We start from the raw sequence: 118,506 nt of genomic DNA on the forward strand, positions 1-118,506 counted from the left end.
TTCTGGCATCTTTGCTAGGAGTGGATTTGATAATTATTCATTTTTGCAACTTGAAATGTATAATTGTGGTATGCCTGTGGTGGAAAATTTAACATGAACCCCTTTTACTGCTTTTCAGGCTTTGTTTCTTCTTTATCTTCTGTATCTCCTTGCTTCACAGGAAGGGTTGGAAATGATGTATTTCAGTAGAGCTCCCCTGTGTGCTTCACATCCATAATCCCTGCCAAGGAGAATCTCTTTCGGTCCTTTCTAGAAATAAATAGATGCTTTTGAAGGGGATGTGGGAAAATTTGGATAGTAATACATAGTTGTTGGAGTAGTGAACTGATCCAACCATTTTGAAGAGCAATTTGCAACACTGCCCAAAGTACATCCAAACTGCATTCAGCAATGCCTCTACTAGGTCTGAAGAAATCGTTTAAAAAGGGAGAAAAAACCTACATGTGCAAAAATATTAATAGCAGCCCTGGTTGTGGTGGCAAAATATTGGAAATTGAGGGAATGCCCATCAATTAGGAATGGCTAAACAAGCTGTGATATATTAATCTAATGGAATACTATTGTGCAATAAGAAATGATGAACAGGCAGATTGCAGAGAAAGGAAAAATGCTGGGAAGTCTTTTTTCTGTTGGCTTGTGCACATTTATTAGGAAGATTTTCTTTTTCTGAATAGTACAGTTGTCAGGGAGGAGGAAGGGAAGAGATGAGAAGAAAAGAAAAGAACACAGATCTCATTTGGATTGTCCTTGTACTCCTGAGAAATTTCAAGTGTCCTTTTGCGATCATGTATAGATACTTTTGAAGATAGTTTGATATGATCCATATAGAGACATCAAGACCTTCTTCTGAATTTCCTATGCGTTTCACAGCTCCTTAGAGAAAATTTGGGGTATCTTATTTTAGGAACCAAAAGGATTTCCTTTACCCCCTTGTGAAAAGACACCTGGAAACTGGACATCCAATTGGATTATCTAGGCGTTTTAGTTCCCAGGAGAAAATTCTGGGTATCATTTTTTAGGAACTCAGCAAATTTTGCTGGATAAAAGATCCCCAAAAGATCATCAAGAGTCTTTAGAGAAAAGTTTAGGGATAATATATATACAATATAGGAATATTGTTAAAGAAACACAAAAATGTATAGGCTTAAATCCTTTCTATGAACCAGAACAAAGGAAAGAAGGAGAGAGAGTTTCCCAATTCCCACTGGAACCAGGCAGGTCTGTGTGCTATAGCTCTTGGCACTTAGTTGCTACATAACCCCATCTGTCCCTTGAGGCTTAGGGGGTGACCCACAGTAAACCTTGCAAGGATAATTTCACAAGTTCTGAGAATCTCCATTGGGACCAGCTTCCCTGCTATAATAAGAAACCTGATTTTTCTTTTTTTGACTTTGGGCAAGAGAAAGCTATTTTGAGCATCAAGGCAAGCTCTTATTAAATACTAAGTAAGCAGTAACCTCTGATTAATACAATAAAACATTCTTTGCTGAATCTGCCTATTAGTGGGAAACTGATTTTCTGTACATGTGGGACTTTATTAAGATTATACTATGAACTTTATTATAAGGAAACAAAAGTGAGGATACACTTACCCATCAATGGGGAAGTGGCTGGATAGATTTTAGTGTATTAATGTAATAGAATGTTATTGTTATGTAAGAAAATATTCAAATGGGTGGTTTCATAGTCAAAAGTGAAGTAAACAGAACTAGTGATGCTGTAAGATTTTGAAAGACCGATCAACATCATAAAGATGACTTTGTAAATTTGATCAATGACTTACCACTATCAATTATTATTGATAATAATCAATAACTGATGCTGAGTGAAATGAGCAGGTCCAGGAGATCATTATATACTTGAACAACAATACTATATGATGACCAGTTCTGATGGACCTGGCCATCCTCAGCAATGAGATCAACCAAATCATTTCCAACGGAGCAGTAATGAACTGAACCAGCTACGCCCAGAGAAAGAACTCTGGGAGATGACTAAAAACCATTACATTGAATTCCCAATCCCTATATTTATGCCCACCTGCATTTTTGATTTCCTTCACAAGCTAACTGTATAATATTTCAGAGTTTGATTCTTTTTGTACAGCAAAATAACGGTTTGGTCATGTATATTATTGTGTATCTAACTTATATTTTAATATATTTAACATCTACTGGTCATCCTGCCATCTGGGGGAGGGAGTGGGGGGTAAGAGGTGAAAAATTGGAACAAGAGGTTTGGCAATTGTTATTGCTGTAAAGTTACCCATGCATATAACCTGTAAATAAAAGGCTATTAAAAATAAAATAAAATAAGTTTGTTAAATTTAAAAAAAAAAAAAAAAGAAAAAGTATATGTTTTGTAATTTAAAAGCTTTAATAAAAATATTACTGGAAAACTCAAAAAAAAGATAATAATCAATAGAGGATCAATGATAAAGCATGCTCCTGACAAAAGTTGTGGATTCGAGTTGCAGAATGATAGTTTCAGATACAGCTCATGTAGCAATTTGTTTTGCATGATAATGCAATGCATATTTTATACAAATGCTGTGCTTTTTTTCTTGAACTGTTGGGGGTCAGGGGGAAGATGGAAGGAGGGAAAAGGGGAACAAGGAATAGGATTACAAAAAAGATTGCATAGTTTTCCTGATCCTAGGTGAATGAGTATATTTTATTTTTCTCTGGCAACAAAAATACAACTTGTCACCTTTCCACTAATCCTATACTTATACCTGAAAAAAAAATCTATTACAAACATGTATGGTCAAGCAAAAAAATTTCCCTTTGGTTATATACAAGAAAAATTTGTGTCATTCTGTACTTCTTTTATCTGTCTGGGGATAGGTACCATATCTGGGATAATGTTGAAACATTCATCAGTATAATGACCAACTAGGGAATTAGAATTCCTAATTCTTTCAAAGTTGTTTTTGTCACTATATAAACTGTTCTTGTTCTGTTCATTTCACTCTGCTCTGCATTAGTTCATACAGATCTCTTCAGGTTTCTCTAAAACTATCCCTTCCATCATTTGTTATAGCCTAGTTAGAAAACTTTTATCTTATATACTATAACTTGTTCATTTTCCAAATTATGGAAACTTCCTCAGATTCCCATTTTTTGCCACTTCAAAAAGGGCTATTATTTTTTAAATACTTAGGACTTGTTTTGCTTAGGACTAATCCCTGTCTCTATTTTCTCCTTCCCTTTTCCTCTGTGCCCAATATGTCTATATTCTTTCCTTTGAGAATGAACCATCAACTTCTCTTCCTATGTCCTCATTTAAATAGATGCCTATTTTCCCATTCTCATGAAATTATTTTCCTTAATGTTCCTTATCCTTTCCTTTGAGGGCATTCTTTTCCCTTTTCCATTCTTCTCCAGATCATTAAGATTTAACAGAATCACTTCCAGGCCTTGGGAAGAATTAGACTTTCTTTATGACCCCTGATGATAAGTTCAGTAATATCTCCCCATATTTGAATGTGAGCTATTTATCTTTGTACTTACTGTTCATTCATGCTAGCCTTTTTCTGTTTCTTTTCCTTCCTAGTTTGCATGCAACTGTCATTTTCATCAGGAATTCTCCTGACATTCAAGATTCATTTTACCTCTGAAAATTCAGTTATATTCAGTCTTGCTAAAGTCTATATCCTCTGCCTTCTGCAATATATTCCAAGTTCTCTGCTCCTTTATATTGGTGGCTGCTAAATCACATGTGATTCTGACTGTGGATCCTTGGTATCTGAATTCTTTCTTTCTAGTGACTTGCATTATTTGACTCAAAAACTTTGAATTTTGACTGTAATGTTACTGGAAGTTTTTATTTGGAATTTCTTTCAGGAAGTGACTATTAGTTTCTCTGTTTCCATTTTCTCACTGGTTCTAAAAAATCTAGGCAGATTTTTCTCTAGGCTCCTTTTTTGGTCTCAGTATATAGAATCTAATGATTTAGTTTTTTCTCTTCAATTTGTTTTCCAAATTAGTTGTTTTAACACTGGAGAAGTCTTGAATAAATTGATTCAAAGTGAAATGAGCCAAACCAGGAAAAGAATGCACACAGTAATAGCAACGTTGTGTGATGATCAACTATGACTCTGGTCTTCCCAGCAACACAATGATCCAAGACATGCACAAAGGATTTATTAAAGAAAATGCTATACACATCCAGATAAAGAATTGATGGACTCTGAATGCAGAACAAAGCACTTTTGTTCATTTGCTTTGTTCTTCCTTGTGACTTCTCCCTCTCCCTTTTGAGCTTTTTCTTCTTTTACAACTGCAACCAATATAGAAATGTTTTACGTGATAGCACATTTATAAATTATATCAAATTGCCTATCATTTTGGAAAGAAGAGAGGGGAAGGAGGAAAGGAGAAAAATTTGGAATACAAAATCTTATAAAAAATAAATACTAAAATTTGTTTTCCCCTCCCCTTTCTTTCCCTCCCCTCCCTTTCTCACCTTTACTTCTTTTTTTCCCCTTTCTTTCTGACATAGCTAATGTGGACATCTGTTTAGCATGACTATACAGATTTGTGATGTTTTTTTTCTTGCCTTCTCAATATGGAGAAAGGATAGTGAGAGGGAGAGAATTTATAGCTGAAAATAAAATAAAATCGAATCTAAAATCAAAAAGAAAAGTGGGATTGTAGAAAACTATGCTACCAAAATCACATTTAAAAAATTTAGTTGTGTACCACCATTTTATCTATCCCTTTTTGCTTAAATTAATTAATTTAGAAAGGTTTTGCCCTTTCTTTCCCATTTACATATGTTCATGATAGGTAGATAATATGCCTCAGTTTACATAAAGTGAATGCTGGCTATGATCAATGTTCTTGAAAAATCAAAACCAGAAGTCAAATACTAGTAGAAGGAAGGAAATGGGGAGGAAAAAAAGACAAGGAAAAGAAGAAGGGAAATATGAATGTTAACATAGAAAGGCCATCAGGAAATCTGTAATCCTCAACCTTTGTGAACAATGTCCAATTACATTCTTTAAGCCATCACTAGATAAATTTTGGTAGCAGCCTTTGCTTCCCTCTTTGAGTTTTCTGCTGGTGAATGTTGGGATGATAATGGTCTAGATCCACTTCTGTTCCTCTCCTTTAGCATTAGAGATGGCAGGATCCAGAAGAAATAAATCGAAAGCCTAAATAAATAGAATCAGGAGCCAACTGAGTTAGAGAATTCTGTGAGGTTTTGTCAGCTAAGAACTAACTCACATTGGCACAAGCTATGTTGTTCCTCTCGGAAGAATCTTTAGTGACACAGGAGGAAACTGGGTAGCAAAATGGTGATAGGCAGTGGTTCTAGGCTTAAATATTTTGGACTTGAACATAATAATTTAGGGCAGGGATTTTTAATTCGTGTGTGTCTCATAGATTTCCTCAGACAGTCTGGGGAAACTAATGGATCTTTTCTTAGAATATTGTTTTTAAATGTATAAAATACATAGGATTACAAAGGAAGTCAATTATATTGAAATGAAAATGTATAATTTTTCAAGTTACCTTGAAATCTCTGAAATCTATCCATGGGCTTATAGATTAACCCAAGTTGAAAACCTGTCTTAAAGTCTCATGTTTTTAGTGTAGGCTTCTCATTCATAGTCACACTGGATAGGGAAGGAGATTGAGGGGGGAAAGATATGTCTGGAAATAAAGTTGATGAAAAAAACAAAAGAAATCAATAAAAATAAGATTGTTTTTTAATAAAGAATTCTTCCCAGAGAAAGTGCCAGTTCACTTCTTAACATGAATCAGCCTTAGGGAGAGCAATGGAAGGAAGGTTGAACTATTGCTAAGAAGGACATTTAAACCTGTTAGTAATGATGATGACAATAATGATGATAGACATTTATATAAATTTTAAAGTTAATACAGCACTTTCTGTTCCTGATCTTATTTGAACCTCTCACCAAAATCTTAGGTTTTACCAATTATCCCTGGATATCAGTTTTGTTCCCCAGTTTTTGCTAGCACTGTGGTCTTAAACTCTGAACAAATCTCAGTTTCCTTCACTATGAAATAGAGACAACTCAAATACCACTTTCTGAATAACTTTCTAGTTTTTTGCTGTTGCTAATACATTCCTCTCCAAAGTTAAGGTTCATCTCATTTGCAAACACACATGTATTTGTATACATACCTAGTCAAAAAGTATTTATATGTAAGTATAATACATATCTATTTATTTACAAGTTGATTCCTCCATTTGAATGTAAGTTCCTTGAGGGCGGGAACTATTTTTGCCTTTCTTTAAATTCCCATGGCTTAAAATAGTGGCTGATGGCCAACAAGTGTTTACTAAATGCTTGTTTATTGACTGACTATACTCTGTAGACTGTAACATGCTTTATAAATGATAGTTGTATTTATAAATGATAGTTGTAAGAGCCTATATGGAATTGCACTGCTCTCCAAGTAAAAAGATTTTGTCAAAGGCAAGTTGGCCTTGAACTGGTAAGAATGGGTAAGAAATTCTACTTCCTCACAACTTGACAGACTGAGAATCACCCTCTTTCTTCCTCATTTTCACATCTAATCAAGTCTTGCTAATTACTTTTCCATGTCTTTCCCCTGTCTCCCACTTAGCTCTTCTGATACAACCACAACTATACAACCATGATGCTAGTTTTTTGTAATAATCTCTTCATTCATTTCCACCTCAAGTGTTACCTCTCTCTAATCTATCATCCACTCAGCTTCTCTGACCCAGAATTCTTTGCACTAGCTAGAAGGAAGATAGCTGAGCACAAAAATGGTAAATTTTGCATGAATTAAACTTTCTTGAAAATAATTCAGCATCTTGAATTTTATTTTCTTTCTTATTTTTTCTTTTTTGTTCTGATTTTTCTTGTGTAGCAAGATAATTGTATAAATATGTATGCTTATATTGGATTTACATATATATTTATCATGTTTAACATATATTGGATTACTAGTGGAAGGAGTCAGGGTAAGGAGGGAATGGAACACAAGGTTTTGCAAGGGTCAGTGGTGAAAAATTATCCTTGCATATGTTTTGAAAATAAAAAAGAAATTCAGCCTTCAAAAATGTTTCAAAGGGTGTTAAATGTTCATGTCATATGTAAGGCTGGCCCAGGACAAAATTACAAAGTAGGGAAAGTTTCCGATAGTACCTTTCTAGTTCTCACCTCAGTACCCTTCTCTCCCTCAAGCAGCGATCCTGTTTCCACTTTCTACTCCTTCTCCATTTTAGCTAGCTACCAATTAATCCCCCAAAAATTATTAGCTGATAAAGCTTTAGGTATTGCCCTTTCCCTGTAGCAGTTCCGCTGTAGTAACAGATCTCCCTATTATTATAGAGATCTCTGGAAAATGGAAAAACCTTCAAGATTAGAAGGAAATAATCATAAATGGTAGAATTTTAGACAGTGAGGTAAGAGGCAGAAGACAAGGATTTCTGAAATGAGAGGAAGATAACCTTCCTGGGGCCAGCAGACTAAGATACATGGGTATTATAATTTTATAGGTATCATGGGTAGAATCATCTATCAACATTTGTGTTATGACACAACTGTTTTGACAAGATTCAATTTTTATGTTTTAAAAAATAATAACACTTTGGCCATGGAACACTCACATTGGTCTGCCTCCATTATGTTACCTTCGTCATGGAACCTGCTAAAGTTGGGGTAGCTCTAGTCAATAAATGTGTTTATTGTCACCCAAATCCTGACTTCCTTTCCATACATGAATATTGTTTTGTAATACAGACTTAAGGTCATGGTTTACTTTCAGAAAAGCATTGCTAGTTCCCAAGTGCTGCTACACTAATTCTAATTCTGGCTTCCTTTTAAAGTATGTGGCCATGTTTTTCATGACAAATCAAGGCATTAGAGTAAAACATAATTGTTTAGAGAGGGCCTTTGATTTAGATGTGAGGTCATGAAAACAGCATTCTCTCAGGAACTATGCGTTAAGGACTTTGTTCACTGATAATCATCAGCAAACATTTGTAGTCTAGAGTTTGTAGTTTATTGGTCTAGTCTGGACTTCTAGAGTTGCCCTAGATGAAAAAATCATCACCTGATAGTCAGTTCTTTGGTGATAGTACTACAAACTAAGTTAGGATTATCTCTGTATGACAGATTCATAGTTTGTAGCCAATCCATGACTCAGAGTTTTTTCTAGCTTGATAGGGGATTTGATAGTGCTTGGGGTCTGCTAGAATGGACTTGAAGATCCATGAGCTACTTCCACATAATGATGATTAGATGAATTGTTATCATTAAAGTATAGAGACATTACGGTTTAGTGGGAAAAGAACTGGTTGTGTAATTTGAAAATCTGGTTTACAATACTGCCATTGATGCATACTACTGGTTTGACCTTAGGCAAGTCAGTTAATATTGCTTTGCCAGAGTTTCTTCATTAGTAAAATTAGAGGACTAAATTAAATTATCTTTCTCTGAGGTTCCTTCTAGCTCTATAGTTGGGATTGTAAAATACATACTGAAATGGGGTGGGGGAGTTAAGAAGGAGGGTGTGAAAGAAAGGAGAAGGACAAGGTTGTGGGGTGGGAAGAGGCAGCTATTTTATCATCCAGCTCCAAGGGGACAAAGCATCCCAAAGGCAAGTATTCTGGGTTTGTTTGTTTTTTAACTTAATAAACCATCTCTCTGTGCAGATCTCTGAAATAAACTTATTTTTTTCTATTTTGTTTCTCCTACATTAGCCATTCTGGATCTAATCTTCATAAAAACAGTGCTAGTGAAAGCATTATATACATTCTTCACCAACCAATGTGTAAGTTACTAGTGGTAGAGGTGCCTCAGTATGCTTCTTGGCTTGCTACCATTCAAATGTTCTAATCTAAGCTTTCCTATTATTCAAGAAAACTTGGTGAGTTTCCTTCAAAATGTTCTTTTCTTACCGTGTTGACTGCATTTCCTAAGACTGAAGACTGATCACAGTCTTGGTTGCCTGAAAGGATCATTTATCAAAGAACACATACAAAGCCTTCCTAAACAGTTAAATCTTACTTTAGTGACTTGATCCATCATGAAAAATAGGGTCAGACACTTTAAAAGGAAGCCAAAATTAAAGTTTGTGCAGAAGCACTGGGAACTGACAGTACTTTTCAGAAAATAAATTATGACCTTAAGTTTCTATTGCAAAACAATATTCAGGTATGGAAAGGAAGTCAGGATTTTGGTGACAAGAGTAATTTCTATAGACCAGAGCTACTTCAACTTAAGCAAGTTACATGATGAAGGTAACACAATTGAAGCAGATCAGTGTGAGTGTTCCATGGTCAAAGTGTTATTATTTTTTAAAATATAAAAATTGACCCTTGTCAAAACAACTGTGGTATATAGTGCAAATGCTGATAGATGATTCTATCCATGATACCTATCAAAATATAGTACCTATATATATCCATAAGTCTGAGGGGTAATAAATTCTGTGTTCTTCAGATTTTCTTGTAATCTCTCTGTATCTAGGTCATGTATCCATTTTGATTTTATTTTGGTAAATGGTTTAAGTTATTGGCTTATGCCAAATTTCTGCCAATCTGCTTTTCAGTTTGCCCAATGATTTTTATCAAATAATGAATTCTTATCCCCCAAGACTTAAATCTTCTAACATATCAAATTCAAGATTACTATATTAATTTGCTACTATAAATTGTATATCTACTCTGTTTTACTTATTAACTTTTCCATTTTTTTTTAATCCAGTACCAAATTGTTTTGATAATTGCAGCTTTTTAATATACTTTAAGATCTGGTAATGCTAAGATTTTGTACCTCCTTCCTATGTATTTTTTTTTTCACCAATTCCATTGATATTCTTTATTTTTTGTTCTTCAAAGTAAAGTTTAATTTTTTTTAATTTTGTAATAATTTTTTGAATATACAAATTAGCTTAGGTAAAATTGTCATTTTTATTATATTGGTCTTGTCTATCTTTGAACATTTAATATTTCTCCAATTATTATAATCTGATTTTATTTGTATAAAAGTTTTTTTTTAATTTTACAATTCTTGGTAGTGGTTTTTTTTGGGGGTGATGGCAGAAAGTATATTCTCAGTAATTTTACATGTAATTGAGAAAAATAAAAATTTCAAAAGGGGGGGAAGGTGTCACAAAATGTTGAACACAATTAAAATAAATTACTTAATTTTTAAAAATGTCTTCAATAACAAGTTTTTTTTTTAAATTTCCATGTCTTGTTCATACGCAACTTCATTGTACAAATGAGGAAAGAGACAGTAACCTGCAGAGGATACACAAGGAATAAAAGGCTGAAGTAAAATCTGAACCAAGGTTTTGCTGATTCCAAATCCAAATATCTTCAATAACAGTCTGCATTTACATATTGCTTTAAGTTTGATAAATTAATTTGCTTCCAACATTATAAAGATATAAACAGTGTATTCTTAGCATTTCATTTCATAACTGAGAATAAGCCCACCTCTTACACAAAAACATTGTCACAAAAAAGTGGAAAAATGAGCAAAAAACAAAAACAAAAAAATCTCGACTGTAGAAAGTTACCATGGTGATAGGGAAAAACAGGCATAAATTTAGAAGAGGCCAATAATGTCAAAATGTCAAATTGAAACCTCAAAATAAAATATAATTTCATCTCAAGCTCAAAAAAAATTCCTGAAAATTCTTTGAAAAGATTCTATAAAGCAAATTAGAGAAGTAGAAGAAAAACTGGGGAAAGAAACAAGACTAAAGCAAGAGAAACATGGAAAAAATAAATCAAGGTATGAGGAAAGATATACAAAAATTTACCAAATAAAATAATTCCCTAAAAAAATAGAATTGACCAAGTGGAAAAGAAATACAAAAACTCACTGAATTAGAATTAAATAAGTGGAAGCAAATGACTCTATGAGACATCTAGATAAAATAAAACAAAATCAAAAAGAAAAGAAAATGTAAAATTTCTCATTGGAAAAACAAGTGATTAAAGAAATTGATCCAGGAGAGATAATATAAGAATTATTGGTCTACCTGAAAACTATGATTAAAAAAAAAGCTTGTATATCATCTTTCAAGAAATTATCAAAGAAAAATGGCCTGATATATTAGAACCAGGGGGCAAAATAAAATTGAAAGAATCCTGGAAAAGGTCCCAAAATGAAAACAATATTTTCTTTTTTTTAATTAAAGCTTTTTATTTTTCAAAACATATACATGGATAATTCTTTGACATTAACCCTTGCAAAACCTTGTGTTCTAATTTCCCTTCCTTCCTCTACCCCGCCCCCCCGAGATGGCAAGTAGTCCAATATATGTTAAACATAGTAGAAATATATGTTAAATACTATATATGCATATGAATTTATACAATTATCTTGCTGCACAAGAAAAAATCAAATCAAACCAGAAAAAAATGAGAAAAAAATAAAATGCAATCAAACAACAACAAAAAGTATTAAAATGCTATATTGTAAGCCACACTCAGTTCCCATATCCTCTCTCTGGGTGTAAATTAACTCTTTTCATCACAAGGTCATTGGAACTGGTCTGCCTAAAGAGAGCCTGACTGATCTATTGAAGAGAGCCTCATCCCTCAGAACTGATTATTGTATAATCTTGTTGTTGCCATATACAATGATCTCCTGGTTCTGCTTATTTCACTTAGCATCAGTTCATGCAAGTTTCTGAAATCATTCTGCTGATCAAAAAATAAATTCCAGAGTTCACTGATCAAGGAGAAAGCATTTTAAGTAGCCAAAAAAGAAACAATTCAAATATTATGGAACTACAGTTAAAATTACATAGATTTCTAAATTAAAGCTTCTAAAGGCATGAAATATGATATACCAGAAGACAAAGGAGTTAGGATTAGAGGCAAGAATCATCTACCCAGAAAAACAGAAATTTAATGAAATAGAAGACTTTCAAGTAATTCTAACTAAAGACAAGACCTGAAAAAAAATTTGACCAAATACAAGATTCAAGGAAAATATAAAAAGGTAAAAAAGAAACAAGGAGAAAACATAAGAAATTCTTTAAGGTTAAATTGTTGATATTTCTGTATTGCAAGATAATATTTTAAATTCTCTATTTTAATATTAGAAGAACAATTAGAAGGAATATATGTAGACAAAATATGGGGAAATAAGGTGATTGTGATGGGATACTTCACCTCCCCTTCAAAAAAATAAAAAGTTGAGAAAAAAAATTGCAATGGATGAAGGAGGAAAGAAATTGAATGGGGTAAATTATCCTACATAGAAGACGGATGAATTAGCTATTAGAGGAAGACTGGAGTAAAACTTAAATCATACTCTCATTAAAATTGACTCAAAGAGAGAATAATATACACTCAGATGTCTTACCTCATAAAGAAATAAAAAGGGATGGAGATAAGAGAAGGGGGGGGTTAGAGAGGGGGGACTAATAAGAGAAAAAGTATATTAGAGAAGGTTGTGATCAGAAGTAAAACACTTGTGAGTGGGAAAGGGTAGGAAGTTAGAGAGAGGAGGGTAAAAAATGAAACATAGCATAGAGGAAAACACAGTTATCATAACTATAAATTTGAATTGGAGGAACTTGCCCACAAAATGGAAGTAGATAGCTAAAAGTATCAAAAAAATAAAATCCTACAATATGTTGTTTGTAAGAAACACATTTGAAGTAGAGACAAAAAAAAAAGTTAGGGGATTCGAGCAGAATCTATTTTGCTTCAACTGAAGCAAAGAAAGCAAGGGGAACAATCATGATCTCATACAAACCAAAAACAAGAATAGCTCTAATTAAAAGAGAAAAAGAAAAAAAAACTGTATCATGCTGAAAAATGTCATAGACAATGAAGTCATACAGTTCTAAATATATATGTACCAAATGGTATATCATCTAAATTTATGAAGAAGTTGAATGTTACAGAAAGAAATAGTTAATAAAACTATACTAGTGGAGGACTTCAAGTTTCCCTTCTCAGAATTAGATAATTCTAACCAAAAAATAAACAAGAAAGAATTTAAGGAAAGGAATAAAATTCTGGAAAAGATAGATATCTGTAAAAAATTGAATGTCAATAGAAAGGAAAACCTTTTTTCAGCAATATATGACACCTACACAAGAAATGACAATTTATTAGGGTATAAAAATCTCACAGCCAAATGCAGAAAAGCAGAAATAGAAAACACATTCTTTTCAGGTAATAATAAAAGGAATATTACATTCAATAATACAAAATGGAAAGACATTAAAAATTAATTTGAGATGAACTATTCTAATCCTAAAAAGTAAATGGATAAAATAACAAATCACTGAAATAATACATAATTTCCTTAAAGAAAAAGACAATAATGAGGCAACATACCAAAGTAGCACTCAGGGGAAAATTTCTCTCTCTCCTTGTGTACACCAATAAAATAGAAAAAAAGCAAATCAATGAATTGGGCATGCAAATTTAAAAAAAAACTAAAAAAGAACAAATTTTAAATATCCATAATTAAATTCCAGATTGGAAATCCTAAAAAGCAAAAGTGTGATTAATAAAATTTAAAGTAAGAAAACCATTAAACTGGGGGGCGGAGCCAAGATGGCGGAGAAGACACACGCGACTTTCTAAGCTCTTCTCTTACCCTCTTTATCAATATTATATCGAGCCTCAAAAATAGTCTTGACTGCTACAATTCGTAAAGATAAGAAGTAGAACAACTCACCGGCCGAAGAAAATCTGCAGTCTCGCCAAAAAAGGTTGGTTCCGGGGCCAGGGGGGAGATCGGCGCAGACAGGGAGAGAAATTAGGTTCCGAGGAGAGTCTCAAACCGAGGGTGAAGGCACAGATCTCAGCACAAGCGCGCAGCCCCAACCCGCAGTAAGGGGCTTTTCCTTGGGGCAGTTGTGATCCTGCACGGCAGGAGGACGCAGCCCGGGTTAGCCTCCAATCTGCACAGTGGGGAGCTCGGCTTGGGGCCATAGAGCTTTTCCAGGGCCGATTTGCATTGGGCAGAGACACTGGGGCAGAGTTCCGAGCGTCTGCGGTCTGCGCCAGCTGCATACTCACAGTCCCACAAGAGGCTCCGGCCTGGGGCAGTGACACTTTCACCACTTAGTCTCTAGCCTAGGGCAATCGATAATACACTCAGCCCTACTAAGCCGTTTGATAGCTCGGCCAGTGCTGAATCCACTTCCTGTTGGGGGAAGGGAAAACTCTCACTCGGAGCACTCCCATACCTCGGAGCCGGAAATCGCTTTAAATCTTTCCCTGCTCTGCAGAGGAAGCTGGTAACCCCCTTGCCTAGGAGACCTACCCTAAAGGCTTTAAAACATGAATAAAAAGATGAAAAGACCGATCGACAGCTTCTATGCAGAAAAAGAGCAGGTCAGCAAACCTGAAGAGACCTCAAACAGCAAAAATGCATCAGACTGTCCTCCTTTACATAATGCTCTCATAGAAGAGACCATTAAAAGTCTCAAAAGAGAGTTAGAAGATAAATGGGGAAAGGAAAGAGAAGCCTTACAAGAGAGCAACAACTTCCTGAAATACGAATTGGAAAAGTTAAAAAATTCCCAGGAAGTGCAAATTGGTGAATTGGAAAAAATAAAGAAATCACAGGAAAGTAAGAATTGTGAATTGGAAAAAAAAAGAATTCACTAGAAAGTAGGATCTGTGAATTGGAAAGAAAATAATTCACTAAAAAAAAATTAGTGAAATGGAAAAAATTCCACAGACCAAAACAATACATTCAAAAACTCAATTGACATATACAGAAAGAAGTAAAAAGCTAACGAAGAAAATAATTTTTAAAAATTAGAACTGAACAAATTGAAACTAATGATGCATTGAGACAGCAAGAATCAGTCACAAAACCAAAAAAATGACAAACTGGAAAACCATGAATTATCTACTTGCTAAAATGACAGACTTGGAAAATAGATCTAGGAGAGATAATCTGAGGATTATTGACTTTCCAAAACTATGATGAAAAAAGAGCCTAGATACTATTTTACAAGAAATCATCAAAGAGAACTGCCCAGATGTAATAGAATCAGAAGGTAAAATAGGCATTGAAAGAATTCATCAACACCTTCTGAAAGAAACCCTAAAATAAAACCCCAAGGAATATTGTGGCCAAATTTCAGAACTATCAGATTAAGGAAAAATTTTACAAGCAGCCAAAAAACCATTTAAATACCGAGGTGCCACAATAAGGATCACCCAAGATCTGGCTGCCTCTACATTAAAGGAAAGAAGGGCCTGGAATATGATATTCCCAAAGGCACAAGAACTTGGGATGCAGCCAAGAATAAACTACCCAGCTAAGCTGAGCATTTTCTTCCAGGGAAGAAGATGGACATTTAATGAAATAAATGAATTCCATTTGTTTCTGAAGAAAAATCCAGAACTAAACAAAAATTTGATCTCCAAGAATAGAACTCAAGAGATGCAGAAAAAGGTAAAATAACTCTTGAGAATTGTATTTCTGTTGTGGATATACAAAAAAATACATGTAAAATTTGATAGTACTGATATAACATAAAAAGGGAAGTAGATATGGAAAAGGGATGATGGCAGAATAAGGTGGGAAGGAGGGATAAAAAGAGGGAAACCACATCCCACAAAGAGGCTAAGGAAACTTATCATATCTGAGGGAATTTAGAGAGGGGAGGAACATTGTGTGAATCTTACTCTCATCAGAGTTGGCTCAAAGGAAAAATAATTGACATTTGTTTTAGAGAAAATTCTCTCTCGCCTCATTAAAAACGGGGAGAGGAAAAGGAAAAGAAAAAGAGTAATAAGGGAAGGAAGGGGAAAGACTCAAAGGGGGAGGGAGGGATTATAAAGAGGATAAGTATCGTGATACAAGAGGGTACATAAGTTTAAAAGGGGGAAAGAGGGTTGGGGAGGCAAGAATAAGTAAAGCACAATCTGGGGTTATTAGGATGGCAGGAAATACAGATTTAGTAATTCTAACCGTAAATGTGAATGGGATGAACTCCCCCATAAAGAGGAGGCAGATAGCAGACTGGATCAAAAGTCAGAACCCTACAATATGTTGTTTACAAAAAACACATTTAAAGCAGGGGGATACATATAGAGTAAAGGTAAAAGGCTGGAGCAAAATCTATTATGCTTCAGGTGAAGTCAAAAAGTAGGGTAGCCATCCTTATCTCAGATCAAGCAAAAGTAAAAATTGATCTAATTAAAAGAGATAAGGAAGGAAACTACATCCTGCTAAAGGGTAGCATAAACAACGAAGCAATATCAATATTAAACATATATGCACCAAGTGGTATGGCACTCAGCTTCCTAAAGGAGAAGTTAAGAGAGTTGCAAGAAGAAATAGACAACAAAACTGTAATAGTAGGAGATCTCAACCTTCACCTCTAGAATTAGACAAATCAAACCACAAAACAAATAAGAAAGAAATTAAAGAAGTAAACAGAATATTAGAAAATTAGGTATGTTGGATCTTTGGAGAAAATTGAATGGAGATAGAAGGAATATACTTTCTTCTCAGCAGTTCATGGAACCTATTCAAAAATTGACCATATATTAGGACATAAAGACCTCAAAATTAAATGCAAGAAAGCAGAAATAGTAAATGCTTTCTTTTCAGATCATGATGCAATAAAAACTACATTCAACAAAAAATTAGGGGAAATAGACCAAAAAGTAATTGAAACTAAACAATCTCATCTTAACAATCATTATTGGGTGAAGCAGCAAATTATAGATACAATTAATAATTTCACTCAAGATAATGACAATGATGAGACATCATACCAAAATTTGTGGGATGCAGCCAAAGCGGTAATAAGAGGGAATTTTATATCCTTAGAGGCTTACTTGAATAAAACAGAGAAAGAAAAGATTAATGAATTGGGCTTGCAACTAAAAAACTAAAAAAAGACCAAATTAAAAACCCCAATCAAATACTAAATTGGAAATTTAAAATTAAAAGGAGAAATTAAAATATTGAAAGTAAAAATCTATTGAACTAATTAATAAAACTAAGAGTTGGTTCTATGAAAAGCCAATAAAATAGATAAGCCTTTTGGTAAATCTGATTAGAAAAGGAGGGAGGAAAATGAAATTAGTAGTCTTAAAAATGAAAAGGGAGAAATTTCCATCAAGGAAGAGGAAATTAGAGAAATAATAAGGAGTTATTTTGCTCAACTTTATGCCAATAAATTTGATAACCTAAGTGAAATGGATGACTACCTCCAAAATATAGACTTCCCAGATTAACAGAGGAGGAAGTAAATTGCTTGAATAGTCCCATTTCAGAAAAAGAAATAGAACAGGCAATTAAACAACTCCTCAAGAAAAATCCCCTAGGACCAGATGGATTTAATGTGAATTTTACCAAACATTTAAAGAACAATTGGCCCCTAATGCTATATAAATTATTTGATAAAATAGGGAATGAAGGAGTCCTACCAAATTCCTTCTATGACACAGACATGGTACTGATACCTAAACCAGGTAGGCTGAAAACAGAGAAAGAAAATTATAGACCAATCTCCTAATGAATATTGATGCTAAAATCTTAAATAAGATATTAGCAAAAGACTACAGAAAATCATCTCCAAGATAATACACTATGATCAAGTAGGATTTATACCAGGAATGCAGGGCTGGTTCAATATTAGGAAAACTATCAATATAATTGGCCATGTCAATAACCAAATTAACAAAACCATATGATCATCTCAATAGATGCAGAAAAGCATTTGATAAAATCCAACATCCATTCCTATTAAAAACACTTGAGAGTATAGGAATAAATGGACTTTTCCTTAAAATAATCAGCAGCATCTATTTAAAACCATCAGTAAGCATCATATGTAATGGAGACAAACTGCAACCATTCCCAATAAGATCTGGAGTGAAACAAGGTTGCCCACTATCACCGACTTACTTATTTAATATTGTATTAGAAACGCTAGCTATAGCAATAAGAGCTGAGAAAGAGATTAAAGGAATAAGAATAGGCAATGAGGAAGCCAAATTATCACTCTTGCCGATGACATGATGGTATACTTAGAGAACCCCAGAGATTCTGCTAAAAAGTTATTAGAAATAATCCACAACTTTAGCAAAGTTGCTTGGTTATAAAATAAACCCACATAAGTCATCAGCATTCTTATATATCACTAACAAAATCCAACAGTCAGAGTTACAAAGAGAAATTCCATTTAAAGTAACTACTGATAATATAAAATATTTAGGAATCTATCTGCAAGGAAAATCAGAAACTTTATGAGCAAAATTACAGACCACTTTTCACACAAATTAAGTCTGATCTAACCAATTGAAAATATTAAATGCTCTTGGATAGGGCGAGCAAATATAATAAAGATGACAATATTACCTAAACTAATCTATTTATTTAGCGCTATACTAATCAGACTCCCAAAAAACTATTTTAATGACCTAGAAAAATAACAACAAAGTTCATATGGGAAAACAAAAGGTCAAGAATTTCAAGGGAATTAATGAAAAAAAAAAATCAAATGAAGGTGGCTTAGCTGTACCAGATCTAAAATTATATTATAGAGCAGCAGTTACCAAAACTATTTGGTATTGGCTAAGGAATAGATTAGTTGATCAGTGGAATAGATTGGGTTCAAGGGACAAAACAGTCAACAAATATAGCAACCTAGTCTTTGACAAACCCAAAGATCCCAGCTTTTGGGATAAGAACTTACTGTTTGATAAAAATTGCTAGGAAAATTGGAAACTAATATGGCAGAAACTAGGCATTGATCCATACTTAACGCCGTGAACCAAGATAAGGTCAAAATGGGGTCATGACCTAGGCATAAAGAATGAAATTATTAATAAATTAGAGGAATACAGGATAGTTTACCTCAGACCTGTGGAAGGGAAGGTCTTTATGACCAAAGCAGAACTAGAGATCATTACTGATCACAAAATAGAAAATTTCGATTATACCAAACTGAAAAGTTTTGTACAAACAAAACTAATGCAGACAAGATTAGAAGGGAAGCAATAAACTGGGAAAATATTTTTACAGTCAAAGGTTCTGATAAAGGCCTCATTTCCAAAATATATAGAGAATTAACTCTAATTTATAAAAATCAAGCCATTCTCCAATTGAAAAATGGTCAAGTGATATGAACAGACAATTCCTCAGATGAAGAAATTGAAACTATTTCTAGTCATATGAAAAGATGCTCCAAGTCATTATTAATCAGAGAAATGCAAATTAAGACAACTCTAAGATACCACTACACACCTGTCAGATTGGCTAAGATGACAGGAAAAATAATGATGATTGTTGGAGGGGATGCGGAAAACTGGGACATTGATGCATTGTTGGTGGAGTTGTGAACGAGTCCAACCATTTTGGAGAGTAGTTTGGAACTATGCTCAAAAGTTATCAAACTGTGCATACCCTTTGATCCAGCAGTGTTACTACTGGGATTATATCCCAAAGAGATTATCAAGAAGGGAAAGGGACCTGTATGTGCACGAATGTTTGTGGCAGCCCTTTTTGTAGTGGCTAGAAACTGGAAACTGAATGGATGTCCACAGTTGGAGAATGGCTGAATAAATTGTGGTATATGAAAATTATGGAATATTACTGTTCTGTAAGAAATGACCAACAGGATGATTTCAGAAAGGCCTGAGAGACTTACACGAACTGATGCTGAGTGAAATGAGCAGGACCAGGAGATCATTATATACTTCAACAACAATACTAGATGATGACCAGTTCTGATGGATCAGGCCATCCTCAGCAACGAGATCAACCAAATCATTTCTAATGGAGCAGTAATGAACTGAGCTAGCTATGCCCAGAAAATAACTCTGGGAGATGACTAAAACCATTACATTAAATTCCCAATCCCTATATTTATGCACACATGCATTTTTGATTTCCTTCACAAGCTAATTGTACAATAATTCAGAGTCTGATTCTTTTTGTACAGCAAAATAATGTTTTGGTCATGTATACTTATTGTGTATCTAAGTTATATTTTAATATATTTAACATCTACTGGTCATCCTGCCATCTAGGGGGGGGTGGGGGGTAAGAGGTGAAAAATTGGAACAAGAGGTTTGGCAATTGTTAATGCTGTAAAGTTACCCATGTATAAATCCTGTAAATAAAAGGCTATTAAATAAAAAATAAATAAATAAATAAATTAAAAAACAACTATTGAATTAATAAACAAAAAAAAAAAAAAAAAAAAAAAGAAAACCATTAAACTAATAAGTAAAACTAGTAATTGGTTTTATGAAAAAAAAAACAAATAAAAGAGATTGGTTAATTTGATTTTAAAAAAAGAAAGAAAACTAAATTACTACTATCAAAAATCAAAAGGATAAATTCATCATTAATGAAGAGGAAATTAAGATATTTATTAGGAGCTATTTTGCCAAATTATTTGCCAATAAATTTGACAATCTCAATGAACTGGATGAATGTAACAAAAATATAAATTACTCAGATTAACAGAAGAAAAAATAAAACATTTAAATAACATAATCTTAGAAAAAAATTGAACAAGCCATCATTACATTCCCTAAAAAAAAAATCCCCAAAAGAACACCAGTCCTGAAGTCAGGAGGACCTGAGTTCAAATCTGACCTCAGACTCTACTAACACTTCCTACTTGTGTGACCTTGGGCAAGTCAGTTAAACCCAATTGCCTCAGCAAAAAAAAAAAAAAAAAAAAATCCCCAGGACGAGATGGATTCATGAGAAAAATCTGCCGAAAATTTGAAGAACAATTAAATCCAATATTATATAAACTATTTGTAAAAATAGGCAAAGAAGGCAATCTACCAAAAGTACCTAAATGCTTTTATAATACAATTAGGGTACAGATACCTGTTAAGAACCATGCTTAAGTGAAGGGGCAGGTCAATTCTCCCAGAGCCTCCACAGCTGTGAATCATAACATTTGAAGGAGTTGCAGAGTAGCCTTTACTAATGCAGATGTTCCTTGTGCATTGGGAATGAAATAAATTGCAGGCAGAAGGAAGAGAAGATAGGTCAGAGAACACAATGGCTTCTCAGTAGAGAGGTCAGACAACACAACTGCCTCTCAGTCTCCTTGTATCATTGTAATCATCTTCTCACAAGAAGAGATCCATTCTACAGGTCTGAGTTAGACCTCCAGCAGCCACTGGCAGATACCCAAACCAAGAATGAAAACACAGAATAAAAATTATAGACCAGTTTCCATAATGAATATTGAAGCCAAATTTTGAAATAAAACATTAACGGATATTACAGCAACATATCACAAGGATGATATACTGTGATAGATAGGATTTATAAAAGGAATACAAATCTGGCTCAGTATTAGGAAAACTATCAGCATAATTGGCCACATCAATAACAAAACCAACAGAAAGCAAAAGATTATCCTAATAGATGCTGAAAAAGCCTTGGACAAAATATAGCATCCATTCCTACTAAAGGAATCATTTTAACTTAATCTTAAAATGATAAGTAATAAATGAAACTATCAGCAAACGTTATCTATAATAGGGATATTCCAAAATATTTTTTAATACAATCAGGGTGAATCAAGGATACCCATTATCACCTATATTAAGGAATTAAAATATGCAAAGAGGAAACAAAACTATCTTTGCAAATTATATGATGTTATACTTAGAATATCTTAGAGAATCAACTAAAAAACTTTTTGAAATTAATAATAACTTTGGTAAAGTTGCAGGATGTAAAAAAAAGTCCTACATAAATCACGAGATTTCTCTGTATCACCAACAAAATCCAGAAGCAAGAGATAGAAAAATTCCATTTAAAATTAATGCAGACAATATAAAATATTTAGGAGCGTATTGCCAAGATAAACCCAGAAATTATATGAACACAACTATAAAACACGTATCACACAAATAAAGACAGATATAAACAATTGAAAAAAAAAGTTAATTTATTATGAGTAGGCAGAGCTAGTATAACAAAAATGATAATTCTACTTAATTTATCTATCTAGCATAAAACTATCTGAAAGAACAAAGTCTCAAGGATTTGAAAGGAATCAATGAAAAAGAAAGAGAAAGAAGGTACTCTAGCTGTACCTGATCTTAAATTGTATTATAAAGTGATAATTAGCAAAACAATTTAGTATTGGCTAAAAAAATGTAATGGTGAATCGTGAAATACTTTTAGTACAAATTACTTTATAGTAAGTGATCATAGTAATCTAGTATATGATAAATCCAAAGATCCCGCTTTTGGAATAAAACTCATTATTTGACAAAAATCACTGTGAAAATTGGTACAGTATGACAGTATGACATATATACAGTATGACAAAAACTAGATATGGATCAACATCTCACATTGTATACCAAAACAAAGTCAAAATGATCACATGATTTACATATAAAGATTGATACCATTAGTAAATTAAGAGAACATGGAATACTTTATCTGTCAAATTTATAATTAAGGGAAGAATTTAGGACTAGGATAGATACAGGGAGAATTAAAAATATAAAGTAATTTTAATTACATAAAATTTTAAAAGTTTTTGCAGAAACAAAATCAATAAAACCAAAGTTATAAGGAAAGCAGAAAACTGGGGAAAATTTTTTTGCAGCAAGTATCCCTGATAAAGGCTTTATCTCAACTATATAGGGAACTGAGGCAAATTTATAAAAATGCAAGTCATTTTTCAATTGAAAAATGCTCAAAGGATATGAATGGGCAGTTTTCAGAGAAAGAAGTCAAAGCTATCTATAGTCATAAGGAAAAAAATGCTCTAAACATTCCACCTCACACCTATCAGAATAATTAACATGACAAAAAAAGAAAAGTGATGATTGCAGAAGATGATATTAGAAAATTGGAACACTAATGCACTGTTAGTGTGGAGTTGTGAACTGATCCAATCATATGGCGAGTAATTTGGAACTATACTCAAAAAGCTATAAAACTATTAATGTCTTTTGATCCAGCAATACAACTTCTAGGTTTATATCCCAAAGACATCAGAAAGAAAGGGAAAAGGATCTATTTGTACAAAAATATCTGTACCAGCTCTTTTTGTAGTCACTAAGAATTAAAAATTAAAGAGATGCTCATCGATTAGAAAAATGGCTAAACAAACTGAGGCATATGTTAGAAATGTAATATTATTATTTCCTATAAGAAATGATAAGCAGGATGATTTCAGAAAAATCTGGAGACTTATGAAATGATGCACAGTGAAGTGAACAGAAAAAGGAGAGTGTTGTACAAAGTAACAGTAATATTCTTTAATGAAGAACAATGAATAATTTAGCTATTCTTAGCAATACAATGATCCAAGACAATCCTAAAGGACTAATGATGAAGCATATTATATGCCTTCATATAAAAAGCTGACATTGATTGAATTAAGGCTAGCAATATTATTTTTCACTTTCTTTTTTCCCCTTTATTTGAGTCATTGTAAAAAATAACAAATATGGATATATTTTATATAATTGCATATGTATAATGCGATTTTTGATTACTGATAATTTGATTACTCTCTGGGGTGAGAAGGGAGTTAAGAGTATAAAGGCAGGAGTATGGAAGGAGAAATAGTATTCAAACTCAAAACTTTAAATAAAAATGTTATTAAAAAAGATTATAACATTATACAAAAGTGTGGGAGTAGATTAAATGTAAGCATGCCTAATAGAGTGTACTGAGACTACAACAGATCATATTAAAAAGAGCATATGGCTTATTAGTCTGAAAAATAGGAATTTTGAGAGAACCAAATCTTCAAATTATTTCAGGATGTTTCTTGCCTCATTGTCTAATGACAAAAAGTACAAATACACTAAAGTATACAAATATTGATAATAGTGGGTCCTAAAATTTGAAATCTTGGCAGTTTTGATTTCAAACATAAATGTCTGACTTCTAATAAAGTCATTAATCCATCATTTAAGAAAAATATCAATTGCTCTATAGGAGTAGCCACTATTTCAACAGTGAATATCAGTTTCGGGGGTATAGTTGGTAGGGCAGCCTTAAGAAGACTAAAGTAAGGACCACCTTGACTCAATTTCCTATACAAGATCTTTTCCCACCTGTTTAATTCTGAGCCTCACTGTGACATCCTGTCATACAAGTGGTTGCCTTTGTCTTATATTTGAAATCAAACAGAACTAAAGTTGTTATGTCCCTGTCGTTTTCCTCACAAAGCAAATTCTATTGATGAGGGCAAGTGCAAAATGACACCTCACTTTTTCATTGTAATATACATAAGGCATAAACCTATTGATAACTTTTTACTAAGTAATATATGTTAGTAAAGGAATTATTTTGAATTACCATTTGAAGTACAAATAATAAAGAACATGAAGCTTTACAATTTATGGGATATTTAGTTTGTAAGAGATCATAATGTAACATCTTTCATGATGTTAATATGATAATAATATCTTCATAAGGGGGAACTAATGAAAGATGTGACTTAGTAAGAAATTTAACACAATATTTAAAATTAGATTAAAGATTTTGCATGTAGAAATTTCACTGATAATTGTGAAGAAAGTAAAATTATTTTCCTATTTGAAGCATTTATTAGATAGTTTTAAGAGAGAAAAAGACTAATTTTCCAGTTCTGGTCTTCATGACTTAACAACAGAAATTCTCTGAACTTTCAGGTGAATTATATATTCTTAATTTGATGATTCTTATTATAACTCTTTTATATTGAATTTTTATTAAGTTTTCCTTCAGATCAAGAAGGAAGAATCAATCCTCTTCAGAGCTGCTCTAATATGTCTTTTTCCAGAAATGTACATTGGTTTCTTCCTACAGCTACGAAGCAGACTGAAAGAACTCCATATGGTGGGGTGTAGTACAAAGTAAACCTTTGAACTTTTTCATCTATATCAAGGTTTTCCTGTTAATCTTGGAATTCAACAAAGGACTTTGTTTTCTTTTCCTCATATGACATTCCTTCTGTACCAAAGGGGATTGGCCCTGAAAATCTTGTCAATGTGCTACTCACCCACTTTTTGAAATTTTATCACTGCTATCACTCCTAGCACTATTGCCCATAGCCCTCTCCTATGAAAACTGGGTAATGAGTGATATTGTATTTCTGCATCATCAGATATGCTACTGTTAGTCAGTCACTCAAAGCCAGAGGAATTTAGGTTGAAGTACAACCATGAGGTCAGCACAACTTCACAAACCTTCAGTTTGATATTCTAATCCAGTGGTTCTCAAACTTTTGTTTTCAGTATCTTTACCCTATTAAAAATTATTGAGGATCTCTCCAAAGAGTTATTGTTTATCTGGATTATATTTATAGATATTTACCATATTGGAAATAAAAACTATTTTTGAATTTATAGACCCTCTAAAAAGGGTTTCAGAAATTCCCAGGATTCTCTAGATCATACTTTGAGAACCACTGGTCTAATCCCTCTCTTCTCCCACACTTTGCTTCAGAGCCTCCCAAACACTGAACTGGCTCTGGCAATGTCTGCATCAATCTCACTGTCAGTGTGGATGTTGTGGAAAGTACACTACCAAGGTTAAGTGAACTTTTCCAAAAGATTAAAAAAAAATTGCTGTAACCTGATGAATCCACATATGGATAGTGTGGTGTGACTGATTGAGTATTTGTTAAATATGTTTAATAGAATTTAGGCTTCAGATATTATCCTAGCCAGTAAATCCCAAGATATCTTTCCAGGTTTCAGTAAACAAAATTCACATTCCTTTGGTCAGAATACCTGCCAGTAAGGATATGACACTCTACATTGAGAGAAGGAAAGAAAGGGAAAGAAGAAAGAAGAGGAGATGACAAAAGAGGGAGTGGAGGGAGAGTTTCTGTGTTACCCAACGTGGCCAGTTCTAGTTGGGTCCCCATAGGGATAGCTCCTTTTCCTGTTTACAGGGGTTATTTATTATCTTCATTCTCAAAGAGAACCATGACAGCAAGGAGATGAAATCATGACATACAAGTGAGTTGGATTTAAGTGGGAGAGGGCTGTGTAAAATCACCCAGGTAGAAAACACTGGAAGAAAGATTGATTTTTCCATCCTCTCCAGGGGTCTTCAAACTACAGCCTGTAGGCCAGATGCAGCAGCTGAGGACGTTTATCCCCCTCACCCAGGGCTATGAAGTTTCTTTATTTAAAGGCCCACAAAACAAAGTTTTTGTTTTTACTATAGTCCGGCCCTCCAACAGTCTGAGAGACAGTGAACTGGCCCCCTATTTAAAAAGTTTGAGGACCCCTGTGACGTCTGACCCAAGGTATGGATAAGGGTTGGATTAGAATCTCATCATGAGATAACCTATAAGGTCCCTCCTAGCTTTTGATTTAGAAATTTCTGGTTTCAGGTCTCCTCAAGAGCCTCATTCCATTTTAGGATTCTTAATCTGGAAACTGTTAACTTAATTATATAAAATGTTTTGATAACTACATTTCCATATAATTGGTTTACTTTAAAAGTTTATGTATTTTACTTTATGCATTTAAAAGCAACATTCTGAGAAGTGTTCACTATATTGCCAAAAAGGTTAAGAATCTCTGCATTAGTTACTCCCAATATCTTCTACATCTTCAATTCCTATGTCTCCGCTAGTTTCATAATTTTCTACTCTCAATAAAACTAGCCATTTATATTTTCCTTTTAGTCTGCAAAGCACTTTACATATATTATCTAAATGTGCTCAAATCTCTGATATCCTAAAACAAACTTCTTTTAATGTTGTTAACCTTCTGAACCATGACATCCTCTCACCCCCTTCTTATTGTCAATCTACTTACTTACTTTCTTCCTGATGTCCTGCCCATACCAACAACCTCAGCTACCAATTTCAGGTTTGATGATGGCAAAAGTAGATTGAGAATCCCTATCTCCTGACTCTCTGATTAGTGTTGTTTTTTTTTTTTTTTTTTTTTTTTTTTTTTTTGTTGTTGTTGTTGTTGTTGTTGTTGTTGTTAACAAGCTGCTTTATCCCAAATTCCTCTCTCCAAGATCAAGGTTGATCTCACTAATTAAATGGTCTTTTTTTAGTCCTTTATTCTTTTTCATGCTATTGGCCATCTCTTTCTTGAACCACTCAATTGTCTTGGCTTTCATTAAATTTTCATAATAATGCTCATGTGATTCTTTCTCAATCCAACTGAAAACAAACAAAAAGATATACCAAGCACTTGCTAGGAACCAGGCATTGTACTAGAAACTGGGAAAGCAAAGACCCTTAAAAAATAAATAATATTTGCTGCCCTTAAGGAACTTAAATTTTTCTGGAGAGATACAATCCAGTTGCAAATAAATAAAAAATAATTTCTTACAGAGATTTCTTATTTCTTTGAGCAGCTCTAAAAAGCTTTACCTTCTTGTCTTATTATTATATACTTATTATGATTTCACCTATACTTAAAGTTTCAAATATGTAGGATCATATGATCTTAGCTAGGTGACTGGATGGATAACTAGAGTCAGGGAGACCCAAGTTCAAATCCTGCCTTAGAAACTGTGTATAACTCTAGGCATGTCACTTAACCTTTATTTCCCTCAGTTTCCTCAATTGTAAAATGGGTATAAGAATAACAGCTATCTCCCAAGGTCATTGTGAAGATTAAATAAGACAATATTTGTCAAGTACTTAACATAGTATTTGGCACATAGTATCAGGTGAGACAGTAGGGAGGGAAAGATTAGTTTGCATTTCTTCAGATCTTCAAATTCAGGGCTGGAGATAAAGACTGGGTAAATCAGGTACTTAATCTTTAATCCATTAAATTAACAAATTTACCCTACCTTAATAATTAAGTTAAGGGATGGTATTAGAGTTTGGTGACAAGAATGAATATTTGATAAAGGCTTGTTTCCTTCCTTTGTTATTCTATATGTACCCCCTAATTTTATAGATAACTAAATTGAGACCTCCCCCAAAAAATGAAGAGATTTGCCCACGATTAAATAGTTAGTAAACATGAGATATGAGATGTGGAGTCTTCTGACTCTGAGACCCAAGATGTCTTGCCACCATATGTTGATGTCATCCCTTATCTCCCTGATTAAATACCCAATTTCTCTAACCCTTATAACTACTCCTAAATTTGTTATAGTGATTCTGAATAAGTCACCTTTTTGTTTGTTTCTTCATATGTAAAAAAAAAAAAATTACCAACTTTTCTTTTTTCCTTCTAATTTGCCTGCATTGATTTTGTTTGTACAAAATCTGTTTAATTTCATGTAATCATATCTTTTTTGCTTATAAACTCTTCCATTAATCAGAGATTTGACAGATACATTTTTATGCTCACTTAATTTACTTAGGATATCACCCTTTATGATGAAATCATTTAATCATTTTGAATATATCTTGCTACATTGTATGAGATATTGGCCTATACTTAGTTTCCCCAACTATTTTCCAATTTTTCAGTAATTTTTGTTAAATATTGAATTCTTGTCCCCAAAGCTTGGATCTTTGATCTTATCAAACACTGCATTGTGATGGTCATTTTCTAGTGTATATTACATACCTAATTTGTTCATTGATCTATCACTTTGTTTGTTCGCCAGTATCAAATTATTTTGATTATTATTGCTTCATCATACAGTTTGAAATGTAATACTGCTAGGTCACTTTCCTTCACAATTTTTTGTAGGTTCCCTTGAATTCTTTTTTTTTCCCCTGAGGCAATTGGAGTTAAGTGACTTGCCCATGGTCACACAGCTAGAAAGTGTTAAGTGTCTGAGATGAGATTTGAACTCAGGACCTCCTGACTTCAGGGCTGGTGCTCTATCCACTGTGCCACCTAGCTTCCCCAATTCCCTTGAATTCTTTAAATTTAGTTGTATTTTCCCTTGATAAAAATTCAGTTTATGAAATTGTGGTTGCTAAATGCTGATTTCTGACCATTCTTTACACAATCAAGCCTGCTCCTTCCCTGGCTTTAGTATTTGACTCCTGCCCCTAAATCCTTTTCATGTCTTTGGGAATGGTTTCTTTAGTGATCAATATCCAGTCACTGTTAGCCTGAGGTGGCTCAGATAGGAGGACCCAGGATGAAACATGCTATCCATCTCCATGCCAATGGATGATGGATTCAAAGTGAAGAATGAGACTTTCTTTTTAATTTGGCCAATGTGGGAATTAGCTTTTCTTGACTATGTATATTTATTATAATTTTTTTTTTTTCCTTTTCTGTGGAGGAGAGAAAACAAGAGGGAGAGAAAATAGATTTTTTTTTTGGTCACCACCCAACTTTTATTTAAAGTAAAATAGAAGCTACCACTTCCTATTCCAATTTTGGGGAAATCTCTAATTGTTTGATCTCTCTTTCCTTTCTGCTTTCCCTTCTACTTACTTATATGACCCAGGGCTAGGTACTTAAATTCTGTTTTCCTCTGTTGTCTTATCTGAGCAATGAGGTTAATAATAGCACCTACCTCCAAAGTTTGTGGTAAGGATCAAATGAGATAATAATTATAAAGTACCTGTCATGTAGTAGGTGTTACACTAGCAGCAGCAGCAGCAGCCTCTCTGAGTCCTAGATTTTTCAACTGTAAAATAGGGATAATAATACTTGGTTATTGTGAGGTGAAGCTTTTTGGTTTGTTTTCCCAAAAGAATACAGTGGGTAGGTCAGAACCAATGATTTCGTTAGTATATAAGAAAACTCTACCAATCTAAGAAAGAAACTTTGGAAACTTATAGTATTGGAAAGTTGTCTGGGGAGACTAATACTTAAACTTAAAATTCAGGGTTACCCTAGCTATAACATGTCTAAAGGATTACTTGAACTCAGATCTTTCTGACTTAAAGTCTTGTTCTCTGTACACAACTCATGTCTTTTATTGTGAACCTTAAACATAATAAAGTATTTCTTTGTCTTTTTTTAACATCTTTTACCATTCCACTTTTCCCTCTGCCTAACAATGCCTAATTATGTTCTTCATCTTCATCTTCATCCTCAGTATAACCTCCAATACTTCCATCCCTTGGATCCTTCTCAGTCATCCATCATCCCTGCCCTAGTATATGCTCTCCTGTTGATCTTTTGGTGAATAGTTTACTTTTAGACTGTCTTCTATATCTTATTAGATTACTCTCATCATCCCTTGCTTTTACTCCTATTTCTGAGTAGCTTAAATGAAGTTAGAGGAAGTTATAAAACTATGTCAACTGGGTACACTACAAATTTATCCTCCATGATCTCAATTGGAACCTAACAGAAACAACACAATCTTTATACAGCTCCCTTATTGATTCACTACCCCATTCACCACAGTGGCTTTTCTGAATCTCCATTCTGGAGAGCAATCTGAAATTATGCCCAAAAGGCTATCACAGTGTGCATACCCTTAAACCCAGCAGTGCCATTACTGGGTCTATAGCTCAAGGAAATCATGGAGGAGGGAAAAGGACCCACATGTGCAAAAAAAGAGTAGCAGCTCTTTTTGTGGTAGGAAAGAACTGGAAAATGTGTAGATGTCCATCAATTGGAATGGCTGAACAAGTTGTGGTATATCAAGATAATGAAATATTATTGTTCTATTAAAAAAAATGTTGATCAATCCAATTTTGGAAAGGCCTGAAAATATTTATACAAACTGATGTTGAGCCAAACAAGCAAAACCAGGAATACATTGTACACAATAACAGCAAAAATGTGCAACGATCAACTATGAAAGACTTGGTTCTTCTCAGTGGTTCAGTAATCCAAAGCAATCCCAAAAAATTTTGGACAGAAAATGCCATCTGCATCCAGAAAAAAAGAACAATAGAGACTGAGTGTAAATCAACACATGCTATGTTCACTTCTTTTTTTCCATTTTTTTCTCTCTCCCATGGTTTTTCCTTTTTCCTCTGATTTTTCTCTTCCAACAGGATTCATAAAGCAATGTATATTAAATAAATTTTAAAAAAATAAAAATAAATCCCTCTCCTTCTTGAACTCTTTGCAGTATCTGAAACTCTTAATTAATCCTTTTCTCCTGAATACTCTTGCTATCTAAGCTTTCTACATGTTTTGTCTTGATTCTCCTGCCTATTTTATTAATCTTTCTCAATTTCTCGGTTGCTAAGTTATTCAGTGGCTAAAAACCAATAAATGACTTTATTACATGCTTAATATACATTTAAAAACAAGATATGCATAACAGACATTTGCGGTTTAATGCATAATCTTTTTTAAACACCTAAGTGCTGAGCCTGGAGCAAGGAAGATCTGAGTTCAAATTTCAGACTCATTAATCTCTGTCTGCCTCAGTTTCCTCAATTGTAAAGAATAATAATAGCATTTACCTCCCAAGGCTGTTGTGAGGATCAAATGAAATAAGATTTGTAAAGAGCTTCACATTGTGCCTGACATATAGTAGGTATTTAAAAAATGTTTATTCCTTTCCTTTCTCCCTTCCCTCACTAGGTATATGCAAATGCCATTTTCTTTGATGTATAAGTCCAGAATAATTTTTTTAAAAAAGGAAATGCAACAGAACAGGAGTAAGAGAACCTGAATTCAAATATTACCTCTTACTACTTGGGTGACTATGGGCAAGTCAGTTACCTTCCTTGTCTTCTGAATTTCCTCATCTGTATAATGAGGAGTTTGTCTTCTATAGGCTTTGAGGTCCCTTCCAGCTCTAGATACATGAGGACCCTTTTTTATTTTACAAAGTTTTATCCTGTTTATTTGGAAATAAGAATTTTTAATAACTGCAAAGAAAAAACCCAGCCACACCTGAAGAGCTAATATAATTGATTAACAGAATGTAGTGGTATATCATTCTAAGCAAATAATGTTGATGTGCCATAATAAATTTTCTATTAATAAAAAAAAAGCATTTTAGGTTACATAATACCAGCATCTGTATCATAAATTACAGGAGGGATACTTTTCAAGAATTTAACCAAAATGGACAATTTCTGCTTCTATTCTGCTCACATTTTTTTTCAAATCAAGTTCACAATCACTTCCCTTCAATCTTTCTCATAGAACAAGCACAAAAGCCATATAAAACTTAGCCACCTAGAACTAGAATGATCTAAAACTATTAAAAAAAAACATAAGGGTAAGACATTCTTATTTGGTTAATATGTCTGTAGTAATGTGGCTAATTTACAGATTTGAACAAGCCACTGAATGAATGTCATGTGCTCTGTATCCATCTCAAGGAAAACTTTAGTGTCTTCACATACGCTGTCAATGTCAATCTGTTTGTCAAATTTGGCAATACTATGTGCCTGTCAAACCCAGGCCAAACTGCTGTAGTTCTACATCAGTGCAGTTAAATAAGAATATAGCCCAAAATCAAAACTAAAATGGATTTGGAATGCCCACACTCACATCAACCCTCAGTCAATACCAATTTTCCATCAAAATCTCAGTCTTATGGCATATTTTTTGACTATAGCTCAAGGGTGTACTTGCTTAACCATCATAAGCTGAAATAAAATGCTTAACATTAACGAGTCCCATCATCACTTCTATGAGCAACATAATACTTGATAGAGTAATTCCACTTAAAATTCAGTAATTTTAGCCCAATTTCACATTATTTAATCAAGTTTCTACTTTAAGTATTAAAAATGATCAATCAAGACAGAAACACAATTTGTTCCAACAAGATAATTCGGACCTCTAGGAAGTGACTTGTTCTTCAGGTTGTAGGATCACCACCAGGAGTCATAGATACACAATGTGGTAAATGTGACTACACAGGCTTCGGGAATTTCAGTCCATGGAGCCCACATATAACTAAAGGATTGAATAGCATTTCATCTTTTTCTTTGTCTAAAAGTAGTAAGATGTTATTGTCTTCTCAGACTTTGAAATAGATTCCTTGTTCAAATTCTCCAGGTATAGCCCTTTGTAGAATAGTTATACTAACTCCAATTTCTTTGGAACTTAAGATACTATCATTGCTATTAAAAATGAGGATTCTTTTCACAAACACTGTTCTTTGTAGTCTTCACTTGGTTGGTGATTCAGAGCTCCAAGTGATTTCATAGGCCCTTTGGCTATGAAATAGTATTTTTTTAAATTAAGTAATTTTAAAACACATCACTTTATGAATCATGTTGGGAGAGAAAAATCAGAACAAAAGGGAAAAGCTATGGGAGAGGGAAAAAAAACCATTGAGCATAGCATGTGTTGATTTACATTCAATCTCCTTAGTTCTTTTTCAGTAGACATTTTCTCTCCAAAGTCTATTGGGATTGATTTGGATCACTGAACCACTGGAAGAACCAAATCTTTCATAGCTGATCACCACACATTCTTGCTGTTATTGTGTACAATGTATTCCTGGTTCTACTTGTTTCATTCATATCATTTTGTATAAGTCTTTCCAGGCTTTTCTAAAATCAGCTTGTTCATCATTTCTTGCAGAATAATAATTTTTATTACCTTCATATCCCACAATTTATTCAGCCATTCCTCAATTGATGAGCATCTATTAATTTTCCAGTTCTTTACTACCACAAAAAGAACTGCTACAAACATTTTTGCACATATGGGTCCTTTTCCCTCCTCTGTGATTTCCTTGGGCTACAGACCCAGTAATGGCTCTGCTGGGTCAAAGGATATGCATAGTTTTATAGCCCTTTGGGCACAGTTCCAGATTGCCCTCTGGAATAGTTGGATGAAAGAAAGTATTATTATTATTCCCATTTCACATATGAGGAAAATGAGCCTGAAAGAGGATTACTGACTTGTTCAAGCTCACACAAGTGGCAAATGCTGCAGCTGAGATTTGAATCTACATCTGCTTGGCTTCCAAGTCCTGTTCTCTATATTTTGAATCATACATATGTTTGACCTATAACAAGATTGTTATAACATAAAAATCAACAAAGAACTTTGCAAAGTCTGAAATGTTAAATGATCATTTCCTACCTGAGTGCAGATATTCCTCATTATAATTCTGAGGACATTTTAGGTTATGTTGGGTGCATTTACCTTCTGCTAGGGAATCAGATTTTGAGTCTCTTGCTTGTTCTCTTGCTCTTCAAGCAAGTTTATCTCCTGAAACAAAGTTAGATCCATTGAGCAGATGAGGCAACTTTAGGCAGGATAATAATCCAATTGGGGGTCTCCTGTTGCAGGAAGCTGGGCATATTGTAAAGTAACATGATGTAAATTTTAAGTTTGTTGACTGATTAATGGATTGATATAGTTAACCCCCTCAATAGACATAAAAAAAAGGTGAGGCAGGGAGAGGAAAGTAATTAATTCACATACAACTAGTCAATGGGATAATAAGAATTGTAATCCAGATTTCTGAAGACAAATGACAAGTGGCTTAAATGTTTGTAACTTCAAATTAGAAATTTTAACATCAAATACAACAATAATTAAAAAGATCCTTTCATACCATCATCAGAAAAAAGAGATTTCAAAAAGGGTGCATTGATTAGTATGAAATCCCCAAAGCCAGAGCCAAGTAAAACCTTGGCAGTCTTATTATATCCCTAGAGACAGGAATGTTCTTTAAGCCTTTCCTTTTGCTCATTGTGGTTGTTTAAAATTTCTTGTTGCCTCCTTGACATTTTTTCTTCCCTCTTTCCTGTCACATCTTTCACACTATTCTGTTTATAGGAAATATGTTAGTTGGGAATGGGAAGGAAGAAGGGAGGGGAGACATTATTTCATTGATCAAACATACCATCTCTTTTTTTTGGTGGGGGGGGGGTTTCTTCTTGGATAAATAGACCATGACAATCCAGGCTATGCCCTGGACCATTCATCACTGAGCCTCAGGACATTGGGAATTTTCTTATGGAAGCCCTAGTGGGATTCTTAAGAGAACTCTCCCTTTTGGCATACAAAACCTTATAGTCTGGCACTAATCCATTTTTTGAGATTTAATAAGTATTACTATCAGTCAAATTGACTTACTTGGTGCTAAAACCATATATTATACCTCCTTGTCTTTGCCTGGAAGGTTCCATATGCCTCAAGTGCTATTCCTTTCTCACCTTTGCTTCTTAAAATTATGTCTAAATTCAAGTGCTTTCTGCTACATGAAGGTTTTTTCCCCCCTGCTAGCAGACTCTTCCTTCCCATAACTTTCTATTTACTTTGCATATGTTTTGCATATATTATGTCTATATGTTCTTCTCTCATAGTATATGTGCTCTTGGAGAGCAGGAATGATTTCATTTTTGATTTTGTGTCCCTAGTGCATAATGGGTGCTTAATAAATTTGGATGAATGTGTTAATTGGTGCTAGGGTATATTGTTCATTGCTCAGAGCTTTGCTGCTTGCAGGAGATTCTAAAGTACCCTGTACTGGGCACAGAAAAAATATTATCAGTGCTGGACATACTCTATGGAGATGATTGTTAGGGAACTCCTGACTTGGGATGATTTATTTCCAGTGCAAATGTGGCTGTTCAGTTATCTCAGGTTCAATTAATTGACAATAAACATATTGGAATCAGGTTTGAGGATTGGAGATATGGTCTGGCTCTCCATGACCTCATCTGAGATTTTCTTGGAAAAGATTTTGGAGTGATTTGCTATTTCCTTCTCCAACTTATTTTACAGATGAGGAAACTGAGGCAAACAAGATTAAGTAATTTGCTAGGACTACAATCAAGAATAAACTACACAGAAAACTGAGCATAATCCTTCAGGGGGGAAAATAGTCATCCAATTCCCTTAATTAACTATTCTTCGTGTATTCCCCTCACCATCTTGGTTATCCTGAAGATATCCCATGGTTTGTTGTTATTATTGTTGTTGCTAAAATGTAGTGTCCAGAATTAAACACAAACTTTAGGTGTAGTGTGATTGCCTGTGAACTGGACTTATATTTGGCAGCATAAGATTGTATTTTCATTAACTTTTTTTTTAAGTTGCATCAAACTCTTGATTTAACCTTCTAGTTAAAATCAGTGATTTGAAACCAAGAGGCAGACCATGAAAAACAAATAGCAACAAGCATTGGTTAAACACTCATCAAATGCCAGACATTGTACTAAATGTTAGGTAGACAAATAAATGCAAAAACAAATATAATCTTGCTTTCAGGGAGATTATATTCTGATGGAGGAGACAACACCAAGAGAGATGGAAAGTGGGAGTGAGGGAGAAGGATTGTATCTAGTAAAGGGATAAGGATAAAGTTGAGGGAATAAAGGAAACCTGATCTAGAATCTTCTATAAAAATGGAGTCTCAAGATAAAAATTCACCAATGGGAGGAGGGGGAATAGGGTATATGGAGGATTATATTAGGGTATATACATTATGGACATGATAGACTTTCCAGAATAAAAGCCATTAAACTCCTTGGGAAATTTAAAATGGTTTTGAAGTCAAACAGAGCCAAGAGGAAGATGAAAATTATAATAAAATACTAAATTTAGGACTAGTTAATTCTTAATTTTTTTTAAATTAAGACATATTTATGGAATAAAAGAAACATTTCCAAGCATAGTACAATAAAATGATGGCTGTACATGAAACTGCAAATCTATTAAACAAAATTTGCTATTCCTTTCAAATATACAACAAAAATTCCCCCCTCTTTTTTCTATCCTCCCCTAATCTTGACCTAAAGATGACTATTACACACAAATAGATACATATGTGTAAAATTATTCTAAACATACTTCTATTTATCAACTTTTCTTTTTATTTATTTATTTTTAATATACAGTGCTTTATGAATCATGTTGGGAGAGAAAAATTACAACAAAAGGGAAAAACAATGGGAAAGAAAAAATAGAAAAAAAGAAATGAACATAGCATGTGTTGATTTACATTCAATCTCCATAGTTCTTTTTCTGAACACAGATAGTATTTTCTATCCAAAATATATTAGGATTGCCTTGGATCACTGAACTACTGAGAAAAACCAATTCTTTCATAGCTGAACATTGCCCATTCTTGTTGTTATTGTATGCAATGTATTTTTCCTCTTTCTACAAGTTCAAAAAACTTCTAAATCTTCTCAAATACACATTTTTATTTCCTCTTCAACCCAGATGAATTTAAGATTTCAACATTATCAGCCCTACACCTCATCTGTTTCCTCTGTATTCTTACTTTCATAAACCATTTTGGTGAGATAAGTACTCTTTTTTACCCTTTACTACCCAATTTTATTTTTTAGAATCACCCCATCATATTTAACTCAACCCCAACCTTTCTTTCAAACTACTTTAGTAATGATAAGTTTTAATACTGATAACATTTTCATATATCATGAATAAACAGGTTATGCCTTATCAATGCCTTATAATTAGTCCTTAATGATTTCTTTATATTTCTTCTCGGTATTTTATATCAAAATTTCCATTGAATTATTGTCTTTTCGTTAAAATATTTCAAATATCTAGTTTTTCCCCATTCGGAATTATACTTTACTTTGCAGTATAAGTTATTTTTGGATGCAACCCCAGCTTCTTTACTCTTTGAAATATAATGTCGTAGCACTTAACATCTTTTAGTGTAGAAATTGCTAGGTCTTGTGAAATCCTGACTGCTTTCTGGCAGGATTTATTTTTTTTTTTCTTTTGGCTTGCAATATTTTCTCTTTAACCTAACAATTTTGAAATTTGTCTATGACAAATTCCTATAAGTTTTCTTCCTGGCATTTCTTTCAGGTGGTAAGCAGTACATTTTTTTTTTTTCTATTTTAACCTCTTGTCTTAGAACTTTAAGGCAATTTCCCTTAATATTTTCTTATATTATATCATGATTCTCTTTTTGCTCATAACTTCCAGGTAGTTCAACAATTCTTGTATTGTCTCTCCTTGATCTGTTCTCCATATCAGTTGTTTTTCTAATGAGTTGTTTCTGATTCTCTTCTAGTTTTTTCTAGTTTTATAACTTCTCAGTGTTTTGTAACATCACAATTCTTTTGGGGTTAAGGGCTGTTATTCCAAAAGCATATTGAGATTACAGGCCATTGTTGCTGGGTGTTTCAAACAAGAAAAAGATTTTATTATGCTGCTAACAGAAGTTAACCCCAAAAAAGGAACAGATAAGATAAAGAGATAGATATCATAAGGCAAGAGTATGCCATTGATTAGTGAGCTAGCCCTAAAAAGGAGTTGAGGAGGAATTATAGTATGAGCAGATGTTTTATAGGGGAAATATGACCTTGAGGGTTTAACGTCATAACTTGGCTTTCTGAATGGATGCATGTAATGGGCTGATGTTTGAGTTGATGCACTGAGGTCCCAAGTACGTGAGGCTAAATAGTAATTGGGCTATACTCTATTAATATACATGATTGGATAAAGAATGGTCCCTGCCCACTCTCCGTGCAAGTCCCGATGTGTTGTACAGGAAATGACGATTTTGGTGGGTGGAGGCAGAGAGAGAGAGAGAGACAGGAAGAGAAGCGAGGAGAGATTGGCCTGGGTTCCATACTCCTAGCTGCTGGTCCTGTGGCTGCTGGTCTAGCTAGCTTCTTAACTCAGCTACACACATTGCTATTGCCCATTCTCTTCCACCTCCGATCTTTCTTCACTGAGAATAAAGACTGACGATTTTCCCCTAACCTGAATTCCTGACTCCGGCTGATTTTAAAATACCCGGTCTTCACAGATGCAGTAAACTATGATTTTGTCAATGAAAAACGCAAAAGGCCATATTAAGGCTGAGATAATCCTCCCTGATTGTCTCAGGGTGTATTGTAATTCTATCAGTGCTCCTACTTGCTAGCCTTAGGTAATTGCTAGGCTTCCCGACTGTTTTCAGTGATTCAGGCTTTCTCTGCTAAAGCTTGGCCACCCAGGACTTCAAAAATTTCACCTACCCAATTCTAACTTTTAAGGATTTATTTTCTTCCTTATGATTCTGTATCTTTTTCCAAATGTTAATGTTCTTTTTGTAGTTTTCTAAGATAGCTTTTATTTGATTTTTGAATTTCTTTTCAAGTTCTTACAATGGTTTTTTGGGGGCTTGTGACCATTTGATAGTATTCTTTCAAGCAGGAGTAGCTTTTTTAACCTTACTATCTTCCTCTGATTATGAATGGAGATATGCTTTTAAAACCAGAGTAGCTATCTATGAGTTAGGTTCATTTTCCTTTGTTTACTAATTTTTATTTTATTTTCAGCAGCTAATTATTATTACTATAATCAAGTTTTAATTCCTAATTGTAGGTAATGTTGTCCTAGTCTTCAGAGCCTCCTTGCATTTTTCTTTTAATGAATTCTTGGTGGGGAGAAGGGGAAGGGGAGCCAGGCAGGGCCCAACCTCAGGGACATTTTTCCCTCCCTTTAGTCACAATTACTATTCCAGGCATGCTTTCCAGAAAATGTTCTTGCTACCTGTGCCACCACGCCTACCAGTTGCTCTCCAACTTTCCCTCCAACCCCACCCACAGTCACAGCCCAAGGTCTTCTTAGCTATTCCAGAACTGCTCTCTGGAAAAAGCAGGAGATCCCTCAGTTCTCCCCCATCCAGCCATCTGCTGTTCCCTAGATTAAAGTTTATGAGATAAAAGTTTATGAATTGAAAGTTCCTGAGGCTATAAGTTAAAAGTTCCTGAGATGAAATTTCGTGAGACCTAGTTTGCTCCCCTCCAGGACTACTAATTCAGCAGAATGGCAGGAGTATACTTCATTTAGATCCAACCTCAGCCCCTGAAGTCATCTGAAATATTCTTAAGATGTATTAGAGGGAGGATTCTGGACAGATGGCAATGTAGATCAGAAAATTTCAAACTCTCCAGATTTCTTTCACAAACAAAACAAAATTGCACCTCAGGGTAAATATGGATAGTGAAAAACAAAGAAGAAGGGTCAGAACAGGGGTCATTCTGGGAAAATCCCAGGACTGAGGTTTAACCAGTATAAAGTGTAAACACCTTCAGGATCACTCTTCAGAAGCAGCCATTGTGGAGCCCTGGGGCTAACTGCATTTGGAGGGAACTTCACCTTTAACCACAGGAACTTTCCCCTCCAAAATAGCCTAGGAAATGAGGGGTCTGAGTCTCTGAAGGCTGAAGGAACTTCTGCTGATAAGGAACAGCAGCTCCTGTTTACAATGTGTTACAATGATTCAGGCTTTCTCTGCTAAAGCCCATTTGGCTACCTAGCCCTCATATGTGGCCCTGTGGGAGAAAAAAGCAGCACACTCTGTGAGTGCAGAAGCTATGGGGCAGAAACCTATCTGTGGCCACTTGCAGGAGGGTGAAGTTATTGGTTTAGGGTTCCAGGTCAGAGAGGAAGAGCTGAAGTATAGCCAGAGACATTATCCCACTCACACCAGGATTTAGAGGTGTTTACACTAATAGTTCTCATTTTTAAAAAAAATGAGCAGGCAAAGAAAAAAATAACCTAGTCATAGAAACTTACCAAGGGAATAGAGAAGAGCAGGGTTCATCTTCAAAGAAAAAGAGTGAAATTTTTAAAAAAGTTTCTTATATCCCAAACAGTAATGTTAAATTGCTACTTGCCCAGAAAGAATTTATAGAACTCAAAAAAGACTTCAAAAATAAAATGAGAGGGACTGAAGAAAAACTAAAAAAAAATTGAGCCATCCAAGAAAATCAATAAGATTATAGGGAGGGGGAATTAACTACTTAGAAAAGGAAATACAAAGTCTTAAAGAAGAAAATAATTCTTTGAAAATTAGAATTTAGCAAGATGAAGACAGTGAAGCTAAAAGAGACCAAGAAATAACCAAACAAAATGTAAAGAATAAAAAAGAACAGAATGTGAAACATCTTTTAAGAAAAACAAGAGCTAGAGAACAAATCAAAAAGACAAAATATAAGAATAATTGAACTACCTGAAAGCTGTTATTTACAAAAGAATTTTGACACAATAATTCAAGAAATAATTAAAGAAAACTGTTCTGAAGTAATAGAGCACAAAGGAGAAGTAAAAATAGGAAATATGTACCCATCACCACCTCAAAGGGATCCTACATGGAAAACACATAGGAATATTATTGCCAAATTTTGAAACTCCCCTGATCAAAGAGAAAATTCTACAAGAAACAAATAAACAAAAATATTCAAATATGCTGGAGCTGCAGTTAGAATTGTGCAAGATTTATCAGCAGCTACAATAAAAGACTGCAGGTCCTGAATAATATATATCAACATTTAAAAGAATTAGTCCTGTGCCCAAAAATATCATCCAGAAAAACTAAATAAAGGACATATAAAGAACTTGCAGATTTTCAGAACTTTGTCTCAACCAAACCTGAACTTAATAAAAAATTTAACATATACAAACCAACATCAAAGATTAATTTCAAAGATCTCAATGAGAACAAATTGTTTATGTTGTTTTTTTTAAAACATGGAAATTTATTACATATGTTTAAGTTTGACACCAGTAATTGAATAGCTCAAAAGAAAGATCTGGGCAGAGCTGAGTCTGAGCTGAGTCTAAAAAGCAAAACTGTTTAATCAAACATTTGTCCAGGAGAGTAAAATCACTATGGAGTTTCTATGGGGTCCTTCAAGGAGCATGATCCACAATAGAGAAAGTTCCAAGTAAACATAATGATTCCCATGTGTTGAATTCTTCTACAACCAAGAATAGATTGCCTTTGCATGATGTTTTTGTTCTCTCTTAATTGTTTTGAAATCCTGGATAGAGTTGTTCCAGCCTTACTATCTGATGTATAGAATTATAAGTAATTTTTTATCATTCAGGTCAGGTATCAAAACACAAATTAAGAAAGGGTAGCATTAATTAATATTAGCATTACCTATTATTATTGAGCACACAGGCTGGAACTGATAAGCACTGTGGAAGAAGCATGAGAAAATACTGCTGGTCTACCAAAGGAATTTACAGGTTAGGTAAGATAAGGTTAGACAGAAAAGCATAAAAATATTAGAAGTTAGTATGTTATAGACTGATCTTTGGGATGGGGTGGAGTGAGGCTGTTGTTTAGAATTTACCCATCATTATTATTTTAACTAATGCTGGAAAGGCTAATCAAAGTAGTAACAGAATTAAGTTAAACACATAAATATTGACAAAGAAGAGACAAAATGCACTATTGTGCAGATGATATGAAGGCATATCTAGGAAATTCTAGACAATCTACAGTTGATCAATAGGAATAGTTGAAATTCTAGAATTCTGGATTGGCTTTTGCCTTTATATGATTTAGGGAAAAGGAGGATGGATGTGCCCAAAGCCTGATAGATTTTTGGGATAAGAGAATAGATTTTGATTTCACCCTGATTTCATCATAAAATTTAAATAAAAAAAATTTTAAAACTTTACTTTTTAAAAATTTCTTTTATTTTTTAGGTTATACATGTACATTTATTTTTTACATATTTCCAGATGAGTCATGTTGGAAGAAAAAATCAAAACAAAAGGGAAAAATCATAAGAAAAAAACAAGAAAATAAAAGGTGTAATTGTATGCTTCAATGAGCATTCAATCTCTATTGTTCTTTCTCTGGACACAAATGACACTTTCCATTCAAAGCTTGTTGGAATTGCCTTGGATCAGTGAATTGTTGAGAAGACCCAAGTCTACCATAGTGATCATGAAATTTCAAATGCTATTGTGAAAAAATGACCAAGCATCTATACATTGCCATATTTGAACTTCACAAAAGTCTTGTGAGTGGCATAATATAGGTATATTATTCCAATTTACAGTAGGAAAACTGAAGTTTCTTTCTCCAAGAAAAACTAGAGAAGTTGTGAGTTAGCTGCATGTGATCTAGTGCTAGATGAGTTAGCTGCATGTGAGCTAGTAAGTGTGAGATGCAGGATTTAAACATAGCATTTTATATACTATGTCACATGACCTCTAAGTATATTTCTTATGCATTTTCATAGAAAATTTCCAATTGTTATTCTTTTTTTTTCTTTTTTAATGTGGTTGGGGAAGTGATGGAAGGATCAGGGAGAGTGAAGACTCTTCTTTTTATGTGGTAAAGTCCTTGTTTTCTATTCTTCGGCATGAAGTTTTGTTCTAGGCACAAGCTTCAGAATGATTGGTTTCTTGGGCTGCATAAAACCCTTAGTGTCTAATTCCAAGGGAATCTGAAGAGAAAAACAAATAGAATGTGCTGAATTACTTAAATCATTCAATAAACTTTATTAAGAGCTTTTATAATAAGCTTTTATATTTTTATACTAAGGATGTTAGAATATGCTAGGAGCTAGGGAATGCAAGGCCAAAGCTTAACAGTCCCTGCCCTAAAAGAGTTTTACATCCTATTGAAGAAGCAGCATATTCAGAAATAAGTATATGAATATATATATGTATATATACACACACATATATACATATTTGTGTGTACATGCATGCATAAGTGTATTGTGTACATGTGTATATGTATACACACATGTGTTTATGGATTCATAGAAAGAAAATATAGAGTGACTTCAGTGGTGAGGATATAATTTGAAGAGGGGGATTAGGAATTCCCTCAAGTAGGAACAGAATTTGAGATAAACCTAGAAAGAACGTAGGGATTGCAGGAGGTAGAATCAAAGAGGTTGTGTCTCCCTGGGATGAGAAATAGCATGTGTGTGATAGACCTGGGCAAGGGTATGTGGAGCCAGTTCTCACTGACTCTGGTGACTATGAAACTTTCAATCTAAAAATTTATTCCTAGAAATCAGTAATTGCTACTAATCAGGACTTGAGTTATTGTCTAGGCTTCAGAAAGTGTTAATAATGAAGATTAAATATAAAAGTTTATGTGCATACATTCTGCCTCCCCCATGCCCATCCATTTATTAAACATTTCCCAGTACTCTCTTTTATTGCTATATAAACTTGGTTTGAGTTAGTAGTGTGCAGCAGAAGACTCAGGGAATAAAGTCATCACCAGAATGGAAGCCTAGTGGCTATAGACTTATAATAATAATGATGATTATGATGATGATGATCATACGTTTATATATATATATATATATATATATATATATGTTGCATATATAATAAAAATAATTTAAATTGGCATTTACACAACATTTTAAGGTTTGCAGAATGCTTTACAACTATCCTCCATTTGAGTCTATCTCAAAATTCTTTTTATCTCAGAACAAGTGTAGTCAAATTCAAATAGAAACTGGGGGCTACTAAACCATACATAAGAACCTGATAGCTATGATGTTGACTTGGTTTCAAGGCATAATGTAATCTATTTTATGCCTATTTATTTATTTAGCTAAATTTTCACAGGTATATTTTAATCCAGAGCATATACATGCATATATATATATATATATAGGTATATATTATAAGAATACATATATGGGAATATAAATTTATATATACATATACATATTCACATCCATGTGTGTATGTATATATAAATATACTTATACATGTGCATATATATATATATACATATATATATTATATATATATATATATATATATACACAGACACAATTTATTATGCTAAATATTTCCCAGTTGCATTTTAATGTGGGGTTTATACATATTTTATTTATTTGGCTAAATATTTTCCCCGTACATTCTAATCTAGAATTCAAAATAAGTACTGTGGGTTGCATGGACCTTGTGTTTACACCTGTGTTCTTCATACATTCATGATTTGAACACTGGTTTTCTCAGTCAATAGAACCCAGCTTTGGGGCTCTAAAGAATAATCTATGGCTATGATTTTATAGGTCTTTCTCATTCTAAATTTCTACTCGATTTAATTTGACAAATATTTATTCATTTAGTTCAGTGTCTCCTATGCATATGGCACAGGAGGAACCCAAAGATGATGAATGCTCTTTCTCCACCAAGAACTTATCATCTAGAACACAGACTAAGACAAATACAAAAACAATTATTCCAAGACTGTATGGGATAAGTGTCAACAGAGCAATACAAACAAAATCATCAGTGTGTATATTTGTGTATTGTATATGTATAAGTGGGATAAGATGTGGTTATCAAGGGAGGCTTCATAAAAGAGGTAACTGGTTGAGAAGCCTTGAACTATAGGTGCCAGTTTTTAACAAATGAGCCCCTGCCTGGAGCAAGGGTACAGGAAAAGGGAATTCCAGATAAAAAGGATAACATAAGCAAAGACACAGAAATGGAAAAAACATAGGAATGTGTTCAGGAATTTGATTAATAATACTTGATTAGAACCTAGAGGAATAATGAGAGAAAAATCTGAAAATTAGAATTATCCTAGAATGAGAACCTTGAAGAGCAGACTGAAAAATTTAGACTCAAGTTGAGTAGGTACTGGGGAGCAATCAAGGAAGGGATTTGCTATGGACCATTAAACAATTGCCTTAATAAGTTCTACAGCTCAGAATATAAAATAAGGAGAGATAGGATGCAGTGGTCCTTTCTAAACAACAATTAATTGAATGGTGAGTAATTGCAATGACCAAGAGAAAAGCACTTCCCTTCTTCCACCGGAAAAGTGGGGAGCTATAGGTATGGAATGTTGCATACATAGTCAGATGTGTCAGTGGTTTTGCTGAACTGTTTTCCTCTACCTTCAGTCTTTACAACAAAGGAATGCTCACTGGATGGTGGAATACATTTGAGCATGAATGTGATAATTAAAATAAATAAATAAATGGAAAGAAAGTAATACAAATTAAAATAAAATAGAGGAACTAAATACTACTGCAGAAGCATTCATCACTTGCTATATTGGTTTAGCCTATTAAATATCAAATCCAGACAGCCTGAGTTAAAACCTCTTAAAGCTTCGTTTGCAAAAAGATATCATAATTTTTCTCACCGGGGTCTCTTTGCAGGGCTCCAAGGTAAAATTTTGTAAGAGCATGACTAGGGCAGTCTTCATGGTCAGCAGAGCAAACCTCATTCCAATGCAGTTCCGAGGACCAGCTCCAAAGGGAAGGAATATATATGGATCGATGGATTTTCTTCCTTCTCGATCAAACCTGGTCCCAAAGAAGAGAAAGACCAAGAGAAAGTTTTTTTTAAACATATTTGGTCTTTGAACTGGATCCAAACTATTATTATTCCCTCTTTCTCTGTTCCATTCTCCTCCATATTTAGAGGATTGTCAGTCACATCTAGACTCATGTTTTGGGAGATGGAACTTTACTGAGAATCCAGTATTATTGAAATGATGCTCACCCAGGGCAGCATGTGTAAAACTGACTGCTGGGGTGATTCATTTATAGGAAGACTAGACTGAGCTTGGAAGGTTTCAGAGTCTAAGTGTGGAGTGAAAAAGTTCAGATGGGGCTGCTGTATAATAAATGCAGTTTATGGTGGATAAGCTTTCAGTATTCTCATTCCTAGGAAATTAAATAAAAGAAGAGGAAGCTATTAGAGTTCAATCTACATATGCCACATTTTAATTCCCTGTACTTTTACTCAGTGTACCACATATTTCATAGTCATAGATACATAGATTAAAGGATGTCAGAGCTGAAAGGGACCTTATAAGTCATCTAGTTCAAACACCTTATTTTACAGAAGAAGAAACTGAGTTCCTCCAAATTGATATAAAATCATACACTTAGTAAGTGACAGATCCTGGATTTAAATCTAGATCTTCCATCTCCAATCCTAGCATTCTTTCCATTTTTTTTAATGGATTGTATCCAGTAGCGGTTCTTGGGGTTGCATAAACAGGAAGTTTCCTAGATTGTTATTGGTGAGGAGAGCCAGAAACCCTCAGCTCTCTCTCCAGGACTGGAGTCTCTATGATTGCAGACAGGAAGATCTGTGGTTTAACTTTTATAAAAAATGTATTTATTTATTTAAAACTAAAATACAAAATAGAAAAAATAGAGATGGAAAAAAACAGAAAAAAAAGATAGTTATGTGCATAGTAGAACATAGGAAAAGATTCAAAATGTGCTAAAATAAATTCCTTTTCAAAAACAAATATGTCATATTCAGAACTATCCATCTTTTCTTTCTTGTAAGTTGTCTTTTGTTCTCTGCTGTGCACTTTTTTCTTTTTCCTTTTTTTTTAAATTAAGCATGGATCTATTTACACATACCTGTATTCATACATATATACACATACACAATATATATGCATGTATGTCCACACATACATTCACATGCATATACATATGCAGAAATACCTATAATTATACACATATATACATTCATATACACCTATGTAAAGTGGTACCTACTTGTCTTCTGTTTCTTTGAAGATAAATAATATCATCCTTAGGTCACTTGGCTTGATATTACTTAACCTTCCTCCTCAATCCTACTTCTGCCTGCCCTCGTGCCTTCCTTTTTCTCTCCCTTCATCCTTTCCCCTCCCTCTTTATCCCATTCCCATTAATCTACATACTTTATCTCATTCCTATTAATCTACATATCATTCTATTCCCCATTTTATCCTATTCCCTCTCCTTATTTCTTTGTATATTTTGGAGAGTTTTATATCCTTATTGATGTATGTGTATTGTTCCCTCTTTAACCCATTCTTCATGTGAACTACCAGCCCTCCTCCCTTCACCTAATTCTTTTGAATCAGTACTTGCTCTTGCACCACATTCAATTAACATAATTACTGTTGTTATCTTTTCCTACACAGTTTTGCCTTTTATAATCATATCATACTCATTTCTATTGCAATCTTTTTTTTGAACTACCCAAATACTAATGATAACTTTAAAATATAGATTACATTTTCATATATAAAATATAGTTTGTTCTTACTGAATCACTTGAATTTTGTATTTGATGTTTATCTCATACTTTAATTGGTTCTTATATGTCAAACTTTCTTTAAGTTCAGGGCTTTTTTGCAACAAAATCCTGAAAATCTGGCAATTTACTGAATATTCATTTCTTTTTGGTTCAGGATAATGCTTTATCTTGTTGGATATAACATTTTTGGCCACAACCCCAGTTCTTTTTTGATTTGCAATATATAGCTTTCCAAGACCTGCAATTTTTTATTATAACTGCTGATAGATCTTGTGTAATTCTAATTGTGGTTCCAGCATATTTGAATTGTTTTTGTTATTATTGATGCTGCTTATAAAATTTTCTCTTTGATCTGGGGATTTCAAAATTTAGCAATGATTTTCCTGTACGTTTTCCTTGTAGGATCTCTTTCAGCTGGTGATGAGTGGATTTTTTTTTCTTTCTCTTTTCTCCTCTGTTCTAACACTTCAGGACATTTTTAAAAAATATATATTTCTTGTATTATTTATCAAGATTCTTTTTTTTTTTTGCTCATAGCTTTCAAGTAGTTCAATTATTCTTATGTTTTCTCTTCTTGATCTATTCTGCACAGCAATTGTTTTTCTTATGAGATATCTCACATTCTCTTCTACTTCACTCTTTACATTTTGTTTTATTATATCTTGGTCTCTTATAGCTTCGTTGTCATTTCCTTACTTAATTCTAATTTTCAAAGAGTCATTTTCTTCCTTAAGACTTTGGATCTTATCTTCTGGTTGGTTGACTTTATTTCCAAAATCTAGTTTTTCTTGTATTCTTCTTTTCTTTTCATTCTTTTTTTAAAAAAAATTTTCCTCACTCTCTCTCATTTGATTTTTAAAGCCTTTTTTGAGTTTCTCTATAAATTATTTTTGGTCAGACAACCATTTAACATTCCTCTTTGAGGTAACAGGGTCTTCTTTAAATTCAGTATCCTTCTCTGAAGATGAACACTGTTCTTCCCTATTTCCATAGTAACTTTCTATGGATAGGTTCCTTCTCCTTTGCCTGCTTATCTTTTAAATTAATTTTATTTATTTTAAGTTAATTTAATTTGTGTAGATATATTCCTTGCTTCAACCAACTCATGACCCTGCTGACATATTATTTTGCTTATTTTAGTTTAGGCATATTATGTCAATCAGTGAAATTATTCTTTATTTGGTATAGTTTTTCTTGAATATCTAGTATTGTTATTGTATTATATACCGAATTTTGATATGATCCTATCAAATTGATTAAAAGAGTAGGGATACAAATGAATTTCTCACACTTTATAAATCTGCCTGTGTTTTCCTCAAACAGGTTTTCACATAAACATTCATAGGAGATAAGTAAACATCAAAGCCTGTGTACACAGAAAATTCTGAAAGCAATTCTGGCCTCTTCTGGGACAGCTGAACCATGACCCAGATATCTCTGCTTTAACAGTCAAGTTTTTACCTATTTCCAACCCCATTGATTTTATGACTGGTAGTAATGTCATTAAGAACATTCCCTAGGGGTATGTAACTATGGGAATTGTCCTGAGCTTTATGCTTCTGGTGGTAGGGATTATACCTCAGAACTAAGGTCCTGCTTTAGTTCTCCCTTCTGGCCCCAAAGCCAAGAATTCCACCCAAATGTTAGTATTGCAGCTGGAAGTGTTCTTGCTCCACTTCTTCTGCCCTCACCCAATGTGTGCTGGTTCCTTCTCAATCAGGACCATTTCTCAGGCAGCACAGGTAGGTCTGGTGTCCCTTATCAGCAGTTTCCTTCAATCTTCTCCTATTCAAACACCAGACTCCTCACAGTATTTGGAAAATGAAAGTTCCTGTGACTGGGGTTAAAGGTACCTCTCAACCCAGCTAACCCCAGTGCTCAACAGTTTGTTTCAGCTGAACTAGCTTGGAGGTGCTCACACTTCAGAGGGTCCAAACCTCCATCTCTGTATTTTTCTTCAAATCTTTTCCAGTTGTCCCAGGAGGACCATGTTCTGCCCTAAATCCTATTTGTTTTTAAATACTTTATGTTCACTCTGAAGCACATTATTGTCTTACTTGGGTAGGGATTCGGAGAGCTTGGAATTTTCTGATCCATCTTCTCAGAATCCTCTAACTTTTTCTTAAACAGGTGAAAATTGGGTAAAATGAACATCAAAGCAATCTTGAAGGAGAAAAGGCATTGGTACTACATGTAGCTCCAGGGAAAGAGGAAGGGATACAATGTGTATAAATGAGATAGAGACATTGTTGCCAGGCAACTTGAAAATCAACTCTTGTTCATGCTCTTTAAAATAGGAATGCATGTGTGTGTGCGTGTGTGTGTGTGTGTGTGTGTGTGTGTGTGTGTGTGTATCTAAGGTCTTCTCCCTGTAATTCTGACTGCCTGCTCTCCCTTTTCAGCAGAGAAAGCTCAGGACAATTCTCCTAGTTACATACCTCCAGGGAATGCTCTTAATTCCACTGCCACCAGTCATAATGCCAGTGGGGTTAGAAATAGGTAAATTTTAGCTGTTAAGCAGAGGCAGCTGGGTCATGATGCAGCTGTCCCAGGAGATGCCAGATTCCCTTAAATTGGCTGTTCACACAGGCTCTGCTGTTTACTTATCTCCTATGAATGTATTGGGTGAAAACCTGTTTGGGGGAAACGCAGGCAGATTTGTAAAGTGTGAGAAATAATTCATTTGGACCCCTACTCTATTAATCAATTTTATAGGATCATCTCAAAGTTCTGTAAAAGGCCCCAGAGCTGGGAGCTGCAGAATTTTAAGTTTACCTACTTAATTATAGGAAGTTAACTAAAGATCCTTTACCCTTGTTTTTCCTTGTCATGGGGACCAGCCCCAGTGTGGTGGAGGTGACTCAACTACTTGGAAAGTCCTCCAATATATTTTTGCACCTCCTGACTAGTCTCTTGTCCAACAGCAGACGTGACCATCTTATGATTATTTAGGTCATTGACTGCCTTAGATTTTACCATTTTCTCCTGCCAACCCTCCCCCCCAAAGCCCATCTATTTTGTGTAGATATATTCCTTACTTCAACCAACCCATAACCCTGCTGACATATTATTTTGCTTATTTTAGCTTATGCATATTATGTCAATCATTGGAATTATTCTTTATTTGGTATAGTTTTTCTTGAATGTCTGGACATCTAGCCCCATAAAAATAGGGCCCTGGAAGGGAGGCATCTCAGATCTGAGGTCTACTTCATTAGAGGGGATCATGGACCCTTAACAAAGTATCCCTTGGTTCAGAGTTCTGCCTCAGTCTCTTTTATTGTAGGTGGGATAATTTTAATCCCCACAAAAGCAAGTTTAAAAATAGTCTGGGATTTGTAATCAGCCTACCTAGGTAAAATTCCAGTTCTTTTTCACTTATTATTATTATTATTATCAGCATGATATAGTAAACAGAGAGAGCTGGTCTCAGAACCAGGAAGACCCAAATTTAAGTAGCTTCTCTCACACACTGCCTGGATAACTCTGGGCTAGTCTTTTAACATCTTAGAGCTTTAAGTACTCTAGAAATTAAATTTCAGAGAAGATACCTACTTGTAGTAGTATTTTTTATGCTATTAAAATTGTGGGTCCAGTCCCCATACTTACTATCATCATCATCATCATTATGGGTAATGTGGATTTGTTCAAAGAAGACATTGACCTTTGCCCAACCTTGAGGGTATGTTCCTGACTGAAGTTACACATAATACCACTCTGTTTTTAATATCTGGCTAATCCTTCTCTGTTACAGCTGCTCAAAGCTATTATGTTCAATTAAATTCCATGCACAGCATATGGCCCCACATCCTGGCTTGAAATGCTGGGGCTATTCACTGTGATCCATGTCCCATTGAAACATCCTGCTTACCTTTGCCTCAAAATCTCAACAAGTGCCCTTTAATGGTAATCAGTTTATTGCTTTCTCTTTATGTACCTTTCAGGACGAAACTCTTCAGGTTCTGGCCAGTACTCTGGGTCATGATGTAGAACATAGACAGGGATCATCATAATTGTCCCCTTAGGAATGGTTAGTCCATTTATCTCAGCAGTTTTCCCACAGATTCTCTCTATTCGTCCTCCCAGGGGGAAGAGTCTGAGTGTCTCATTCACTACCATATCTAGATACTCCATTTGGAAGATGATATCATAGGTAAGAGCTGCCTAAGGAGAAAAGTCAAAATTAATTTTATTGGCAAATACTTACTCAATGTTTACTACTAGCAGTGCCCTAGGAGCAATGATGGGCAACCAAAGAAATAATCCAATCTAATTACTTTAATAAAAATTGACTTATTTGTCAACAAGGTAGTAAAATCAAGAGTCCTAGACCTGAAGTAAAGATCTAAGTTCAAATACATGGTATCTATTAACAAATCACTTAACTTCTATATGCCTCAGTTTCCTTGTTTGAAAAAATGAAAATAAAAATAATGTCAATCTCCCATATTTTCATTAGGATAAAACTATACTACTTGCAAGACATTTTGCAAGCCTTTAAGTGCTATATAAATGGTAATTAGTTATGTAGAAAGCAATAGTTGAAAATGGGCTCAGGTGTGAGCATCATGTTTTGGGAGATACTAAGTATTTGAAAATATAATTCAAGCCCATAAGAATATTATTAGTCTATGATCATTCCTAAATTAGTAGAATTAATGCTAAATCTATCTGGTCATTGCTAGAATAAATATTTAAATATTTGCTTCCAACTTCATTGCAGCTATAATAGCACATCATGAATATGGGAGTTGGTTCCAATAGGATTTTCATTCATTCATCTGAAATTCTCTTATTGAGTTATTGACTATCTATTCATTGACTATCACAATCCAAAGGAAGTCCTTTCCTTCAGTCAAAAGATAAAGATTGAGTGTTTTTGTGACTGGAGAGATGATGAAATTCTGAAATTATCCCTTCTATTAGCTGTTAGGTAATGGTTTTTTGCAATGTTCCTAGCTTTGAGCAACTGTATTTTAAAATGTCATCAGTTCAGATGTAATTAATTTATAAATTTGTTATTCTTTAGATAAAGAATAGGTACACAGCTTATCTGTGAACTGTATATGAAGAATTCAGTTGCTAAAAAAATGAATGTTGTAAAGAATTTATAAATAAAATGTTTGGAATGACTGGAGAGAGTAAACAGTCTCCAAGTAATTTAGAAGCACTCATTTACTACAATTGCTATACTAATTATAAACCATAATCTGGTCATTAAACATTCCTTCCTAGCATCTTCACTGGACGATACTGCTAGCTTATTAGCAGTTACTACATACATTGTAAAGAAAGAAAACTAATACTTCCTAGAAAATAGGCTTTCATATTGATTTTGCACACCTTAGTCTCAATCAGTAAGCAAAAACTTGAGTTCAAGTCTCCACCCTGACACATACTGACTGTGTGATCTTGGGCAGTTAATAGTTTTAATAATAGTTTTAGGCAGCTCTCTGTGACTGATATGTAGTAAAATTACTGACTTATATGAGCAGAGAAAATTCTCCCTTAGGAGTTCTATTCACAAATGACAGGTTCAGACCTTATCTTTACTCTCCTTGGACTGAGCTCAATTTAAGATTTAATAAGAATTATTAACATTGAAAGAATCTGTCAGTATTATTCACCTTGAAGGTAAAGAGATGAGAGAGAAAAGGTATCTTTCCATTCCTGTGCTATTGACCTTTTTGTACACTATTTTTCAGAACACACACACACACACACACACACAGAAAGACAGAGAGAGAGAGAGAGAGAGAGAGAGAGAGAGAGAGAGAGAGACAGAGAGAGAGACAGAGAGAGACAGAGAGACAGAGAGAGAGAGATAAAAAGAGAGTCAGAGAAAGACAGACAGTTTTTCTCTTTTCCATTTTGGATAAATAAATAATAAACAGTTATCGTATGCTAAATCTTTATTGGATTGAATTCTTTAAATTGAATAAATAAGCATTATTTGTCCTTTTTTTACCTTATTAGGTAGAGTTCTGTCTATCTCCTCATGGAGTTTCTTCTGGATTTCGGGGTGAGTAGCCAAATTATAAGCAATGAAGCCAAGGGTTGTGCTTGTAGTTTCATAGCCAGCAAAAAGAAAGGTAACTGCCTGAGCAGCAATCTCCATTTCAGTCAGAGCTTTAAGGGGAGAGCCAAGAGAAAAAAGTAGGCAATGGTCAGAATCCTGGATAGTACCTGAATTCATAACTGAAAAGAAATATTTCAATCTGGATCTTGGATGGAATCAACTTTGGTCACTGACTAATCAAAGGAAAATGTCATATTAAATGTATGGTTTCTCTCTGGTCCTTGTGAAATGTCCATTTGACATAGAGGAAATGAATTGGAAACTGAATTTTTTGGTTGCTTGTGGAAGTTTTATGAAGTCATTCAGCTGAGTACAACAGTACAACAATGACCTGGTGAATAGTTTTGCAATGGGAACAGAGTAATTTAAAAAATCATAGAATTCTCAAGTTGAATGGGACTAAGAGGAAGACGAGAGATTGAGGGTCAAAATAGTTAAACTGACTTTGTCCAAAGTCACAGCTACTAATAAATTCAGGACTAGGATCCAGGTATTCCAAACTCTAAAGTCCATATTTTTTGGGGAAAAAATCTTTTCATTTTTGATTTTGCATGATAATTCCTTTGAAATTGTTGATTATGATGGACTATTATTAGAATTATTGACTTTATATTTCTGTTCACATTCAACAACTCTCATCATGACATTACCTTTTGGAGAGTTATTCTCTTTAGATTCAGGGTCATTTGTGGCCTGGGAATCAATCATTAATTGCAGGAAATCCATTCGATCCTGGGGATAGAGACAGGTTCAGAAAAGTGAAAATCAAGTTGAAATGACTAAAGTCATCATATAAGCTACATCATTCTTTCTATGAACATCTTTTTCTGTGGCACAATCATAAACTGAAAAGACTGGTAGAAGAAAATGCCTATGTTTCTTAGACATTTCCATTATGAAATAGGTCTGAGAATTCACTAAATCTTGACAAGAAGAAGGAGCTCTCTTTGATCCCTGCCCCCCATTTTATATTTAGATTTTGAATGGTACAGTCCTCTCTTCATCCAAACCTTAATACCATAATACCACTTATCCACATAGGTCTGGCTCTACACAAAAACATGGTGTGTGCAAGGCTTGTTTTTCAGCTTCCATCCCTCCAGTTCCTCTCTAAGCCCACCTAATGCCCTTATGCTCTCTTCTATACATCTTTATCAAAATATACTCTTAGCTTACTTTCATGCTAGAAAAGATCAAATGAACTAATGCATATTGAAGTGTTAACAACTGATCGTTCCTCCAAGAAATGGTGGTCAAGTTACAAGGGATAAAAATGAGAATCATGCTTGTAATTTTGTAGCCAGCAAAATGAAAAGTAATAATCTGGTTAGAAATCTCCACTTCAACCATGATTGTCAGGAGAAAATCAAGTATAAACATAAGAGAAATGCAACCAACAGGCAGAATCTTGGAGAGCTCCCATGCTCACAGTCAGAATGGAAAGAAGAAAGGGTAAGAGAAACAGGGTTTATTAAGTGCTTACTATGTACCAAGACCCTATACTAAGAACTTTATAAATATTATCTTAACAAATATTTCTCTTTTTATTAAAGCTTTTTATTTGCAAAACATATGCATGGATAATTTTTCAACATTAACCCTTGCAAAACCTTGTGTTCCAAATTTTCCCCGCCTTTCCCTCACCCCCTCCCATAGATGGCAAGTAATCCAATATGTGTTAAACATGTAAAAAATATATGTTTATCAAATATTTTGTTCTGGATCTTTGAAGGGTTGTGGATTGGTCATGTGAATTGATGCTTTTGGAAAACCAGAAGAATTTCTACTAACTATACGTACTTTTATTGTAATACCAAACACTACAAAAATGAAAAACTTTCAGGATAATTTAAATAATTTCAGCCTTCCCCTCCGACCTCTACTTTATGCTACTCACTAGTAAAGTATGAGAGCATTAGCTTTGATTGACAGCAGAGTCCAATGAAGATTCTCTCTCTTTCTTCTCTGTCTCTCTGTCTCTATTTCTGTCTGTCTCTGTCTCTTTCTTTGTCTCTGTCTCTGTCTGTCTCTGTCTCTCTGTTTGTCTCTCTCCCTCTCTCTCTCTGTCTCTCTATGTGTCTTTGCGTCTTTTTGTGTCTGTCTCTCTCCATCTCTCTGTCGCTGTCTCTGTCTCTCACTCTGTGTACCTTTCTGTGTCTTTGTATCTGTCTCTCTCTATCTATCTCTCTCTTACACCCTCTCTCTCTTCCATATCTCTCTTCATTCCCTCCCTTCCTCTCTATCCCCCTCTTCCCCTTCTCTTTCTGTCTCTCTCCTTCTCTCTCTGTTTCTGCCTCTCTCTGTCTCTGTTTCTCTCTGTGTGTCTCTGTCTTTGTCTCTCTCAGTCTCTCTACCCCACCCCATCTTTGTCTGATTCTCTCCCCCTTGTCTTGCTTATTCTCCCTCTCTCTTTCTTCTCTTTCCTCCCTCTCCCCTCTCCCCCCTTTTCCCCTTCTCTGTCTCTGTCCATCTCTCTTCCCCTCTGTCTCTCTCTATCTCTCTCTTTCCCTCTTCCTCCCTCCTTCCCCCTTTCTTCCTCCTCTGTCTCTCTGTCTTTCTGTCTGTCTGTCTCTTGGTTTCTCTGTCTGTTTCTCTCCCTCCCTCTCTCCCTCCTTCCCTTACTCCCTCCTCTTTCTTTGTCTCTCTCTGTCTCTCTCCCTTCCCTCCTCTTTCTCTCTCCCTCCCTCTTTCTCTCTCTCCCTCTCTCTCTCTTTTCTTCTCCTTCCCTCTCCCTCTCCCTCCCTTCTTCCTTCCCTTCCTCCCTCCCTCCTTTCTTCCTTCCCTCCATTCTCATTCTCTCTCTCTCTCTCTCTCTCTCTCTCTCTCTCTCTCTCTCTCTAAGGTAATAGAGTTAAAAAGAGACTTGGGAATAATTTCACTCCACCCCCTCTAATTTTCCAAATAAGAAAACCAGGTTCCTGAGAAGATAGGTTACTTGGTCAAGATCATATAGGCAATTAGTTATTGGTAGGATCCAGACCAGAATCCAGGTCTCTTTTCTCCCAGCATACATGCACATTGCATTGTCTTTTACATCATAAGATAACACAAATTGAATATGAAATCTCATCTCTTTTCAACTTCATGTGGACTTTGTCCTGAATACCAGATCTCAAATGCATTTACTGAATGGCTATATTACTGTAACACTGGGAAAACCCAAAAATTCTTGGTGCCTCAGTTTCCCCAAATGTAAAATAAGAGAATTTAATTAGATAAGCTCAGTTTCCTTCTAGCTCTAAACTTAGGGTGCTGTGAAAAAAACAACAAAAATGTATTCTTTAATTAAGATATGTACTCGATCCCAAATTTCAGCAAAGATGACTTTATATATTCTGGAGTTAGACCTACCCTGCTGTTGCTCTTTTGCCGGTCTACCATGATACGTCGCATTGAATTCACAAGGAAGTCCAGAATTTTTTTAGAGAAAAGAGTCACATTCATTTTTTCCAATATGGGCACAACAGAAGGAAACACCACTAGAGAAAGGAGGAAAAGAAATCAGTCAATATAATATAAAAAAGGAAGAAGGTTAGAGACCCTTTCTAATGACAATTATGAAACATGAGGTAGAGTAGGAAAAGTGGGAGAAAACACTAGGGAGATCATTATTCTGAGATCAATTCTAGTTCCAATCCATGTCATTTAATAGTATAGGAACATGGTATAAAAGACACTAGTTCTGGACCTACATTCTAATCCTACTTTGATGCTTACTATCTGAGTCACACTTCTTTTCTTTGGGTTTCAGATTCTTTGTAAAAGAAGGAGGTTGAACAAGATGACTTTTGAAGTCCCTGCCAGCTTTAATCTGTGATCTTAGAATCCTTGGACTTATTTTAATGTTCTGTTAAATATGACTATTTAAGAACAACTTACAAATCCATGAACTAGTTGAATTGTTGGATTTACATTGAATGAGATACAATTCAATGGAAAAAGCAAATATTTTGCAAAACTATGTTAAAGCATCTAGAGTAAGGATAACTTTCTTTCTGCCATGGATCTCTTGGATAGTCTGGCCTTTCTCAGAATAACATTTTTAAATATACAAAATAAAATATAAAGGAAAACAATTATATTGAAATTGTTGTCCATTTTTTTTTTCTTAATTAAGCTCATGAGGCAGCTGGTGGCTCAGTGTATAGGGCACTGGACCTGAAGTCAAAAGGTTCAAATTTTGCCCATATGATCCTAAGTAAATTACTTAATCTCTAAATTCATGACAAAAAAAAATCCACCAAATCCGCTGAACAATGGCAAACCACTCTAATACCATTGCCAAAAAACTCCAAACCATATAGTCAGTTGGTCCATGGGATCATGTTGGACGTGACTGATAGAACAACAACAAAGTTCATTCACACTGGATTAAAAATCACTAATTTATAGGAGCACAAAGAAGAAATAGTTATGCATTTGATCTACTGCCATAGCCTCCTAATAAGAGCCAAGCCAGAGAAGGGCAAGGAGTAAAATATTGCATAAGCTTGGAAAATGAATCTATATCAAGACCAAAATTTCAGTGAATCATTGTGGGGAGCACTGAATTTGGAATAAGAAAATTCTTCTGTTATTCCTTTGGGTTCTTAGGTAATTCATTTCCTGAATTTGCCATTCTATCTCCCACCTCCATACCTATTATATGCCCCCGTGGTTCCTAGAAATCACTACTTTCTCATTTCAGTTTCTGAAAAAAAAAAAAGAGCTTTCTTCAAGGCTCAGTTTATGTTCCATCTCCTGGTGAAAGCCTTTTCTGGTTACTCTACTATGTGTGTGAATTGTCTCCTTTTCCTTTCATCTTGAATATTTAGTCATGCAACAAGCTATTAAAATACATGCAATACTCAAGACATTATAAAATTCTGGAGATACAGAGACGAAAACAAAACTGTATCTGCTTTCAAGACGCTTGCATTCTATTAGAATAAAGCAATATGTACCTGAATGTGTACAAAGTAGGTACCAAAGGCATTATGTTCTATTTCCCATAAAAGGGTAGCTAAGTAGCACAGTGAATAGAGGCTGGTTCTGGAGTCAGGAAGAGCTGAGTTCAAATCTAGCCCCAGACATTTATTTGCTGATATGAACTTGGACTTGCTGATATGAACCTGTTTGCTTCACTCCTCATACCTGGAAAATGAACAGGAGAAGGAAATGGCACTCCAGTTTGCCAAGAAAACTTCAAATGGCATCACAAAGAGTCAGACACGACTCAAATGACTAAACAAAATAATCCCTTGCAGAATATCAATTCGTTGTAAATAGAGACTTTTGGGAGAAGTTTGGTTTTGTCCTTATATACATAGTACCTCCCACAATTCCTTGCAAAAGACCTTTAACAAATGCCTATTAGATTGGATTGATTTCCCAATATGTCAGTCCAAACTTTCTGCCAAAATACATGCCTATAGTACAAAAAAAAAAAAATGCATGCAGTGCTTTATGATTTACAAAGCACTTTACCATATTACCTCATTTGATTTTCACAATAACCCTAGGAGATGTGGACTATTATTATCTCCATTCAAAGAACAGAGGAGGAAACTTGGGCTCACTTGCCCAGCTAGACTGAGTTAGGATTTGAAATCAATTCTTCTTGACTCCAAATTCAATGTTATAGCTACTGAGTCACCTAACTGGCTGGGGAAATGGAGGATTCTTCTCTGACATGAGAAATGCATTTTCTCCATTTTTTTCCTGGAAAGCTGCCCTCAAATATTTTAAGTTTTACTTGAATATTAGGGCATGAAATATGGCCCTTTCCAATGCATGAGAAACTGAGTTACTATTGTGGAGCTATAAAAACCCTCAGGTTAGGAGTGAGCACTCATGTAGGTGCTTTTATGAGAGCTAGATTCCATACATATTAAGATAAGCAGTGGGTTTAAAAATCCGAAAGAGAGCAGCTTCTTGATGCGGACAAGGAATGGGTCATTAGGGTTGTTAATGGAGTCGATGTCCACGCCAAAAGAAGTACTGGTGATGACATCCAGGCTGTAGGCCCCAAAGATACTGCAGAGAGAAAAAGATTTTTGATTAAAAGCCCCAAAGTTGGCAGAAATTTAAGATTCTCAGATGATCTTTCAAATTGATCTTTCTTAAGTACTCCCACTGTACACAACAATTCTGTGCTAGGGTTATGGGAGATGCTAAACCAGTATAACTATTGACAGTTTGAATACTATTTTTGCAAAAATGCATGAGTATACATGGACACACACACACACACACACACATATATATATATATATATATATATATACATGTGTATATATATATATATATATACACACACACACATACATAATACATATATGTGTATATTGATCCAAAGAAGCTGATAGTGAAGAAAATTTAGTTATAGCCCCAGTTCTGAGTTATATTAGACAAGTCATTTCACCTTTCTGAGTCTCAGTTTCTCAATCTGAAAAATGAAAAATGTGGTCTCAGTGGTCCCCCCAAGTTCCTTTCCAGTTCTAACTGTATGATCTTGTAGCACTGAAAGCTTCTGACATTGTAGGATTTTATGATGCACTGATATAGCATATAAGGTACTATAGATGCGTGGATGAAAAGTAGCTATAATTATTTTGCAGCATCTTAATGATCTAACAATGTGAAAATCTCAAACACATGGTGGCCTAATAGTGGAAAGTAAAGTGGAAGATATTATTTTAAAAACTGAAAGAACAGGTAGGTGGTACAGTGCTCGATAGAGCACTAGCTTTGGACTCAGAAAGACCCTAACTCCATTTGCTTTGGGGAAAAAAGCTACACAAAGACACACTTAAGCAGATAGTCTCATCTAGTTTTTACTTTAATTCCTCTCCTTGGAAAAAATGTCCTTTGAGGTTTGTCAAAAAGGAATTCTTATAGAATTGCAAAAGTATTTGGTCTCTTTCTCTTGTCTCCAACCCTTGAATAGGAAATGTTTTCTTATTCCAGTAATAGATCCTGATACTTACATTTCAAACAATTCTCTTTTCTCTTTTGACTAATATCCTCTCTCTCTACTCCTTCTGTAAAATGCTATTCTTTTCTATCCTTTGATGCTTCAGGATATTGTAATTCACTGTATATTTCCTCCAGCAGGGAGCATGTTTCTTGAATTAAAACAAATTGAATTGGAGCATATGGATTCACAGACTTTTGGAATAACAATAACACTAGAGCAATATTTTTATGTTGCTCTAAGGTCTACAAAGGGCATACTAGGTCTGACCTCATTTGATCCATATAAAAATCCTTAAAATTAGACTTTAGCCTGATTTACAGATGGAGGAAGTGAAATTTTAGAGAGATCAGATGATTTGTCTAGAGTCACACAATATGTGTCAGATGACAGATTAAAACTGAAATTATGTCTGGCTGGACAACAAACCCAGTGATTTTTCTTTCTATTCTGTTCCAGAGTAAAATAGTCATCTCTACTGGATCATAAGAAAAATGTTCAAAAATATAACAAAATATGTCCATTAAGGGAGAGAGGTTTTTGAGACTGGAACCATGAAGTCATCTGAGATAACTATTCTGTCCTGAGAACTTCCAACCATTCTCATAGCTGAAAATGTTTAGTCTTAAAGCTAGGAGGAAAAATATAGAAAGAGCTGATATATATATCCTTAATCATCTAATTGAAATATACATTTCTGAGAGAAAACTAAAGAAAAAAAGAACAAATAAACAAAAATCTCCACTTTCCCCCATACATTTGCTAGTTTTGTTTTTTTTCTTTTTCCTACTAATTTTAAGGTCTAAGAAAGCCCTGGTGACATGAATAGAACGCCAGGGTTGGAATTCCAAGGACCTAGATTCAGGTCCTACCTCAGACATTTCATAAATTAGTTGATCTCTATATGTCTGTTCATTATAACTCATTAACTAGGTTACAGATTATCATGAGAGAGATAGAAGAGAGAAGTCCTCTATTCCAGTAATATCACCAACTTATGTTTGCCTGATGCTTTATCATTAAAAAAAAAAGTTTTCAAACATCATAACAATAGCCAACAATTATCTAGCATCTGCAAATTTACAAAAAAGGTTGGAGAAAATTTTCTCAGAATAATTTTGTGATTATTATATTTGTGACATTATAAAAGAAGAAACTGACTTGCCCAGTCAAACACTGGAATATAATTGGTTAATGGGAATGAAAAAAACCTTGTTGCCTTGACTTTGGGTTGGCTTAATACTCTTTCTACTTGTAGATCTAACATTGAAGTTTTTTACAGGATCAAAGACTTAGAGCTGGAAGGGACTTTGGGACCAAGAGTTCTTACACTTTGTGTATAATGAACCTTTTTGGTAATCTGGAAAAACATAGATTTTTGTTCAGAATAATGCTTGTGGCCTAGATTCATAAAGCTCATTTTCATAATGCTACATTTCATAAAAGCATTATCGTTTTATATCCATAGTCATGAACCCCTTGAAATTTACCCCTAGTACTCTTTAAGGTGCACTAGATTAAGAATTCCTTAGTCCAACCACTTCATTTTAGTAACAGAGGTCCAAAGAGAACTTGCTAAAGTTACACAGTTAGTAAGTGGGCAAAGCCAGTATTTGAATTTCATAGACTTACTTAGAAGGGAATTTGTGGGTTTGCTAACCCAAGCCCAAATCATTCAGCAGATGAAAAAACTCACAGCCTAAGAGATTACATGATTTGGCTAAATTCACATAGGTAGTTAATATTAGATCTGGATTTGAACTCAAGTCTTAATCAGCACTTTTCCACTGTACCACAGCACCCTTATTCTCAGTTCTCCTTCACTCTCAGCCTTTCCTAATACCTCACTCATTCAGAGCCTCTTTCTTCCAAAGCAAAACTTAGTCTGAGAAATGACTGCTTATAAATTAGTCATCTCTTTCAAGCAAATTTGCATCCCAAATTTGCATTCTAATATGGATCAAAGGCTTAAATTAGAACAATGAGGCACTTTAAGTGGAATTTAAGCCAATAAGTACAATTACAGATTACTGGGGCCGGGTTGAGATGAGGGATATTAAAGAGAAAATTTTCCAAGATAACTGAAAGATCAGATTCTTAAGGAAATTCTGCTTCCAAATTTTACCTCCACTAGGTACAGATCAGAAAGTGGGCTATTGGAGAAGTCAGAAGGGATTTTGAAAAAGAAATTTTTGCTAATTAAATAAAAACTTTCTTTATTGCTGAAGTTCTATTAAATGTTTTGGTAAAGTTCTTTTATTTGGCGTTAATTAAATATTTATTTTTCAGTGTAAAATATCAACTCTTCTAAAACTTTTCTGGGACATTGGGAGTTTAATTACGGTGCCCAGTGTCACAGAGCAAGACTTCAAGCTATGTCTTCTTGACACTGCAGTCAACTTTCTATCATTTATACCATACTGCCTTCTTTGTAGTAGAGAACAATGATCTCATTATGTCTCGCAACAAAATTCTCTTTCTCCTTTTTTATTTACTCCAATGTAATGTGGCTTATAGGCTTGAGGTGATCTACATGTCTAGTTAAAGATAAATGTCTTTCTCCCTGTTTCTGTCTTTTTCTATCTTAGTCACATGACCAGTCCTTTTATTAATTATTTGCTAGCCATAATTAATAAAATGATTCACTACCCAGAAAAATTTTTTTTAAATTATCTTCTGCTCTCTTCCTCCCTCCTTCCCTCTCTCTCCCCTTCCCTCCCTCCTTCCCTCTCTCTCTCTCTCTCTCTCCCCCTCCTTCCTTCCCTCTCTCCCTCTTTCTGTCTTTCTCTTTCTCCCTCTCTCTCAGTTGTTTTTAAGACTTATTGGTAGAGGCAATGCAAATAAACTCCATCTGCTGATAATACAGTGAATTAGTTGTCTCGGGTTAGATGAGGTTAAATGACCTGTCCAGGGTTACATAGCCACTAGGTATCAGAGGCAGGACTTGAAACTGGATCTTCAAGATTTTGAAACTGACTCTCTAGGCACAAGTCCACATTATCTTGAAGTTTTATTTTATTCAGTGAGAAGTGTCTTCATCCTGAATCCCCAATATAGCCAGCCCAATTTTCAAAGGCAATTGTTTTTCCTTGCAAACTCTGGATGGTCATACTTACCCCTTCATATTCATAGACTCATCTTTGGCCAGTCTCTTCTCAATATTTTTCAGCAGAACAATTACATGGTTTTTGATAAGGGGAAACATCTGAAATATAGTACAAAATCAATCAGTTCACAATTGCTAGAATGTCCAACAGAGTATTTATTCTGGTTATGCTAGGCATTTGGGTTCATATAGCATACAACCTTATTAAATATTAATAGAAAAGGAAAACTATATTAAAGAAAAGGGAAATTATTCTTAACTGAATGCAGGAGTTTTCATTAATTGGCTGTAAGATTCACTCAGAAAGCCATCTTTGCTTCAGATCTTATCCTTATAAATCTCCACAAAATTTTCTTTGTTTTAGCTATTATCCTTACAAATTTAAACAAAATCTCCCAATCTACTTTTCTGTTGAGATTATGATTATGTACTGGTGCTAAAATAATAATCAAACTCACCATTGTGTTTCCCAGATTTAAAATATATTCAGAAAATTAAGTCTCAAAAGGCAGTGATCAGAAACCCCTCCCTAGTTAAGACTACTTAAGGACTGCTAAAAGTTTGTGGTTCTCTGATCTGAGTTGACCCTGAAATCCTTGAAGAACTGAGTACCCAATACTTAGAGAATAAAGAAGCATTTTCCAAATAATATATACCAAAATCATTATTCATTCTGGAAGTGAGAGCAATCTAACTCTAACATAAGGTCCTAATTCACGAAATAACTTTGAACTCTACCACATATTGAGCATCTCTTTCTCAACCTTATAAATGGAGGCTAGAAAAGAAGAGTCTCAGGGGAGGGAAAGCAAGCTTCATTAATCAGAGACAACTGGCAATGTGCATACACCTTCTTTCTTACCATCTTTATTTTTTTCTTTTATGGGAAAGATCAAGTCAAAGAGAAGAAAAAGCATGAGAAATAGAATAGAAAGAAATACACAATTCATCATGTTAACTGAATGTGAATGAGATAAACACCCATAAAACAACAGAAGAGAACAGAATGGATTCAATAGCAGAATCTATAAGAAACACATGTGAAACAAAAACTCATCTCAAGGAAAAATAAATACATTTTGCTTCAGGCAAACTAAAAAAAAAAATAGGGCCTATGATAATAAACATGGTCTCCGAAAAATCAGCAATAAAAATGAACTTGATAAAACAGAGAGCAGAGAAATATTATGTTTTCAGGTGATAATTAATTGATATCATGCATGTACATGTTGTTCACTTGTTTGTTAATTGTATCTAACTCTTTGTTACAATAGTTGAGATTTTCTTAGTAGAGGTAAAAGAGTAGTTTGTTATTTCCTTTTCCAGCTCATTTGAAAGATCAGGAAATTGAGATGATCAGGGTTAAGTGACTTGTCCAGAATTACACAGCAGTAAGTATCTAAGGCCAAGAAGGTGAGCCTTCATAACTAAATGCCAGCCAGCTATCTACTGTGGCACCTAACTGGCATAATGGCAAGAAAATTGTATAAATATGCATGTATATATTGGATTTAACATATTTTTACCATGTTTAACACATATTGGATTACTTGCTATCTAGGGGAGGAGGTGGGAAAAGAGGGAAATTGAAACACAGGAACCTTTTGCAAGGGTTAATGTTGAAGAGTTATCCCTGCATACGTGTTGAAAAATAAAAAGCTTTAACTAAAAAAAAACAAAAACAAAACACACAGATACAGGCACTGAATGGCAAAATGAAACTAGTTATTGGGAGAAATAGGAAGTAAAACTACAACAATGAGGAAAATAAATCTAAAAAAAAGATAGCAAACAAATAAGGACTTCAGAAGAACTTTAGATAAGTTATATATGATAAATTGTGTTGATTTGGGAATGGATATAGAAAAGGATATACATATATCCCTCAGCACTACAGGCTACTTTTACAAAAATTAACCAGATGTGGGGAAAAGGAGGGAATAGAAGATGGGAATCATAGACACAATAGTGAATTTTATCAAACATAATGAAAATAATGAGAATAAAAAAATTGGGGAAATGCAGCAAAAGCTACTAGTAGTTAGGGGAAACTTTATAGATCTAAAGTCATTTATCAACAAAAGGATAGAAAATCAATAAAGTTGAAAACTTCAATAAATGCTAAATAGAATTCTGAAAGTGAAAGAAGAGAAAAGCAAACAAATGACAATGACAATAATGAGTTAATGATTTTTGTGAAAAGATAATGAAATGAATCATTAGCTAATTTGATTTTTTTAAAAGAAAAAAGCAAAATCATGAATAATTTTCTCAACTACATGCCATAAAAGCAAAGTTATATAAAATGAATGAATACTCACAAAAATATAAAATACCCAGATGAGCAGAACAAAAAGTAAAGAATTTAAATAACCCAATTTTAAGAGAAAAGCGAACAATACAAAAATGAATGTTCAAATAAAAAAATCCGTGAAAAAGTTGAGTTTATTTAGTGAAATCAATGAAACATTCAAAGAACAATTAATTCTAATATCAAATAAACTGTTTGCAAAAATAAGAAAGCTGGGACCTGAACAAATTCATTTTATAATGGAAGGTCCTGATACCCAATGTCATTAAAGTCTTGATACCTAAACTGTGAAGAGACAAAATAGAGAAAGAAAATGAATATCCCTTATGAATGTCAAAGAAAAATTTTTTAACTAAAATGTAAGTAAATAGGATATAGGACATATGAAAAAGATTATGTACTATGATCAGGTTGAATTTATATCATGAATAAAGGGTTCAATTATATTTAAAGAAAAATCATGAACCTAAGAAATCACATTAATAAGAAAAACAAAATATGATTATATCAATAGATGAAAAGCAACTTTTGAAAAAACACATCTATATTTATTTCTATTATTATTTCTAGTGTTTATACATTAGAAACACAGGAATAAATGATCTTCCCTTACTATCATTTTAAAATCAGTTATTATATTTAGTAGGGATAAAGCAGAGAGTTTTCCAGTAGATTAAAGCAAGGACTTCCATTAAAATAAATAAATAAATTGAAGGAATAACCATAGGCAAAGAGGAAATAAAATTATTGCTTTTTGCAAAGCCTATTAAAAAAAATGAAACAAGTTAGGTGGTGCAGTGGATTAGAGTATTAACTCTGGAGTCAAGAAGATCTGAGTTCAAATTTGAGCTCACTTGAGGCTTACTAGGTATATAACCCTGGGCAAGTCACTTAACCCTGATTATCTCACAAAATAATTTTTTAAATGAATAAATAAATGAAGATAAAAAAAAACCCTGAAACTATAACTTCAGCAAAACTATAGGCTAAGACCCACAAAATCTATCAGGAGAACATAAAAAAAGAAATTCCATTTAAAGTAACTATTGAATATAGCTATTCCCCAATAGGTAAGTGATCAGAGGATTTAAACAAAAAGTTTTCAATAAAAGGATTATAAAATATTCACAATCACATGAAAAAATTGTTCCAAATCACTAATAAGATAATTGCAAATCAAAACAACCCTGAGGTTTCATCTTATGTAGTGCAAATTTCAAAAAATGACTGAGAAAAAATGGCAATAATAGGAACACAAATGCATTGTTGGTGAAAGTGTGAAAATAGTACAACTATTTTAGAAAGCAATTTGCAATTATACAAATAAAGCCTAAAATGTTCATACCCTTTCAACTAGAGATTCTGTTACTGAATGTATATCCCAAGGAAGTCATAGATAAGAAGAAAGTCCTCTTATACACCAAAATATTTGTAGCATTTCTTTGTGTGGCAGCAAAGAATTGAAAACAAAATAAATGCCCATCAGTTGGGGACTGACTAAATAAATTTTGACATGATCATAATGGGATATTACTGTGCTGTAAGAAATGATGTGTGTAGTGAATACAGAGAAGCATGGAAAAATCTACATGAACTGATAAAGACCGAAGCAAGCAGAGGCTACATATAGTTATAGAGATTTCTATACATATATAAATATAGATAGATAGATAGATAGATATACACACACAGTAACTGTAACAATATAAATGGGGGGAAAACCCCCAAACCATTACATATTAAAAAAAATCAAAAGTGAATGTAACAAAATTCCCTTCCCTTTTCCTTTTTTCCCCTCTTTCTTTTTTCTCTCTGACAAGAGAAATTGGAAATGTGTTTTGCATGATTATGGATATTTGTAATGTATTTTGTTTTTCTTGCCTTCTCAATGGGTGGGAGAAGGGTGTAGAGTGAGAAATTTCAGAACTGAAAATCAAAATAAAATTGAATTTAATACCCTCCCCCACACACAAAAAAAGAGAATACTGGGGGTGTGGATAATAATGTTACCAAAATCAAGTTTTAAAATAGTTTTGTTACAACACTTCCTCTATTTCTTTTGCTTAAATAAGCTAAAATAGAAAGCTTTTGACTTTATTTTTCTAATTTACACATATTTATGATAGATAGATAGTATATCACAGTTTATATATAGTAAATGTTGACTATGATTGATCAGTATTCTTAAAATGTCAGAAGTCTAATTTTACTGGAAGGAAGAAGGAAAGGGGGAAGGGGGGGAAGGGAAAGAAGGAGGGAAATCTGAATATGACCTAAGGAACTCTGAGTCATTCCCAATCTTCGTGAGCACTGATTATCCCTATGATTCTAACATTCTTTGACTCTTTGATCATCAGTGGATAACTGCACTATACTTACTTCTTTGAGTTTCCCACTGGTGAACGTTGGGGAGATGGTAGCCCGCAACCACTTCCACTTCTCTCCTTCAGCAATGGTGATGGCAGACTTCAAATTTCCATTTAAACCAAAAGTCTAAATCAATAGAACCAAGAATGAACAGTTGTGGGAAACTGTTATGAGATTCTTCTACATAAGGATTAAATCACATTAATACTGATGAAAAACTAAATTATTCCTCTCACAAGACTCTTTGGAGATATAGAAGGAGACTAAGTAGTAAGAAAGTGGTAGGCAATGATTCTAAGCTTCAACATTTTGGACTTGAACATAATAATTTAGGGAAAGGTTTTTAATCTTTGTATGTGTGACAGATCCTTCAGGCAGTCTGGTGAAACCTATGGATCCCTTCTGAATAATGGTTTTAAATACACAGAATTACTAAGAAATGTTGAAATAAAAATGGATTTTTTTCCCATTCAGGATCATGGGTCCCCTGAAATCTACTATATAGACTCATGGATCCCAGGTTAAAAACCTCTGTCTTAAAGTCTCCTGCTTTTGGTGTGGGCCTATCTCTCACAGGTACCACCAGATAGGGAAAGCAGGTTAAGGGACGGAATTTATAAATAAAGTTGATTTAAAAATTTCAAAAGACATAAAAATAAGTTGTTTTTTTTTTGTTTGTTTGTTTTTTTGTTTTTTTTAAAAAAGAGCTGCCTTAAGAGAAAGGGCCAGTTCTCTAATTAACATTAATCAGCCTGAGGGATGGAAGGAGGAGGGCTTGAACTATTTAACCAGGAAGGACTCTTGTATCTATGATTAATAATAATGAGGAGGAGGATGGTGATGATGACAGACATTTTATATAGGTTTTAAGGTTTATACAGCATTTTACATACTTGTTCTTATTTGAGCCTTTCTCCAAAACCTTGGGTTTTGAGGATCGTCCTTGGATATCAAATTTGAACATTGTCAGCAACTTCATTTTATAGTTGAGGAACAGACATTCAAAAAAAAAAAAATGACTTGCCCACAATCACACTATTAGAGTCATGAGTGGGAGTTAACACTGGGACTTTCTTGACTGTACCTGCAATGGTCTTTCCACCATAACACACAGCCTTTGAAAAAATGCAAATAAGATTTAGCTTTTGGTTTATTTGGTAACACCCATTAGACAATGAATTCCTGGAGAGAAGGAACTCTCCTTTGCCTTTCTTTGCATCCCCAGTAGTTAGCCTAGCACACAGAAGGCAATTTTAAAATGTTTATTGACTGACTGACTGATACTTCATTAGAATGAGTCAGACTGACTCCAAGAAAACTGGATCATTCAAAGGAGATTATTTACAGCTACACTTAGCTCAGTTATTTAGAAACAATTATCAGTAGACTTAAGTTTGAAGTTTTGATCTTTCTATGGACCACAGACAGCCTGGTGCAGAGAGTAAACAACTGGCCTTGGAGGCAGGAGACCCAACACCTACCTTTGACATATACCATGGGAAAATCACATACACTCTCAGTACTTCTAAGACCATTAATTTCTTATTTGCTATTATTAGTAGAGGAAGTTTGGAGCAATAAGTGGATATTGGAGTCGAGAAGAGTCATATTCCTGAATTCAAATCTAGCCCCAGACATTTATTAGCTATGTAACCCTGGGCAAGTCATAATCTTGTGTACCTCAGTTTCCTCAAAATGGCAGAGCACTCCACTATCTCATGACTGAAATGACTGAACAATAACAAGGAAGTTTCTATAATAGGAAGATCCACTCTGATGAAATCAAAGGCAAAAAACCAGCAAAAAGAGGGGTAGGGGAAGAGCAATTGATAGTTAATTATATTTTTGTTTCTTCTAACTACCCTTACCAATCATTTACTATAGTCCTGTCAACAGGTAACAAGTGAGAAAAAATATTGCCAGCATTGCTTTTCTCTGCCTTTTGTAAAGTTGAGAATGATTAAGCCACAGCTCTCATAAAAATTGCTTTAACCATCCTTAAAGAACAGTATAATATACGATGATCAATTCTGATGGATGTGGTTCTTCTCAACAATGAGACAATTCAGGACAGTTCCAATGATTTTGGGATGAAGAGAGCCATCTATCCCCAGAGAGAGAACTGTGGGAACTGAGTGTGGACCACCACCATGTAGCATTTTCACTTTTTTGTTGTTGTTTGCTTGCATTTTATTTTCTTTCTCATTTTTTTCTTTTTTGATCTGATATTTCTTGTGCAGCATGATATTTGTGGAAATACACATAGAAGAGTTGCACATGTTTAACATATACTGGATTACTTGCCATCTAGGGGAGGGGGGAGTAGGGAGGGAGGGAAAAAATTTGGAACACACGGTTTTTCAAGGGGGAATGTTGAAAATTATCCATGTATATGTTTTAAAAATAAAAAGCTTTTTTTTTTAAAAAAAAGAATAATATAATAGAAAGAGCACTGGACTTGCAGGTTCGTAGCTGGAAGCTCTATGATCTTAAGGTCTAAATGAGCCTCAGTTCTCCTTACTATAAAACGGAGGCAATAACACAGGCATTGTGATTCTTACAGGGATACTGTAAGAGTAAATGAGATGTGGGACTTTATCTCCAAATTCCATGCCTTTGTACTGACTGTTCCCAATGCCAGGAATGCTCTTCCCTCTCATCTCTTTTTGTTTGGAATAACTTGTTTTCTTCAAGTCTCAGCTCAAATATCACTTTCTGAAGAACTTTATTCCTGCTGTGTGCATTCTTTTCCAAAGTTAAGATCTATTTTGTGTACACATAATCACATGTATGTGTGTATGTATATACAATCATGCATCTTTTTAATTTGTATATACCTAGAGAGTATATTTATGTAAGTATAATATATATCTATTTATTTACAAGTTTGCTCCTCTATTTGAATCTAAGTTCTTTGAAGGTAAACACCATATTTGCATTTCTTGAATTCTAAGTGTTTAGATTAGTGGCTGATAGCTAGTGTCTGTTAAGTGTTTGTTTGATGAATGAATACCTTCTGTAGATTGTAATGTGCTTTATAAATGACAGCTGTACTTATAAAGGTAATAGACTATACAGAATTGCACCATTCTCCAAATAAAAGGGTTTTGTCAAAGGCAGGTAGGCCTTAAACTGGTAAGGCAACACCATACTTCCTTGCAAGTTGACAGGCTCTTTCTCCCTCATTTTCACATTCAGTGTGTTGTCTGGTCTTGCATCTTCCTCTTCTCTCCCCCTTATCTCTTCTCATACAACCAACCACTCTAGTTCAGGGCTCGAATCATCTCTTTCAGGGCAGAACTATTGTAATAATCTCTTCATTCATCTCCATCTAAAATGTTCTCTCTTTCTCTAATCCATCATCCGCCCAGCTTCCAAAGGGATAGTTCTAAAATATAGGTCTGATCATAGAACTCTTCAGCTAAATAAACTCCAGTGCTCTCCCTATTATGTCTTAGATTCAAATGAGCTCTTCCACTTGGCAGTCAAAGTTCTTCACACCCTGACCCCAACTAACTTTACCAATTTTGTTATTCATTGCCTCTCTTCACAGTAAAGAGATCTTATTTCTCATATCTTCCATCTCCATGACTTTACATGGGCTGTCTGATGTGTACTCCCTTCTCACTTCTGTCTCTTAGAATCCCTAGTTTCCTTCCAAATTCAGCTCAAATTTTATCCCTTACACTAGACTTTTTCTCATCACTCTCATTTCACCATGTCTCATATATACTCCCTCCTAACTTCTGTATCTTAGAACGCCTAATTCCTTCTAAATTTAACCCAATTTCCCCTATTACATTAGACTTTTTGTCATCTCCCTGATAGTGCTTTCCCCTACTCTCAATGCCTGCTAATGGCTTTGCCTTTATTTTGTATACACCTAAAATTGAATTGAAGCTTTTTGAAGTGAGGGGCTCTTAATTTTTGTCTTCATATCCTGGTAATCTTCAAATATTAAATGTTTAATTATTGCTTGCTGAAGGAGTTTGAAAACCTGACTTTCAAGTCTGAGGAATCACCTTCACACCTCTTAGATTGACTAAGATGATAGGAAACAACCATTGATAAATGTTGGAGAGGATGTGGGAAAACTGGGACATTGATACATTGTTGGTGGAGTTGTGAACAGATCCAGTCATTATGGAGTGCAATTTGGATGTGTTCAAATTACTATAAAACTGTGCATACCCTTTGATCCAGCAATGTCACCCCTGGGTCTGTATCCCAAAGATTACAAAAGAGAGAAAATGACATGCATGTACAAAAATGTTTGTAGCAACTCTTTTTGCTATGGTAAGAATTGAGTGGATGCCCATCATTGGGGAATGACTGACTAAGATAATGGAATATTATTGTTCTATCCGAGATGATAAGCAGGATAATTTTAGAAAAGCCTGGAAAGATTTACATGAACTGATGCTGAGTGAAATGAATAGAACCAGGAGAACATTGTACACAGTAAAAGCAAGATTATGTGATGTTCAACTATGATAGAATTAGTTCTTCTCAGCAATATAGTGATTCAAGACAATTCCAATAAACTTTGAATAAAAAAAATGCCATCTACATTCAGAAAAAAAACTATATAGACTGAATGTAGATCAAAGTACATTATTTCCATCTTTTTTGTTGTTGTTAGCTTTTTTTCCCTCATAGTTTCCCCCTTTGTTCTAATTTTTTTCACTACATGATTAATATGGAAATGTGTTTAAAATGATTATATATGTATAACATAATAGATTGCTTGCCCACTTAGGAAAGGAGGAAATAAAGAAGAAAGGGAGAAAAAAATTGGAACTCAAATTCTTACAAAAATGAATATTTAAAATTACCTTAATATGTAATTGGTATTTAGCTGTTTTTTTCCTTTGTTTCCTTTTCTACTTTCTTTTTAAAATTTTATTTTTAATTTATGGAACAAAACAAGCATTTCCATAACACAGTCAAATGTCTTCTCATTCTAAAGGTCATATCCACTTCTCCATGGAAGCTTTGATTTTAATTTCTTCAGAAGCAGAATCCATTGTCCATAACAATCCCAAGTATAGGAAGAGCAATCCAGCCTTTGAACACATATAGCAGTCACTTGTGTATTGTAGATGTGCAAGTAGGATACACTCAAAGCAAATTATTTTTTTTTAAAAAATCATGTTTTTAAAACAGAAAAAAAACAACATGTAATTGGAAAAATGAAATACTATTGGAGGAAAGAAAACCCAAGTTTTTAGAAGCATCAATTATCCAGTTAGCTTTAACAAAGATATCTTTTTTGAATATTTCCATATTAGGCATATTGTAAAAGAAAAAACTGAACAAAAGAAAAAAACTGAAAAAAAAAAAAAAGCAAAAGAATGGTGTGCCTCAGTCTGCATTTAGACTCCATCAGTTCTTTCTTTGGTTGTGGATAGATTTTCCACCATGAGAATTGTCTTGGAATTGTCTTGGATGATTGTATTGCCAAGAAAAACTGAGTTAATCATACTTGATCATCTCACAATTTTGCTGTTGGAGTATACAATTTAACAGATATATCTTATTTCAATTTTATAGAACAACTTAGATTTTTATAACAATTTTCAATATCACCAGATTTTCTTTCCATCATTGGAATGTAGGCTAAGCATGACTATCCTCATTCTGCAAAACTGAGATAGAGAGAGATTATATAAGTAACTAAAAGTCTCCCGGAGCAGGAACAAGACACCATATTTCATGATTTCCACCCCGGCATTCTTTTCACTAGATCACAAGGAAGAAAGCTGAGAAGAAAATCAATCAATTTTACATGGTTTAAATTCTCTAGAAAGTATTTCAGCATCCAAAATGTTTCAAAGTCTGTTTAATGTTTATGTCACATGTAGGAGTGGCCCAGAGCAAAATTACAAAGTAGGGAAAGTTTCCCAATACTACCTTCCTGGCTTTCATCTCAGTACCCTTCTCTCCCTCAGGCTCTGATCCTGTGCCCAATTTCTACTGGGTCCCCATTTTAGCTATCTGCCAATTAATCCCCAATAAGGTATTAGCTGATATGCTTCAGGATTCCTTTCTCCCTGCAGCAGTTTGTGAATTTTAATAGGGCACTCTTGAAAATGGAAAGGGCTTCAATACCAGAAGGAAATAATATAAATGGTAGAATTTTAGACACTGAGGTAGGACTCAGGAGAAAAGGTATTTTGGAACAGGGGAGAAGGTAACTTTCCTGGTACTCACCAGACTATGATACACAGGTACTATGTCTTGATAGTGTGGGTGGAATTATTTATCAATACTTGTGCCATGGCATGTATTTTGACAAAAATCAGTTATTATCTTTTAAAAAATGTTGACACTGACTATAGAATCCTCACATTGGTCTGTCTCAATTGTGCTACCTTCATCATGTAACTTGCTCAAGTAGGGGTAACTCACTAGTGAACAGAAATTATTATTGTCACCAAAATTCTAACTTCCTTTCCATACCTGAATATTGTTTTGTCATACAGACTTAAGATCATTACTTTCTGAAAAGCATTGCTAGTTTTCAAGTGCTTGCTGCACAAGCTCTAATTCTGGCTTCCTTTTAAAATGTCTGGCTATACTCTTCATGATGCAACAAGCCATTAGAATAAGATATAACTGTTTAAAGGGGGCTTTGTGTATGTTATGTGATAAATTATCCCTTCAGCCACCCAAAACCATGATCATTCTTCAGGTTTAGGGAATGTAGCCAACACAAGAAGAGAAAAAGATTCTGAAGCAATCACCAAGGTTTACTGCAAAATTGGAAAACTTAAGTTAGATATTTCAAGGGCATCAAGCCAAGAAGCATCACGAGGCATTTCTGCCCACCAGTGACTTACCCGACGATTGGTGAAGAGTGTGTAAAATTCTTTCACTAGAACTATTTTGATCAAGGCTGGATCCAGAATGGCTAAGATAGGCTGTCTACCATCATAAAACCTATAGAGAGCATCAATATAGATCTAATTAAAATTTTATTTCAGAGATCTGCTGGCTTAGTAAGTACAAAAATCACAATATCGGCTTTTAGAATGCTCAGTCCTCTTGGGCTAGATGATAAAACAGCCGCCACCCATTCCCCTTTCCCTCCCATCTCTCTCTCTCTCAACCCAGTTTTAGTACGTATCTCACAATCTTAGAGCTAGAGCTAGAAACCTCAGAGAAAGATCATTTAATATAATTGCCTGATTTTTACAAATAAAGAGATATTAACTGATTTGCCTAAGATCAAAACCCATAATTTGCATAATTGGAAACCAGATTCTCTGATTTCACAGTCAGTTCTCTTACTACTGAACCACACTGTTCTCATATTGTAATGATAAATTCAACTTTATTAATTTAAAATTGATAAATCATAATTTCTCAAAGACAGGAATTGTCATTTAAATTTTTTCTCCAGTTCTTGGGACTTAGTAGGGACCTTATTGATTAATTGAGTAATCCTATTCGAAATTACCATGACTCCAAAGAACATTTCAGAAATAATCTGGTGGCCTGGAAAATTTCTACCACCATGACTAGCTGCTGTTTTTATTGTGTTATCTGTTTCTGCCATAAATTCATACTCTAGTTACATGTATTTTTCAGCAGGCAGCTATGAAAATTAGCTCTGAAGATTTTTTGGTTTTCTTTGTACAGGGAGCTATAGAAAATATATATTCTAACACAACCAGAAGTAAGCTGATTTAGGAAGCTATAGCCAAACTGTAATCATTTAAAAAAAAAAGCATCAAGAAACCAAAACTAAAATCAAAACAAAACAAAGCAAACAAAGTAGGTAAAAGGGATTCTAAGAATATGGAATCAATTAGAAAATTTCAGGTTTTTTCAAATTCTTCTACAAGCAGAGCATCATTTCAAAAGTAACATAAAGTGGCAAAAATAAAGTGTTAAAGCAGTTGCCTTCTGAAGACATTTTGAGAGAGTAACTGCTGATAGTATAAAATATTTGGGAATCTATCTGCCAAGGGAAAGTCAGGATCTATATGAGCAAAACTGCAAAACACTTTCCACACAAATAAAGTCATATCTAACCAAATGGAAAAATAGTAAGTGCTCTTAGATAGGTCGAGCAAATGTAATAAAGATGACAATACTACCTAAACTAATCTATTTATTTAGTGCTATACTAATCAGACTCCCAAAAAATTATTTTAATGACTTAGAAAAACTAACAACAAAATTCATCTGGACGAACAAAAGGTCAAGATTTTTAAGGGAAGTAATGAAAAAAAAATCAAATGAAGGTGGCCTAGCTGTACCGGATCTAAAACTATATTATAAAGCAGCGGTTACCAAAACTATTTGGTATTGGCTAAGAAATAGGCTAATTGATCAGTGGAATAGGTTAGGTTCACAGGACAAAATAGTCAATAATTTTAATAATTATGTGTTTGACAAACCCAAAGACCCCAGCTTTGGGGATAAGACAAAAAAACTGTTTAACAAAAACTGCTGAGAAAACTGGAAATTAATATGGCAGAAACTAGGTATTGACCCACACTTAACACCGTACACCAAGATAAGGTCAAAATGGGTTCATGATCTAGGCATAAAGAATGAGATTATAAATAAATTGGAAGAATATAGGATAGTTTACCTCTCAGACCTGTGGAAGAGGAAGGAATTTATGACCAAAGAACTAGAGACCATTACTGATCACAAAATAGAAAATTTTGATTATATCAAATTGAAAAATTTTTGTACAAACAAAAGTAATGCAGGCAAGATTAGAAGGGAAACAATAAACTGGGAAAACTTTTTACAGTCAAAGGTTCTGATGAAGGCCTCATTTCCAAAATATATAGAGAATTGACTCAAATTTATAATAGTTCAAGCCATTCTCCAATTGATAAATGGTCCAAGGATATGAACAGACAATTTTCAGATGGAGAAATTGAAGCTATTTCTAGCCATATGAAAAGATGCTCCTAGTCATTATTAATCAGAGAAATTCTAATTAGGACAACTCTGAGATACCACTACACGTCTCTCACATTGGCTAGAATGACAGGAAAAGATAATGCTGAATGTTGGAGGGGATGTGGGAAAACTGGGACACTGATACATTGTTGGTGGAATTGTTGAGTACATCCAGCCATTCTGGAGAGTGATTTGGAACTATGGTCCAAAAGTTATCAAACTGTGCAAACCCTTTGATCCAGCAGTGCTACTACTGGGCTTATACCCCAAAGAGATCTTAAAGAAGGGAAAGGGACCTGTATGTGCCAAAATGTTTGTGGCAGCCCTCTTTGTAGTGGCCAGAAACTGGAAACTGAATGGATGCCCATTAGTGGAAGAATGGCTGAATAAATTGTGGTATATGAATGTTATGGAATATTATTGTTCTGTAAGAAATGACCAACAGGAGGATTTCAGAAAAGCCTGGAGAGACTTACACAAACCGATGCTGAGTGAAATGAGCAGGACCAGGAGATCACTATATACTTCAACAACAATACTATATGAGGATCAGTTCAGATGGACGTAGCCATCTTCAACAATGAGAAGAACCAAATAAATTCCATTTGTTCAATAATGAATAGAACCAACTATACCCAGTGAAAGAACTCTGGGAAATGAGTGTGAATCACTACAGAACATTTCCAATCCTTCTGTTTTTGTCCACCTGCACTTTTGATTTCCTTCTCAGGTTAATTTTATATTATTTCAAAGTCCGATTCTTCTTGTGCAGCAAAATAACTGTATGGACATGTATACATATATTGTATTTAACATATACTTTAACATATTTGACATGTATTTGTCTACTTGCCATCTGGGGGAGGGGAAGGAGGGGAAAAGTTAGAAAGAAGGTTTTGCAAGGAACAATGCGGAAAAATTGCATATATCTTGTAAATAAAAAGCTATGATTAAAAAAAAGAAAATTATACAAAATTTTTAAAAAGGACAATTTGAGAGGATCCCATAAAAGACAAGACTTCCAGGGCCTGTGGTTTGGCTTCAGTGAAATGCAAATACTTTCAGGCCAATTCCCCTGAATCAACAAACAAGTCCTGGGGGCAACAGAGTTAGGAAACAGCCTGGACCTTAACAACTTTCATCTCAAGCCCTGAGCAACTTTCACTTCAAGAACTTTCACATTGGAAATTTTTAGAATAGGGATAAGGCAGCTGAGTAGGGAAATATTGAAGGGACCCCACTGCTGTCTCTGGAAACCAGCCCTAGGAGTGTTGATCAGATGTGATCCCAGGCTCTGGTTGTAGGCAAGGAGCAGCAAGTATACAGCTTGGAGCAAGAATAACATTTTCCACAAAGTATTATCTGGGAGCCCTAGCTGTGAGTTAGGGGAGGAAAGGAGTAACTGAGATTGTACTGTTTGAAAGAATTCAGAAAGTAACAGTGAAAAAGACCTAAAGCCTGGGACACTCGCAACTCGGGATTTAAACTTGATTACAATAATAAGCTGCTAAAAAAAGAGTAAAACAAGATAAAAATGAGAAAGCAAAAGAGAAAGAATCCAGCCATAAATCACTACTATAGTGTAAAAACATCTAGGTTCATATTTAGAGGAAATTAGTGAGGTTAAAAAAAAGCCACTCCTGTTCCAAAAAGCAACATAAATCATCACAAGCCTAAAAAAGAGTTATTAGAAGAACTTTAAAAAGACTTCAAAAATCAAATAAGAAGGGAAAAATTAGGAAAAAATATATCTCATTAGAAAAAACGATTCTGAAGAACAGTTTAAGGACAAGCAGGGTGGTTTCAGAATAGCCTGGAAAGATTTATCTGAATTAAAGGTAAGTAAAATGAGTAGTAACAAGAGAATACTGCACACAGCAACAAGGCCATGTGATTGATCCTTGGGTCTTTTCAGCAATGAAGTGATTCAAGGCAAGTCCAATAGACTTGTGATGGAAAGAGCCATCCACATCCAGAGAAAGAACTATGGAGACTGAATGTGGATAAAAGCATAGTATTTTCACCTTTTGTTGTTGTTTATTTGATTGTTTTTTTTTTTCTTTCTTGTGTTTTTTTTTTTCTTTTTGGAGCTGATTTTTCTTGTACAGTATGACGAATATGGAAATATGTTCAGAAGAATTGTACATCGTTTAACCTATATTGTATTGCTAGCTGTCTAAGGGAGGAGGAGGAGGAGGAGGAGGAGGAGGGAAAAAATTTGGAACACAAGATTCTGCAAAAGTGAATATTGTAAACTTTGGAAAAATAAAAAGCTATTATAAAAAAAGAACAGTTCAAGGAGAGACAATGTTAAGAATTGTTGAATTACTTGAAATTATGATTAAAAAATCATGATATAATATCACAAGAAATTATTAAAGAAAATTTCTAGAACAAGAGGTTAAAGTAGAAATAAAGAAAATCATTGTTACAATCTAAAAGAGATGCCAGGAAGAAAAACTTACAGAAATATTATAGCCAAGTTTCAAACTTCTCAGATTAAGGAGAAAATATTATAAGTAACAAGGGAAAAACTGCTACAGAGCTACCATCAGTATTTTACAAGACCTAGGACCATCTATACTAAAAGACATCAGATCTTCCAACATTATCTTTTGAAGAGCAAGAGTTGAAGTTATAATCCCAAATATGGAAAGTGGACATTTAACAAACCAAAAGACTTTTAGATATGTGTGAAAAAAAGGCAAGAACAAGAATGTTTAATTATACCAAATTTTAAAAGTTTGTACAATTAAAACAAATGTAGCCAAGATCAGAATTTGTTCAAATCTATAAGAACACATCATTCCCCAATTGGTAAATGATCAAAGGATATGAACCAGAAGTTTTCAGATGAAGGAATCAAAACGATGTATTATTGCTTGGATAAATACAAGTTAAAATAATCTTCCAATATTCTTTTATACCTGTCAAATTGACTAAAATGATTAAAGGAGAAAATGACAAATGTTGGAGGCAATGTGGAAAAATTGAGACATTAATTTCCTGGTGGTGGAACTATGAACTGATCCAACTATTTTGAAGAACAATTTAGAACTATACTCAAAGAGTTACTAAACTGCCTATATTCTTTGATCCAGAAATAGCTACAACAACAGACTATAGGTCTGTTTTCCCAGATTATTAAGGGAAAAGTAAAAGAACTATATATTTTAAAATATTTAGAGCAGCTCTCCTTGTGGTGGCAAAGAACTGGAAATTGCAGTGGTTTGGGCAATGGTTGAACAAGTTGTAGTACATGATTGTGATGGAATACTACTGTGCTATGAGAAATAATGAGCTTGATGATCTTAGAAGAACATGGATAGATTTTCAGGAAATAATGAAAAGTGAAATGAACAGCAGCAAGAGAATATTGGTTAACATTGTTTTAAGAACAACTCTGAGCAACTAAGTCATTTTGACTATTATAAGTAATCAAAAAATACAAATAATCTAAAAAGGAAGATATTGTCTACATTCAGCGAAAGAATTGATAAATATAAGTGTGTATGATTATATATATAAATGATTTTATATATATGTACATATACATATATAAAATTTGTATGTATGCTTTTTATACATAAACACATATACATATGCATGTGTAGAATATATATATTTATATTTATATAAATTATAATTTGCATCTAATGGTAGTTATGTCTAGGGTGAGGGAAGGAGAGGAAAGAAAAAAAGGAAAAAGAAAGTTACATGAAAACTTTATTATTTATTTAAAAGGAATAGCAAGTTATACATAATAGATTTGCAATTTCATGTGCAAAAATAAATCAGTAAATTAAAATTGGTCTTTGCTGAAACATTTCTGCTACAGTCTAAGCGACAATTCTCATTAAGCACTGGCCTCCTCACTTGCTGGTGTACTTGATAGTATCTGTCCTCATCTTTACCCAGAGCCCTCCTTCTCCCTCAGCTTCTCTCCTTAGCTAATTGGCTTATTATTATTTAATCGTGGTATTTAAAGATGAATGGGTTTTCAGAGAGTGTCTAGTCACATTCTTTTATTTTACAGAGCAAGAAATTGAGACCTGATGAAGAGAAGTGACTATTCAACTGTGGTCAGGAAGGCAATGCAGCCTGACTTCAAATCCAGTGCTATTTTCCACAATCCATTTTATAGTTGCATAATCTGCTTATTGAATTTCCTTCTTATCTTTTAAGGTGAAACTGAATTATCACCTTTTCCATGCCTTCCTGCCAATCTCAACAAACAACAACTTTTTTTTTTTTTTTTTTTTTTTTTTTTTTTGGTCCCTCACACAGCACTTGCCATGTAACTCTCTAAAGAATGTAAGTCATTGGGTCAAATTTATCTGTATTTACATTGTAAATTGTTAGTTCTATTATACACAACAACAAGATTATATGATGATCAACTCTGATGGAGTTGGCTCTCTTCAACAATCAACAATGGTGGATGATTCAAACCAATTCCAATTGTTCAGTGATGAAGAGAACCATCTACATCCAAAGAGAGGACTGTGGGAACTGAGAGTGGACCATAACATAGTATTTTCACGCTTTCTGTTGTTGTTTGCTTTCACTTTATTTTCTTTTTCTTTTTTTTTCCTTTTTGATATGATTTTTTCTTGTGCTGCGTGATAATTGTATATATATATGTATATATTGGATTTAACATATTTTTTTTACCATTTTTAATATATATTGAATTACTTGCCATCTAGGGGAGGGGATGGGAGGAAGGAGGGTAATGGAAACACAAGGTTTTTCAAGGGGCAATATTGAAAAATGATCTTTGCATATGTTTTGAAAATAAAAAAAATTTCAATAAAAAAGATTGTTAGCTTTAAGAGGATAGGGACCATTTTTAATACTTACCCCCACATTTTGCCATATTTCTTAAAACAATTTTTATCAAACTCCAAAATTCCCTGAAAAAATAATTAAAGCATATTAGACAATGGGACGAGCATAGATTTACTGCACTGGCACCATGAGCATCACACCAAGGTCACTAGACATGCTGTTATGATTGAGCTAGAATGATCATCTGGTCTAACAACCTTGTTATGCAGAGAGGGGGAGAACAGCACAAGGAAAAGCATTCTAAGATCCCTGAGTTCTTCATAAATGACTTCAATAGGAACTAGGAGAGGAAGTCAATAAGAACCGTCTTATTTATTTCTCATCTAGCATAGGATTTTTTAAAAAGATTTTTCAAAAGACATCTTTAATAAGTTTTTTTAAATTTTTTATCTGTCCTACTCACTACCTTGTCCCATTGAACAAAATTTTTAAAATGCCTCAATATATTCAACAAAAAACAACAATATATTAAAAAATGGCCCACATTAGCCATCAAAAAAGGATTTACAGCAGGGGGAAAAGATCTTAAAGATCATCTAGACTGGGGCTCTTAACCTGGCATCCATGAATTCGTTTTTAAAAATATTTTATAATTACTTTTTAATATAATTGGTTTTATTTCTAATTCTCTGTATTTTATTGTATATGTTTAAATAATAATATTCTGAGGAAGAATCTGTAGGGTTTACCAAATTGTCAAATAGGACCATGACACAAAGAAAGAATAAGAACTCCCAATTTAGGCTAACTCTTTAAATTTACCGAGAGGAGCACCTACCTATGTATTTCTGTAGGGCCTTGTAATGATTAACATTGGCGCAGAATACAAATGTCCAGTTAAACTCAAGAAATGACACTGGCCAACATGAGGAAGACCATTGCAGATATGAATGCTAAGTCACTATCTGTACCCAGAATGCAATAGGTGTGGTGTCTTGTTGTGTAGTATAGTATCATAAATAGAAGAATATTCTTTGAGCCAAGAATACCAGGATTTAAGTCCTACCTCTGACATACATTGGCTGGGTGACCTTGGACAGGTATACCCTCCTTCTCAGTGCCTCAAGAAACTTCCTGAAGCTCAGTTTGTAGAGTAAATATTGATCTCCATTAATAAAGGGAGTTTCTTCTCAAGGAGTTTCTCATATCAATAAACTCACAGGTGTGCTCTCCCATTCAAAAATCTCCAAAGTTTAAGGCATAAAGAGTATAACCCAGAAGGAGGAAGACTCAAGTTCTTTGGTTTGCCTCCACTGGAGAATGGGAGCTTTGAGGATTTTTTTCCCTCCATGTTGATGATTAAGGAGGAGATAATGAAGATGAAGGATCAAAGGATGACAGGATCAGGGCCATTAAGTCCAAGCTTCATTGTACAGATGAGGAAACAGAGGCAATAGCCTACATAGGGTCACACAAGAGGCTGAGGTAAAATGAACCCATATTTTGCTAACTGCAAGACCAATTATCTCCAACAACTCCACATTTATATTCTGCTTAAGGTTTATAAATTAATTTGCTCCTAACATTATGCAGATGTAAAGTGCAAAAGTATTCTTATCATTTCATTTCACAGAGGGGCAGAGAAGGTGAGAGGTTCAGTGATGTGGCCCTGATGTTTTCTTGTTCTACCAGTTGTGTCTGACTCTTCATGACCCTATTAGAGATTTTTTTGACAAAAATACAGGAGTGATTTGTCATTTTCTTCTCCAGCTTATTTTACAGATAAAGTAATTAAGGTAAACAGAGTTAAATGGTTTGCCCATGCTCAGAAAGCTAGTAAGTATTTGAATCTGGATTTGAACTCAGGATCTAACTCCAGGGCCAGCAGGGCACTCTATCTACCTGCTACCTACCTGCCCTTTAGAACAGATTAGCTCAGGACTAAACAGTATGAGGCAGAGAAAAAAACTCAAACTTAGAGTTGACTCAAACACCACTGCTTCTCCTAATACATCAAGCTGATTCCCAATAAGCAAATGCTGGTATCCTTTAGTGGCTACAAGAAATTAGTCTTCCAATCTTGTTTCTGTTTTCTGTTTGTTTAAGAGATCCCTCCCACCATATCCCCCTGATAAAATGTTGTGGGGAGATGTAACAAGTAATGATTTAACAGGATGAGACCCATAATTACAACACTGAAAAAAAAAGGAGTTTCTTCTGTATATTCATACTCACCTTTCGATATTCAAGAAATGTCCCAACAAATGGAAGAGGCCTTGGGCCAGGAATACCCAGCTTCTTAAAAAAGCTATATGGCCAGATCCCATATCTATGAGGAAATAAAGTTAATAAACAATAACAACAACAATAATGGTAATGATAACAATTAGGCTTTCTTTTATATTTATCATATATAAAATATCATATATGACATGTAATCTGTATTTATATAGGATTTCAAAACTTGGAAAATTTTTTACAAATACAACCTCATTTTATTTTCACAATAGTAGAAATAAATAAAAGCTAATATTATCCTCATTTTATAGCTGAGGAAACTGAGGGAGAAAAAAATTAAGTTGTGCTACTAACTAGTAAGTATCTGAAGCTGGAATTTAATTCAGGTGTTTCTAATTCCAGGTTCAGCTTTCTCTCTGCCTACCCTACATATATTCTTTATTAAACAAATTTAAGGAACAAATTTCTTTTTCTTTTTTTTAAATTCATCATCATCATCTACAATACACTATTGTTGGGCAAATTTGGGTTTTTAGTAGAACCTTGATGAAAATGTTATTACATTATATCCTTTTGAAAAATATTTATTGAGTACAAATAAATGATTTATATATTTGTGCTATTTCATTAATGATGACTACTTAAGTTTAATACCATGGGATTAAAATTTCAGCAACTCAAATTTTTTTCTGTCCTTTTTTAAGGATTCAATTTTTGATTCATAGTCTTCTTCTCTACTTCAACTTCTACCCTTAAATTTAGGAAATTCAATTAATATGTTAATATCTCCTCAAATTCATTTGTTTCCCAGTTCACCAACCTTTTCAGCCTTTATGATCTACACCTTCACTTTTCTCTACACGGATGAATGAGGATGGTCAGCATCACCCACAAGTGTTCATTTTCCACAATCCATCATTCTGAAATTCTCTTCTTTGTGTGAATCTGTGTGTGTGTGTGTGTGTGTGTGTGTGTGTGCATGTGTGTGTATCCTTCCCCAACCCCCATGCCTCAAACTTCTTATTCTTCATCTTCAGTGCAACTTCTAGTGAGTCTGGACTGCCCTGTTCCTCCAGGCAATCACTCTTATTCTGGTGTCACTTTTTGCCTTTTGACTCTATGGTCAACAAGTTCAACTTATACTATCCTTCATCCTTGAATCCTTTGCATTCTTGTCCTGGGACCACTCATTCTTTTCCAAACCCCATTTCTGAACCAATCCCATCTCCTGCCTTCTTCCTTGTACTCATGAAAATAAGCAAAGAAGTCACACAGTTGTTTTAACTGGATTTATCAGATATTTTTTGTTATTTGTTGGTTATTTGTCCTTAATTGACTCATCATATTCCCTAAATATTTACACTTGAGTAGTAATCATTAATGAAATTATAACACAAATCTATAGAGCATTTATTTGGGAGAGGTAGCAATACCTTTTAGGTTTTAAATACCAAGCAAAGGAATTTGAAGTTTTCTAGAGACAGTAAGGAGCCAATGACAATTTTCTTGAGCCGGAGTACCATAATCCATTCTATGTATAAAGAAGATTGTTCTGCGGTATGAAGAATGAATGCAATCAGGAAAGAAAACTGGAAAGAACTCTGTGGAAGCCATTACTGTCCAAGTGGGTAGTAATGAGAGATGGTCCAAGGGGAGTGACAGTGGGAATATAGAGAAGCAAATGGATGGATGGGTGGATGGATGGACGGGTGAAGAAAAGGCAGAACTGATGTGAATTGGCAAGTGATTTCATTGAAGAGCTAAGAGAGAAAAATCAAAATTAACACAGTGTCCTTTAAGTCCCAATTCTCCTCCCAACTCCATTCTCATCTCTATGTCCCCACTACTATCTTCCCTTTCTGTTTTGCTGACCTCTATTCTATTAAATATTAACTCCATTTTTCTATCTCACTAAAATTCTCAAAATTGGTACTTCCCTCCATTCATCTTCTTTTTCTTCTTCTATTTCTCTGAGTAAAATATCCCTATCTTCGTTGTTATTGTTATTCAGTCATTTTTCATTCATGTCTAACTCTCTGTGACCTCTTTATGGGTTCCCTTAGCACAGAAACCAGAGTTCTTTGCCATTCCTTGCTCTATCTCATTTTACATGTGGGGAAACTGAGGCAAACAGGGAAGATGTGATTTGCCCAAGGCCTCATAGCTGGGTCAGTGTTTGAGGCTGGATTTAAGCTCAGGTCTTTCTGATTCCAAGTCTAGCATTCTATCTATTGAGCTATCTATCTGCCTCTCCACTTTCTTTCCAATATTAATTGTTTTCTCCACCCCGAAATAACAATAAAAACTCCCAAAGATTTTATTCTTAATAAGTGCACAGCACTTTGTGCTCAATAAGTGGACAGCATTCCATAGTGGAAAAGGCACTGGCTCTGGAGCTAGAGAATTTGGCTTTAAATTTTACTTTTAATGTTTACTAGTTTTATAATCTTGGACAAATCATTTAATTTCCCTGTACTCTGGCTTTTTGTGCAATAAAATGAGTCATGCTAGGATAAAAGAACCAGAGTTGGAAAGTAACTCAAAGTTCAACCACTTCATTTTAGAGATAAGGAAATTGAGATATATAAATGACCTGACTAGAGGGTCACACAAGTAGAAAATTTAGGAAGAAGGATGGAATCCCAGATATTGGATTAGATGACCTCTAATGTCTCTCCTAGCTTTGGATCTATAAATCTACAGCTTCGAGTCTCCTCAAGAACTTCATTCCTGCTGGATCAAAGGGTATGCACAGTTTGATAACTTTTTGAGCATAGTTCCAAACTACTCTCCAAAATGGTTGGATTCGTTCACAACTCCACCAACAATGCATCAATGTCCCAGTTTTCCGCATCCCCTCCAACAATCATCATTATTTTTCCTTCATCTTAGAATCTGACAGGTTGTAGTGGTATCTTAGAGTTGTCTTAATTTGCATTTCTCTGATTAATAATGACTTGGAGCATCTTTTCATATGACTAGAAATAGTTTCAATTTCTTCATCTGAGGTTGTCTGTTCATTATCCTTTGACCATTTTCAATTGGAGAATGGCTTGATTTTTTATAAATAAGAGTTAATTCTCTATATATTTTGGAAATAGGGCCTTTATCAGAACCTTTGACTGTAAAAATATTTTCCCAATTTGTACTTCCCTTCTAATCTTGTCTGCATTAGTTTTGTTTGTACAAAAACTTTTCAGTTTAGTATAATCGAAATTTTGGGATTATATCCCAAAGGAGATTATAAAGAAGGAAAAGGGACCTGTATTCCGAATGTTTGCCTTTTTTAGTGGCTAAAAACTGGAAACTGAATGGATGTCCATCAGTTGGAGAATGGCTGAATAAATTGTTATAGAATATTATGGAATATTACTGTTCTGAAAAATGACCAACAGGATGATTTCAGAAAGGCCTGGAGAATTACCGCGTGCTAAAAAGTAAAAGGACCAGGAGTCATTTATCTTCAACAACAATACTATTGTGACCAGTTCTGATGGAAGGCCATCCTCAACAACGAGATCCCCCAAATCATTTCTAATGGAGCAGTAATGAACTGAACTAGCTATGCCCAGAAAAGAACTCTGGGAGATGACTAAAACCATTACATTAATTCCCAATCCCTATATTTATGCACCTGCATTTTGATTTCCTTCACAAGTAATTGTACAATATTTCAGAGTCGATTCTTTTTTTACACAAAATAACTTTTTAGTCATGTATACTTATTGTATCTAAGTTATATTTTAATATATTTAACATCTACTGTCATCCTGCCATCTAGGGGGGGGGGGGTAAGAGGTGAAAAATTGGAACAAGAGGTTTGGCAATTGTTAATGCTGTAAAGTTACCCATGTATATATCCTGTAAATAAAAGGCTATTAAATAAAAAAAAAAGAACTTCATTCCATTAGTTGAAGGGTTCTTAACATGGGGTCTGCGAACTTGATTTTGTAAAATATTTTGATAACTACATTTCCAGAACTGGTTTACTTTAGAAGCTTGTGTATTTTATTTTATGAATTTGAAAGCAAAATTCTGAAATGTGTTTACTATTTTTGCCAAAAAGAACCATAACACATAAAAAAGGTTAAGGACTCCTACATTAGTCAGTCCCTCCATTTCTTGCATTTTCAATTCCTATGTCTCCATTGGTTTCATAATTCTAGTACTATCAATAAAATTAGACATTTATATTGCCCTTTTAAAGTCTGAAAATACTTTATATACATTGTATAAATGTGCTCAAGTCCCTGATATACTAAAACAAACTTCTTTTCATGCTGTTACCCTTCTGGACCACCACATCCTCTCTTACCCCCTTCTTATTGCCAGTCTGCATACTTAACTCTCTTCCTGCTGCTCATACTAACAATCTCAACCATCAAATCCAAGCTTAATGATGCCAAAAGCAGAATAAAAATCCCCATCTCCTGACTCTGAGAAGTCTGCTTTTCCTGTTACACAGGATGCCTTAATTCAAATTCCTCTCTCCAAAACCAAGGTTGGGCTCACTAACAAAATGATCTTTTTAAAAATCCCTTATTATTATTATTATTATTAGTAGTAGTAGTAGTAGTAGTAGTAGTAGTAGTAGTAGTAGTAGTATTTTGATTTTTGCAGTGGCATTTGACACAATTGGCTACTCCTTTGTTGAAATGCTCAATTGCCTTGGCTTTCATTACACTTTCATTACACAATTTTCATCTGATTCTTTCTCAATTTAACTAAACAAAGATATACCAAGCCCTTACTATGGACCAAGCACTGTGCTAGGAACTGGGGGAAAAAAGGACACTTTATAAAATAAATACTCTTCTATGCCTTCAAGGAACTTATATTTTCCTGGAGAGATGCAATCTAAATACAAGTAAATATAAAATAATTTCCTATATTTCTAAGTGAACTTCCTGTCTTCATTGTTTTCCCATCTCTTTGAACATATCCAGAACTTTTGCTCTCTTATATTTTCTCTCTCTCTCTCTCTCTCTCTCGGTATATATTACATATGTGTATATATATTTACATATCTATATTTATAAACATTTATGTATATAAATATATTATATATATATATATATATATTCACTTATAATGATCTCACCTACTCTTATGGCTCCAAGTATATAGAAACATATAGTTGAGGTAGATACAAGGCACGTTGAATGGAGCATCAGACCTGGAGTCATTTTCTGCAAATTCTGCCTGAGAAGCAACTGATTTACTCTGTATATGTTAATTAATCTATGTTTCCCTGTTTCCTAAACTATAAAATGGATATAATAACACCTATCTCCCAGGGTTGTTGTAAGGATCAAGTGAGATAATATTTGTCAAGCATTTAGCACTTGACTGGCACATAGTTCAGAGTGGGACCTCAGGGAAAGAAAGGTTAGTTTTTCTTTTGTGGATGGAGGAGTTAAGTAGAAATGTTCAGTGCTGTTACATCTGACTCTTCATACTCCATCTGGCAAAGATATTGCAGTGCTTTGCCATTTCCTTCTCTGGGTCATTTTACAAATAAGGAAACTGAGGCAAATGAGGTAAGCCACTTGTCCAGGGTCACACAGTAGTCAGTATCTCAGACTAGATTTGAACTTGTCTTCCTGACTCCTAGCACAATGCTCTATCCATTGTATTCTGTAGCTGCCCATGAGTACATTATAGCCAATTCTGACAGAATTGAGAGAAGGGCCGTGGAAATTAGAAATTGAATTATGTAAGAAAGGGACGGCATCAGAGTACAGTGGCAAGAATAAATGCTTAAAAAGTTCTAGTTTCCTTCCTTCTGTACTTCATGGATTTAGAACTGGAAGGGAATATAATTATATATAATGTGGTCCTATACATACTCCCTAATTTTATAGATATAGGGATCTGTCCAAGACTACAGAAATGTGGGTTATGACATCCTCAGACCATGGGAACAATATCTCTTGCCACCATACTTTGATGCCATCCCTTACCTCCATGGTTGCCACCCAATTTCTCCAGTCCTTATATCCAGTACTGAATTTACTATAATGACCCTGAGCAAGTCACTTCCTCTTGTGTGCCTCAGTTTCCTCACCTGTAAAATAAGCTGGAGAAGGAAATTACAAACCACTCCCATGTCTTTGCCAAAAAAAACTCCAAATGGAGTCATGAAGAGTTGGGCATGATTAAAAATGACTGAACTACAACAAAAACTGAACATCTCTACCAAATTATTTCATCAACAAAACAAAAACCAGTCTTTCTCTCCTTGTTGCCCTATTCCAAACTCAACCCTCGCTCTGCCCTCCAAACTCCCTATCTCTGCTAATAGTACCAACATTCTCATACTCAGGCTGGAAATTTGGACTTCCCCCCCACACTCCTCTATTCCCTGTCCAATCAAGCTTAACATCATTCAAATCCACCTCCTTTTCATTCCCATTCCCTTTCATTTTATGTGGGAGAAAATATCACCTGAATCTCTTCTCTTCTATTTTCCCCCTTTATAGTCTTCCCAAAGTTTCCTTTGACATTTAATCTTGGAAAGAATACTTGGTTGCAAAAATCCAAAATTAGAAAATGTATTTAATAAAGGTTTGTTGATTGATTCACTGAAGGATTTTTACTTTTGTGTTTATATTTCTAGAGCCTAAACTAATGTCTGGCATGTGCTTACTGAATGTTTGTTGATCTATTTATTATGGTTCTGTGCAAATCCCTTTACCTCTCTCAGACTCAGTTTCCTCATTTGTAAACTCATTCCTCCTGGAGTTTAATGGAGTTAGAGGAAATGATGAAAGGGAGAGCTCTGAAATGTTCTACTGCTACCTTCCTGAATAAAGCTCTCCTCTTCTCTTGCCTTTCTGTGTGGGATGGAGGTAACCCTTGCTCCTTGAAGCTTTGACAATTCCTAGGAAGCCAGAAAAGCTGTGAGTCCAGCCCTGGATTGAATCCATCTGTTGGTCAAGTTCCAGTCCAGCCAGGTTTGAAGAGGCTTATCAGAAAGTTGGCTGCAGGGGAATCACTTTTTTGGATGACCCTTTAATAAGACAGAAAACAATTGTGGTCTGCAGATCCAAGGAAAACCCCACATCAATGAAATCACAGCTTGCTTAAATATTAAAGCATAAAGAGGTGTTATTAATAACATATGTTTTAACTGTTCCACAAGAAGCAAATTTTCACAAGTTTTACTAAATGTTTAACAGAATAGAATAAGGTGCTCAAAGTTGCTAAATGAGGAGTGTTGGCCTTCTCACTAAGGGTCATAATTTTAGCTCAAACTTTAGAAGTCATTTAATGCAACCCCTTTATTTTTACCTCTCTGAAGCACAAAGTCACCAAGCTAGTGACAAATTCAAGACTGGAAATTGGATCCCTTGACTTCAAAACCATAGTGCTCTCCATTAAAACACCTATTTGCATTTAGTTTTTTCTTAACAACAAAACTGTAAAGTTGGCAAGGTTATTGTTATCTTTTTTTCTTACAGCTGAGGAAACTGAAGCTTAGGGAACTAAAGACATTTGCCCAGTGCTAGTCTGTGTCAGAGCTGGCAAGCTAAATTCAGTTCATCTCACTCTAAGTTGAATACTTGACACTAAACTAGAGGCTCCCAATCATCCATCAAATATTGTTCCACGTCTGCCCTTTTACCCTTCCTACTAGGCCTTCAATGAAAATATTAGACTTTTTTTTTACATTTTTTAAAAATATTGACTTACAAATTCTTTCCTCACTTCAACCATTCCCTTACTCAGTAAGAAAAAAAGCAATATGAAATCATGCAAAATGTTATTTCCTTATTTTTTTTGACAATAAGACTTAGAATTCCTTGAATGTAGGGATTGTTCTTTGACTTTGCACTTAGCATAGTACCTAGTATATATGTGCTTAATATTAGTATTATATAGTATATATGTACTGTATATATATATTAGTAATAATAATAATAATGCTTCTTGAATTGATGGTATCTTCCTCCCCCTAAGAAAATTGAAGACAAATAGTTCACAAGTTTTACAAGCTAAGGATCTTTAATGACCATTTTTTTTCATGGATAGTATACAGAAAAGGAGCCCATGCTATCCAGGGAAGAAAACACTGATTCTAGAACTAGAGGAGCTGGAGTCAAATCTAGTGCCTATTACTTATTACTTGTCTAACCTTCAGTAAGTCCTTTAATTTCTCTGATCCTCAGTTTCCTCAGTGATAAAAATGAGACAGTTGGACTAAATAACCAAAAATCCCCACTACCTCTAATATAAGAATAAGACACTGGACTTGGATGTAAAGAAAACCTGGCTTCACATCTGCAAGCTATGTGGTCCTTGGCAAATTTTTTTTGTATTAAATATGTGCAATTTATAAAAAACATATTTTCATATTTGTCATGTTGTGCAAGAAAAATCAGATCAAAAGGGAATAAAAACCATAGGGGAAACAAAAAGCAAACTATAAAAATAACAAAAAATTTTGATTCATATTTGGTCTCTATAGTTCTGTTTCTCAATGTGGATAGTTCTTTCTATCCCAAGTCTATTGGAATTCCCTGGCAAATTCTTTAACTTCTCTTAGTTTCCTTCTCTGTAAAATGTGGGATTTGGAATCTATGACCTTTTCAGCTCTAAATCGATGATTATGGTCTAAGAACTGGAAAGAGAAAAAAACAGATTTGTTATTATGTAATTTCCCACAGCTCTGAACTTCCTCTTGCCTCTGTGAGAGAGAACTCTAGCTTATCTTCCTCTCCTTCTTTCCCTTCTACCCTTTCTCCCTCCCTCCTTCAAATAAACTTCTTTCATTGTCAATGGCTAATTCTCAAAAAAGTGTGTTAATCCTTGGGAGGGACAGGAAGCCCGATTTGTTTAGAGCACAAAGTACTCTCCTACAGGACCACAAATCCTCAAGCTAGAAATGGCTGGGTTTTGTCACTTTCTCAACCCAAACCCCAACTCTGAAACAGAAAGAAAGGAAGACTAGACTTACAATATTAGCAGAGTGCCACAGAGCACTAGTAAAGTCCAGGTTTCCATGGATAGGCTGGTAAGGAAACCCATGCTTCAGTCAGTGATTAAGATTGAGAGACTTCTGCTGCTTCTGAGAAAAAAGCAATGGCTGATCCAGAAGCACTTTGCTCTGGGTGTGTCGGATTTTTGCTGCTGGTCACGTGCTGACATCTCGGGTGTTTCCTGCATCTATTGATTTCTCACAACCTTTGCTTCCAAAAGGAAACACAAGGCAGTTTATGCATGTGAGCCCAGAGCTGGTAGATTTAGCAGTGGAGGATACTGACTGACTGCAGAGCCACAAAACTAGGGTGGGTGACTTGTCCACAATCACGGAGCTCGCAAGTAGCAGAGATGGGGTTTAAGCCCTGCATCTCTAGCTCCAAACTCAGGATTTTTTCCACTTGTCTCCTAAAAGTCCTGTTTTCTTTGGGAATCTCTAGGCTACTTCCTGTAATCCTGGAATTCCCCTTGCCTTGCCTTTCAGAAGAGCTAGATTCAGATCCTCTAAACTTTCCATCCCTAAACTGTCCCAAGAACATCTGCTTGTGAAATTACAACCCAGACAGCCAAAGATTTCAGGATCAGTCAGTAGGGTTTCCAAGAGCCACCCACTAGCGCTGGAACAATGTGTACCTTGGAAAACACAAAATGTGACTATTGCTAGGAAAACACAGTCTCCAAATTTTGAGATTATCCCTCAGGAGCCAAAGAGGGAAAAGATAGATTGAGTATGTGTGTATGTTTACCCTTTTAAAAAGTTTTTCAAAAATGCCAAATTTTGTAATTAAAAATGTCACTTTTTCCCCCCCTGAGGCAATTGGGGTTAAGTGACTTGCCCAGGGTCACACAGCTAAGAAGTGTTAAGTGTCTGAAGCCAGGTCCTTCTGACTTCAGGGCTGGTGCTCTATCCACTGCACCACCTAGCTGCCCCTCCCAGTTTTTTTTTTTTTACATCCCCTCCAGTATATCATTTTCCTTTTCTGTCAGATAGTCAACTTGACAGGTATGACCTCAGATTTACCTCAGAGTTCTTTTCATTTGCATTTGTCTAATCAATAATAAATTGGATCATATTTTTACATGACTATTGATAGCTTTGATTTCTTTTTCTGAAAAGTACCTATTTATATTTTTGACTATCAACAGATCAATGATTCTGATCTTTATAAATCTGATTGGGTTCTTTATGTATTTGAGATATAAGACCCTTATCAGAGAAACTTGCTGCAAAAAAATTTCCCTTAGTTTTCTGTTTCCTTCTAATTTTGCCTGCATTACTTGCGCTTGTACAAAACCTTTTTAATTTTATGTAATCAAAATTATCCCTTTTAATTTCCATGATCCTCTCTGTCTCTCATACCTTTATGATGAAATCATTTCTCTATTTTGAACATATCTTGCCACATTGTGTGAGATATTGGTCTATGCTTAGTTTCTCCCAAACTGCTTTCCAATTTTCCCAGAAATTTTTGTCATATGTTTAGTTCTTGTCCCCAAAGCTTGGCTCTTTGGGTTTATCAAATATTAGATTCCTATGGACATTTCCTATTGTGTATTATGCACCAAATCTACTTAGTCTGTATGAAATTCTTTTGATAATTACTACCTTTATCAAAACAATTTCACACAGGCTAAGAAATATAGCTTGAAATCTTCTACTGTTATGCTATTTCGCCCCTTTTTAAAAATAGTTTCCTTTGCCATTCTTGACCTTTTGTTGGGTATTTATTCTGGAAAAAACAAAACAAAACAAAACTTTGTGTATGTAATTGTGACCCCTAAGTGCTAACTCCTGAACATTCTTTACATAATCCATATAGGTTCTGTGCCCACTAAGTCCAACAGTTGATTTCTATCTCTAAATCATAATTATGTCTTTGGGAATGTTTTTCTCCATCAGTGGGTCAATTTTCCGAGACTATTAGCCCAAGATGACTTTAATCAGAAGTTTAAATTACATAGTAAGTGCTTTATGAATACTTGTTGAACTTTGAGAAACTTAAGAACTTTGATCAATGGCATGACTAGCCACAATTCCAAAGGATCCATGAGGAAACATGCTACTTATCTCATACTTGCAAATGATGGATTCAGCGTTCAAAATGAGATTTTTTTTAAATGGCTAATGAGGAACTGATTTTTCTTACTATGCATATATTTTAAGACTTTTGTTTTTTTTCTTTTTCACTGAAGAGAAAGTAAAAGGGAGACAAAATATATATTTGTCACCATCCAGCTTTTGCTTAAAGACCTCACTGAAGGGGAAGCCACAACTTCCTATTCCAATTTGCAGGAGACCCTAATTGCTTCCTTCCATAATATAGTTAAGTCTCAGTCCTTACTCTGGAACAGTGACTAAAATGTAGGACTTAGAGTCAGGAAGACGAAGAATCAAATTCCATTTCTGAGACTTCTTAGCTATGTGACTTTGGGCCAAGTACTCAACTTCTATTTGCCTCAATTTCCTCTTCTGTAAAATGGGGATAATATTAGCACCTACTACCCAGCATTATTGTTAGGATCAATTTAGCACAGTGTCTGGCACATAAAAAGTGCTACACAAATGATAACTATTATTGTTATAACTATTATACTCCCTGAATCCTAGTTTTCTCATTTGTAAGGTAGAGATAACAGTACCTGGTTATTGTGAGGTGAGGTTTTTTTGATTTGTTCCTTTTTGTTTTCTACTAAAAGGAAATAATGGGGTGAGCCAGGACCAGGTGATTTCATTGATTACAGTAAGAAAACTCTCCATTTCTATCCAAGAAAAAAACTTTAGCAACTTTTAGTCTTGGAAAGTTGTCTGGAATCACTAATATTAAAATGTCAGGATCACATAGCCAGAATATTTCTAAAAGATGTCTTGAACTCAGATCTTTCTAAGAAATTGGTTCTTTGTCCACTACTCATGTTACATTCATTTGCAAGGCTTTGTGTTGCTTAAACATGATAAAGTATTCCTTTATCTTTTTTTCACAACTTTTTATCATCATACTTTTCCCTCTGCTTAACAACCCCTAACTCTGTTCTTCATCTTCATCTTCATCCTCAGCATGACCTCCAATCCCTCCACCCCTCAGATCTTTAAAAGTCATCCATTTCCTTTGGTCTAGTAGTGCTCTCCTGTTGATCTCTTGATGAACAGTTCAATTTTAGGCTGTCTTCTACATCTGAGTCCCTTGCTTTCTAGATTACTCTAATCATTCCTTGCTTTTGCTCCTATTTATGGGGCAGCTTAAATGGAGTTAGAAGAAATTATAAAACTGTGTCAATTAGGTATACACAAATTTATTCTCCATAATCTCAATTAGGCCCCAACTGAAACAACACAAACTTAATGCATCTCTTATTGATTCACTACCCGCTTAACCACAATGACTTTTTCCAAATCTTGCATTCTTCCTTAGACCTATTTGTTCCCTTCCTTTTAAATCTAGAATCCCATGCTTCCTCAAAGAAATCCTCATACATCATTCTGATGACTTCCTCCCGTCTTTCCTCCTTCATCCCTATCTCCCAGTAAGAGGTGGCCTTTTCCTAGCCAATCAATAGTGATCCTTGATCCTATTTTATTGCTCATCCAGATAGTTGCTCCTTCTAATATTCCCTCTCCCTCCACCCCCCATTCATCCACTTTCTCCTTATCTATTGGCTCCTTCCCAACTGTCTAGAAATATGTTTATTTCCCATCCTTAAAAAAACTCCTAACTTGATCAAGCCAATCCCACTCTCATCACATATTTTTTCTTCTTTTCATGACTTAACTGAGAGTTCCATTCCTGTTGCTTGAACCTTTTTTCTCACTCTCTTCTACACTCTTGGCAATCTGGCTTCTGACCCCATCATTCAACTGAAAATTTTCTTCCCAAAAGTTACTACAGCTCTTTTAATTGCCCATTCTTAAGTTCTTTTCTAAATCCCACTCCTCCTTAAACTCTCTGCAGTATTTGAAACTCTTGATTTTTTTTTCCTGGATGCTCTCTTCTCTCCAGGTTTTCTGTCAACAGTCTTTTCTGGTTCTCCTCCTGCCAATCCTATTTATTCTCAGCATCCTTTGCTGGCTCTTCCTGCAGGTCAAAGCCACTAATAGAAGGTATATCCCCAAGGGTTTGTCCCAGCACCTCTTTTCTTCTCCCTATGATATTGTCACACTTCATGATCTCAGTCTCCCAGATTCAATTATCTCCATGCAAATGATTTTCAGGTGTATTTATCCAGCTCTAAGCTCTCTCCTGACCTCTACTTTCACATTATGAATTACATCTAGAATCTCTTAAATTGGACTGCAGTAGGCATTTCAAATTTAACATGTCCAAAACAAAACTCTAACTTCCCTCTTCATTTCTAACCCTCCTTATTACTATCTTTTTGTTGTTTAGTCATTTTTCTGAGACCCCATTTGCTGTTTTCTTGGCAAAGGTACTAGAGTGGTTTACCATTTCCTTTTCTAACTGATTTGACAGATGAAGAAATAGAATAAGGTAAACAGGATTGACTTGCCTAGGGTCCCACAACTAGTAAGTGTCTGAGTCTGAATTTGAACTCAGAAAGAGAAGTTTTCCTTATTCCAAGCCCAGTGCTCCCTCTACCATAACACCTAACTGCCCTCTATTACAGTCTAGGGGTCTATCATTCTGCCCATTATCCAGGCTCACAATTTCAATGACATTGGTCATAATAAATATCCAAATTAACTGCAAAGGACTCATGAAGGAAGATGCTATCTGCATCCAGAGAAAGAACTAATAAACAGAAGTATTTGTATAATGATTTTACATATACATATACACATATGTATACTTATATATTTGTGTTTGATGAGAGCCATCTTTAGGGAGGAGGGGAAAAAAGGAAAAAAAAGAAATATACATGATAGCTTTATTATATTATTTAAAAGGAATAGCAAGCTGTACATAATAGGTTTACAGTTTCATAGGGAATCATTGTTTTATTATATTCTGTTATAGAAATGCTTGTTTTATTCCATGAATGAAAAAAATTAAATAAAGGCTGTTCACTGATTAATGTATGCAAAGTATTTTGCAAACTTTAAAGCTTCTATAAATGTTACTTCACAAGAGGCAGTTTAACATAGTGAAGAAAGAACCATCCTTAAAGCCAGAAAGATTAGGCTATTGTTGCCTGTGTAAACCTGAGCAAGTTATTTCACCTCTGGGTACCAAGACCAACTTTCTGTGACTATAAGTTGTAGATAAGGTATCAGCTTTGAGTAGGCAGTTAAAGTGTCCCCTGTGCCAATGAAATCTTGAGTCCAGCTCCAGTCCCTATAAATGTCATTATCTCATTTATGTTCTTCTGACATTGGGGATCACAACTTATTCATGGTCTTTCCTCCTGTTCAACTCTTGTTCATGCCTTCCCTAAAGTCCTTGATGGTGGGGCAGGATGGAGGAGAGAGAATCACAATTTGCTTTTTTGAATCACAAAATTTGAGAGATAGGATTTAAGCAACCATCTTGTCTAATTCATGTTGTTATTGTTGTTGTTAAGTCATTTTCATTCGTGTCTGACTCTTCATGGCCCCCATTTGGGATTTTCTTAACAAAGATAATGGAGTGGTTTGCCATTTCCTTCTCCAGCTCATTTTACAGATGAGGAAACTGAGGCATTGTTCCCTAGCTGCCCTGCTTAATCCATACATGAGAGAAATTCCTCCTGTAACAGATGTATAACAATGGAGTCCATCATTCAGGAATCCCTTGGTCTTACTACACTATTGCACCACCTATTTCGATCTAACATTTGTCCCATGATATCCTTTACAATGCTTCTCTTGAGCAATTCTCTTTGTTGATGTGCAATATCCTGCTAGAGTTTATTACATACCTCTCTGTTTCCTCATGGGTGATTCTCCAACTTTAAATCAAGCTTAAACTATCCCCAGCAACTTCCATTACTTCCAACCTCTGGGACTAGGCAGAACAATTCTAATCTGTCCAAACACGTCTACTCACTCCTTTTCCAGATATACCTGTTCTTGATTGTTTCTTTTAAGCTACTTCTCACTCACAAGCCTTTGTAGATAATACATCTGCCTGCTTACACTCACTATTCATATTTTTAATCCCTCTCTGGTCAACAGCAATAGTGATTGCTCTGAGATCACAGCATCCTTTGAGTCACACCCAGGGAACATTCATGGGAAAATATTGGTCTTAAAGAAAAGGCCTTTTGGAATAGCAAGTTACTTGGACTCATTCTTCAAATAAATCATTGGCAAACATTTCTCCTTTCCTTCAGTCGAAGGCAGAGAACCTGGGAACAGACTATTGTTTGCATGGTCATAAGTAGTCAATTTACGGTTTGCTTTATTTATTTATTTATTTATTTATTTATGTATCGGTGGAAATTAGGTGTAGCACAGGAATTATTATAATGGAGAAAAAAATTGGATCAATAAAGTTAATTTTTTTTTCAAAAAAGTTTCACCAAAATCTTTGCTTGCCATGTAACTAAGACTGACGAGAACTATCTTCCCATTTGTTCTCTCAATGACTAATTTATCAAACTCATCAAGCTAAAAGGTTGGAGGTTCCCACAGAGTCACATCCCACACCATGTACCACTCTCTCTTGAAGTCCTGTCAGTAACAACTTGAACAGCTATGGAAGTTTTAGCATCTTTGATCAATGTCATGACCAGTAATGACTCTTGAAGACCAATGTTGACAAATCATGCTCCTTAACTCCTGATAGATAATAGACTCAGTATGCAGAGTTGCATATATTTTTAGTTAACATGGGAATTTCTCTTTCTTAGTGATGTCTATTTGTTACAAGGCTTCTGTGGGTTTTTCTTTTTCAATGTCTATGAAGGGAAATGGAAGCGAGGAAGAATTTAATTTAAAAAAATAGCACTCCCTCCCTCTTAACATGAATTGGCTCAGACATTCAGGAAAGCAATTTGGAATAAAGTCTATACTAAACTATGCATACATACCTTTTGATGCAACAGGTGGAGTAGGAGAAAGATGAAAATGATAGCCAGATGGTACAGTAGATAGATTTAGAATCAGGAAAATATTGGTTAAAATTCTTTCTCTGAATTTTACTAGCTGTATGACCTTGTTCCTCAGTTTCCTCAATTGTAAAATATGAATAATAATAACACCTTATAGGGTTATCTTATAGGGTTGTCAAGAGAACCAAATGAACTGATATATATAAAAAGCTTTTAATGACCTTATAAATGCTATAATAATAATAATAATATAATATCCTATGGAGATAAAAGACCCATACACACAAAAATATTTGTGAATTTTTAGTGGTATCAAAGAGCTGGGAAACTAAGGGGATATCTTTCAATTAGGAAATGGCTGAACACAGTGTCTAAGTGAATGTAATATCATTTTGTTTCTGTGCAGCCATTTCAGTCATATTGACTCTTCATGACTCCATTTAGGTTTTTCTTGGCAAAGATACTGGAGAGATTTTGCCATTTCCTTCTCCAGATCATTCATGGGAACTAAGGAAATTGAGGCTAATAAATGTGAGAAATAATTCATTGAAATCCCTAATCTCTTCCAATCATCATTAATCAGTTTGAAATTATTTCATAGTGGTAGTGATTGTAAATTCTGTATATTGGGCCCCAGAGCTCTGACCTTCAGATTCTAAGTTTATTTGCTTAAACAAAAGAAGCTAACTAGAGGCCCTCCACTCAGTGATTCAATTATGAGGAAAGTCTTATAACTTATTTTTGTACTTCTGGATGATTCTCTCTTGTCCAACACAAGCAACAACCTTCTTATGGCTATGGAGATGCCTCTTGCTTCACCCAATCTGTATCCCAACCCCCAGCAATGATATGTCATTTTTGATCCTCAAAAGCAAAGTCTATCAATTAATGAGATTTTGTATTTTGCTTTGCCTCTTTTACATATTTGGCTATCAAATCCTATAAAAATAAGGTCTTGGAAGAAGGAGGCATCTCAGATCATGAGGACCATCTGAGGTCCACTTCATTAGAGGGGATCATATATACTCTTTAATAAAATTCCATTGATTCAAAGCTCTGTCTCAATCTCTTTTTATGTAAGTTGGACAATTTTAATCCCCATATTATTGGCAACCCAGATGAATTTATGATGTATATACCTCAATGTCTTTAGGCTGACTTCCGCAAGGGACCCAAAAAGAAAATGCACACCAGGTTGAATTTTTGCCAGTGTCTCTCTGAAAAAACACCAGCCCTGGGAGGTTGGACTCTCCTCCTATCTGCATCCAAATTCTCTGAGCCTCAAATAATTCTCTTCAAGAGTGATGAATCTGACTTGATTTACCTTAAATTTATTTTCTTTAATAAGGGTCTACGATTAGGCTAAGAGGAACTTTGAATTTGTGACTAACCTGCCTAAATTTATGTGCTCCATAGCATTCAGATTTTATTTTTATAAACATTATGTGACTACAAACTTTTTTTCTTCCATTTTCTTTGCTTTCATTTTGTTAAGACCAAGAGATGCAGTGATGGAATAGCTAGTTTGTTATTTTCAGCCATCTAGTTATCTACTTAATTTTAAAACTTACTGTTGGGAGGATCAAAATAGATTTTTTCCCCTTTAAATTCTTTTAACAAGAATAATTAAATCATTTTTGTTATTAGTAGAAAAATCTCTCAAATTGGTTGAAGGGGAATATCAGTGGCTCCTAGTGGGGCAAGGAAGCCATCTAGAAGACTCTATGATAGGTGGGATTTGGGGAAATGATTACCTGCTCTGATGATACATTGAGGGAGCAATAATTCAGGCCAAACCCTGTTCTCTTAGAGGAGAGATTCTCTGCCTCAACAGTAAACTGTTAAGGGATGTGACCATCCTAATCAATGACTGAAGAGGGTTCATTTTAGTTTTACAGAGATTAAAAAAAAGAGAGAAGATCCTCTTTCATTTAGCAAGTTACATATTACTTAAATTCTTAGAATTAAGTAAGTCACTGACAAATCTAAATTTTTAGGAAATTTTAGAGGAAATTAGGTATAAATTGAATATTCACTTATAAAATATATTTAAGATCCAGTTGACTAGTTGTAGGATCCTAGAGCTTAAACCCAGAAATAAAGAAATGAAAATATTGGGAATTGGGAAACAAATCCCTGAATGTTGCAGTGTTCCTGTAGAGAAAAGCAAACAAATAACTTCCATATAGGTAGAACTCAGATAAATAGAAGATTGCTTCCTTTGATTCATAATCCAAAGGTGGGGGAGCATTTCTGTTGTCTTTAGTGGGGAACTTTTTAGATGGAATAAGGCAAAAGATGGGTATCTAGGGAATGTAGTCCAATTCTCTCAGAAATTCATTCAAGGAGTGCCATTCCTGCTTGGGGTCACCCCTAGAGAGATAGGGTCAGGCATGAAAGGATACCCCTTTGGGGCAAAAGCAAATTCCCTGTCTGAGAATGACTAATAAAAGAGCTATTAAATTGTGTAACATTTGGTTTGAGAATACAAAGGGTTAGGGAGTTGTTTTGATCAAAGCATGGAACTTTTGATCACTTAGTAAATTATGGAGTTTTATTAAATAATCTCCCCAAATCAGCTTAGAAGAAATAAACTATGAATATTGCTAAATCCTTTATTAATCTTTGTTTTTATTCCTGTAATTATACTTTGGCAAAATGTCTAGAGGAATAGAACTTTAACCAGGTCTTCTCTCTATTAGGAATTTAGGAAATTAGGAAATACAAAGTACACTCTAAATGGATGAACTCAATTGGCAAATTAGACTAAAGCAATTCGTATTGTTACAAAATCACAGGTCTTATTGGTAAAATTCTAAAAGCATTAACATAATTAGGAAAAGGAAGAATTATCTTAGGTTGACAGCAAGACCCCAGCTACAAGATTCTCATAAATTCTATACTTAATAGATGAAGCAGGTAAAAATCTTGACTTCAAAATATCTTAGAGAAAAACTTTGGAGAAGTTCAGGCCTGATTTAATGTGTTTTGTATATATTCTATGTATCTTTATTTTGTAAATAAGCAATTAAGTATTGAATAGTGAAATAGTAAAACAGATAGAGAGGGACCCAATACAACTAGGAAAGTTTTTAAAAGAATGGGAAATGCATATTGTTATATCTATGCTTTTTTGTGATTTGTGTTTTACCTATGCCTTTTCTTTTAGCATGATCAACTAAAAGAAACAGGCTGTTAAAAAAAACTTTCAGAAAAAGATTTAAAAGAGGAAATCTCTTTTCCCCCACCTCTGTTTCCAACACTGGCCATGTTGGAGATTTCTGAGATGAAAGACGTACAGAAATTGACTGAAAAAGATTAAAAAAATTATTGGAAATTAAGTTTGTGAAAAAGGAATAATCAAATTTCTTTCATTTCTAAACTGTAATCAGGATGTCTTTATACAGTATTTTGATGAGTTTGTGGGGATAATAGCAAACTGTTTAGGCTAATGAAAATGACAATAAAAAAATTCACAGACCAGTTATTTTTTAAAGGAGCCTTTTAAATTACTAGGGGTTGAATCAAAGCTGTAGTTTGAATTTTAAGAACTGTCTTATTAGTCATGACATATGTTCAGAAGAGATTCAGTAAAGTAGGAATTCATGGAAATATTAAACTAAGAAAATTTAGGAAATTTATCAGGGTACAGGGAAAATTAGATTAAGTTAGATTAGAAATAGATTTAAATTTTTGTGAGTTTAAATAATTTCACAACTCAGAATTTTAAAAGAAAACAAATTTGCTAAGTTGGAAGAAATTTCAGTTAGCCAGCCTCTAAATCTGAAGTTTTGAGGTATCAAATCTGTGAAATTGGTTTTAATATTTCTGTAGAATAAAGGCATATTTTTAAAACTATATTTAAAGTTCATCATAAAAAGGAATTTTTATAATCAAAAGAGAGAACAATGAAATCTTAGACCACCTTCAGAAAATAATAAAAGTGTGTAGAAGTGGAGTTCATTTACTCTTCTGTTTTTTACTGCTTTTAAACAAAGATTTACAATAGCAAAAAATTTAGAGGAAAAAGCAGAACTTGGAAATTATTTTTAAAATAAAACAAACGAACTTAATTTTGAATGATTTGCAAGGAACTAGAGAAAAAGTTACACCCTGAACCCTTCAGAAAACTATAATCTCTAATAGAAAGTTTTCCAGTAGTTTAAAAAATTCTGTTATGTTCCTGTGCCATAGATAGATTTGGCTGATCCTCTGAGGCATTGCTAAAATAACTGGATGAATTTTTTTCTACCATAAAAGAGGATAACTTTGAGAAATAGAGGATTTCTTCTCCAAAGTCATATTCTTTATTAACATCTATGACACCCTACAATGTGGAATTTGTTGGTCTTAGTGAATTGTTTTGGTTTTCTATTTACCTATCACTTATAAAAACTATGTGAAATGTAACCAATTCTAATTGCCCAAAAACTTTTACAGAAATTGGTATTGGGGAAGAGGGGCAGAGTCAAGATGATGGAGAGTAGACAGAACATTGTCTGAGCTCTCCCCAACTTGCTTCACAATCAATACTAAGTCAAGGCTCTGAACATATTTTAGAGTTAGAACCTACAAACATTCAGAGTGTAATAAAATTAATATATCTTCAAAAGCTTTTAGGAAAGGTTCTTCTTATTGGGAAGGGGGAAACATGCTCAGTACAGGAGCAGGGTAGAGAAACCTGGGGCAGGGAATCTAGCAAGAAGCTCTTAGCCAAAATACAGCAGCATTGGCTACTCTGTCCTGGTTCAGAAGGCCAGTGGATCAGCAGACTAGTTGTCAGACTTCCAACACAATTACAGAAGGCAAATTGTGAGCTTCTGAACTCCAGCATAATAGGTGGGACTTAGTCAGGCCCACCCAGAACAGGGGGAAACCTTGTAGTACCACAGGCCCAAGTGCCAGCCCTATGGAATCAGTAAGAAGCCCCTCTCCCCTAGAAAAAAAAAAGCTTGGGACATTTTCCCCTGTGCCCTAGGAGCAGAGCTCAATTTTTTTTAAATGAGCAAAAAACAAAAAAACCAAAATGGAAAAAAAAACATCTCTGACTGTAGAAAGCTACTATGGAGACAGGGAAGAACAGAACACAAATCCAGAAGAGGACAAACAAAAGCAAAATCTCTTCAGGTAAATCTCAAAGGGGATGTGAAACTGGTTTCTAGATCAAAAAGCTCCCTTGGAAGAGTTCAAAAAGAATCTTCAGAGAGAGAGAGAAGAAAAATGGGAGTAGGAGAATGAGTGTTGTACAGGAGAATTATAAAAAAATTGGAGAAAAGATAGAATAGCTTAGAAGAAACACACAGACATTGACTAAGGGAAACAACTTCTTAAAAATAATTTTGGCAAATGTAAAAAGAAAACAACTCCTTAAAAAACAGATATGGTAAAATGGAAAAACAGAACAACTACTTAAAAAATAGAATTGGTAAAATGGTGGTGGTGGTGGGGAAATCCACTGAATAAAAACAATTCCTTTAAAAAAAACACAAGTGGCCAAATGCAAAAGGAATTTTTAAAAAAGTAACTGAAGAAAATAATTTGCTAAAAATTAGAGTTGGGCAAATAGAAATGAATGATTCAATGACATATCAAGAATCAAACAAAACAAAACAAAACAAAAATTTTAATGGAAGAAATTGTAAAATAGCTCATTGGGAAAAAAAGAAACTGACTTAGAAAATGGATCCAAGAGAGACAATCTAAGAATTATTATACTATCTGAAAGCCATGATGAAAAAAAAGAGCCTGGACAACATCTTTCAGAAAATCATCTAGGAAAACTGCATTGATATACTAGAACCAAAAGGTGAAGGAAAAAAAAAAATCCACAGCTCATCTTAAAGAGGCCCCAAAATAAAGAAATTAGCATGAACTGTGCATCTGTAACCACTAAAGAACCAAAAATATAAAGGATGAGCACTATAGTGCTAATCAAATTTGTAGGAATACAATAAATAAAATACTATCCAATTTATAAATACTTTTAAAAATTGGCATGGAATGGAAAGAAAATTAAGAAATTATAGACTAAACATTTTTAAAATTATTAAAAACAGACGTAAACAACTCTCAAAACATAGAAAAAGCCTGGTACAAAATAGGCATTAAATAAACTACTATGATTAGCATGAAAATGCTAAGGATATTAAGATAAATAGCTTTGTATGAATTAATAATTTTAAAAGGTATTTAACTAAATTATTATCAACTAATTGGTGATGTTTTTAAATACAAGATGGCTAAGAGAAGCTGTTGAAGAAAGTTTCCCTTTTCAATTTGAATACTATTACATTATAAGTATATCTGTTATATGATTATTAAAATATATTTATGTAAAAATTAGAAAATGTTAATAATAGTAAATTACTTATTATTAGAAGAAAAACAAGGTAAAATTTTCTTAGGAGATCTTTGTGAGGTTCTTAGGGATGAGCCTAACTGACAAAGTCTTATAAAACTCAGTAGTACTGTCATTTGAATAACTAGGGCCTCTTCCACCCAAAGTGCAGATATAAAAAATTGAATGGTAAAGTGTATATTATTTGGAATCATTTGGAAACTTACATAATGGTATCTTTTATTGCTATTATTTTTGAACCAACTATTCACTGTGTAAGAACTTATGGGAAAAAAGTAGTAACAACAAAGGCTAAATAATCTCTTGGGTCTGAGTGACTGAGGAAAATAAAATATTTTTCTCCAGAACTTCTATCATCAAATATGCTTTCTGTAGTTCATAAAGGGAACAGAAGGAGAGGTCATTGTGGAATTCAGGGATAATAGATTTAATTAAGGAAAAGTAGGTTACTCCAGAACCAGCCCAGTGGCAACTTGCATGACAGCCACTTGTCCAAATTGTGTAGCTTTTAATGAGATTGTGTTTCAAGTCACATCCACTCATGATCATCTGCTAGCTTACACCCATCTTCGAGCACTTATAGGGAAAAAAAAGATAATTATCGTGCACATCAGTCTTTGACCAAGGTTGAACTATTCCCTGGTTCTAAAGTCACAGTTCCCTCTGATGTAATAGTTTTCATGAAGGAAATTTTGTCCAGATATGACCCACATGTTTACATGGTCTATGATGGGGGTCTCGGTTTATTGTATTCTAGAAACTTTCTGCTATTCTCCCTCTGGCCTTATCTGCAGTCCAAGGTAGGTGGGGGAAGAATGATTGTTGTAAATGAATGAAAATACTTGAATAGTTTAAAAATTCGACAAGAAATTTTGAGGCTAAAATATGGAAAAAAAATTATTATTTATCCCTAAGCTATAATTAGTGAAATTTTGCTGTTTGAAGAAGAGTTTCTTGGGATTTTCATTTGCTGCTATTCCAAGTTTTGGATCCTGGTATAAGTGTCTTGACCCTGTATAACATTGCTAGTTCATTTTTCAAGGGAAATGTCATGTGCTTTTGTAGTCTGAGAACTCCCACAGGAGGATGTCTGTCCCTAGGAAAGTCAAGAAAATGATTCAAAGAAAGACTCCGGTCTTTCTGTGGATTAAAGTGTGGGTGGAATGGAAAATCTCACTCTGTCCACTGTGCGACCTAGCTGCCCCAGTATTATCACTGTGTAATAAGAAATGACAAAAATAAGTTATAATTTCACAGAAATCTAAGAAAATATGTATAAACTAATGCAAAATAAAATAAACAGAACCTAGAGAACATTTTATTCAATAATAACAATATTGTAAAGAGAAAAAAAACCCTTGAAATACTTAAGAACTCTATTAATGAAATAAACAATGATAACAACAGGGAATCTTGATGCAATCATCCAAGAAATAATTAAAGAAAATTGTCCTGAAGTGTTAGAACAAAGGGGGGAAAGTAGAAATAGAAGAAAATCCATTCATCACCACCTGAAAGAGATCCTACGAGGAAAACCTACAGGAAAATCATGGCCAAATTCCAAAAACCCCAAATCAAAGAGAAAATATTATGAGCAACAAGAAAAAGACAATTCAAATATGGAAGAACCACAGTAAGAATCACACAAGACCAGGCAGTGGTTCTATTAAAAGACTGCAGGTCTTGGACCACTATGGAACACTTGGAACACAAAGGGCAAAAGAGCTAGGGTTGAAGTAAAAAATACTGTACCCAGAAAAGTTAAGCATAATCCTGAACCAAAAAAAAAAAAAAAAAGGATATTCAATGAATTACCAGATTACTCATATTGAGAATGGGCTAAAGAGTTTAAGAGCAATATATACATATATATATATATATATATACACATAAATATAAATATATATATAGGTATATGTACAAATGTGTATGTAGATATATAAAAGAATAAGAGGGAATAGGATGGTTCTGAGGCATTGGGGGTTAAATTGGGTGCATCTGCCTTCTGGTGGGCAATCAGCCTTTGAGTCTCTTAAAGCAGTTCTTACTTTAAGAAGCTGTTCTTTTGTCCTTTGGGGAAGCATTGTCTCCTGAAGCAACGTTCTTTGGGTATGACTAGAGACACTGAGCAGATGAGTCAACTTGAGGTCTCTTCTTACGGAAAGCTGGGCTCTTTTTGCAAGGCAGTGTGATGACATTAAGGACTTTCCCAGTATCAGGTTTCCCAGAAATGATGGGTCACTAGGTTGGGTTTGCAGTGGCTGGATCCTCCAAAGGGATCAGGTCTGGAGATACAAGGGCTGGAAATCAGTTTGCTCCATACCCTTGCGCTGGAGAGTGGTGACTCAGGAGTGACCCGCTCCTCATCCCGGGAGCTTACTTGTTCCCCTCCTATAAGTGCCAGAAAGTCTTTTCTGATCTTCTTTACTGCTTGTGTACTTTCTACTTACCTCCTCCAAAAACAACAATCACAACAACAAATCAACAATCATGTATTTATTTTGTTCATAAAAAAAGGCATCTTAACATAGTGAATAGACTTATCCTGAAACCAGGAAAACTTGAGTCCAGGTACTACCTCCCTCCCATCCTACTTATGTGACCCTGGACAAATCACCTGTGGTTTCATTGTTCTGGACCAGAGGTGTCAGCCTGTCCACAACACCTCAGACTCCACTCCAATTAGATTAAAATATAATTGGGAAATATTTTACAAATAAGTAAAAATATAATAAAACATAGATAATATTAATACATGATTTTTATGTCAATATGCTACCCACAGGTATCCTTAGGTTTAGTGGCCTCCATTTCTAGTTGAGCTTAACATTACTTACTGCTCGTCATCTGTAATAGAATAACTTGAAGACATTTTGCAGACTTGAATGACTAAGGAGAGTTCTCTCACCTGCAACTTCCCTAAAAAAATAAAATCATAAATTGAATCCTTATCTCTATATTTTGCATATAATAATAATAGTTAATATTTATATAGAGTCCACTATGTGTCAGCTACTGTACTAAGTACTTTACAAAAATTACCTCAATTTGATATTACTTCTCCTATAGCATGTAAGCTCCATGAGGGCAGGCACTGTTTGAGTTCTATTTTTTATATTAATCAATATTTTATATATTACATATTAATATATATTAATCAATATGCTTGGAACATGATTTGCAATTTTTAAAAGTTTGTTGACTGATTAATTGATTGATCTAGTCCACTCCCTCATTTGACATGAGAAAAAGCAGGGGTCCAAGAAGAGGGAAGTTAAGTGACCTAAAGTCACACAGCTCGTCAGTGGCAGATTTGGAATCAGGGCTCTGAAGACATGTGGCTCAGACACTTTGTGACTTTAGATTGGAGATCGTCATTTGGCATTAGACAGGCACTGGATGACATTTTTGCAGATCATCAAGGATCTTATTTAAAGAAAAAATAAAAGGATCCTTTCTATCATTATCATCAGGAAAAACAACAACAACAACTTTGTTTTTCATGGTTATCATGAAGTCGTGAAGCCAGAAGTGGGAAAAACCAATTTTTTGTATTCATTTAAATTATTTTTCAGTTCCAAATTCTCTCCCTCTCTTGTTTCCTTTTTCATTGTGAATGCAAGCAATTTGACATAAATTATACACATACACTGATTCAAAACATATCTCCATGTTTGCCATGTTGTGAAAGAAAATGCAGACCAGAAAAATAAAATAAAGAAAAAGTATGCTTTGACCTGTACTCAGCTCCATTAATTTTTTCTCTGGATAGCATTTTTCATCGTATGTCCTTCAGGACTGTCTTGGATCTTTGTATTGCTGAGAATAGCTAGATTATTTACAATTGATTATTATATAATGTTGTTGTTACTATATACTCGTTCTGCTCATTTTATTTGACATCAGTTCATGTAAGTCTTTCAAGATTTTTTCTGAGAGCATCTTGCTTTCATTTCTTATAGCACAACAGTATTCCATCACAATTTTATACAATTTGTTCAGCAATTTCCCAACCAATAGATTTTCTTTCAATTTCTAATTATTTGTCATTACTAAAAGAGCTGATATAGATACATCTACATACATATGTATATATACATTCCACATAGGTCCTTTTCCTTTTTTGTTTTTTATTTCTTTGAGATACAGACCCAGTATTGCTATTACTTGGTCAAAGGATATGCCCTTTGGGCATAGAATTTAACCTTTCCTCAACACAGAGATCAGGGGTATGATGCTCCTGAAATCTGGAAAATTTGTATATATTTATTTTTTTACTTTCTCTTCATACCAGAGAAGAAATTTGCATTTTTCTTTTCCTTTTATAGTATCTTATTATAAATTTGTGTTAAATATTTGGTCTGTATCATCTGCTGGCCTTCACATTTTTGTCTGTGGCTTCCACAAAAAATCCCCCAAAATGCCCATTTAATTTCTTATGCTGACCCATAATATATCAAAACTTTGATGGGGAAAGTTGTGATGTGGAAAGGATAACTGTAGTTTCATTGCTCTACGGAATGGTTGAAGCAGTATACAACTTCACTGACAATGCATTAGTGTCTCAGTTTTCTTATATCCCCTCCAACCTTTGTCATTTCATAATAACCAATCTGAGAAGTGTGAGAGGGTACCTCAGAGTTGCTTTATTTGTATTTCTGTAATCAGTAGTGATTTGGAACATTTTGTTCATTTGACAATAGATTAGCTTTGATTATTTCATCTAAAAACTGCTTGTTCATATCCTTTCATATTTATCAATTGAGGAAGACCCTTATTTCTATAAATTTGACTCAGTTCTCTATATACTTGAGAAATGAGGTCTTTATCAGAGGAATTTACTGCAAACTTTTTTCATAGTTAAGATTAGTATATATTTCTCTCTATGCTATTTCCCCATGTTTATCCTAGTCTCTTTCTCTCTCCCTTTTCACCCTGCCCATTCTCAAAAGTGCTTTGATTCTGACTTTTACTTCCTTCCTCTGATCTGCCTTTCCTTCTATCACTGTCCCACTCTCTTATCCCCTTCTCCTCCCACTTTCTTGTGGGTTAAGAAAGATTTCTATATACTACTCAATGCGTATGTTAGTACTTCTTTGAGTCAATTCTGATAAGAATTCATGCACTCCCTATCCCACTTTCCCTCTCTACTCTTCCCCTATGAAAGTTCTTTTGTGCCTTTTATCTTCAATAATTTCCATCATTCTACCTCTCCCTTCTCCCAGTGCATTCCTCTTTCCCATCCCTTAATTTTACTTTTTAGATAATCCTTTAATCATGTTCAACTCATACCTGTGTCCTCTGTCTATGTATACTTCTAATAGTCCTATGAGAAATTTTTTTGGGGAGTTATAAATAACATTTTCCCACATTTTAGGGATTTAGGAAACCATTTATCCTTATTTAATTCCTTGTGATTTCTCTTTCCTGTTTACCTTTCTTATGCTTCTCTTGAGAATTGTATTTGAAAGTCAAATTTTTTATTGAGTTCTGGTCTTTTCATCAGGAATGCTTGCAAATCTTCCATTTAATTGAATACCTATTTTTCCTTCTCCAAGGATTATATTCAGTTTTGTTGGGTAAGTGATTCTTGTTTTTAGTCCTAGCCCTTTTGTTTTCTGAAATATCATATTCCAAGCCCTTCAGTTCTTTAATGTGGTAGCTACTAAATCTTGAGTTGTGTTGACCGTGGCTCCACAATATTTAAATTCTTTCTTGCTAAGTGCTTAAAATATTTTGTCTTTGACCTGGGAGTTCTTGAATTTGGTTATAATATTCCTGGAAATTTTCATATGGGGATCTCTTTCAGGAGGTGCTCAGTGGATCTTTTCAAATTTATTTTACCCTCTGGTTCTAAACTATCAGGGCAATTTTCCTTGTTAATTTTTAAAATATGATATCTATGCTCCTTTGAGCATGGTTTTCAGGTAGTCCAATAATTTTTTGGGAGGTTGATTTTAATTTTTGGTGAGGCAATTGGGGTAAAGTGATAATAAAAAGACAAAAAGAAAAAAAAAACTGACCTTACGGAGTTTATAGTCACTTCATTTGTCATTCATTGTTCAATGTGTCTGGCTCATCCTGACCTCATTTGGAGTTTTCTTGGCAAAGATACTGCAGTGGTTTGTCTTTTTCTTCTTCAGCTCATTTTACAAATAGCTAATTTGAGGAAAATAGGATTAAGTGACTTAACCTGTAGACACATAATTAGGAAGCATCTGAAGCTGGATTTGAACTCAAGAAGATGAGTCCCACTGAGTCACTTAGCTGCCCTATAATATTATTTATTGAGTACCTCTTCTAGGTACATGACTGGTACCCATAGGATGTATTAAAGAGAGGAGCCATACCTCTAGCAGTTCATAATTTAATTAAGGAGACAAAGCAGCCATTAAACAATTAGGAGACAACTAAGTGCTAATGAGGCATTTCTGCAGTGTAAACAGAAATGTTCATTTCCTTTTGTGTTAAGTTTAGGTAAAAAAATAAAATAAAACAAATGCTTGGAAACCAAAAGCAGAACTGCTAAGAAGTCTTTTTAAAAACTGATTCATCAGGAGTTTAGAGAAGGAAGACCTCATATCTAGCTTGGTGAGGTCCACAAGGATATGAGTTCAAATCCCAGCTCTCTTACTTCCTGTATGACATTAGTCATTTGACATCTCTGAACCACAGCTCCCACATCCTTGGGAGGACTAGGCCTTTGATTAGCCAGGTTGGTACCACACTGGATCTACCTTCAGCTTTGGCCTCCAATACTTATTAGCTGTATAACCCTGGGCAAGCCACTTAATCCTGTTTTCCTCAGTTTCCTCATCTGAAAAATGAGCTGGAAAAGGAAATGGCAAATCACTCTAGTATCTCTGCCAAGAAAATTCCAAATAGGTTCATGAAAAATCAGAGCTGGCTTCCTGCCTGTTCCTCTAGTAAGATACTCCATCTTCTGACCCCAGGCATTTTCTCTGACTGGCTCCCATACCTGAAATGCTCTCCCTTCTCATCCCCACCTTTTGGTCTCCCCGGCTTCCTTCAAGTACCAGGTAAAATTCTTCCTTCTACAGGAAGCCTTTCCCAATTCCCCACTGCCCCAACCCCCAATTCTAGTTTTTTCCCCTTAATTATTTCCAATTTTCCCTATGATTTGTATTGTTTACACATTGTCTTCCCCATTAGACTCCATGAGTATCTTGAGAGCTAGAATTGTTTTGGCTTTGTATTCTAAATCTTTAGCACAATACTTTGTGTATAATTATCAATAAAGACCTAATAAATTAATTAGGCAGTTAGGTGGTATAGTAGATAGAGTACAAAGTAGGAAGACTCATATTTGTGCATTCATAACATGATTTAAGATTCTTACTAGCTCTGTAACCCTGAGCAAGTCACTTAACCCTGTTTGCCTCAATTTTCTTATCTGTAAAATGAGCTAGAGAAGGAAATGGCTAACAATTCTGGTATCTTTGCCAAGAAAACCTTCCTATAAATAGACTAAGAGCCACAAACAATTGAAACAACCCAACAACTATAAATTAATTAATACTCTATTTTATTAATACATAATTATTAATGACTTATAAATGTTTACTGAAGCCCATACTATTTTTAAATGCATGAAATAAAATTGGATTAAAAGGAAACCAATTATATTGAAATTATTATCAACATACTAAGAAAAATTTCTAGATTTCTTCAAATCTGGTTTGTGTAATTCATGTTAAGGATTTTTAGACTATGTGATTTCTAAAGTGCCTTCCAATTCCCATTTATCATCTCTGTTCAAATGATTTTTAGATCCATTTGCCTATCACTAATGATTTTCCCGATTTCCACTCTCACAGCCCTATTAAACATTTCAAATTTGTTCTATGCTTAGAATAGGCAACAATGTAGGTCTAGAGATGAGGAAACTGAGGCAAACAGGATTAAGACAACAAGATGAGAAGGAGGGTTGGAATTTGGAGCTGGAGCTGGGAATTAACCCCCCTTTCTCCATCTCTTACTTGCTTCCCATGTAAATTTAAGTAAGTCATAACCTCTCTCAATTTCTTTAATTAACAAGGAGGTGATGGACTAGATCAGTCATGTCAATCCCAAATATTAATTTAGAAAATGACAAATTAAATCCATTTTATAGTATTTTTATACAAATATAGGGCAATGAGGTAAGATAGTGAGTAGAATGCTGGGTCTCAAGTCAAGAACACCTGAGTTCTTGGATTGAGTTTGGATTCAACAATCTTTTTTTATCTCTTGTAAACCAACTCAGAAGTCACCTTCTACAGTTTTACCCAGTCCCAAAGCCACTAAGGTTACTTTCATTCTACTAAATGTCTATACCACATACTCCTATTTATTATTTCCCTCATTCTTATGGAAGTTCCTATCATTCCAGGGCAGGGATAAAAGTAGTTCAGAAATACAGAGAGGGGAGATGGGTATTGTGTAAGAAATTCAGTGGCAGAGTGGACTGAATGCTGGATGCAGAATCAGAAAGACTCTGGGAAGTCATTAAACCTCTTTCTGCCTCAGTTCTCTGTCTGGAAAATGGGAATATTAATAATACTTGCCTCTGAGGGTTGTTGTCAGATAAAATGAGATAATATTTGCAAGGTGCTTTGCAAACCTTCAAGCAGTATTTATTAGGAAGAGCAAGGAAGCCAGCTTAGATTGAGGAGGAAAGAGAGGGAGTAGACCAGGAGAGGACAGGTACCAGGGGACTTTCAGGTTTGATGGTAGAGGTAATGGGCAGTCACTAGTTTATTGAGAAGACAAATGACATTAAACCCACAATTCGGCAACATCAATTTAGTATGTATGTGGGATGTGCATTCTAGAGGAAAGATGCCTGAAGCAGAGAAACCAATTAGGAGCTATTGCTGTAGCCTGGCTGGGAGGGGATGAGGACTTGGACTGGGCTGGTGGGTGTGGGATAGGAAGGGGTTTGCTAGTAGATTAATTTCGAGTTAGAAAGGTCTCCAGAAGCCACTGAGTCCAACATCTCCCTCCCCTTTATTTTTACAGATGAAAAAACTGAGGGACAAAAAGAACGTGACTTGATCAGAATCACAGTTAGTGTTATGGGATTTAAATTCAGGTGTTCTTGATTCCAAGATCAGTGCACTTCCCATGATACCCTGGCTGCCCATTATTGGTACTTTATTAATAATAGATTGCCTTCTGCCATTTTTTATGAACCTTTCCTTTGATGATGAAAAGGTTTATTTGTTTGTTGTGGAGCACCTTCTCCTGCTGTTCTGTGCACTTTAGTTAGGATTAGAATTTCAGGCAAAAGGAACTTCTTCCCAGCAAGGTGACTCACAATGAGGGAAGGCTTTGGCCAGGCCAGACCCCATTATGACACTCCTTTTATTTCTGTGTGTTCACATAAGCTGACATCTCATTCTCAATTTCTCCTTTGTAACAAACCTTCATCTTCATCTAAAACTCTTGCTCTTTCAAAAGTCAGAACCTGGGTCACTTCCTGCATGAAGTCTTCCCTGATATACACTCTTGCTAGTATAATCTCTACATTGTACTGTGCTTATTTATGTAATTTTTATATCCACCGATCCCTAGTCTGGAATGCTTTGCCAGTGATAAGACTAGTGTGTGTCTGGATTGGGGAAACCTCCCAGTCCATAATCTGTTCCATAAGGCCTGATCCTGGATGAACCCCAGAAATGTATGGTGTGTTGACTCTGATGTCAGGAAGATCTGGATTCAAATCCTGCCTCTTACTTTGTGACCACAGATAAGCCAATTAGCCACATTGCATCTCTCTCTTTTTTTAAAGGAGTTGACTTCAGCTCTATGATATATATATATATATATATATATATATATATATATATATATATATATATATGATTCCATGATCTATGGATCCATAGATCCATATCTATGATATATATAATCTATGATTCAATGATCTTTCAGGTGAAATTGGCTCTATGTGTATTAAGAACAGAGCCTCTGGGATTGATCCAGAGAGTCTAAAGTTAGACTTTTAAGTTCCAAAGAACTTAAATTCACAGACAGGCCCAGACTACCAGGATGCTTAGTCCCACCAGGAGAGTCCCTGCCAGGTCCTGTACACCCTTAACTCACTTGAGCAAAAAGTTGAGCCTCCGATCCCAGCGGCCTTGCCAAGGGCATCCTTACAAGGCTGGGCCCTCCACTTTAGAGAGCCACCCAGCCTAACCCCGGGGATCATCCGACTGACCGTCTGGGCAATAAACAAGCCGTGTGACTCAGGGCTCTGTACCTGCTCCCCAAATGCGTAATTCTCCCCAAATGCCCCTCGGCATGCGTGCTGCTGATGCAGGGAAGTTGTGAGCTTCCAAACAAAGCAAGAGCTCAGCTGAAATCCATATTGGTTAATTTTAAAGCTGCTTTCATCTCCCCTGCTCTTCCATCTTTGCACGGTGCTTTCATCTGATTTCGATTAGACAAGATAATGGGGTCTTTTCACTGTGATAAATGGTTGTCTTCAGTGAGTTCTTTCATCGACACAAAGTGTGTTGTGGACAAAAGCAAATCCAGTATGTGTTTTTACATCATATTAACAGACTGGAATTGAGGAAGACAGTGAACAACCACCCTCTTACCCCTGTCCCTCACCCCAAATCTGGCCTTACGTAGCTTCTGATCCATGGTACTAATTGTAAACTGTTCATAGCAAGGGTTAATTCTCTAGACTAATTGCAGTTTCTTGTACCTTCGTCTGGATGAGGAAAATGTTACCTTTTGGCTTTTAAATTTAGAATGTGTCTGTGGGTTGGAGGCAGTAAGGTGATGAAGGCCACAAGATAGGGAGGAATGGAGAGGGAAAGGCTCAGCCTTACTTTTGGCTGATCAGCGGCCCAGTGACTGCTTCCAGACCCAACACAACTTTCCCTTTTCTCAGAGCCCTGTTTTCTTACTCGCTGGGATCTCCTGGAGCGTGTTTCCATCTGGCAGCTTCTCGGAAGCAGGACATGCTCTCAAAGTGATACAGTGCCCTCTCCTGGTGTCTCATTGGCACAACAGCAGCACATGCTGCTTGGACATAGTGCCAGAGACTGGAGAATGATGGGGGACACAGTTTTGGGGGGTTAAAACAATTCTCAGGGAAGCAACCAGTGGGTTTCAGAGCCTGTTCCTTCTATGAGAGAAAAAGGCAAGTGATAGTTACTGAGTACCTTTGATGTGCAAGGAACTATTTTGAATTGGAGAACTTTGATGTGCAAAGAACTATTATGTATTGAAGAATAAGAGTTTCCTCCTTCTATTCCCATTCCCCTTCTCCTCCCAGCTCTGGATTCCCTTCTGCTATGGTCATTTTGGCACTATATTGCTAAGGAGCTCTGTCTCCAACAGTCTGGTGTATTGCAACTACAGCTCTCCTAAATGGGGTGAGACAACAGGCCTTCAATGGTCAAAAGGCCAGGCGTTCTTAGGGGACGTGGGTAACAGGCTGGACCCAGTGAGGGAATAGAACAGCTGTTTGTCAGCAAATTCTAAGCGAGGGTCAGAGGACTAATCTGTGAGCAGCATTTGAAATCAATGAAAGCTTGACTACAGAATAATTTGGAAGATTGGATATTCACATTGACACCTGCCTCCCGGCCCTTTGAGGACTTTCAGTTGTTATCACTATAATAGCAGTTTTGTAAAGGGTCATTTTTGATGCTTTCTAGTCTTGACAACTTAACTAGTGAATCATCAGGATGGCCCCTGCCGGGTCCTCTACTGTGTCAACCCTTAACTGCTTGAGTAGAAAGTTGAACTTCCAGATGATAGCAAATATGTCATGGACATACTTACACACTTTGGAGGGCCAACCAGCCTAACCAATTCACTAATTTTTACTGAGGAAGGAAGCAATAAAACAAGTGACCAGTCC

The 118,506-nt window shown here is 34.7% G+C and overlaps 1 protein-coding gene across 1 annotated transcript; it reads right to left on the reverse strand.

Annotated features, from left to right (window-relative positions):
• Nucleotides 1-42,372: 42,372 nt before the first annotated feature.
• On the reverse strand, nt 42,373-93,676 carry LOC100930770 (cytochrome P450 3A24). The gene is made up of 13 exons (XM_031941066.1): nt 93,258-93,676; nt 84,296-84,389; nt 82,133-82,185; nt 75,184-75,283; nt 68,354-68,467; nt 63,674-63,762; nt 59,469-59,617; nt 56,954-57,081; nt 54,253-54,334; nt 53,492-53,652; nt 51,461-51,687; nt 45,614-45,776; nt 42,373-42,923 (listed from the first exon to the last, which is right to left on the reverse strand). Exons 1-13 carry the CDS (start codon nt 93,326-93,328, stop codon nt 42,828-42,830), a joined length of 1,527 nt encoding a protein of 508 aa, XP_031796926.1. The 5' UTR covers nt 93,329-93,676; the 3' UTR covers nt 42,373-42,827.
• Nucleotides 93,677-118,506: the final 24,830 nt, after the last annotated feature.

The sequence above is a fragment of the Sarcophilus harrisii genome, chromosome 1 (genome assembly GCF_902635505.1).
Source record: "Sarcophilus harrisii chromosome 1, mSarHar1.11, whole genome shotgun sequence".
NCBI lineage: Eukaryota > Metazoa > Chordata > Mammalia > Dasyuromorphia > Dasyuridae > Sarcophilus > Sarcophilus harrisii.

What these genes read in the sequence shown, in the direction of transcription:
- LOC100930770 (XM_031941066.1), bottom strand. Translation starts at nt 93,328, where the DNA reads ATGGGTTTCCTTACCAGCCTATCCATGGAAACCTGGACTTTACTAGTG. An exon ending in CATTTCTTGAATATCGAAAG is followed by an intron (nt 82,186 to 84,295) that starts GTGAGTATGAAT and finishes TTATTTTTTCAG; the next exon opens with GGAATTTTGGAGTTTGATAA. An exon ending in AGAGAATAACTCTCCAAAAG is followed by an intron (nt 53,653 to 54,252) that starts GTAATGTCATGA and finishes CTCCCCTTAAAG; the next exon opens with CTCTGACTGAAATGGAGATT.